This window comes from Atractosteus spatula, chromosome 6 (assembly GCF_055471065.1).
Source record: "Atractosteus spatula isolate fAtrSpa1 chromosome 6, fAtrSpa1.hap1, whole genome shotgun sequence".
Classification (NCBI taxonomy): Eukaryota; Metazoa; Chordata; class Actinopteri; order Semionotiformes; family Lepisosteidae; genus Atractosteus; species Atractosteus spatula.
In genome coordinates this window covers 27,175,953-27,320,131 of record NC_142711.1, presented here as the reverse complement: position 1 = coordinate 27,320,131, position 144,179 = coordinate 27,175,953, and the positions used below count along the sequence as shown (strand labels likewise).

General features: G+C 35.1%; 1 protein-coding gene across 1 annotated transcript; it reads left to right on the top strand.

Annotated features, from left to right (window-relative positions):
• Positions 1 to 26,480: 26,480 nt before the first annotated feature.
• On the top strand, positions 26,481 to 134,543 carry LOC148832729 (vasoactive intestinal polypeptide receptor-like). Its single transcript, XM_088919180.1, has 13 exons — positions 26,481 to 26,808; positions 37,754 to 37,850; positions 48,529 to 48,636; positions 104,892 to 104,995; positions 106,214 to 106,311; positions 112,207 to 112,339; positions 124,031 to 124,184; positions 124,375 to 124,435; positions 126,478 to 126,544; positions 128,462 to 128,553; positions 130,312 to 130,441; positions 133,235 to 133,276; positions 134,231 to 134,543. The coding sequence occupies exons 1-13, from the start codon at positions 26,752 to 26,754 to the stop codon at positions 134,420 to 134,422; spliced, it is 1,335 nt and encodes a 444-aa protein (XP_088775306.1). The 5' UTR covers positions 26,481 to 26,751; the 3' UTR covers positions 134,423 to 134,543.
• Positions 134,544 to 144,179: the final 9,636 nt, after the last annotated feature.

Sequence of the window (144,179 nt, the reverse complement as noted above, 5' to 3'; positions counted from 1 at the left end):
CAAGGCACCAAACACCATCAAAATAGGTGGTTTGTGTATTATTTTTTCCAGAAATTGAAAAATATAGTGAAGAGCAGAATCATACATTAAAAATCTTGCTGCACTTGATTTAGACTTCACAAGCACACCGAACAATGCTGATCAAAATAATTGGACTAAGGTGTGATTCTTAAATTTAAATGTTCAGTGTAGAAAAAAATGTACATTGAAGCAGCAAATGGCTTTAATGGTGCAGATGAGACCAAAAAGTAGTAGGTGAGAATAAAAGAAGTACGTGACACTATCTATTTCTATTTGGGATTTGTATGGGTTATACATGCATAAAATGTATATATGTGTGTCTGAACTGCGTGTTAGAAATCCATATCTATGTATCTCAAGCTAATTACATTATTCCTTAATTATATTCATTTGTCTTTCTAAGTCATTAGGCTATTAGTTGCATTATTTAGAAATGTAATCTGGATTTATTAAGGCACCTTCTGTACTGTATTTGTTTAGCTACAAGTGCAACACACATGTTATCTAATTTGTGGTCCCTAACCTGATACTGTTCCACTGATTCTTATTGGAAACGTTTTGCGCTTTAAGATGTAATGGCAACTGATGATAATGATGACTGATAATCACTGATAATATCAGTAATGCTGATTTCTTGCTGTAATGCTGTAACAATCAGTAATGCTGATTATTATAAGATAGTAATACCAATATTACTGTGAGGGCCTCCCCTTTGCCAGAAATATGCCTCTATATTTTGTTTGGATTGGAAATACATTGTCTAATTAGATATTAATATGTAATGCTTTCTTTTGGGATAACACAGGCAAGTCACAAAAGTTCTAATAACACCATAAATACAAGACCTCTTTATTATTTAATCAGAGGAATCTCCCTACTTACTAGCTGTCCTTGTCTCCAGTTATGTCACAATATTTAACAAGTTCTTCTTCCAATACACACAGAACATACTTGTGAAGATTAACAGTTGGCTTGTTGATAGTTGATAGTTGACAGCAGAGGCTTCCAATGTTGTCCTTTTATATGATATCCAGAGACAGAAAGCAGATCATCTGTTATGCAATCTGCACCAGAAGAAAGGAGGGAAGGAAGCACCTTTTCAACAGCCATGGACTTAAATTTGAAAAAATAAGCAGCTTAGCTGCCTGCCTAGTGAGAAGCTTAAAGAGGGGCTTAGGCTTTTCTTTGGTTTTTGACTATTTTTCTTTGAGCTGTACATAAAAGAACACTTTCTCTTTACCTTTACAGCTTCTTTGTCTGTTGTACCTATATCTGCCTATCAGTGTTCCTGTTTATGACACTCCACCCCAGGGTGTGTCAATGATATTGTCATTCCACCACTCAGTTGGGAGTGAATAAAAAGAGGGGAAAGCTACAACTCTAATTTTAAATTATGATCAGTGTTGGAAGTCTACTTTTAAAACACCCAATAACAACTGTCCTGCACCCAGTAAATCAAAAACTGAAATGCAGCTCATTTCTAGAAATAATATATAAGGAGAAATAACACACTTTACAAAGTTTCTAAAATGAACATGACTCACTTAGGGAAAAGGGTAATGGACAAAGAAAAGAAATAGAAAGGAAATGTCAGTGGAGACTTAAAAAAGTATTTTTGGGATAAATGAGGCAGAAAAGCTATATACACTAGAAACATTTAAGATCAATACTGTACATCTCCAATTAGACAGTATTCACAGGCTTTTTGCACACCTCTGCCAAAACTCATTTAAGACGAGTAATACCTATGAACTGCAAAATCTGCTAATGTAAAATTCAATGAAAGGTAACAAGACTGAATCAAATAATTATGCACTAATAAGTCTCATTTCTATTACATGTAAGGCTATGAAAATGATCATTAGCACTAAAACAGGGTCATCTAAATGGAAATATGATCCTTGGGAATAGTATGGATTTAGAAAAAATCGGTCTGGGACAGGGCAGTGGCTCTGTGGCAAAGGATCTGCGCCTGTGGCTGGGAGGTTGCTGGTTTGTATCCCACGGCTGGCAGAGGAATCCTACTCTGTTGAGCCCCTGAGCAAGGTCCTTAATCCCAACTGCTCCGGGGTGCCATATTAATGGCTGACCCTGTGCTCTGACCCCAAGCTTCTCTCCCTGTCTGTGTGTCTCAAGGAGAGCAAGTTAGGGTATGTGAAAAGACAAATTCCTAGTACAAAAAAATGTCTATGGCCAATAAAGTGATCTTATCTTGTTTTTCTAGATAATTAGGGTTCTTTGAGTAAACAAAAAGATTAATGGACATTACTATTTACAAATAACTACTATTACATTGCTATATTATATATTGCTATATTTAGAACTTCTGAAGGCTTTTGAAAATGTTCTCCATAAAATATACTGTATATATACAGTATATAGTATTTTTCAAATTGCAGGCAAGAGCTGTGTGTTTGCATTGAGAACTGATTAATGGATATAAAGCAGAGAATAGATAATGAAATCCAAAAGATTAAGATGGAGCTGAAAAATCAACAAATGCCTGGCAGATATTTAATGTACAGAATATTACGTACACATAGCAAAAAAGGACACAAAATTGGAAACATTATTGTAACTTTTTTTACAGTTACTTATGAAAAAAACGTGGGTATTTATGTTGATGCATCATTTACTTCTAAACAATGTAAGAAAGTAATTAAACAGCAAGTGCAATTAAACAAAAATTTAGGATACTGTGTACTTTAAAATCATGGACTTAAGTATAAGTAATGTTATGTTAAAATAGTACAATTCAATACAAGAAGAATTCAATACAAGAAGATGCAATCATCTACAGTACAGGCTGCAAAGGGCCTACACCCACCTGGACAAGGCTGGCAGTGCTGTGAGGAATACGTTTTTCGATTTCTCCAGTGCCTTCAACGCTACCTAGCCCTTATTGTTAGGAAGGAACCTGGAGAAGATGCAAGTGGGTGTTTCTATGAGCTCATGAATCACCAACTATATGACAGGCAGACCACAGTTGTTGAGACTGCAGAACTGTGTGTTTGAACAGCTAGTGAGCAACACAGGGGCTCCTCATGAGACAGTTCTTTCTCCGTTCCTCTTCACCCTCTATACTTTGGACTTTAAGTACAACTCAAAGTTGTGCCACCTGCAGAAGTTCTCAGACAACTCTGCAATTGTAGGATGTATCGAGGGTGGGCAGGAGGAAGAGTACAGAGGACTGATTAACAGCTTTGTGGAGTGGTGTGTGGAGAACAACCTATAATTGATCATGGCAAAAATGAAGGAGTAGGTGATAGACTTCAGGAGGAAGAAGGTCCAACTTACTCCTGTCTGCATCCATGGGAGTGGCATGGAGACAGTTGACTCATACAAGTACCTGGGCGTTCACATCACTGATAGACTGGAATCGATCAAGAGCACTGAGGCCATCTACATGAAGGGCCAGAGCTGACTTTACTTCTTGAGGTGGCTCAGGTTCTTCAATGTGTGTAGTAAGATGCTTCATATGTTCTATCAGTCGGTTGTAGTGAGTGCCATGTTCTATGCGGTGGTGTGCTGGGGGTCTGGGATTAGAGCAGGGGATGCTAACAGGCTGAACAAGTTTATCAAAAAAGAACAAAATTCTGTCATTGGCTCTGATCTGGACCCCTTAGAGGTAGTGGCTGAGAGAAGAATGGTGTCCAAGTTAATGGCCATCATGGACAACGTCTCCCATCTCCTCTGTGACATGCTTGTGAGGATGAAGAGCATGTTCAGCAATAGGCTGATTCACCACGGTGTGACAATTACACTGTGCTGTGTTGACTGCCAGGCTGCTGTTGCACTGCAATTTCCCTCTAAGGATTACTAAAGTATCTATCTAATATTAAGGGTGAGGATTGCAGGTTCAGGCAAGACAACAGAAAACTGGCAAATCTGCCACCCTCAGTCACCTGAGCAATTTCTAAAAGGCAAAGACTTATAACTGCGAAGCGGGGATAGAACACTAAGAAGAAGAGAAACCTGTGTGAAAATCAGGTTGTGTGGACTTCTTCAGAATCAACAATTAAGCACAAATCAGAGGACACAACTGGAAACTACAGTATGTGAAATCTACTATCAGTTTTTAAAATGATGAAGATGTCTCACACAACTGCTTCCCTTTCTTCAAAGAATGGACCATTTTGTTGAAGCTTATATTTTAGCTTCTTTAAAGAAATGGCTAATTATCCTTAGATTAATTAAATTTAATCAAATGGCCCCTTCTTACTTGTGACATTTATGTTCTTCCATCTTTCCTGTCTTACTGGAATACATTTAATCCAATATTGCTGTATTGTTAACCAACACTCTCTGGAGACTATATTTCTGTTAGTCCAATTACATCATAACAAGATCAGAACACTTTACGGCAGAATTTAAAGCAGAATTCCAAGAGGAAGTCAAACCCTGGTCTTGCCCACTCTGCCTACCTACACATTATTGATATCTTTTGCTCCCTTTTTGCATGTTTCCTTTTCACTTCCCAGCAGCAACATTCTGGCTCATTCTTCATTAAAGAGAGAAGCATCCTTACGCTTTCAGCTCTTACCTCTAAATTTCATTCTATCACATTTAAATGGAGAATAGTGCAATAATTTCAAAGTTTTGTGTTCTTCTAATTTAAATAATTTAAAAACACAGTGAGGTTTTTTATGGTAAAAATAACTCACTTATAAGTTACCTTTCTTAAATATTGAACAAGGATACAAGTGAGCAGAATCTTGTTCAGTTATCAGGTAGTACCATCCTGATCATAGGATCTCACATACTCTAAATGTTTTTTGACCGATCCTGGGGAATTATTATCAATGTCCTTGAAAAAAGTATTATAATGCCTGAGAGGTGGCTTTGTGAGAATGTCCTTGCTCAAAACTCATGTCCAGTGGTGTGATTTGAGCCAAGATTACCACCAGTTAATTGGGAAAATCTGCAGAATGAGGAACAGGTGTTCTCAATGAATAATTAGCAGTCAAAGGGAGTGAGAGTCCACATGAGGGAAATCTGTCACAATAGACAGTGTTTGGAACTGGACACTCCTCTGGGTTTATTAAGAGACTTACTATGCCTGTTGGGAGGCAAAGGGTTTCCACTCTATCTGGACTAATAATGGATTGTGTTGGATTACAGGCCTGTGGGACAGAAAGATAGCCAGGCTTGAAAAGATACAGCTCAGGCTATATTAAGGGCCAAAGGGAATGACAGGTTCTGGAGAGGTGGTTTGTGTAGTAGTTTGTTTGCTTTGTCCAATGGGGATGAAGTGTTTTACCACTGAGCAGAGTTGGCCTGAGCCAGAGCTAACTGGAAGCTTTAGCATACAGGAAAGTAAGAAGCTAGCATTGTAACATCTCACACAGAAGGCAGGGAGAAGACAAGATGGCTTAGGTTGAGTTCTGAATACTCCCTGTCTTACCATCGGTAAATAGATGGGTGGTCTCTGAGACTGAAAAAAAGAGAGCAGATGGAAACTGTGAGCTTGGCTATTGCTATATCAGGGATGAACATGTCTGTTACAAAGAGCGGTCCATGACCAAACAGGATCAGCCTGTAACATTTGTGAAGATGTGGTGCTACAGATATGATATTATTACTATCAATAAATGTTCATTAGAAGCTGTTAATAATTTTACCAAAAAATAAGGAACTATATTCATGTGTATAAAAATACTGTATATATTCTGTCTTGTGACAAAAATAGATTAAACTCTTCATGTGAATGCTGTAGAATTAGAACTATGTTGCTATGGGATGGCCTTCACTTTAAGATCGAGTTGGGTACATAGTGACTGACATTCCCGTAACAGAAGTCACACAAGTTGAGACCACACCTGCTCTGCTTCTCCGGGATCATTCCACTCCCTTCTGCAAATCACTCACAACAAAAACTGGCTCACTCTCAGACTGCCTCAAACTTTTTGTCCCTCTTCAGCCGCTGATGTCCATCTTATGTGACCAGGCTTGGTCTCAGACTTTTAACATATTCAGAGTTTCTGGCTTCTCAGCTTGCTCACCAGACTCACCACACTTATGACTTACAGTAGCCAGTGTACCTCTCTGTCATGCCCAGCCACCACTGCCTTACCACACATTACTCACAACTTCTGAAGCAACTTCCTTGTCCTTAGGCTTCGCTTAAACATCAGCACTTCAGACCTCTCCATTTTCATTACATGTCTACAGAACCTTTGGCACCTCAGACCTCACCATCTTCACCACATACCTACAATCAGAGGTCAGTAGCTAGATAGGCCTTTTTCGCCACCTTATATAGTACATCATATTTCTAGAGTGAGAACCCCTCTACTACTAACTTGCTTTCTGGACTTCACTCTCACACTTATAACTCTTCTTATTATAAATTCTTAATTTATTCTAAATTTCCTGCAGAATTACTGCTCTTACTCGACAATGAAACAGACATTTACTTCTCTTCTCCAAAACTATTGTCATACAGTAACTCTTTTCGCGTTTGAAGAAACACACACAATAACACAAACATTTCCCTAACACAATTCCCTTGGAATTGTTGTTCTAACTCTTCTACTTGTGGGATAACCACAACACAGTTTAACACAAAGAAAGATGCAGTTTAACTACCCTGCTGTTTTTCATGCAGAAACAAAATGCCAGCCTTCTCATATGAAGGCAGACACAAAAACAGTCCAGAACTTTTACCTTGCCTGTGTGCCTGGTGGATTACTCAAAGACACGATATAACATGGGAGCTACAGTCTTGTTCTTCCTCTGGTCCAAATCCAGCTCAGACTGACAGCCTAGCTGTTACTACATCTACTGATCGAGGCAATGGTAACCTTAACTGGAAAACAAACATAAAGCACTTTGTTAAAATAAGAATGAAGCATGATTTAATGTTCTTGAGCTAAAAGTAGTTAAATGAACCTAACCTGAAAGGAAGTTTTATTTTCCCTGTGGTAAAACTGTCAAAGAGATAATTCAAGCCAATGTATATCTTCAAAGACAAAATTAAACTAATGGGAATATGTAGTATGTAAGATAGAAGAATATGATTTTAAACAAAAAGTATTGTAATATTCCTTTAATGTTGCAATACTTGGAATTTAAAGACAACACACCCTCTTGGTGGATGAATTGTGTGGGACGTAGGTGGAGTCATCTTTACTAAACATACTGGAAAATGCAACATGAGATTAACTGTTTTCTTCCCTTCCGTTTGAGATCCAAAATATATTATTTACAAAATCAAAAATAATAGTTGTAAATACATTATTAAAGCAGAAACACTTTAAAGAAAACAACCTGTCTTTATGTATGGGATTATTTGTAATTATGAAGCAGTGTTTTGAGTCCAAAACATTTAAAGCCCATATTAACAGGTAAATGTATGTTAAGATTGAAGGCTTAATGGGTACAGGCTTAATGGGTACAGGTCTGAAATTGGTCTTGTCAAGTCTGGTGTCCCCCAGGGCTCAATACTGGGCCCCTTGCTCTTCAGCATTTATATGTTCCCACTTGGTCAGCTTTTAAGATCACATGGCCTCAGCTTTCATTTTTACGCTGATGATACTCAAATATACATCCATACCAAACCCGACACTGATGTGTCTCTCTCTATTCTATCTAATTGCATCTCTGACATAAAAATTTGGATGACTCAAAACTTCCTTCATCTTAACTGTGACAAGACTGAAGTCATGCTTATTGGTACCCCCCATCAACTTCGTAAAGCCAGTCCTGTAACCCTGTCTGTAGATGGCTCTGTACTTGAGCTTCAATCAAAATTGAAAAACCTTGGGGTTATATTCGATTCTGGCTTAACATTCGACCCACATGTACAGCATACTGTCAAAACATCTTTTTTTCACCTTAGAAATATCGCAAGACTACGCCCTATGCTATCATTAACTGTGGCTGAAAAGCTGATCAACATATTTGTATTCTCTCGAATTGACTACTGCAATGCTCTACTCCCTGGGGTATCTAAATCTACTCTGAACAAGCTGCAGTATGTCCAAAATTCAGCAGCCAGAATCCTGACCAGGTCTAGTGCAAGTGTTCACATTAATCCTATTCTGGAGTCCTTGCACTGGCTTCCGGTCAAATTCCGCGTAGACTTTAAAATCCTCATGCTCACCTATAAGGCTTTACATGGCTTGGCACCTCAATACCTGTCTGAACTTTTATCGCCCTACTCCCCACCTCGCAACCTCCGCTCTTCAAATTCTGCCCTCCTTACTGTCCCCCAAGCCCGTCTACATTGTATGGGCGACAGGGCCTTCTCCTGCTATGCCCCCAAGCTCTGGAACTCTTTGCCCAAGGATATTAGAGAGTCACCTTCTCTAAACTCCTTCAAATCCAGACTCAAAACCTTCTTCTTCAGAAAAGCCTTTACTTAACTGGTTCCATTCTTCGCCCCTCTGCTCTTCTTAATACCACCTTCCACAGTCTCCTCTATTGTTATTGTTGTATTGTTGTAATTATAATTGTGTCCTATCTTGTGAAATCTTCTTATTTATTGTTGTAGTCTTCTTATTTATTGTTATTGTCATCCTGTAAAGCGCTTTGAGAAGCCACCTTTAAAGGCGCTATATAAAATAAAGTTTATTATTATTATTATTATTATTATTATTAATGTATTTTGTAGTTTCTTGAGATGTTATGTATGGTTGCAATGATTTTGGATATACAGTATATTACCATTTTGAGCTGCACTGTATTTCTCCACCAAATATACTGTAAAACAATCTACCTACCAAAAATAAAACAAACTACCTGGCAAAATATTTATTTTACTTTAAAACCTAATGCAGTTCCATTTGTACATGCTTATTTTGGTTATCTTGAAGGTTGTATTTACAATACATGTGTACAATATGTCAACCTGTTTAAATTATTTAAGCAATTAAATGAAAAAAATAAAAGTGTTAACAAGAAGCCATTTAGAGATAAGACCATGTATTTGCTCAACTGAACACACAAAATTTAAATTTAAATGTATTTATTAAGGTTCAGGTATTTGATAACCAAACTGAGAAAAAAATTCTGTGTTTGAGATCTCGGATTCATGAATGATCTATTTTTACATTCCCTATGTTACAGATGATGAGTGATTGGGCAATGAATGATTTCAACACCCGGCTTTCCTATCTAATGGGAGACATTATCAGGCCTCTGACTTATGAAATGGCTTCTTTGCATTTTGAAAATATTTGTTTTCTCCCTTTAAGGAATTATTGGATCATCTTTTTCCTGCCAAATGTAACTTTAATGTGCTTTCCTATTGAGATATTATGAACTGAGAAATACTTCTGCTACCACATTTGAAGCACCACTTGTGTTTTTCCTTTCAAGGAAATCTACATACAATTCAGTAGTCAGGTCAAACCATACATCTAGGCTGAGACAAAATACATTGAAAGTTTATTTGGAGTACCTCACCTGGTTTAGGGAACAGCAGCCTGATTTTGAGGATTAGTCTGACAGGAACTCTATTTGCTTATAAAAGGCCCAGGGAGTTCCAGCAAGAGTAAAGAGGAGATGCAAGAAAAGTAATGCATAACTTGTTCTAAAGGTGTGGCATTTCCAGTATACTGTATGTGGGATAGCAGCAGTGAGATTAGAGTCTGACCTCCTCCCAGACTTTTTCTTAAAAGGTAATTTCAGTAGGGTTTGACCAAAGTAACTAATGTCAAGTAGAGATGAAGCACCTGTATACAGAAAGATTGTTGGAACAGTGCAGTGAAAGCTCTATTCATTTCACTCCACTATTTACTCTATTCCATTTGGTGGAACTTACTAATGACATAGTAAACAATTGGATTTTTTATTCCAATTTTTCCAAAAAAAGTACATAAATGGAGATTCAAAATAGTTTGTAAAGTGCAAAATATCTCTTTAATTATGAGGAGCAGCTGACATTATTTTATTTCTTCATATTGTCTGCTTACTCACAGACCCTAATAAGAATATGTAATGCAATGCCTGTAAATGGAAAAAAACTGTTTTATCTCAGAAGATTTTGTAATAATCACCCATCCACTTCCAGAAAATCTCTTATTTCTGGTATGGGTCATGAAACCCTGGCCCGAAGACCTGTAAGGTAGTAGAGCAGTAACTAATACAGCCTGTGTATTTTAATTATGTATTCATGTTATATACAGAATATATACAAATTTATATTGATATTTCTTGCATACAATTAATATCCCCAGCACAAATTTCTGCTATGTATTGTGCAGAGATGTGAGATAATGTGTGTGGGAGTAGAGTGAAGCATAAAATAATCCTGTGAGGGTTAAGAATAAATAAAATAGGAACTGTATAAAACAGCTGAAAACCAGAAAAAAAGGCTTGGTTCAGATGCAAATCCATTTTTTTATCATCAACCAATCTGACACCATCCATGTTCAGAGAATGCATTTCAACCAGTATTTTCAGTAGGTTTTCCAAATTCAGTATGAATTGGAGAGAAGATAAATAATTAAAATTATACAAAAGCATTTACAGAGAGGTGTGCAGTGACAAATACAACTTCAGCAAAAGATGAGGTGAGTGTTAAGATCCACAAGCCAAAACCTGCACCTAAATAGATCTTACCTTTATACCTGCAAAGGCCTCTTCTTGTCCATAACTTTTTCTTCTTATGTTCTAAGTGAGTTATGGACATTTAAGAACATTTAATAATGATGGTAAATAGGAGATGAAGGGAAAAGTAACATTTGATTTACAGAAATTAGAATTACAGTTTACATCATCTCAACGCTCAGTATTTGACAAATTACACTGAAGTTTTTTTTTTCCCAGGTTCAATCTATAAAATGTACAGTACAGTGGTAAAACAGAAATCTGCTACACTTTCTGTTGGGTTTTTGCTACATGCAGTCAAATGCTTCTACAAATGAGAAAAGCTAAAAAAATAACTAATTTTCCATTTCAGATTCTCAACCATAAACAATATCTACAGAAACATTATACAAATTAAATTAGTTAAAATAAAATTGCAGTCATACTTAGCACAAAATGCCATACTCATATTTACATATTCATATGGAAAAGCAATTACAACTAAAGTACTCTAAAGAGGAAGAAGTATATTTTAATTGGATTTACAATGAATTGTAAATCACTTGCTTTAATCATAGTTGAGTCCTTTAGCCATAACCGTTTAATCTCCCACCAAATAAGGATAAAAAAGCAAATCCTTCATATGATAGTGGTCTTTGACCAGTGTGTCCTGGCACATTGATATGCCTTGAGAACTGTCCAAGTGTTTTGTGAGACAAAAATCCCAATCACAAAAACCTCTATAAACTCAGCCGTGTGGCTAAGCCGCTTATCGACTGTAAAAGGGCAGTGACTTCATGACCAAATGGAGATCCTGGTCTAAACCACATTCCCAAGAATGCTGTTGGGAGTGAGTTGCCTCTCCCAGTCACCAATGTAAACTCTATACTCTATTTAATAAACTAAATCTATAATAGACATTCTGCCCATTAGGTATTTGTGGGGTTTAGTTGTAAACAAGAGACAAGAGACTTTTGGGTTTGCTATTTTGGTAACTGGATCTTTAAAAATTGATTGTTGAAAAGAAAAAGAGGTTTCAGCAATAAAAGACTGACTCCAACTCCAGGTATGGCACTGCTGTGACAGAGCTCCAGAGGCAGAACTGCTGATTCCCTATTGACATTCTGCTTATATTATTCATTTACAGCTTATTGCTTCAGTATTTATTTTGGGACTCACTGCCATAACCTGGGCATCCAAGAACCCTGTGCTATAAATAAAAGATCCTTTTATTTTAATAGTGGACTAGGAATTTTATTGCAGTTGGGCATCTGGCATCCAATCTAAACAGAAGAAAAACCTTGTGAGAGGCCTGTGATAGCTACTGTAAACAGATGGTTTCTATGATCACTGGTGATGGGCATTGTTCTCTGATCCAACTATTTTACCTGTGAAATTGCTGAACATGGAGTTTCAGGATCGGGATGACATGGTACTGTATGTCACATACCGCTGTACATGTCTGTTGCATGAACTGGACAGAGTAGATGTGGATGATGAATTGTCAAAAGTTTGAAGACTGTGATAACATGTGCTCTGTGCACTGTAAGCTATGAGTTGTTCATGTTTTTTTGCAAGCCAAGTAGAGATAAGCCTCTCTGACTTTCAAAGATTGGAGCTTACGTTTACATGATGGGCAGCTGTAATGCCCAATAGAAGTCTTTTAGGTCAATAGCCACAATAACATGGTGTCCAGTGGTGAAAAGGGGCAATTGCAAGGGCCTACATAACCATTATGAGATCCCACAGATAAACCACCAATCTCATCCAAGTGCAACCTGGATGGAGATGTAATTAATGCTCATAGTCTCTCCAGCAATCCTGTCTAATCAGGCACAGTACTGTGGCACTGTTATATCTTTTATAAGATTGCTTAAAATAAAATTAAAATAAAAACATTTTCGGAGCTTGAACTTTTTTTTGTATTCTGACAGGCTGTTTGAATTTATTACTAATATTGCTCTAAATAAAACATTTTTTCAGTTGTCTTGAATTGTCTGGAGAGCCCCTATCCTAAAATGTTCAGGATAGAAAATAATAATGTTAATTGGATATACTGAAGTTTGTTTTGAATTGAAATATATTATCCACTAGTTCTGTAAAGAGTGTGAGAGTACTATGAATTTTGTAATCATGGCTAATTTATCAAATCATTTACTTCAGCAGGTGGGCAGGCATGCGGCCAGCATCTGTTAATTGGTTTAGCTTTGGAATTTTGCTCTCTCTAAATGAATAATTCATGACTACTCAGACTGAGTCACCATGTAGTGTAGAAATCTGATTGTATTTCTTGTTTACCAGATACTGCAGTTGGAAGATTAGAGTAATTCATATTTAATTTTGAAGATGTGCTATCAATAATACCTTCAACAGATCTTGCACTGGAAGACTGCTGAACCAAGAGGAGTGTGAAACATGAGCAACATGGATGTTCTGTCAGATGCATAAAAATGAATATAAAGAGACAGATGTATTTTGATGAGCCATGGTTTAGAACCCACAAAACAAATACACAACTATACAAATACATGAATACTGTATTCATGTACTGAATTTCAAATGTGTATAAGATATGTAAAATTTTGAGCTTTTAGGGTAACTTTTAGGGATTTTTTTCAAACTTTGGGAAATATGATTTGTCTTATTAAGATCAATATTCATATATACACTACAGCACATTTTTGTATATTTTATATATAACTGCAAGAAAAAACAAACAACAGGAACACCTGTTGTAACTTTGGAAATCAAGACATTTACATCAGTCAATTTGGTGAATGTCTGTACACATCAAATGATTTGCTTCACTCTTGCTGTGAAAGAATCACCTAGCAATGCAGTTAACAGGCTGTAGAACATGATAATACATACAGTATATATTATAATAAGTAATAGATCAAGTGCATGTGTTTTTATATACAAATGAAGTTATGAGATCTACTATCTAATAATGTGTACATACTGTAATTACACAGTAATGAAAAAGGTAGAGTACAGGGTCTCCAAGGACCAATCCTGCCCCACCAGCTTTAAGAGTTTATGCCTGTTTTCCCTCCTGAAGAGACTTTCAGTACTTAACAGCTACAGACCAGCAGGCCTCTTCAGTCATCAATGCTGTCCCTCATATCAGCTATACACACACAGTAGAAACAGCAGAGATTGTAACTGGGCACCAGACAGGGCTAATTGACAGGTCAAATGTTTTTCTCCAGCTTAAGAGCTCCATCTTTACCAGGGGTTAATATTAATCATGAGGTTAAAAATAGCATTAAAGCTAACTGGGTTAAGGTAGAGGGCTACTGAAAATAGCCTGTCAGTTTTAAAACCATGTGTTGTTCTCTTAGAGTTAAGTGAATTAAGTTTACTCTGCTGATGTTTTTATGATACTGACAACAAACATCAGTATAAGTTGCCTTCCTGGAGACATTACAGTAAATACCGTAAAAAAGAATGGGCTGGTATTCTGCTTCCCTGTCTTGTTTTCATTGGTACAGTCTGCTGGAATTCAAATGGAATAATACTTGCAATTATAAAGTATGAAATACGGAACTTTGGTGTTTGCAAATATTACCAAAATTAATCATAATAAGATAAAATTAAAGAATGCTCGCAAATTAGTTATACTAAAATAGTCTTAAATGGATTATTATAATTGTCTCAGTACAGAGTTAGTGGGTGGGCTACTGCACAACTCAGTTCTGATATGCTGAGGTTTGGTGCCTACCAAAACAACAGCTAAATTTCAGGTCACCAATTTAAAGTTTTTTTCTGTCGGCATACTGTAGAGCTTCAGATAATTTGTATTGTAAGTTTCAAACCTAGGTTTCAAGAACTGTGAGACAGCAATGAAAACCACTGGCTACGGACATGTTTGAAATAATTTCCTAAAATTATTTTTTATAAAATAGCATGTTACAACATGTAAAAGTAAGGCTTTGTGAACTGCCTATAATTTTATGTTTTAATATTGTTACACATGACAGGGTTATTATCAAAATGTTTCACTTCTACTAACAGTACTTTTTAAGTGTGAGTGCATAATCAGTCACAGGAGTAAAGGTACCGTACTGTATATGGATGAAATGTGCCATGGAAACTATGAAAGAAATACAGTACATACAGTACATTCCGAATGCAAGTAAGAGCAGCAATCTGAAATAATGTAAAGTATTTAAATAACACAACATTTTAAAAATATTGAACAAAATCATAATTATGAATTAAAAGGCATGAAAAAATAAATTTGGGCTTTTAAATAATTTTATCTTTCAAATTTCTGTTTACAAGCTATAGTACATGGTGGCGCAGTGGTTAGCATTGCTACTGTACCTTGCGGGTCTGGGGCAATGGGTTCACAGGGCTTTGTTTAAAGCTATACACAGTACATAATCAAGTATGTTCTTGTGGGTTATCTCCAGGTGCTTCGGGTTCTTCCCACAGTCCTAAGAAATGCAGGTAGGCTAATTGGCTTCTGGGAAAATTGGCCCTGTTTTGAGTGTGCTTGTCTGTGTACCTGTGTCTACTTTACAATTGACTGATGTCCTGTCCAGGGTACCCTGCCTTGTGCACATTATTTGCGAGAATGGGCTCCAGCCTTGACCCTGACTTGGAATATTTGATAAGAAAAATTAAATGAAATGTATAAATGTATTAATAGTTTTTCAACAATGACCTGTTACATTGTGCATTTCATTACACAGAACATATCTCCAATGTTTATAATAGAGAGCTTGAAATGCTTTTGGGATTTATTATAATGTTTTTTTTTCCTATTTTTTCTTTTTTGGTGGGAATATATGGGTTTTATTTAAAGCTGCTTATTGGGGTGAAAATCAGACACACCTATCTAAATTGACTAATTGGTATTCAGTGTGTAGGAAATTCCACAGGTGGAAAAGTGCATGTGTGATTTGCTCTATGGGCATTTGGCCACTGCAGTAGATTAAAAATCTGTTGTATATTAGCAACCAAAAGGACAAGAGCTAGCAGCTGAATCTATTTTCCTGCACGAGTGGAAGAGAGGGAGAGCTCAGAAACTGATGAAGTGAGTCTAGATAGCACAAGCATAGTCTATTAGCTGTTTGTGCCTGTATCAGAGAGGGTCTAACACAACAGTTCTCAATCCTGATCCTGGTGACCCACACACCTGTTGGTCTTTGTTCCAGCTGAGTCCTCAGTTACACAATCAAACTCTTCATTGACTAAATAATTATAATACGATTAATTTGAGCTGTTTGGAGCCAACTCTTACACATGTTGGACCTTTAACTGTTGTATGTTGTAAGTTAAATAAAACCCTAAACTTGTGACTTGAAACAAAATACAGATTAAAACAATTAAAACAATGTCTTAGATCGAGTAAGGCTTCAATTATCTAATTATGTTGGGATGGGATGAAAATTAGCAGATGTGTTGGTAACCAGGAGCAGGATGGGAATCGCTGATCTAATCAGAGTATGAGCATGAAGGAAGAAGTAGGATAGAAGATAGAAATCAAGGATTTGTAAATATTATTGAGAAAAAGACAAAGGGAGACAATAGCTACAGTCCAATCTCCTAACCCCCAGTCAGACAAAGGAGATAAAGGTGATACAAATTCAGTCAAAAGGGTGCAGTGTGTTTACACAAACTCATCTGCTAACAGTAAGAGCAAGGCGACTTTGTGCTCAAGCAAACAGATTTCAAATTCTTCAAGCAAAATTAGCTGTTTAAGTTTGTTTGCAGCTACTTTGCAAGCAGTACACAACTTCTCAAAATGTACTACGTTCCACACGTGTGAATCCCATGAAGTCACATCCATAGATATACCAAAAAAGTAGCATACACATTAATGAACTGTAGTGTGAGCATACTGTATAAATATGCTGTATATACAGTATGATACTGTATGGTTTTATATGTGAAAAGTACAGTATGTGAAATACATTTTCATAGTCAAACTTTAGTTAATTTGTTTCCCAATTACTCATTCCTGACATTTGCATTAAGACAAAATGTAGATGTAGATCTCAATCTCAGGATGTAAACCGGAAAGAAACATATCGTGTCTCAATAAGCTACACATAGTAGTATACTATTTTTTATATATCCAACTGAGTTTAATTATGTTTTTGTAAAATATCCCTACTCTCCTTTTTAATTAATTTAATATTTAAAATACTGTAAAAAACATTTAAAATTAATAAAGGTCTAAACAGTATACAATTAAAATTCTATAACTGGAAAAATAATTCAAAACCAGGTGTTTTCTGGCAACAGCCCAAATCCTTCCACACGCCACACAACAGTATTCACTGTTCCACCAGGCAGTTTTACAAAGTAGAGTAGTCCGACAACTGATTTTTTTTTAAATGCACAGCGCATTGTGGTGTGCACAGTGCAATGTGCTGCATTATCCAACATGCATTCTGAATAGCTGGATCTGTATGTGTACATTTATCCAAATTAACTTGTACACTGTACATACAACAATGCATAACCAACTTGACCCAAATCAAGTCAAGCTTGGATGAACAGAAAAACAAGAAGGACTTTATTGCATAACTAGGAAAATTGAACACCAACAGGTGCTCAGTTTTCAAATTCAAGCAAAGTTGCCAAAACCCTCAGCCCTCATCACTAAAAAAGCTTTAAAGAAAAAGCTTAATGAAAGCTTAAAGCTTTCTTTAACTAAAGAAAATAGATATGCACATAAATTTCTGAGCACTGACAAGCTGGTAACTAACATTAGGAACTAAGTTTCCAATTGCAGAATTCTACAACTAACTGTAGAATACTTGTTTTGGCCACTGAACTGGGACAGACTCTTCAGACCAGTGGATACTATTAAAAGATGAGCTAAACAATGATATTGCAGTAGAAGAGTATAATGTAGCCTTCCCAATCAACATTCCAGTAGAAGTGTAAATAATTTGGTATATGCAGTATACTAAATGAGCCTCTTATAACTATCTGGGAAGACAAAATGGTATCAGATGAATGAAAAGACAGCTATGTAATGCAGTTATTAAAGAAAGGGGACCTCAGTGAATGCTGGAACTACAAAGGAATTGTGCTATTTACATTTCACAACAAAGGGTCTCCCTAAAAACATTTTAGAAAAATGATGCTGCCAGAAGATAACCAATGAGCCTGAGAAAGAAAATGATCACATGCAGACTGAGATGACACTCGGAATAAGAATCCAACAATCAAGAGAATGGCACTGCTTTGTGTTGTGTCTGCTTTACTGACACTTCACTGTCTTCAGAAAAAAAAACAACAGTTTTAGGCTGGAAGGAATATTATATCGTATCTGAATGGTACCATCACGAGAAAAATCTTGATATTTTTAAAGAACTTTACTTGAAGGACTTACCACCTCGCTTTTTTCTATGGGTGTTGGAGTTTATAATAAAAAATCAATAGGTGAAAAAGGAAATGGAATCCAAAGGGCCTTATTTACCAGTCTAAATGACCTTGACCTAGAGCTAAAATATCAAGAAATGAAATTCAGAAAACCAAAAATAAAAACTTTAAATGCCAACCCAGGAATGATACAAGGCTTTCAAGGCTTTAACATGTGAACCAGTCTACTTCTCACAAATGTTTGCAGTTCAGTTGGTACAAGGAGATACAGATGCAAATGTCAACATAAGACAGCTACAAGATTGTAAAAATTAAAATTTGAAAAATTGAACTCCATTGAAAAACCAGTATTTATTATATAATGGAAAACTCTGGAGGACTGTCATGGAGGTAATTCTTCAATGAATCTATCATGAATTTTGACAAACCGCAGATGCTAATGTTTAATTATGTAGTTAAGTTTCATTTCAATTCAACCATATTTTTGTCTACAAAAACAAAAATCCGGATTGTAGAAATTTAAGAAAAAGGCATGACCAGGAAATATTGGCAGCTGTTCTCAAGAATGTGGTTACTGATCCATTGCTGATCTTTTCTGAAGCTCACATTTGTATTAACAATAGAAACCGTGTATACACTGTATTTTTTACCTACTGTATATAGCCTACACTGTATATCACCTATCTATCCATTTTCTAACCACTTTATCAGTAAAGGGTCATGGGGTCAAGGTAGAATACACCCTGGTCGGGACACCAGTCCATCACAGGGCACACACTGACACAGATACCAAGACCCATTTTCCCAGAAGCTAATTAACTTACAGGTACGTCTTTGGACCGTGGGAGGAAACATGGGGATATATAAACTCCACACAGATAGCACCCCAGGAATTGAACCCAGGGCTACAGAGCTACAAGACAACATGGTAACATCTGCTCCACTGTTACCCAGCCTATGTACTTCTGTTATTTATTGATATGATATTTATCTTTCTATTGAAGGCTATTTTTGTATAAGTTTAATTGTTTTATACAGAGTGTGCTTTATTGAAACATACTTAGTTTATGGCGATCAACTACTTCAGCATTATGATCTCAAGGATTTGAAATGATACACGCCTTTGTTTGCTTGCCCTATGTATGCTTGTATACGAATATTTACTCCACAGTAAATATTGAAACATTTCAGAAAGTAAATATGTACCTGCATATTGGAAGAACAAGAGCTCATTTTTAACTGGCTTGTTTCAGTCAGAAAGGAAGCTCATAAAGCTGTCATTATGATTTGTCTCTATCAAGCTGAGTAAACCAAGTGTACCTTTGACTCACACACATAGGCTGAGCACGTTTCATCTGCAAGTGTGAAAAGCTTTCAAAGAAATGAGTGCTAGTCAACTCACGCAGTAAAACACTTACAATACGAAAAGTTTCTTTCCCCTTAACACCATTGTTTCACTTCTTTATGCCGGTTTAAAATTAAGGTTAATTAAATAATATATGTAATTATACAGTATATGGACTGATGAGGATTTCATACTTTTTCATTGATATTGTAATGATCAAAGTGTCCTTAAAATGTAATTTTTGCCTATGACTAAGGAAAGAAAGTGACTTAGAAAAATGTAAAAGGATACAAAACATACCTGCTTTGTGTCTTTAAAAATTAAAACACTGTTTAAAACAAGTGTTCCTTTATTTTATTACTTGTCTACAACATAGCTCACCTTCTGTAAATGCCCCCAGGCTGTCTTTGCCCTGCAGTCAAGGCCATACGTCACTATCGATGACCTTTAAGTTGGTATTTTTTTGGATCAATTCCAATTTTAAAATGATAATGATGGACTATGAGATTAAATCATCTTTATTCTCCATTAAATATTATGCAATTTGAAGCTTCATTTACATTGTTTTGTGTACTTAGAAAAGGTTCATAATGAATATTTACAATGTATTTATTTGCACTAATGTCTTAGATATTTGTGTGTCTCTTGTCACTATTTTTTAACTTAATTTGAAATCATTAATAAATAGAAAACTAAATGATTGAACTGTGTGCTTTAGATTTCACTTCATTCCAAACAAGATGGATATATGGGGGGGAGAAATCATAGCTTGTGGTACGAGTAAAGATAAGTTCTACCAAAGTCCCGAAATTCCTAGAATTTGTGAGTGATATTCTTTAGACATCACAGGAGTTTGTCTTAGGTGTTTTGTGATGTTAAGTACAAATGAGGTGTAATATAATATTCTTGAATAGAGTTGAGGTGTCTAAGCTTGGTATTATTTGCATTTGGATGTTGCAATTTTATATTGTAAAATAATAAGTGACTCAATTGGTTATTTTAATATCCATTTTGTGCTGCATACATCTTTTTAAAATATTGTGCAGTAGGCTCTTTTTTATAAAATTGGCAATTTCTGGCAATTGATCTCTGATCCACTTAAGCAAAATGGATGCAGGCTGTACTAAAATTCAGTGGAGTTTTCATAAATTTTAACTTTGTTAAATTGCAAAAGACTTAAAAACAAACTCTTCAAAAAACTGACTGAAATGAACCAGTACTGAGTAATGACAATTCTTATCCTTTTAGACAAGCCATTAACATGTTTGTGAGTTGTGACAGATGCTAACATTTCTTTTTTGGAGTTGGAAGGGATTTTAAAATAGGTTGGGCTGTGCCTTAATTAGGTTTACTCTAGTAGTATAGATATAACAACTAAAATTTAGAAATTAATCACTGAACAGCAGGCATTGCACCATTTTAAAGAGGATAATTTTTTGAGAGCGATAAGAATTGGGATATATTTCAAATGGTCCCTTACCAGCGCTACTCAACGTAGTAACTAACATCATCAAAAGCACTTCTGATAGCTTGCATGCAACCACTCATGTTCTATACTTGGATTGTGATTAGCATTCAGCCATCCATCAATTATCAGAAAGCTACTGTGGCAGGTTGTTCTCTGAGGGGATAACAGCCAACTTGACAGAAGAGGCTGTCAAAGGCCTCTGTCACTTGTAAATAGTTCAATTAATGGTTATATTATCAGAGAGAAGTTCACGCATTCTCACATAGGTGTTAATTTGTGATGCATTAGGGTATACAAAAGGCTTTCCTGGTGTTTATTGTGGTGGTGATGGGTTTAGAAGTTGAAAAGAAGCTGATTTTGTGTGTAGACACACTTACAGTACCTATGTACTGTGTGTGGAAACAATATCTGAGAAAATATCTTCACATATACATTAATGGGCAATCCTCACAATGCAAATGACTTTTTAGAAACTAAACAGCATATGTTTTTTAAATCTTAAAGTACCACAGCTGTTAATTGTAGGGTTGCTGTCATTCCACATTGAGTGAAACAGAGAACACTAAATAAAAACAGAGAGATGATTGGATATCCTTGGAAAGATAAAAGAGTACATGTGTGTATATATTTATGCACGATTTACATTCTATACTTGTTTTTGATCACATACTGTATTAAACCAGATATCCGATCAATATACATATTTGATCTCTTAAATGTTTTGTCTGTTCTTGTTGATTTTGTTTTTTTCTATATGATTATATAGTTTTCAACAATTCTGCGAGGATCAGCATATTCTGTGATGTTAAGAACTCTTTTATATCAGCTCACTAGCCATCTTTGAAAAATGTGGAAGTTATTTCTGATCTAAATGATATGCATTTCATGTCTTTCATTATTATATAAATTACTAAGCTTAATTAAGGCTTTTATGGAAAGGAAGAAAGCACAAGTGTTAGCAGGTGGGCAGCTGCGTCAGCATGCATAGTCTGCAAAAGAATAAGTAATAGATTTATTCCATGCTGAAAAGAGAAGAGATAAAACACAACGTTTCGACCATGAAGCCTTCTTCAGGTGTGAGAAATAGCACAGAAGCTGGGAGAGGGGAAGAGGCAGGAGGGGCAGAGAGGCAGAGAGGCCACTCAAGAAGTACAAAGTGGAGAAGGGTGAAGAAAGGTGTGAAGTCAAAATCTGCATGAGAATAGAGAAGATTACACGAAAACAAGTCTGTCATTGAGAGGGGGGAAGGTGTGAATCTAGTTTCAGGATGAGTTTTGTTTCTGTTGTCTTTATGCTATGGGAGTTGAGAGACCCTTCTTTAAGAACAGAGACAGAGAGATCAGTGTGATCATGGCCGTCTGAGGTAAAATGAAAAACTATGGGCTTGGAGAAATCTTTAATCTTCACAGCCCTAAATGTTCCCTGAAGCGGTCTCCTAGTCTCCTTCCGGTTTCCCCAACGTAGACAGCTGGGCATTTTTTGCAGGAGATACAGTAAATGAGGTTGCTGGAGGTAGAGGATGTCATCTGGGTGATCCGGAATTGACCTAAGGGGCCCTGAATGAGCATGTTGTTGGATATATATTTGCAGGTGATGCAGCGAGTTCTGTTGCAGGGGGAGGTGCCTGGTGGGGATGATTGCCGAGTGCGGTCAAGGGAACTGTTAACCAGACGTTTATGTAGATTGGGTGGTCAGGGGTATGAGATGATTGGGTGGTTAGAAAAAAGGGTACCGATGGAGGGATCGCCCTGTAAAATGGAATAGTTGTTAATAAATTGTCCTGGGGACAGAAAGTGTGTTAGAGTGGTACGGAAGCACCAAAGGAATGTGGTTGTGAGACCGGGCGTTCCTGGTCGAGTTGATGATCCGAGGGCTGTTTTTGGCCCAGGTGAGGGCCCTATCGATAACATTGGTGGGGTATCCTCTGTTGATGAATAAAGAATACATTTTGAGTGCTTGGTTCTGGAAATCCATGTCATCACTGCAGAGGCGACGTAGCCTGAGGTGTTAGTATGTGCTTTTCTGATCTACTAATTTTTCTGATCTACTGAAACCACAACTCCCTGTTAGGTTGTCCTAATAGAACTAATAGAATATTGTCCTAATAGGAGGTGGCAGACTACTTACTCAAGCACATACAGTACAGTATTTCTGAGCATTGTACCACAGTGGTCATAGGCTGGAGCATTCTTGTGTCTTATCCATTTCACATTTTTAATTGTTTTATAAAATCTCACAATTTAGATTTTATTTATTTTCTAGCCATTGTCTTATATCGGCAGAGGCCTGAGGATTTAACCTTAGCCTTCATGGTCTTTGCCTTCCCAAACCTCCTTCCCATTTGATTACAGGAAAGCTGAATTCCTTTAATTTTAAGTGAAATTGTCTTAAACAGTTAAACAAATGGCAGATAAAAATAAAATGTACTTTTAGTCTTGTTTCAATTTTAATTACGCAATAAATTGTGCCAAGGTCTGAAGGGCTGTGTAGAAAAGCTTTAAATTATACTAATTTATGTCAATTTGTACATATTCATTATTTCTTATTAAATAAAAGAAAATTAAATTAAAGAACAATTGCTATTGCTTTCCTCATTGATTTTAGTACACTTAATTTTGCTATCATTTTGTGAATTAAATGCCACTGATATCTGAATTGTTCATTAAAATATCTGTTTTATACAACATAATTAAGAAGAAAAATAGATTTTTCTTCAATGTTAAATAATTCATCACCTTTCAAGGTTTTTTAGATTTTCTGTCTTTCCAGTTGAGATTTTTACAGCAATCACATTACTCTTTAAGGCCATAAAGGGCCTTGCAAAAGTATTCAGATCCTTATTCCGTTTTCATATTTTGTTGCTTTAAAGTTCACAGACTGAAACTTTGAAACAGCTATTAATATACACTAAGTATAATATACATACATAATACACACATTCAAAGCAAAAAACAAACAAAATCTTAAAAAATTGAAGGTTCATGATTGCGTAAGTATTCAAATCCTTTGGCTGCATTCATTAATTTAGGTAAACAAAAGTAACTTAACAAGTCACATAGTTGAATAACTTCTGTTTGTGTGCATTGTAGTTCACATGATTTCAAAATAAAGTCACTGTAAGGTCCCTCAATTAGGTACTGAATTTAAACAAAGTTTCAACCATGAAGAAGCAAGATGCCATGAAAACCCAAGAGAAAGGTCTAAAAAATGTCATATCCCTTGGTGAAGTTGATCATTAAGAAAGTGGAAAGTGTATCGTACTACCCAGATGCTGCCTAGATCAACCTGATCTTTCAAAGTTTGCAGCTGAATAAGGAGGAAACTGTTTAGGAGTTCCACTGTGAGAATACTCTTCCCCAGAATTACATGACCTTTGCTTACTGCCCTGTCTTTCTCACACCTGAAGAAGGCCCCACGGCTGAAACGTTGTGTTTTCTTTCTCCTCTTTTCAGCACAGAATAAACATATTACTTGTTCCTTTGCAGCCTACGCATACTGATGCAGCTACCCACCTGAACTCAGAATTATGTACAAATTTGTTAACCACTTTGTAGAAAAAATATTTTTGATCTGGAATCCGTCTACAATAGGGCAATCAGATGCATTCCGGAGCTAAAAGGAATTTCTTCAACAGAGAAGACTGTAAGGGGATCTGTGCACTTAAAACTAAGAACAAGCACTTCTTTACTCAAAGGATTGTGGGACTATGAAATACTCTACCTAACCATGTTGCGGAGGTCAATACATTGGCTTCTTTCAAGAAATGGCCCAAGAAGAGATTTCCCCAGAAAGAAATGGGAAATTACCTGCTGACCTCCATCACCTGACTAACTGGTGGAAGACAAATGATGACATTAAAAAAGAGAAAGCAGTCATTTTCACTGGAAATTAACCTCTGCTCTCCTCCTATATATCCTATAGAGTGGATACAAGAAAAGAAGATACAGTAAAGCTAGTATTCTTTGTTTTTCACTTTGCACTGTTTCACCTTCACTGGAAATAAACAGCACTGTTTTTTACCTTCATGGCATCACACTTTGACAAACAAATATGATAATAAGTAAATAAAGTTCCTTACCTCAGCTCAAAATGATAATTAGAGATATTGTGATTCCATTACTGAGCATTTTCAAAGACTGATGCTAAAAGGGTCTATAAAAAGTGCTTTATTACTTTTAGTTTCAAGACCATTTAGGTGTGTAGATTACTTCAAATTAATAGAAAGATTGGGTACTGAAGTAAAATAACTCTTTGAGAAATGGGAATACAAAACAAAAATAGGCTTCTGGAATTTATTTCTGAGAATCAATGTATTTCCTAGTCTTTAAATATAAATTATGCTAACTTTAACATCCTAGGCCCTTCCCTAGCCAATGTTAGGGAAAATTATGATACAGTATTTGTTATTTTTGTTAAATGTGCTACCTGCTCTGTATCTTCTCTGAATCACAGCATCTCTGAATTGCTTGGTTCAGCTCTGTGATCTTATTTTATAAACAGATAATCCACATCTGAGCAACCTAAACTTAAACTTAATAACAGTTGCTCAAACTGAATTTGCAGCATAACTTTTTCTGCTTGAGTTGATATCTTATATACAGTAGTCTCTGCTGGGTCTGGAGGATTGTCAATAGTGAATGTCCCAAGAATTAGGTCATATTCCCTAATGCGTGCCTTACATGACTGCTGATGAAAGACACAATGTGGTCTTTTAAGGTACAGTAGGCCAGCACCTAAAGGGTCTAGAAAAAGTCACACAGACTGTAGGGAAACAGATAACTAAACAATACAGTATATCATATTAAAGGTGTGTACAGTACTATTGCAAAATTTCACCTTACCTTGAGCGCTTTGGGACACTGAAGCGCATACTTTTGGAAAAGCATTTAAGATAGAATATTTCATAAAAAAAGATTGCAGTAACCTGGAAAAAACTAGCTATGTTATTAAAGCTAACACCCAGAGATTCTTCAAGATTCTTCCAAAATGGCTGAAAGAGAGCCTTTGATTAATCAGCAGCTTGCAACTAAATGAGCTACTGTAGATAGGCAAAATCTACTTTGAGCCCTTCTATATTTTAATAAGAAAGAAAAGCAGGAAACAAGCAGAGACACCACCTTGCAATCAAATATTACTGGACAGGAGCAATAATGACTCCTAAAGGATAAAAACACTTTTAGATGCACATATTTCATTGTTATTGATTAGAGCCTTGCTTATACATACCTGCATATCACCTGACAGATAAAGTGAAAGAGAGAAAATTACACTTAACCACTTATCTTTCAGAGAGAGCAAGGGTTAGTTTGTGAGCATTTATCTTCATCTATTTTTTACAAATCTCAATTATTTAAATATTATTTATTTGCTTAAAATAATATTTGGAAGTTATGATGTTCCATTTTATAATTGTTTCTTACAAAACCGTATTCTCATGACAATGGTGTGTTTTGGAAAGTTTAAATTGAGAGTGACAGAGTTAAACTATGATTCTCTGGTATTAGTCTAGTAGTGCCTTTTCTGTTAAGGATACGAAAACCATGCAGTTAGAGCGCACTCTAAAGACACCAGACTTTAAGCAGCTGATATAGCTACACAGTATTTTCTCTCGTTCATCACCGCGCGTGCACTGAACAGGGCGTGGACAGAGACAGCAAGCCTGTCATTCCCTCCCACAGACATTTGACATTGGACTAGAAGAGACCACAATACACTTCTTATTGGTTATTGCCTTGTCAGTTATGACAGAGCCTCCAGGTTATGAATGGAGTGTGAAGTTGAGAGGACTCGAGCAGAGGAGCGATAAAGGCAGCATGAGGCTGGGCGCACAAGTTCTGAATTATTTCGCACTAACCTCCAAGAAGGCGCTTTTTGTGAAAGCTTAAGTGGCTTCGCTTGTAACCAACTTTTAATCTGAATCTACAGTGACTGCTTTGTGAACTAAGTTATTTTATTTGAATCTGTCTGGATTGGACATGATCAGTACTTTAAACACGTAAGAAGAACTGCAAAAGAAGATTTTTAAATCCTATTCGAAATGGATATTTCAGAATGCATGATCTTAATGATCAGCCTAAATTGCTTGCTCACTTCTGTAAGTATCTTTTTCTCTAAATGACCATTTATGAGATGACAGTTGTCCTCTGTTTTACCGAACTAAAGGTTGAAAAACAATTATAATTTGAATTTTACTATTAACCGACATCTTTATACGTATTGGATGAATGTAAATATATTGAAGTAAGGCACTTTAATATCCATTTTGTAGATTTACAAGATTCATTGCTAGTTTAACAATAGGGGTATTTAGTAACGATGTAAATTTATCTATCGGGTTAAAAAACCGATGACTTTATGGCAGGTACTTAGAACTATACAAATAGTTGCATTGCAGATAAAATTAAATGATTCAGTTGCTGGCGATGAAGAACCGTTGAAAGTGTTAAATATATTAAACTCATTATAGGATCACAAGTATTTTAAAATATTTTCGTGATATGTAGATAAAAAACAACAGCAATACAATATTGGTGCTACAGATTTTTGGTACTGAGTTTTCCAGCTAGCGCTTCTCTGCAAGTTAGTACGATTAATACTTAAACTGTACTACTCCGTTACAGAAGAGTTACACACGACTTTCAGAGTGTATCAGGAGTATTATGTGTCACATTAGGATTGCAAGGAAAATCTGTAATAAAATAAAATTATATAATATACGAAAATATATACAGTATGGATGTTGCCTACTTGTTTAAAATGCAAGTTCCTAATTTTGCCAAAGGTTTGTGATACTACAACATATACAGCCATTTTAATAATACATTTATTCGAAGTATAAATTTGAAGTTTTGGTTTATCAGCATCAACTTGTTAACTGCCAGATCATATTTATGAAGATGAGCACAAACATTATAAATGTAAAGCATGTATCTCATGAAGGACAGTACCTTGGCTTCTGACTCTGGAGTTTGAAAGGACATGGGATGCAAGGTGTTTCCTTTGCTAACGTTGGAAAGATTCTTTTTAAAATATGTTGCAGCAGATACAGTAATTGTCTAGACTTGACCTGGACATTACTCTAAAGCAGCTTTGTTTACTGTTGGACTCTTCATTGGACATGGAGATCATAAAATTGTTATACTATATACAATACTTTCCATTTTTATATTTAAATGCCACTTTTTATAATGAACCGTTTTGTTCATCTTATCTAAAATAAATTGCTGGTCACAGTTTTCTGGATTGATTCCAAGAAGCTTTAGCTCAGCATTCTCTCATAAAATAAATATTTAGACCAACTTAGTGTGAGGAGCCAGCTGACAGTTACTTAAGCTTCCTTAGAGTGTCACATTTATCTTCGTAGCAGACCAACATCTGAAGTAATCCTCAAGAAACAGTCACAATGGTTTCGTATTTCATGAAATTTTCCAGAAGGATATCTCTTTATAGTGTTTTTATGCATGACCTACAGTTTGAAAACTGAGTTATAACTTATGTACTGACACCAAAAAAAGACCCATGGGTTGCATGATCACATTTGCAAGTGAAACTGAAGAAAAAAGAAACCACTTAAAGCATGCTTTTCTTGCAAACAAAATGGTAAACCTTAAATTTGTATTAAAAAGAAGTGGAAGCATGAGTGTAAAATGCCTTCAGTAATATATTTTCTTTGACCTAAGGAAGGACTTCAACAAGTAATCTATGAAATAAAACTGTTAATTTAAAGTATTCTGTGTTTATAACTGTTAATGCTGCAACTTTGGGAAGTCTATTTTTGTCCTCTATGAAATGGACATTTCGTAGCAAGAGTAGTAAATAACAGAAGTGTGAATGCAGTTGTATATCAATGGCACTGAGTTCAACCAAACAAAATACAGAGTACAGCTAGAGGCAATGTCAGTTGAATGGGTCAGAAACCTATCAAACTTATCTGCATTCACCTTCTGTTGCACTGGGTATGAGGAATAGAGAACTCAGAAATACTGTACAATTGAAAATCCTTTAGAGCCATTACCGCCCTCCGAGGTAGTTGTGGCTTATTAGAAAAGCACTAAGTGTTATTATTTACAATTACATAGTATTTAAAATTGTATTCATATGAATCAAATATTACCTTGTTGTAATTATCATACTTGATACTATTATAAGTTATTATTATTTCTTTAATACAGTACGTATCCTGCTTAATACTGATATGTTCTGCTTATGTAAGTACAGTGTACAGCTTATGACTTATGTACTGTTCCTGCACTGTATAGTTTTAACTTTCTCCTTAGGAGTTACAAATGGATTTCATAATTAATTCTGAATTTTAAAAGAATACTAATACTAAGCTACTAAAAATACATAAAATAAAAGTACGTATTTTTGAACTACCATTTGCTATTGGTGCAACTCCTAAAATATTTACTTGGTGTTTGAACTTAGTTTTCAGTGATCATATCGTTTACACTATCTCATTAATTTTCAAACAAATGCAGCAGAAATATAAACAAGAACATTGAATTTGCAATCAGTTCTGTCCTTATTGAAAATGTCCAAGAGTTCAGAGTTATTTGATAGTTGTAATCGGATTGAAACTTGCCAGGTATAAAAAAGAAAAAAGACCAACGATATCACATCGGTTAAGAGGGCCAAGATAGTAAAACTGGTCAGTCCTCCAAAAAATTAAACACAGATTCCATTTTGTAATCTACTTGCCAATTTCTGTCTTAACTTTTTCTATACAGTATGTGAAATGTTTTAATCAGACATTACATTTAATATTCAACAGATGGGATATTGTAATTTTTTTCAATAGTTTCCCTTGTTTTAGCAAGTAATTCTTTCAGGAGTTAGAAATGCTGAACATCTACAGTAGATGCAATACACATAAAAAGCAAGATGCAAGTTTAGTGCATTTTTGGGACACATGAAAAAAAGAATCAGAACAGATTGTAAACTAAACCTTAGGTTAATGTATATAATTTAGACACAGCTTGGTTTTTAATTGTCTTTTAACTGTGTTAATTGCACAAGTTTAATACTTTCAACACCCTTAATCTCCTTTATGTGCTCATCTAAATTTTCATTTTTTAAGTGAAACTCGAATTTACTTTTCAGAAGAAATAAGAAAAAGACTATAGATTTGGTTCCCTAATCAAATGTCCATGTTATGTATTCCACTAACTCTCAAATCAATGCATTATTCCATTATGTTCTTTTTTCAGGTCGTCCTAAAGTATACACATGTCATGCTATTTTAAAACACCATGACAACAGCCTTGAGCATGCAAAGGTAATTTTGTCCCTTCTGTGACAACCTTGGATAAAACATGAGAGAATCCAATAAAATACCAGTGTATGAATTAAAAAAATACTGCAGTAGTTTGCTTTTACAGAACCCCTGAAGTAACACCCGTCCATTGTTTCACCCAGCTGAAGTACATAACGTTTGGTTTTTGGCCTTCACCAACAAGAATGACTTTTTTCTTTGCTGTCCTGTGGATCAGATACCCTCATTCTGAGGGGAAATAGCTCCTGAGAGCAAGAAATGTTTGCATTTTACATGTATTAAATCAATTTTACAGCAGTTTTACTTATGTTTACCATGTTGCTCTTTTCAACATTGGCCTTTTGCTGTATAATCTGCATACTTTGCAGAGAAAGTGGTATGTGTGAATAAAAAAGTTAAAAAAACTTAGGAGAACACTGGTTCTCTTCTGGTTAAGGTAATCAGCAAGCAAGTCTGGTACATTTCAGAAAGGCAGATGTTAAATATTTAGCTTTCAATGTATATAGTTTTGTGGAAAGGTAATAGTCACCTTTCTTTATAAATGCTCCTCCTCAGGGCAGGCATGTGGAATTATTTGTAACCATATAGGTTTATCTAGTTCTTATTTGAGTATTTTACACACCTTGTACATCTAAGAGGGCAGAAAAAAACATATTAAGGTACTAAATTCACAGAATGTGGTGTCTTACAATTCAGTGGGAATTAACAGGAATTATGTCTATTAAAATTAACAAATAAATTCTGCTTAACACCTGTGAAAAGACTACTGATAACATTTCTTCAAGGATTTAGTATAGGAAGTGTTGTATCACATTTCTTTTAATGTGTAATTTTGAAAGTCAGAATAAATTGAAATTGCATAAATATTTAAATTGTTTTTTAATTATTTATACATGACTCAAGACTTGATATATGTATGTATCTTTAGGTTTACCGGAGTTAACACCTTTACTGGTTGAACCACCATATATTAATATATATACTGTATACGTTGCAAAATATTTAAAAAATGTATAATAAGCTAACATATATAAGCTAGTACAGTACTTCAGTAGTAAAATATGGTTATTCATTTAGGTGGGATACAGCAATGATCAGTTTTGTAGTTTGGGAATTAAGTTAGTTCTCCAGCTTTTCTAGAACATGATTGTTTAGTAATTGGTTACAACAGAATGTTATGCACTCCTTGTTGGAGATGCTGTAATTGTCCAAAGCATAGACATTTTCAAAACCATCATTTCATCTTATATTTTGGTTAAGATATTAAAAAAGAAACATTGGCTTGAAACATATTTAAAATGTAATATTTTACTAAAAAAAATCTTCTTTTCATACTCTTTGACACATGTACACACCAAACAGCAGTTTAAAGAATTTGTAATCCAAACAAACCTTTAACTCACGCACAGTCTGTGTTTTGTCATTTTGATTCTTCCTTCTTCATCAGTTAAGCTATTTTGTGTTATACTTTAATAACACTTCTTACTCTTACCAAAATAGTTGTATTCCAAAAAATGTTTTAGCCTTATATTAAATTAAAAAAAAAATCATTTTCTTTATTTTATAAGCAAAAATAATCAAAGCTCAAAATTAAGTGACTGTCCAAACTATAAGGTTTCTGGCATAATTTTTGCTAGCATAAGTTTTGCTCATCCATTCGAGTTAATGCATTAATATAGAGTTTGATTTTAGGAGGAGAACTAACATGCTAATACTGGTTGTTTGGCTAATATTAATATACATGTATGGTAAGGGCTCTTTCAATGTTTATTTCTGATACAAAGATATACTGTAGTAATAAATCCTGTATGGTGAGGATCACTACATGTGCTTATATTATGATAATTTAGTAGCCTGGCAACATTAATCATTTACATATACTGTTCAGTTTAAGAATACTGAATAAGTGTAATCCCTCCAAGTTAAGTACTTGCTTTTTAGGAAATTATAACAGGACAAATTCTTGACTTTATAGATCCACATTTAGGATGGATTACAAAACTATTCATAGGATTGAAGAAGTTTAGATAAATGTTGCTTAAGCATGATTAGGTAGGTGAACATTCAATATTTTCTGACAAATCAAAAATTTAAATGCTTGTATGTCTTTCAATGTTGTTGATGTTAGAGTGCGGGAGCTGTGTCAAAGAAACAAACAGAGATTAAAACTATATTTGGACTATGGAGCCTTCTTCTGATGTCACAGAAGCTTTGGAGGAGTTCACATGCCTGAAGAAGGCTTCACTGCTAAAATAGTTTTTAATTTTCAATATGGAATTAGCCACTATCATTTCATTTCCATATTTTTCTATAAATAGAATATCTGTCTAAAACAAATATTTGTTTTAATAATTTTAATATTTGTAAAAACAAGATTTTTAAATTCAATCAAACACCAACAATAATTGTTATGAACAGAACTTTAATTTTGAATGGCTTTCTTGACTTTGGCCCTTGAGGGTCTTATGACTACTATTACATACAAAACCTGTCAAGATCTTTGGTTGCATGACCTGCATTTATTATCTACTTTCTTCAGCCAAAACTTTAAATGTTCTGCTGGAGCCAAGACTATAATTAAGAACACTGATTGTTATGCTTTCTTAAGGCATTGAGTTTGAAGCATTCTTTATATTATTATCCCTTGATAATGATAATCCCATAGTCCCTTAGCAAACAAGCCTGAGCCATAATTACTGGAATTAGGAAGATATCTGCTCCTGAGCTTTATTTTCTTGATGTCATTTGAAAGGGGGTATTCATGAGCAGAGTGATATAATACAATTGATACTATGGGTTCAGTTTTCCATTGGACTGGAGCTTAGAGTCTTCAGTAAAGCAAAAACAAAAATGGAAGCTCCTCCATTCTCGGATTCCAACACATACAAGTTTGTTGTGTTTTGCAATGTTAGTTAAATACATTCTACGTTTCCTAAGCAGTGCATCAGATGAGGCTGCCATTTTGAAAACTGTGAACTGTGAAGACCAGGACAAAAGTCTAAAAGAAGTGTACAATACATGTATTGGAAATAATCAATAAATATAACAAGAATACATAGTGCAACGCATACGGCCGACAGGTACTGTGTAAGAGCCGGCTTACCAGAGCAGTGATGTCACCGCCCTTCCCTGTAATAGCAGGACCACAGCCACTGGGTTGGGGGGAGATCTTTCTTTAGCTCACCAGGCTGGGTCCCTGTTGAGTGACGCGGGAGGCCCGGGTTCGCGTTCCCGACAGTGCAGGGCCGACCATAAGCGGCAACGGCAAGGGCGCCTGCCAGAACCCCGAAGCGTTACAATATTTAAATGTTGCAAATATTTTCAGAAAATGTAAAAACACACACTAAGTAATTTTTATAGACATCCTAATTATCCGCAATAAAACATAATTCTACAATAAAATGTACAGTAAAATCCACTTTTTTCAATAAAAAAATAAGTTGTTTGAAGAGTTCTTTCCAACCATACAACAGATAAGAATAACAAAGAAATAGGTGTAGTTTACATATTACAGATACTTAAACATCTTAAACTATTTTCTGAAAAAAAGACAGAAAGGGCTTGGGACATAGGGACATTATTAAATATAAACAAGTTCCAATGTTTCTAAATTACAGCAGTGGAATAAATCCTGTAGCCTAGGTGATGGGCACTTGAACTATGGAATTGCACTCCACATTGTCCTCTTCAAACATGAAAACTAAAGTACTGTATATTTTGCTTTCTAAATGAAAACTGTTATAGACTTTTAAAAAACTGTTGTCAGTGGAAAATTCCAACAATAACCCTTATGTAACAGTATATGGCCGTGAAATCATACACAATTCTTTAAATAAAATGGATTAAAAAATTGTTTATGCTTTCTTGCTTCCTATACATTTTTGTTTTCAGTACATCATGTATTATAGGAACTGATAAAACATTAAACCTATAACCCCAGTGAGGAGATAATATTCCTCATACCAGATTCCTGCTACAGTTAAACAAAATCATGCATGCAGTCTACATTACAGTATGATTCATAGAACTAAAAGATAGTGTTATCTGGTATTAAAAAAATAACATGCTAGAGAATTGCTTGTACTTATGCCATATTTTTTAATGTTAATTATCAGAACTAAAGGCTTGCTGTGAAGTGTAGGGAAATGCATTGAATTTATTTGAAAAAATTCCCCCACAGACACTAAACATACTGTAAATATCATACTATTCTTCTCTGTGTGATTTGCAGAAGCAAAACCGTGCTTTGTGTCTGACTTCTCTGTTGTATGTTAAATAATATACTGTATATTGGAGGACAGCAGTTTGAGAAGAGATCTAAAGAGACCATAACTGAAAAAAGTTAATTTCAAGCCAAAGTCTCATTAGCATATAGTTCAGATAAAGTATAGCTAACTAGTTTACATCTACAGTATGTACAGGTATGTGCACCCTAGCAATTTATTTGGGTACCTTTCAAAGTTAAGTATATGGGTGAAATATTTTCCTGCACTGATTCAGGTTATGTGATTATTATATGGTCATGACTAAGATGACTAAGATGAGCAATGTCAAAGATACCATCACTCTCTCAGCTGGCAATTAACAGGTCATTAATGACAATAATTAGACCATATATTATTTTGGATGGATGTAATACATTTTTCTGTCAAGGAAATTCATTTCTCCTGAAGGCAGCATACATATTATTCATTAAATTGTTTTCTAGCACTAGGAGCTTGTTTTCCCTTTTTAAAAATGTTAGGTAAACTATGGATGGAATGGTTTATGAAAATATAAAGGCTTATCACAGAATTTCAGCATTAACCAGTGTAGTTTAAACAAATAAGAAGTGATTTAATTAAACTGCATTCAATATTACTTCTTAAAGAAACATTTTACATGCCAACAGTGAACACCCTTCAGCCATTGTGGTAATACAGTATGTGTATATTGACAGCCTGTGTCTAAACCAGCAACTCAATTGCCAATAGCAACAGCCAGACACCCACAATATGTACTGCAGTAGTGAAACAGCAGCTTGATGATACTGTACTTCATTTACTACATGGGTTACAGTTATGTAAATATCTTTTATCTCCAAAATATTTTTTATTTAACTGTTCCTGACACATCAGGAAACTCCAATCCAAAAAATGTTTAAAGTATTTACATTTTTATTGTTTTATTTCCTGTATTTCGTCACTAGAAATATTTTTAGTTCAAATTTTACAGTAGAGAGATTTATGATTTTTATATGTCGTTGACATTTTTGTTGCCCTGTAAAATTTTTCATTAAAACTTGCCTCTATAAACTTCTGTTTATGCAAAGGCCTTTTAGAGCATCTTTGTTTATAACTCCGATAAGACATTCTTACTTGTTATTATGTCAGTGGTGGTTTTGCTGATGCAAACAGACCTGATTTATTGGTGTTCAAACCTCATTTTTAAGATCACAGGTGATAAATATTTGTTTTCTCTCACGTCCCTAAATACCATACCGGTACATATTTTGATGTTGCTAGGAGACAGCGGGTAGCAATATCAAAATAAATGGCCTTGCTTGGAAAGACAAATGCTGGCTGATTTTTCAAAGCTGTGCATTGAACTTTATTTTAGTGCTTTAAAATGACAAAAAAAAATGTTATCTACATAAGTAGAAACACAAGTAAAATAGTCAGAGTAAAGTCTTGAATTGACTTACATTTTAAAGCCATTAGCTATTATATTTTATGGAACAGTAAAGATTTATTCCTTGCTGAAAACAGAAGTAAGGAAACACAACGTTTTGGCTGTGGAGTGTGACAACCCCCCGAAGAAGGCTCCACAGCCGAAATGTGTTTCTTTTCTTCTCTTTTCAGCATGGAATAAACCTTTACTTCTTCCTTTGCAGCCTACGCATGCTGACGCAGCTACAGTACCTACTTGATTATATTTGATCATCTGTGACCAATTTTGCAACTATAGGAATAAGATCTTGAGAGTTATGTATTTTAATAATTCGTTTTATGTTTGATTTTTATATATGGTACTTAAACATTAAACAATTTTAACATTACTGCCTTATGCTATTATATTTACTTCTTATACAAACAGATGTCTAGTGCACTTTGCTTGAGATAATACTGACAAATAGGGGGTTATGGAAATGGTAAAAATCAGGAAGTGACTGAGCGGTTAAGTCAATAAGTAAAATAAATATTCAAAACCCCTAGCTTGTAAGTGATTTCTCCTGAACATACCTTAGAGGTTGGTATAATTAGAGGCATGTGAATTCTTTGTTCTCTAGCACATGTTAAACAAATGTTTATGACAAGACAAACACTATGCTACAGACAAAAATAAGTTATTCTATTTATACAGTATTTACAGACAAGACATTTTAGATGCCTAACATCTTTTGTTTTAACACTATACTGTAAAAAAAAAGACACAATCCTTCGGATGAGACATAAAACTTAGGTCCTGACTCTCTGTGGTCATTAAAAATTCCAGGGTGTTTCTCGAAAAGAGTAGGAGTGTAAATTTCCCATTGGCCTATACCAATCATGACCACCTAATAATCCCCATCTATGAATTGGCTTTATCACTCTGTTCTCCTCCCCACTGATAGCTGGTGTATGGTCAGCAAACTGTGGACTATGGTCGCCGTCAATCATCCAGGTGGGGCTGCACACTGGTGGTGGTGGAGGGGGGGTCCTCAATACCTGTAAAGCACTTTGAGTGGAGTGTCCAGAAAAGCTCTATATAAGTAAAAGGAACTATTATTATTAATTATTAACATCCTAATCACCCAGAAACCCTCAGACTGCTACTAAGTATTGAACTCTTAAATAATGCCCACAGAAGCCACAATACAAGATCAGCTGCCTCCTTAATAAATGCAATACAGCCTGCAGTTAAATCTCTCTCTTTGCAATCCTCTCCCAGGATGCAAGTCCTCCTAGGAAAAACTAAGAAAAACTTAGAGGGGCCAGCAGGGGGCGCTCACCCTGCAGCCTGTGAGGGGCCTAATGCTCCAGTATAGTGACTGGGATACTATACTGTAAAAGGAGCTATCCTTCAGATGAGACGTAAAACCGAGGTCCTGACGCTCTGTGGTCATTAAAAATCCCAAAGTGTTTCTCGAAAAGAGTAGGGGTGTCACCTCGGTGTCCTGGCCAAATTTCCCATTGGCCTTTAACCGTCACGGCTTCCTAATAATCCTGATCTATGAATTTCCTTCATCAGTATGTTCCCCTCCCCACCGATAGCCGGTGAGTGTACATGCGCACTATGGCTGCCGTCACATCATCCAGGTGGATGCTGCACATTGGTGGTGGTGGAGAGTCCGCATTACCTGTAAGGTGCTTTGAGTGGAGTGTCCAGAAAAGTGCTTTATAAATGTAAGCAATTAATTAAGTAATGTGACAGCCAAACAGAACAAATGTATCATTATCCCTCCTTATGTTTTTTGTGAATCAGGGTTTGAATTTCTGATGATATGCGAGTTTTGGGTCATTTTTAATACCTTGGAAAGTGAAAAAATTGTTTGATAAAAAGAATCATGTATTGGCCACAACAGAAGTTACACCTCTCCATTTGATAATAGAAATAAGGAAGCAAATAAGTCTTAAATATATATTTTTTAATGCAAGCTATTATGAAATGAAATCATGAAGACAGCCAGAAACATTGATTTTTATATATATATATTTTTAGTTTTCTTAAAATAACAGGGATTATGAAACTAATTTGTAAGTGTGAGCAAATGAAAAATAAAATTAATCAATTGTGCATTTTATAGGTGATGGCTTCACCCCAGGGGTGCAACATTATGCTGGAGATTGAGAGAACAAGAGAAAAATGTATCACTACAATGGAAACTGAAACCATCATTCAAGGTAAGGTCATACATAATGCATTTGAACAAATAGAGGTTAGTTCCTTGAAGGAAAGAGTATAATGCACAACATTTCAGCTGTGCAGCCTTCTTCAGTTATGGATCCATGTACTGTTTTTCTAGTTCACAGGATGAAAGAGCTCCTCATTTGTACCTCATACTGTATATACTGTATATCATTTCAAATTTCAAATATCTGTACAATGGAGAGAGATAGTAGTTGGAGGGTGCAAACTGAAGTGTATAAATTTGGGCTTTTACAAAATAGTTGACTTTTTCATAAGAAACCTGTTAACTTATATCCTGCATTTAACCTTTATACTGTGTGTATGTCACTAATATTGTTTTGGAAAATTGTTGTAGCTTATAAAATACACACTGAGTTTTTATTCACTTGTATAATGGGGAAATGATCCAGGCAGTACTTGGCCAATGGTCAATTTATTTTTTAGCATTCATTTGCACATTTGCACTAATTTTAATGTACTGTAACTGCTACCTCTACGACATGTTGCAGGAGAATTTTTAGTTGTGTTTTTTTTAACTTTACTGGAAGGTGAATATCATTGATCAATTTGTTTTATCAACAGAGAAGTATTTTTTTGTTTGTATGCCAGATTTTGATAGAACATAACTGTTTATTGTTTTAAAATATTTATGGATCTCAGTACTATAAATATTGTATAGACAATCCAGTAGATGTATTTAAAAAATCAATGTTTAAACTTAATGTTTTATATTTTAAGTATCTGAACAGTTACATTTTGCCAAAATTAACAAATGTATTTTCTATTTTTGTTTAAGACTTTCATCACTGACCACTATTCAGTGGTATATTCTTAGCATATGCATTAGTTTTTGCTTACAACTTGCAGGTAAATGCAGCAAGTAAACCAAATACAAAACACAGTTTTGTAGAAATCACAGTGATGATGAGATAGTAACCTTCCTTCCTAAGAAACACTAGCATGGAATCCCATCACAGTAAATAATGGAACACAGGACTAAAATGATACCCAGATGTGGGTGAACACATTTAAAAGTTACATATCATTTACGTAGAACATGAAACACAGGTCAGTTGTAGTTAGTCAGTTGTAATTTTTAGAATGTAATTTTAGTTGTACTGTATATTGCAATAAATTTCCCAGTGGCAAGCATTTAAAATCATTTAATAGAAACTATTATTTCAGTAATAACCTTCTACTGCATATGAAACTTTACCTTACAATCTAATGTTACTTTGTTACCTCTGGTACAGTAATAAATGTCTTAGTCCAGTGATTCTTAACCTGGGGCCATGGTTTTGCACATCATGGTCTTGGGTGGGTCATGTGAATAGTATATTAAAATAAATACAAAGTCATTAAACACTCTAATAGTACAATTAAATTTCTGAAAAGTGCACCAGAAACCTACTACCTAGTGGCTATTTTAGTCACTCCACTGTCACAGTGAATTAGCCATTACTTCGTAAAGAGCTTAAAAATGGAGCAGTTGCTAACTGGAGCGAGTGTACAACTCAAACAGTGAAACAGTGAAAGCACAGAGCTGCAGAGATAAACAAAGAAAAAAATGCAAAATGTAGGAAACTCCAAGTATTTGGAATATGGTTTCTGGTAAAGTATGGCAAAGGAGATGGCCTCAACCCATCAAATATGTTACGACACCTACTGTACAAACCAGGCAAATCTCTGCAAAACAAAGTCACTGGAATATTTTGAGAGTAAACGACAAGGCACTTTGGGCCTTATTCGTTATCTTGAATTGGATTGCCAAAACTGGGAAGGCACACAAAATATGTGAGACTTTTTTACATGTGTTTTTCCAAAAGCATGGTAATTTCTACTGCAGACAGATGGATCAGAAATCCATATTCAGAGACCGTTAATGATTATAACATAATTTGAAGAATTAGTGATTGATCTCACAAGTGACTTGACTCTGAAGCAGATGTTCACAGAGAGCCACTGGCTGACTTTTAAATCTCAGTGTAAGGCGAATACCAGTGACTGAGTAACATGAACATGAAAAAAATTCTCCCATTTGCATCAATTTATCTTTGCGAGTTCAGCTGTTCAACACTTACCTACATGAGGTATGATGATTTGCATCTTTGCCTCAGTCCAGCAAAACCCGAACTAGAAGTCCTCTCTGCCTCAATGCAATTGCAACCTTCTCATTGAGTGAGTAGTTTTTTTTACCATTTTTCTTTGTGGCAATATGTGTTTTTTCATAGGGGTTCATGCGCTTTTTCAGTCGTCCAAAGGAAGTTGCAGTTGCAAAAGAGTTAAGAACTGTTTTCTTAGTTTATAGGATTAGTAAATAAAGTTGCACAAACATATTCCTGGACTTTACTACCCTATAGAAGAGATGTTACTTTGGGTTTGTTACAGTTGAGAACAAGTTTTAGTGCAGAGCAGGGGACTACTTTCACCAGCCAAGTTTTGCATTTGGTATTTACCTAGCATGCTAGCTTAGTAATGAACTGCTAACTAATCATGGGATCATCCTCCATATGCTGTTTTCAGTGCATTGCAGTTGACCTTAATGATTTACCGATAAGTTAATAAGCGTAAACCAGAAATTTCCCTTTTATTCTCTGAATTTACCAGCTTGTAAGTTCAGCTACAACTGGGTAGAGTGGAACTTATTGTTTTAAAACACATCCCCAGCTATAACACTATTCACACCTACAAAATGAGTAAAAAAGGAAATAGTATCTTGAACGCAAGACATAAAGCCCCCAGAAATCTTTTATCAAAGTGGAGATATGCTATGCTCATTATACAGTGTACCAGTTGAATACACATGCAAAGCAAGCTGAGACAAAAAATTATCCTCGAAAGGTACAGCACACACAGTTCTATTCCATATGCACCTCACAGAGAAAGGAAGAACTATTGAACTATTGTATTCCACCCAGTCCAGGAATAACATGGAGGAACAGATGGATCGAAGTAGCCTTGTTTCTCTTGCATCCCACAGAGGACTGTCTTTCATTTTTTCAAAAAGAATGAGTTGGGTCCCACAGTTCATCATAGATATAAGCAATATGTGCCAGTCAACCAGTCAAGAACTGACCAATTTACAATGGTATGTACCCAGTATCATGCATATATTAACAAAATACAAAGAGCCCGTGATTTGTTTATATATTGATACAAACAACATGAGAGAATTTGCAATATGGACAAAAAGATTAGTGTCAGTGAATGCAATCACTCCAAAAGATAGGATACACTTCCATGAAAATACTGGGAAAAATAAAATAGAAAAGAAAAAACTCTTTCAGAACATTCTGTTGTTTGAAGATGACACTGTAGCCGCACACTAATACTGTTTCAATACCAAACGTTTCAGTGCGTCTGACATTATTTTTTTTCTAAAGTTAGGAATTAGCCTTGAAACTATCTGTGATGATGACAAAATATATATGGTCTTGTCTTATGTCATTAATATGTTGAATTGAATGTACAGAATTCTAGGTTTAACAATATTGGGCCACAGGTCATTAGTAGTGAAGTGCAAAAAGTAAATTGAGAGCAATAGTCTCAGTGTATGGTTTTAGAGTATTTGGAGAGTCTAGTTTTTTTTGCGGGGGGCGGGGTTTAAAAGGATGTTGTAAATTCTATGTATTCTATATATTATTTTTTGTTCAATTGATAAACTTTCCCTATATCCCACCTTCTGCTGTCACATTGTTGTCTTGTTGTTGTTTTATTTGTTCCAAATATTTGACTTTATTCTTTTGTTATTTTTTTTCATATTCTGAGTGCTCTAAATAGTTATGAGTGTTTTTTGCCAACATATGTCAGAGTTCAGCCTGTCTATGTAATCACCACCAAACTACCAGAACAGATTCCAGCATATGCTAACATTTTCCAGTTATAAAGGATGAATCATGTGTCTTTTTCTGTAAAACATTATACCACATTGTCCAAATATTGTCCTTCCCTCTCTAGAATTTGAAGACAGCTGCTGAAGAGACACACAGTTTTATTTCCCAGACACGAAACAATTGTGCTACTGTAAAAGGACAATAACAGTGTCAAATAAATATCACAATTATACATAAATACTCACCCATTTCCATTTTTGAAATGAGGGTCAGATTTTCTTTGTTCTTTTAATGACATGCAAAATGTATTTTCGAAGGAAAGAAAATGCCATTCTGTATTAATGGCATTTATGCAACAATATGAACATTTTGTATAGCACATTAAACATTAGCTTTATTTTATTGTTAAAACTAAAACTAACTGCACTAAAATAGCTGAATTATATCCACACGACTCCATAAATATCCACATATTTACTAGGCAAGTTCAGGTTAGTGAAAGAAAAGTCTTTTTTCCCTAGATATTGAAATGAAATTTCAATTTTTAATCATTTTTTAAATGCATCCACTGCCATAGTGGCAGTAAGGACTATAATTGATCAGGATGCTAAAGTTATCCTTCTGGTTCAGTAGGCTGTTTTAAGATTCTGACTTGAAGGGAGAGTCTCCAGGAGGTGAACTATTGTGGCAGCTCAACATAATCAAAACCATTGATTCTACCAAGCCTGCTTAAATTCTTTCTTAAGCAGGACCAGTAGACAGCTGAGATAAAGAGTAAGAAGTTCTCACAGGCTTCATTTCCCAGAAAGGAAAGCTAGAGATTCAGCCAAATGTGCAAGGTGTCAGGTGGTATATTGCAAAAAGTACAGCAGCATTATAGTACCGTGCCTCACAGTTTTTATTTTTTAAATAATCTGATGCAGGACCACTATGTAAAATTGCTAGGTGGTGCAGTGAATCCTTAATGTAGTGCAGCTGTGTATGGTTGTCAGACAAATCATTTTTTCATAAAATTTAAATGCTTGTTAACCCATTAGTGCTTTCCAGTACTAATCATACTGTAAGTTTCACTAACAGAATTTTTTTGTTCACAATCAACACAATTATTAGTAATTGTGTATAAATAGTAATTAGAAAACATAATTTTATTTTAGATTTCAATTTTTAAAAAGTATTATATATAGTGGCTTTAAAAACATATTGTAAAAACACAATTAACAAACAAAACAGTGTTTTTTATTATATAATTGTATTTGGAAACACTTTGGTCTCAGCTGATTACATTTCCTCTGCAAGCAACTATAACATCAGTAATTATAATTATTTGTTTGTATTATATATGTTTGCAGTGTAATGGAAAATGACATGACATTATTTGCTTTTTACTGTATGTAATTAGACACACACTCACAATTTTTATCTTCTTAAAAGTAAAAATAAAAAGAGTACACACAATAGTGAACAACACATGAAGCAAGACGCGGTGAACTGTATCATGTCCTGTCTCTCATGCCACTCTGTAGGCTCTGTGCTAGCTCTCACCCATACTATTTATTGGAATGAAATGAAACGAGTTATATGACACTTTCCTCTTCACTCTCTACATTCGGCACAGGTTTTGAAATTTTTCTTTGTATTGCTTCTTCGTAGTTTCAAAGTTGGCTTTCTTTATTCAAACTGTGATTAACAATTCAATTGCTTTGTAGTATTACATTTTCATAAAAAGAACATTCATAAAAAGATGTAAGAGTGTACTGTTGTGTACCTCATTTTTTTATTTTCAGCTACTACATCTAACTATATAAATATATTATATTAAATTGATATCATTGGTGATATTCAGAGACATTATTACACTTTGTTTATTTTTATTTTCAGCTACCAAATTTCCCTTTAGTTACTGTACATGATTCCATATTAACATTCAATATTAAGTGGATTTAAAGGAGTACAACAGATAAACTTAAACTATCATTTCAGTAACATCTAACGCACCGCAATTGCCACCTATCAATCTTCTTTGGGCCTTGAAGCACTAAATTTGGTATGCCGAATGGTACATGGTACGTCATGTTACAGAACCCTCTAGCTTACCACGGACACGAGATTTGACACACATTTTGAATGGCTGGATCTGTATAAAAGACAGCTAATAAACTGGTATGAGGCACTGTACCAAACAATGTTCATATCAATTATATGACTGCTGGGTAAATTAGTGTCTGGCTTTCCTTCAATAGCAGGCCTACTGCCTAGAAGGTGCATCCACCTTGGGGCGCACATGGAGTGCACTCCGAAGATACAGAATGGAATCAGTGCAATGAAGTAGATGCATTGGACTGAGATTGAGAACATCCTGGTGATTGATGAATGTCACAATTGTCACGCTCATGAAGATGTATTATCACTTGTATAATTGGGAAGACATTTTCCAGCTAAAGCCATTTTTCTGACCTCCAACAGATTGATGGGTGCTGAAGACTGATCAGACTCTCTTGGAATTGGTGACATCATAAATTTTCTATGTAACTTAATGCAGAATCATAGCCTGAAACAGAGGTCAAAGACTTATGGGGAGCAAGCCATGGCTCAGTGGATCCTGGAAAGGAATGAAAGTTTGATCTCTTGTAGAATCCTATATTGGATTTGCCACTGAGACCTGTAAAATGAAATAATTATACATCACTATTAAACCAAGAAGAACTCGCTTTGAGACAAAAATGGATATGTAAGGCTATGCATGTTAGGCACAAGATAAGGTACAAAAATGTTGATGAGCCTTGAAAAAGATTGTCAGTGGACTGATGTGCTAACAGCTAAGGGGAAATCCACACGGAGAATAGCAGAGAGAACAGAATTAATTGAAGTTAAGAACTCAGGTCACTGTGTTAATCTGTTGAGTCATGCATTCCAGTACTATACAGTGTAATAATCAATCCCTGAGGTTGAGTGATTGATACAGCTGTCAATAATAATCAAGTAAAATATTTCAATAACACTTTCAACAATCCTACAATAATATACAGTATTAATGGTATTAAAAGACTTTCAAACATATAATAAACACATGTATGTCATTAATTAGTCATTATTTAAAAACACATGAAGGAATCATTATTCACAAATCCCATAGATTTCAAGGGAAAATTTTAGAAGCATATTAGTATTTTAAGCGTAACGAACAGTTCTTTCTGGACCCTATGCGGACGACACAATCCAGAATTGTGAGGAAACACTGGGAAAAAAGTCATGCAGGAATATGGGGATGAAAACAGGGGGGCGTGTCCATGCTGTGCTGGTGATCCGGGGAGGTGTGGCCGAGGCAAACAATCCAAAGAATAAGTCCAAGGGAGAATCCAAAAAACAAGCAAAAGTCCATGGCCAGGTAATCCATCCAAAACTAGGGATTAAAAACAGGTGCCGGGTCGGGACAGGTGAGGGGAACAGGAACAGGAAACTAAAAACATAACGGAGCCAGGAGCAACCAGGTCCCAGGCTCGCACAATGTGAAAATCAGATGCAGAGCCACGATTGGCGACTGCGTCTGGCTTTTAAAGGGAAACAGGAAGGAGACTGGAACAAGGGGCAGGTGCAGGGAATAGTGCGAACAAGGAAGCACCCTTAAGGAGGAGGGACTACAATCGTGACATTAAGTGTCGTGACATAAATTGTCTTTTGCAACTTTACTGGTCTTTTGTTTTTTGTGATTTTCAATTTTGAAATTTTCGAAAATGGAAAAAATCAGGAATTGACCGGCCGGTTTAGTCAATGTGTAAAATAAATATTCATGCTTGTATCCAATTTGTAAGTGATTTCTGTCAGAATATCCCTGAGAGGTTGGTATAGTTAGAGGAACAGGAATTCCAAAATAAGAGATAAGTTGCCTTCTAAACTAAATACAATACGACCTGTAGTTATCTCTCTCTGTGCAAACCCAGATGCCACAAAATAAATGAGAGCATACTGTATCTCCCTATTCTAAAAATCCCTGATCTGATTTTATATCCTGTGTTTCTGGACTGTTGGTTGACACTTAATCATATAGCCACAACTAAATTAACTAAAGTAAACCAATTTTGAATGTTTTGATCACGGTATCCGGACCCTGTAAATCTCACCAAACCCGCCCTTGGCTTTGAAGCTCTAGCAAGTGGAAATATTGACACTAGTTAGGTATTACCCATTGTGTCTAAATTCTTAGAGACCTCCATTGTCATCTGTCTCAGCCTGGAACAATAAAATTAGTTGTCCACTCTATTAAGGTATAACTTTAATTGAGCATCTAAACTCTGCAAGGTTTTTATTTCTACATAATATATGTCTGAGCATAGTACTGTAGATCCATGCAGAGATACCTCTTAAAAGTTGTAAAATCTAAAAGTTAAAAAACAAGAAAACAATCTCTTGGTGTCAGACTTTTGATAGCTGGTATCTGTTTTGTTTGTTATTTGGTAATTGTCATGTAATAGAAATGGTGAATTACAAGAATATTTCTAATATTTTAAACCAATTAGGATTTGGTCTCAACAAAGAGAAAAAAGTAACATGTGGAAAACTGCATTATGTCTTAAACATAACTTTCTTAATGCCTGTCAAAAAAGTGTTTTAAATGCATATAACATATCATGCAAGCTCCACAGGAATTGTACTCGTGCTGTGATTTTATTGAATTTGTGCTTTACTTTATGTATCATTTTTTGAGCTGCAGGGCTTTCTGGAATATTTTAATACTAAAGTGTATTTTCCCATCCTTACTAAGGCAGTTAAAAATTATTGCAATTTTATGTGAAATGTACTACACCACCCTCTGGGATTTACTTTATGTTTAAAACATTAAAGGGCAGTTGTAGAAAACTTAACTTAATTGAATCTGGCAACAGTGGTATCCTAAGATTACATTATCCCATTCTTATATAGACGCTATCCCAGGTGTAAGGCTATAAAAAAATTAAAAAAGGAACAGGAATAACTTTACTGCTAAATTACCTAAAACAAAAGTAGAATGTACATATATTATGTAATATTAACAAACAAAAACAGAATTGTCTGCCATAGTCTATTTATTTTAAAAATGATGTAAAAAGCATAGTGAAAGTTTCTGGTTCCAGAATTATATTATCCTATTTTGATTTGCAAACTCTATCAAAAGAAAAAGATAATGAAAATCTGAAACATGATGACACTGTGCCCTTTTAGCACCCATTTTAAGAATAAAGAATATTGATGTTAATTTTTGTTTTACCAAGTTTTGAAATTATCACTCGCATTATAACATTTTTATTCAGGGTATGAGAATCCAGTTTTAGGACAAAACAAATATAATTCCCTGGTTACATGATTTACATTATTTATTTCAACCACATGTCCTATGGACTTGATATTGTGTTAAAACATTTATAGTAAAAAATATTAGTTAATAAGATATCAATCATGACTTTAACTATACTGCTACAGTATACAAATTCCATTGTTTTACATATTGTAATTTTGTTGTTTACAAAGCCTGCAGTTATTCTACATGACATGAAATTCACAATGATAATAACATTTAGCAGTTAATACAATTAGTAAAATAACTGTACATAGAACTTTATTGTGAACATTCTGAATTAAATCTTAAAAATTGAAATCTCATAACTACTAGTCAGATTTGAAAACAAGAAAATATACATACTGTATAAATACTACAAATGTTGCTGTTTTAATATGAAAATATTCAATCTTGTTCTCTCCAGAGGTTCATCAACAAATACTGGTACCAGACCTCCCAGTAAAACCAGAATATCCCAATTTTGTCTTAATCTTTTGTCCCCATCACAAACACTAAAATAGTTCAATTGTATCCTTAGCTGTAGAACTGGAAATTAACTGCTTACAATGCAGTTGTTATCTTTCTTTACTCTGCACTAAAACTGAAACAATTGCATGTACTGTGAAAGCTTCTTATGCCATCACATGCTTCAGACAATGCTTAAATTATTGACTCTAATAACTAAAGTAATAAATACAGCAGATAACGTAAAAAGTAATATTAAAGAAAACATTTTGGAAAACAAACTCTTTGGAGGTACTGTAATAATACAGACTTGGGAGTTTGAAATATACATAATTAATAATATATGTCAATTTGTGTTGTTTTAAATATGCTGTCATATTTGTAATATTTAAAGTAAGCAATATAGCTTTTGTTATACGATAAAACAAACTGATATATTACATCTTGAATTAAAGGAATTAAAAACTGATTTTTAATTTGAATCCTCTTCACAAAGCTGATTGTCACATGAATTATTTTACATTTTTTTAGAAGAGCTAGAATGGGGTCACATGTGCTAATTTCATTATTATTCAATCTACATCAGTGTAAAATATGCACACAGTAGGGCTTTTGTGAAATCTTTTGGTCTTTTAAAATCAATGCAGTAGTACAACTCTTCAAAACCATAATGATTAGAGGTTTTTTCCTTATTGAAAATAAAATGTATGAAAATATATAAAAAAACATTTAGAAAGGAATAAAATATATGATGAATGTTAAAATGTTTATCTTCTGGTAAGTAACTTGGATCCAACTCACAGTACTACTGGCAAATGGATGACATAGTTAATAGGAAACTGAAGTCGTTTACTGGAAATGCAGTGACTGTGAATCATGTTTTTAGTGCATTAAGAATTTATTTTCCATGTCATAAGAAGTTAAATGTTGAAGGTGTTTTTTGTGTCTCACTAAATTTATTTAACTGTGTGTCATTATGCCAGTATGACTTCCTGCCTCCATTTTAAGAATTACCTAGGCTTCAGCTGAGATGTCTCTCATATTTTGCTTGTTTTTTTTTAGGCTGCCGAACATTGTGGGATAACATTACCTGCTGGCCCTCAGCAAGCATTGGAGAAGTGGTCACAGTGCAGTGCCCCACATACTTCAGTTTTTTCTCTAATGTAACAGGTAATTAAGCTGTTACTTATTTTTATAATTGCTTAAAAACTTGTAAACCTTTAAATATACTAAGGCTGTCAGCAAATATTTTGTGGAGAACTAAAAATAAATAATACAGAGACAGGACAGGGTGCAGTGATGCCAGGAAAGGGAATGCAGGGGATATCAATGCTGCACCAATGCTTATCTTAGCATTTTGCAGACAAGGATCTTTTTCTGAATAAAATTCTGACATCTATATTTAAATCATGGTTGCTACTGTATCTAGTTTAGACTTGACATCAGAAGCTGTCCAATAAGATGTGTTTATCATCAGCATTTTTCTGTCGGTCCTTTTTATTAATAGTAGTTTGACGCCCAGGACTCTGCTGTAAACATTATGTTAAAAAAGTGATTGTTTCCTGTTAGATTAATGTTCTTGGAGCCTAATAACACATTTCAGTATTTGTAAATTGCAGCTGGATTTAAACGTTCAACATGCCATACACATGTGAAGAGTGTAGCATGAGTATAACACTGGTAAGGTATTTAAGATCAATGAGAAATCTTTCATTTCTAAATTTCCTAAATTGGTAATACAAATATTTTCTTGCAAGAAAATCCCACTTCCTACTCTTAATTGCCACTATGTGTGACTAATATAAATAACTTCCCTGAACTTTATTCATAGTATGACCTGAGGAAAGGGGTTTGTCCCAGCATTTCCATGGATATCATGCAAATATTTATCTGGCCTCACCCAAAAGTCTTAAGAGAAATTTAAACATACCAAAAACTAAGCATTAATGTATTTTAACTTCCTTGATGCACTAAGTGTAGAGTTTTCCTATTACTAGATAAAAGTATAGTGTATGGTGTAATCACTGTAATCAGTGTATGCAGCAAATAACAGTTAATGTAAGATCTGTGACATTAAATAACTGACAAATACCAAGGTAAAAAATAATTCAGAGCCTTCTGATTTTAACTTTTACAATTCAGAGAGTGGTTCTCTCAAAGCTTGCATTGAGAAAGTCCTTTTCTGTGGGTTGTAAATAGTTACATTGTTTTGTATGAAGATGTATTTCTGCATCATTAAGAACTGAATGAAATGATGAGATGCCACTTTCCACAAAAAAAATCTGTGATACAAATAGAAAATTAGTGTAAATAAATTAATTAAAGGGTTTGAAGAGAAGTATAAGTATTGCCTATTTGGTGTCAGTAGACCATAAATAGAACTTTTAGTAGTATCAAGCTAGCTTGAACAAGTTCTAAATAACTGCAGTGTCTGATATTTTCCTGTTCAATTTTCTATGGTTTTGATCCTTGTTGTGTAATATCGCTCCACTGTAAAAATATGAAGAAATATTCTTTATATTTTTGTGTTATTACAGTACATTTCAGTCCTGTATGCCTTAGTTTGTAAAGAATCTACTGACACCGTTTCATCATACACACATATATATTTGCATTGGGTTCTAAAGTCCAGTAGAAAGGTTTATATAAAGTACTAGGATGTCATGTAATTTCTTAGTACTTGAAGTGATCTGCAGCACCTACTGTACGGTATGTTGTTTATGCAATAACAGATAAATTAAGTACTGTTGTAACAGAAAGAATAAGGTTCTGGGTTCCGAGATGACTTTAAACAGATGAGTTTATTGCATGCAAGGAACAATAAAGCTGAAGTCTTGTTTCCCGCAAGAAACAACAAAACCGAAATATTGTTCAAAGTACTGGTACAAACTTTAGGTTTATATATCCTTTCCTTTCCTCTTCTGACGTCACTCGTTATTATGGTAAAGGGGGGAGGTTACGTGTTTCGCCAGTTTACAGCCTTTTGGCCAAATGGTCAGGGATTAAGTCCCCAGGGGTTTTCCTAGCTGGCATCTGGAATCCTTATCAGTTAACCCCCTTTCCTGCCATAAACTCCTGTTGCTTAGAAGTCTAATCTTCATGCAGAAAGGACTTAAAGTTAACATCTTGTATCTTTCTTTAGTACTTATTACAAATGGGTACTAAAGTTGACGACATCAAATGGACATGTCCACATGGGAGATCTCTCAGACAACAAGATAAATACTTATGCCATGTTTCAGGTGATATGTCTCCTAAAATTCCCTTGTGGTTTTGAGTGTGTAGATACAAGACAACTGAAAATGAGGACAGGTGAGTCATTTGTATAGAAGACCCTTAATCACCTGTAGGAAGACATTTTAATGAGTGCTAACAGTCTGTTTCCATGCTAAAAAGTATTGGTATTAAACTTCCCATAGATGTGATGACATTGATCTTTTACCTCTAAAAAGTGAGGCTTATTAGATTTATCACTTTGGAACAGTATATCCAGGTGGGTTGAATGACAAATTAGAGCTTTGTCATTCTCTGTAATTAAGGTAATATTGATAGAGGATTAAGTGAAGATTAATTTTACTCTGAAAAGTAAAAAGAAAGATGGAAATGTGCTCCTTTGTTGATACGCTGCTTTTTTCTTCTTTCTTTTTATTGCTGAGCATGGAATTAACCTTTGCTCACTGCTTTGCAGCTTGCACGCTAACACAGCTCCTTAGTCGAACCTCTAGATAGGATTCTTTTTCTTTTTGGCTCTGGTGTTTGGTCTGACTGATATATGTAAATCATACAAATGTTTTTTTTTTTAAATAATAAGTAACACTTTGATTGATCTCTATACTGTAACTCTATATTAGATCTCTAATTTGGAGCTCTAATTGTTTGTTTGTTTTTTTGCAGTTTGACTAACCCAGCTCTAAGAGTTAAACGTAAATGGAAAAAATCCTTCTATTTTCAACCCAACATCTAGCAAAATATTATAATTTGGGTAGAACCACAGTATAGCATAATAAAAGCAGCCAGAATGCCTGTTTTTTCAGAATTGATTTGCCTATTTGTGTGGCAGAGAAGTTTGACAATAAACACTTGGAGTTTGATCCAGCCTCTGGAAGTGCAGTTGACAAATTATGTTAGCTCTTTTCACCTTCTAGTCCGGTTTTAACAAATCTGGGAGCCTTGCAGAGATTATTTTCTTTAAGTGTCTGACTGAATAGTCTTGCTTAGCACTTGTAGAAGACCCACTATGTGAATGTTATATGGAAGTAGTCTTCCTGAATGACCAGTTTTCCTGTGGTTCATTGACATTCTTTTCCTTTTTTCACCCAAAAAATCCAATTATGAGGTCAATTGTTGAGAGCTGACATCCCCTTTTTGTAAGATTAGTGAGATTACAACTGTAATCTTAGTTTTAAAAATCACCACCTGGTTCAATTGACTGTGTGAGTAGAGTACCATGTTTGCTAGTTTGGGACAGTCATTTTTAAACTGCTTTTTAAGTAAGAAAATGGTGATTTTTCATTACTTTGTGATGGTAAACAAAAAAACAGGAAGAATACAAACAATGAGTGTGTTGATGGGTGACCTGGAGCTTTTATCTTGAGTTACCTTCTCCATATACCAGTTATGTGATTTTACCAGCAATAGTTTTGATAAATGCTAAATTGCATTAATTTTTCCTGTGAAAATTGTTCAGATCATATACAGTAGGAAGAAAGAGACATCCTAACTATCAGTTTGAAAAAAACGATAAACAGAATAACCAACTTGCAAATGGAAACAACTAACTCGGAATATGAAATTCTACGAATCAAAGTTATAATTTAAGTGTAGACTTGAAAATTAAGCTCCTGGAAGTTAAGTGTAAGATTACATGGAAGATAAGGAATAATTCTGATTTAGTGTGACAAATTTCACAAACAATGTAACACAGTAATAAATTTGTAGTAGCTGTTATTAAAAAGGTGTAAAGGTCATTTCCTTATTTGCGGCAGCTTAAATTTGTAACCTTGTTATCTTTTATTATTTGAAGTAACTATTATGACTGCAAAGTCAAACTCACCTACAATTCCACAATTCTACAAACAACATGCCCTTAGTGGTCTATATTTAAAAGGTAGTACAGTATATTCAAGAAATAGCACATACAGTAAGTAAAGTAAGTACAGTAGAACTTATTTTAATACAGAATCAGGACTGCATTAATAATTCATCTCATTGTACCTTTTCTTTCAAATTCAATGTTGAATAAAACATAATGGTTTTGTATTTTTAGATAAAACTGTTAAACTTAAAAAAGAGAAGTGTTAGGGTAGGATGAATGACTATATTTGGTTACTTTTATTTGTAAATATAAGTAGGAGGTTTTTGTATTTACTTGTTGTCTGATACAGAACCAGAGCCAGGAAAGGACTTTTAGTTCTACAACTCTAAAATAAATGCTGATCAAACAAACATGTTTTTGTTGACAAAACTTGAATGCCATGAATATTTGCACACTATTCCGTATTATAAATAGCATTAATCTATTTGCAAAGATATGTATTAAATAACTATTAAAGATTAAAATAATAAAATTAAGATACTGCAAAAAGGGAAGAGCTCTTTTCAGTGTTGTTATTATTTGTAACTTACATTGTTTTGTTGTGTAATATTCCAGTCTTACAGAACAACTTTTGTTATGTAAATTCTGTCTGCTGAGGCTTAGTTGTAAAGGATCAATCATACTTTATTGTTTATTCACTGAATGTTTTGCTGGCTGAGTTACTTCTGTAATATTTACATTCAGACTGTGTCAAATTCTATTTCGTCAAGACTGTAACTATCAGCAATCTGCAGTGCAGAAATGACTATTGTTTGCTTTCAGCCTTTCAGTGGTTGACACCACACGCATTTTTAATATAATAATCAAAATGAAAAAAACCTTTATTTAGAAAATTGAAACCTTTAAAATGAAATAAACTTTAAATAAATGAAATTTCTGTTTTCTAAAATGTTTAGATGTAAGCACACATCATTTTAAATTATTTTACTATTTACAGTAAGTGTTTAGATTATGATTACTATATTATTGCCACTTTAATGAACATAGCTAAAATCATTAAAATAATATATGAACAAGGCAATGTTGAAGCGATCTTATCTGCATTCTAATACACTTGACTCTTTTAGTAGTAGTGTGGGACTTTAAAATTGATTTTTATATACAATCGTAAAAGATTTATGTCCCTCCACACCCAGTAAAACAGTAACTCATTTTAAATTAGATTTCTTCTGAAATAATAAGGAATATTGATTTTTGGAAGCTCTTAAGAAGCTAACCAGCATTATTTAATTCAATGTTAAATACACTACAACAGTGAAAATGGTAAAAGCTGAAGATGGAGTAACAAAAGGAATCTGGCACAAAAGCAGAAATGCATGGAAATGCAATTTGCTTCAGCTGAGTCAATCTTCATTTTCTTTAAGTTGGGTTACCTACATGTACTTTGGATACCCAAAACCTATACAGAGTCTCTGAACTTCATGTGGAGGTCATGAAGTATGAAGTACTTTTGAAGTATGAAAGTATCATGGCTTTCTATTTGTAATTGTGAAATGTATATTACTTATTGCTTTACTTGTTGAACAACAGACTATATATATATACAAATCAAAACAAGAAAATCAAATATTTCTTTACTAATTTAGTTATCTGTTATGACCGTAATTTGTTACTCAGATGTTTATTATTATTCACATTCAGTAATTGCTTTCATTGTCCCCTTCTCTTTGTTTCCTAGCTGTATGACTTCAGGTTTCTACCACATTTTTAGCACATTAATTGATGATAATATTGTATTTATATTGTAAACCGGCCAAAATCTTTATTGAAAAAAGTGTGGATGTCCACTATTCTAATCTAGCAGTTATATATTTTATTTAACTCATACTTTGTTGCAAGTCTTAAATTGCAATTCTCTTCTCAACCAATGTGAAAAAACAATAATCAGCAAGTTTCTTTTCTTAGAATGTGCTTTAAATTTAAAGCATCATGTTTGCATTCATTTTATCTCCAATAAACTAACATAGCTTTCATGAAACAGTACCTTGCTTTGTGCTTCCAGTTCCATATTAATATAATGAATGTAATTTCCGAAAGTCAGACATAATGCAAAAAAACATTTATAGATAACATTACCATAAAAGGAAGTGCAATGTATTATATGAATTTACAACTGTGTGCATATTGTAAATGTTAGATGGTCACCCAAGCTACTTTATCTTTGTTTCACAATTATCAAAATATACTGATTTCATATGTTTACTCAGTCTTGTTTTGAAATTCAATGAAAAACACAATTTGCATTGAACGACCATTAAATAAAGTCTATCTGCACAAAAATGTAACATTCATACCTCCATTCTCACAGTGAACAGCATGTCACCACTTCTTGACCAGTCATAAACATTTGAAAGGGAGATTTTTTTTTCAACTGCAATTTTCAACATTTAATTGTTTTATGTGAACAGAAAGAAAGTATTTTACTCATATGGATGGGTTTTGTGATCAAAATGTAATATTGTAGATTTAATACTGCATTCATATAAATTATGCAAATTATATATATACAGAATCTTACTGTTCTTAGAACAATAGTAATAATAATAACAATTTACAATAAATGGAGAATACATACTCAAAAAAGAATAGTCAAATAATCATATATCATGATGGTAGTAAATTAATCCTATTCATTGTGTTGATAATGAAAAGTGATAAGTGAACTCATTAACAGTAACAAAAAGTGTGGTTGTTTGTTTACCTGAAGTGGATGGAATGTCCGTGGAGCTGAGGGTCAAGTATTGCTGGATAATTATTTAAAGCAATTTAAAGGCTACCCACTAATTTGAAACATGGAAATAATGAGGGGAAATGAATACAATTTTGCTAAATGGTATTCATATGTCTCTACTGCTAAATTCTATTCCACTGAAGTTATAATTGTGTATGTTCATTACTGATAATACAATTAACCCCTTTATCTGTTGGCTTCACTAACCTATTGATACACTTAAATGTACTCTGGGTATACTTACTTTCTAAGGTGAATCATTAAAACCTTATTTTCAGTTATTTTTCTGCTTGTGTCAATTACTGATGTAGATAAATTGCATTTTAGATTCCTACCACTGTGAATTCCAGTTAATTGGAAAATATGTAGTCTTTCAGGCAGTATGGACATCACCTTTTAATATAAAAAATAATGCTTGAGATTTACAATTTATCCAAAACTTTGATTGTTTCCCCATACAGTAGGTATTTGATAAATTCTGCATATAGTTTCATCTATTAGAATATTTTAGTATAGTTATTCCTCCTTTAACTAGTGAAAGGCATCCTTTTTATCTCGGGAAGCTCCACTGAATGAACGTATTGTTGAAACTGGCAGTGTGGCATTTCAGAGGTGTTTTTGTGCGTACTGTATGCTTTTTATAAACTTACCCAATACATCTGGAACCTCAGTTTGTTCTGATTCATATTTGAATGTTGTTTTGCATCACATTTCCCCTTAGCTCACTTTATATACTGTACAATGTCTGTTGTGCCATTTACTGTACAGCACTTATTTTCCATTAGCCTGAGGGTTTAATATACTGTAGCCAACGTCAAAAAGACATTGGAAAGTCTTTATTTTAACCTCAAAGATCAAATTTACTTGACAGAAAAAAATAAAGGATGCCGGGCCTTTGAAGTTAGTCTTTAAAGAAAACAAATTAGAATTGATGACAAATAATGTAACAAACAAACAATCTATCCATCTGTTATAAGAAAGCTGCTAATTTCAGATATGGAGCCTATCATAGTTGCAAGACCTTCTGGAAGGAAGGTAATTCCGTCACGGGGCAAGTAGTGACACACACAGGAACAATTAAAGAGTGATTAATCTAATTAGCATGTCTTTGTGGACAATCAAGCCATTTTAAGAAAGATTACACAGACATGAGAAGAATGTGCAAACACTACACAGGAGACACGATAGTCAAGAATCAAACATAGGTCCCAATTCCACCTTCCACACAAATTATAGTGTTAAGAGAACACTGATGTGTAGGTGATAAAAAAAATAAAAGTATTGAAAATAAACCATTCCCAAGGACAAGCAGTTAATCACCCAACCTTAGGCAAACACTTTCTAACATCCAATCTATCAAGGGGTTTACAAAGGGAAAATAAAAGATGACATGGAATTTCTGGTAAAGGTATTTTGTGAAAATAATGTTTAAATAAACCTTTAGCTAAACCTGCTAATATATGCAATATAGAACAGAGGTAGCCAAAATCTCTGAAAAAAAGTTGTAGAAAGGAACAGATTTTCACTCGTCCTAAAGTTTCCTTGGGGCCCAAAATCCAGCACCGATCTTAAAATCTAAGTAGTGTGTGAATTCTAACCCTAACACTAGCTGGGGTTCAGTAGAGCAATCCTGAAATATTTTTCTGAAGCCCTCCAGTCATCATATTTGAAAATGTTCCTCAAATAAAAAAAAAATACTCTAAAGCAGTGGTTCTCAAACTTTTTGGACCAAGTACCACCCCTAATCCAACCAAAGCATCCAAGTACCACCTACAAGTCATCATCTCATAGGAACCCCAGAAATTCTCAATGACCAACATGAGCACGCGTGCACACACACTCACACATACATATAATAAATATTATAATAATAAACTTTATTTGATATAGCGCCTTTAAAGGTGGCTTCTCAAAGTGTTTTACAGAAAAAAAACATTAACAACAACTAATAAAAAAGCACCATTTCAGAGAGAGAGGTGAGCCTGTTTAGTTGAGCAAAGCAGATCTGAATTAATTTTTCGAGCCTTGATACAATTCACAACAGAGTCTAACAGATTTTAAATCGTCAGGCATTTTCTTGACGGCAAAGGTCTCGCAGTGGATGTTGTAATGCGTCCATTAATTTCTGGAGCAACCTCTCTAATTCGTGCAACTACACCGTTATGTCGGCTTGTCATTGCTCTAGCACCGTCTGTACAAACTCAGACGCATTTTATCCAGTCGAGGCCATTCTCTTCGATAAATTCATTCAGAAGCTGAAATATGTGCTCTCCTGTAGTTCCTGTTGGTAGCGGTTTACAGAACAGAAAGTCTTCATGGGACATGCCCTCAAACTCGTATCTAACGTTAATGAGCAAATTGGCCAAATCGACTACAGACTCATCTAATTGCAGTGAAAAACATCTGCTTATCTTAACGCGCTCTATCAGTGTACTTTTGATATAATCCTTCATTTCAATAATTCTATGAATGACTGTGTCTTTCAGGGGGAGGGGGGCAGCAGGTCGAGCTGTTTAGCAGCTTTTTCTCTACACATAATACGTGTCAGCTCTTTTGCCAACGGTAAATAAGGTTCTTCAAAAATAGTGTAGCTTACCTGCTTTAGCAATACGCAAGCTTGCATTTTTCCGCGTTTCCGTTTTTATTTCCGTATTTATTTAAAGTTTTTATTTCATGCGCATGGGAGCGAAACACAGAGACGCTCTGTGTATTTTTCTCAAATTAAAACAGTTCTTAAATATTTTTCTGTTATCACGCTTTCCTGTGCTCACAATATTACCAGCGTTCGTAGCACGTATTTCTATGCATTCCTGTGTTTAGAACGTTGGCATAGTTCCAAAATCACGCACATTCTCCTTTCTCCCTATTTGCTGGAGATACAGTAGCTTTTTTTAAATACAATTGGTCACTTGCGTCCGTAGCACGCATTCCTATAGAGTGGTATAGAATTACAGAGTATCTCTTGTGTCCACTGAAGTATTAGCGCACACTGTATCGTAGTACGTAGGCTGCGTATTCGACACGTATTAAAAAACAAAATATGAAAACCCGTCCCGATTTTTCAGCGCACACGACACAGTTCCAGGGTCATTTGGCGTACCACTTGGCGGCACTCCACGTACCACTGCCGGTACGCGTACCACAGTTTGAGAACCACTGCTCTAAAGCAATCAAAACCATTGGAAAAGGTTCTTAGAAAGTGATTGTCTCCAATAATGTGTCCTATTTCAGCAATTTTCCAATCAGCTGAGAATGCTATACAAATGGTATTGAAATGAGCATGCATTTCAGGCCAGTGTTGGGTATGGGTTACAAGAACCATTAAATGTTCACTCCGGATATACATCTAGTTGCACATTAAATGAAAAAATAAGGAGATTTTACCAATTAGAACAGGATTTCTTACAACTTTTTATCTGAGTCAGTTTTGGAACACAATTATTGAATGCTGCAATGTACAATATCGGGAGCCACAAGTCTCAGAAAAAAAGTTGCAGATAGGACCAAATTATCTCTCATCTTAAAGTTCCCTTGGGACCCAAACTCCACTGTTGAGCGTAAAAAATGTCTGAGTAGTATGGGAATGCTAACCCTAACCCTAGCTGGGGTTTCAACAGAGCAATCCTCCAATATGTCTCTGAAGTCCTCCAGTCATCATATTTGAAAATGTTCCTCAAACCAAGAAATATTACTCTAAAACAATCAAAACCATTGAAGAATGCTCTCGGAAATCAATCGTCTCCAATAATGTGTCCTATTTAAGCAATTTTCCAATTGGCTTACAAATGCTGTACAAATGGTATTGAAATGAGCATGCATTTCAGGCCATTGTTGGGTATCGGTTTCAAGAATTATTAAATGTTGACTCTGGATATTTATCTTGTTGCACATTAAATTACAAAATTAAAAACTTTTACCAAGTAGAGAAGGATTTTTTACAACTTTTAATCCAGATCGTTTTTGGAACACAATTATTGAATGCTGGAATATAGAACAGAGGTAGCCAAATTCTCTGAAAAAAAGTTGCAGATATGAACAGATCATCATTCGTCCTAAAGTTCCCTTGGCACCCAAAATGCGGCACTGAGCATAAAAAATGTCTAAGTAGTTTGTGAACGCTAACCCTAACCCTAGCTGGGGTTTGAACGCAGCAATCATTTAATATGTCTCTGAAGCCCTGTAGTCATCATATTTGAAAATGTTCCTCAAGCCAAAAAATATGACACTAAAACAATAAAAAAAATGTTTGGCAAACCAAGAAATATGACTCTAAAACTCCAAGAGAAAGCTCCTGGACATTTATCTTCTTAAATAATGTGTCCTAATTAGGCAATTTTCCAATCAGGTTAAAAGGCCTGTACAAATGGTATTTAAATGATCGTGCATTTCATGCCAGTGTTGGGTATGGGTTACAAGAACCATTAAATGTTGACTCCATATATACATCTAGTTGCATATTAAATGAAAAAATAAAAGCTTTTTACATGTAGAACAGGATTTCTTACAAGTTTTGACCTGAGTCAGTTTTGGAACACAATTATTCACTGGAGGTTTTGCAGGTGTTCTGGTTTCTCCCAACATACAAAGACATACTGGTAGGTTAATAGTCTCCAAGTGAAAATGGCCCAGGTGTGAGTGTGTGTGTCTCTGTGTGCTCTGCAATGGACTGGCATCCTGTCCATGGTGTGTCTCGCCTTGCGTCTGTTGCTTGCCAAGATATTATTATTCTATATTATTCATTAATTTTAAGAAAGATTACACAGACATGAGAAGAATGTGCAAACGCTACACAGGAGACACCCTAGTCAAGAATCAAACATAGGTCCCAATTCCACCTTCCACACAAATTATAGTGTTAAGAGAACACTGATGTGTAGGTGATAAAAAAAAATACAAGTATTGAAAATAAACCATTCCCAAGGACAAGCAGTTAATCACCCAACCTTAGGCAAACACTTTTTAACATCCAATCTATCAAGGGGTTTACAAAGGGAAAATAAAAGATGACATGGAATTTCCGGTAAAGGTATTTAATGAAAATAATGTTTAAATAAACCTTTAGCTAAAGTATCTGTCTTGAATACATTGTTCTCAGACATATGTCATCTTATGACTTACATGAAGCTTTGTAGTCATAATCACGTTTAATATATTTCTATGACATTTTAAGTTCTAAAAGCAACATACAATACCATATCTGTTTGAAAGTAAATTTAAGTAATGTCACCAAAATGCTTGTGTGTTTTTAATATATTTCTACTGATGTACTTTATATTTCAATGTGAAACAGTTGAGGTCTTTGGCATTTTGCCTGATGGCTAGGCCAAGCAAGTATCAAGAAATACTTGATTCAGAAGCATGTTCTTCATCATTTGTAGATTTTTTTTTTATTTGGAGCATGTGAAAGCCATTTGTCGTGCAAAGTTTTGTCAATTAAGAAATAAAACCAGACACCACAAAAGGCTTGACTTCTACTATAATTTATACATTGTAAACCTCTTTACTGACCTACAGTATCTACATATACTGTACTTACATATTTGAACTTTTTACCTTGGATCTATTTATGACAAATGCATACACTTCATTTGTCCTGCTAAAATACTTTTTGAATTTAAATAACATTATGTTGGCAAAGTATCAAGTTTCCCATCAAACTAACTTGGCTCTTCTAATTGTACAGTATTGCAACTTATCTTTCTAGTATTTTCCTGACATTGGATGTCTTTTTGGATGTTTTTGTTGATAACATCTCACTTAATGAACATTAAGGATTCTCAGACACAAAGTCTGTACTTCCTTAATGTTTTTAGGCAAATTAATTACCTCCCGAGTAACTGCAAATATCTTGTTTTCAAAAACATTTTCTATCTCAAAAATCATTTTCAGTTCTCTATACTGTGTTAAACAAGGCCCTACTTAAAGTCATTGTGGAGGTTCTTTTAAAAAGGTGAAGAAACAAGCTGTAGTTAGAAAATGACATAAAATGCCAAAGGTCTACTTTATATTTTTGGAAAATGAATCCACTACTTTCTCTGTAGTATATTTGTAATTAATTTCCTTTTGATGCATTCCATGAAAACACCAGTGTTTCCTGATTGTATTTCACTTAAATGAAGCCTTAAAACCTCTTAAAACTTGCTTTTTTAATAATTTGATAGAATTAAAACTGACTAGGATAAAAAAAATAAACACTTACAGTATGTGGTTAGTCTCGTCTATTTTCAAGATAAGATTAAATTACATATATAACAATTGAATGAACTGATATGAAAAGTTTTTTTTTGCTTATTTTCCCATGAAATAATCTTGTATATAGCTATGTATAGTGATATGAAAAGCGGTACATTTTTTCCCTTGCTTATTTAACTCTAAGTTGGGCCAAATACAAACTGCACAACGTCTCATGGCTTCTGAGATATCACTCAGCCCTCTAACTGGCTCAGCAGAACTAAATACTCTAGGTCTTAATTTTTGTACCTTATTTGTGCTGTATGGATTGTAAAAGTAGCATTGGATTGTTAAAATTTGTGCTACTTTGGTTTATGAGCCATGATGTACCTTTTTTGAGCTCAATCAGCCCCCCTACAACTGTGCAGCAGAACCAAACCAAGCTCATTTGTCTGTGCTACATTTGTGCCAGTGTGTGCTATAAATTGCAGCATTGGTTTCTGAGATAAACAAGGCAATCTTTCTTGGGGGAATGACTTCAACTCAGCGTGTGCAGTTAGCCTCTATACAAACTACACAAGACAGAATTCACAATTCTTTTATTTGTGTTACTTTGGTGCCAGTATACACAACTTAAAACCAGTTGTGCTGATTTCTTGAGGTACAGTATTCTTTTGTGGGGAGAGATGTCATTCAGCCCTCTTACAACAGCACAGGGACCAAACTGGTTTCATCTTTTTGTGCTATGTTTGTGCCACAACAGCTAACATTTGATTTCTGAGATGTTAGACATTCTTTTTTCAAGAGAGTGATGTCACTCTCCCTGAAACTAGTAAATGGTTAAACGGAATGGGAAGAGCAGGATCTCACCCTTGGCATACCATTCCCATTACATAGCCCTGTGGCAGAAAGATGAGTATTTGAAGAATTAACAATATCCACCGAGTTAGCACAAACTTTTTAAAAATAAATTTACTTGTTTATTTTTACTTTGCTATGAAGAGGCTTGATTGTGCGAAGTTTCAGTACTGTTTGATTTGTATATTTTGTGCTGCACAAAAAAAAATCTCAAAAATCTCAAAACATTGACTCTGAAAGGGAATTGTTTTGCTTTACCAAATATTGACACCTAATTTCTTTCTTGATCTTAACTATTGATTTTCTACTTTCTGTGTATGTCTACTTCCTTAATTTAACCACAACGGAAGAAATAAGTATTCTTATCCATTTAAAAAATGAAAGGTAGTTAAGGTAGTTAAGAAATGCCTGCATTTTCTAAAAAAAGTGTTTGACTATCTTATAAAGTATCTTAACTGTCACAGATGTCGGAAGGGACGAACCGTGGAGAGGCAGGAGCACGAAAAAAGACCCTATGTGAGGCGGCTGAACGGGTAGTCAGCCTGGGCTCGATAGTGCAAAGAGTTCAGGAGTGCCGTATAGAATCCTATGCCCCCAGGTAGCGGACTTGGGGAGACCTGGTGCTAGGCGGGACTCAGGACATCTGAACGTCAATGCAGAGTGAGGCAGAATAAGTGACCTGGAAATATATAGTACAAGGAAAGAGGGAAACCGGAAGGACAGCAAAGCAGGAAACTAGGGACAGGACAGAGAAGGAGCGCCCTCTGGCTATAGAGGGCGTGACAAATACTTAATACTATCTTAATTCTTTATAATTTTGTTGATTTGAAAAAGTGAAGAACAGTTTAAAGAACTAACCATTTGTTAATCGCATACTATAAATTTATAAATTAATATACAAATGCAGCCAATCAAAGTACGCATTACAGACACGTACCGGAGGTAATTGGCTACGGCGTCGCGCATTGTGACGCAAGATGACGCGCGGTACCGCGGTACGTGATTGGTTGACCGACAGGGGCACTCGTGGTCCGTTGGTCTGTCGTAGAAAGACTTACAGTAAACGTCTTTGCTGTGCCCGTTGTAGATACTGAATTTTACCACTGAAGGGAAATCTTAGTAGCTGAGCATAAAAAGAGTAGGAGCATACTGTAATGCGTGTGAAGGCCATAAACGATATTAATTTTGGAACATAAACATACAGTACAGTATATGGCTGGTCTTGGTACTTTAAAGAAAAAATACACAACAGTATTCCATTTCTCCCTAAACATTTTAAGCATCGAAGTCTTTAACTAAAGAGATACCGGAGTCAACAAGCATACTTTTAGAATTTGATTAAAAGGGAATATAATATGGAATCGCGTATCTAACGAAATTAATAACGATATAATTATATTCATGTACCGCAACACAAGAATAGTACACGCTGTACATTGTCTGTCGATAATGTTTCTGTAGTGCTTTTTCAGCAGTCTGCATGTGACTGTGCTGGTGGCGCTGTGGGTTAGGTTCCTGACTCCCTGTCACACGGTCTTTTTAATAACAATGAATAGTCACCTATGCGTTACAAAATAAACATTTATATTGATTTGATTGATCGCGTTTTGATTTAAATCGTAAATGCGTGTTTAAATATATGTGTTTAAAGGCGATATATAAAAGCGCTGATTCTTATGGAATGTGTTCCGCTGGGGATTCAAAAAATTTATTTTTTTTAATCGCGTATCTAAGGAAAATAGCAGTATAACTTTGTTCATGCACATCATTATACAGTATCTCATTTTGTATTTCTATAAAAAAAATCGTTTGCCCAGCCACTATTGTTGTTATTGTTTTTATCCTGTAAAGCGCTTTGAGGAGCACAGCTTTCTCACCACTTAGATTATTTTTTGACACCATCCTTACACAAAGCAGAAACTGATTGTATTTTCCGATGACATACTGTACAAGTGCAAAGATTACAGATTTTAATCGTCTTTTTTCTGAACCAGGGAAAATCTGATCATGTTTCTCTATAACAATAATAAAAAACTTTATTTTACATATCACCTTTAAAAGTGGCATCTCAAAACAATACAGTAGATGTAAACCACAGATTATTACATAAACAAAATCCACCTCAATTTTCAACATAAAGCATTACACAAAATCAATACCTCAACACTCCATACTCAACAACGATAATTCACAAACAGCCAGAACATGTAACTCCAGATTCCCAAACAGCCCCTAGCCCCGCCCATTATGCAAAACCAACATCCCTCCCCTGTTCTCTCTCTCCCCTGGCATTTGTAATCGTTTTTATTTTCAAATAAAATTTAGCAAAGTCATGTATTTTAAAAATCTTAAGATTTTTATATTTATGTCTTTATTTAGTGGTTTCATTAGTGACAAAGGCTAAACTTTCTTGGAAAAATGTCTTTTATGTAAACCATGTTTGCTATTAATTCATTCAGGGCTAAAATATGTTCATTGTCTTCAAATAAAAGAAGGGTTCCTTTCGCCGTGGTTAGGTTAAAATTAGAAGCTTGCCACGCCAGGACTGTTACACCAACGTATTAGCATGTTAAAGCGATTTCATTGAGGAGCCTAGCCTTTCTTAACTAGCACTGTACTTACTGGGTTTTTGAGGGGGGGGAGGTGTCTTTCGCTGTGAAACCAGTTTAATTCGTCACGGCCAGCACTCCTGCAGAGAGGGGGGTTGTACTTGCAGTATATACAGTAGATGGGAAAACCAGAGCCGACCTCTACGCCGCCCACGTGTTATGCTCTTCCTTAATGTCTAAGCCGGAACACATCATTATATCTCATTTTGTATTTCTTAAAAAAAAAATCGTTTGCCCAGCCTAACAGTATTGTTGTTATTGTTTTTAACCTGTAAAGCGCTTTGAGGAGCCACCTTTAAAGGCGCCATATACAATAAAGTTCATTATTATTACTATTGTTAATTTGCTGGACAGAGAGGTGAACATTATTACACAGAAGACAAAGAAAGCGATTTACGTTGCATTGTGCATTGTGCTGCTGTAATACAGTTTTAAATAATTAAAAGTCTAAACAGTATCAGCTTTGTTTATGGGTTTTAAATAAAGGCGATTTAAATGCGATTTAAATCAATATAAATGTTTATATTGTTACGCCTAGGTGACTATTCATTGTTATTAAAATGACTTAAATTCGAACATGTTGTGATATTTAGAAATATAAATTTGTTTGGTGCGAGTGAGGTTTTTTTCCCCCAACAACTTTCCAGAGGAGCTATAAATATTTTAAATAAATACACACAGTATTGCTCATAAGGTCTGCTATTTGAGGTCCAGTTATTTAGATGCATACATCTTATTTTATCTCAGCTTTTCAGCTGAGATACACAGATCATACATAAACAATGCAGTAAAAAAATGTCTCATCAAGTATTTAATCATTAAGTATAACAGTTTCCCTTTAGGCCTCTGAAAACACCACCTTCTACCTTGTGAATACCAGTACCTTCTAATTGTCTAAAGGCTTTATTTAAAAAATAAAAAAAAAAACTGATGTGCTGAAACAGTACAATTAAACACGCTCTGCAGAAAAGGGGATGGTTGTTAGGTCAGCTTCAGTTTTACACGTACAGTACACATTTGATTTCATTAAAATTATGAGGTACCCTGTATCTGCAGGACTCAAGAGGCTCTCAGTCATGTCACTTTGCAGTTGATGTCTCCTAGAGGTTCCTAGATTCTTATTGTAAATAAAAGGAACAGCATACAGTGGGACTTTTTCAAAAACGGGGAACAAATTTCAACATCCGACTGCACCGAGCACACAAATATTGGTTCTAGGCTCCTGAATCACCTTTGGTCCCTGGATCATTGCTTTTAACCATTTACACAAAGTTTTTACTGTAAAGCACTTTCACAGCTCAACATAAATGGACCTTCTGGGGCACAGGCTTTAAAGGAGCTTTTTAAAAAAAACAGACTTTGCCTTTCCTGTTATAAGCTATTCTTTTAGCATATGACAAGCATGCCCTTATTATGGCGATATCCTCCTAAACATTGGAGAAATAACTCTAGAAGTTCAATTAAAACAGAAATGCTTCAAATCACTTAGGATACAACAAAAAAGTGGTGTATTATAAAGTGTGTTAAAAATGTAGCTAGTTTGTTTTCATACCTTAGATTATAATAAAACCTCACCATTTAACACCAACAGGTGTTTTCTTGAAGTCTTCTAGCTTCAAAGTTTATGGTTTGGCTTTTGTGTATAATGATAGTGAACTGCATTGGAAATGTAGGAAAGTAAGCATTAATAAGCAGGAAAATTAAACCAAGAAACACCTAAAGTACTGGACTATATTGCAGATAAACTACCGATCTACCTTTTAAGCCTGTATAACCTGCAGAACTCCAGCTTTAATTGATTGGACTCAACAGCCTAAGTTTTAAGGTTATCCTTACAAGTGTGGAAAAGCATGGGCATAATGTTGCAGCCTTCACTGTTGTTTTAGAAGTTGTTTTTTCCAGCTGTACATGAACATTTCTGTCTTGAGTCTTTCTTAACAATATGGTGTAAACAGTGTCTGGTTTCTACTGTGATCATTATTTCATTACTGAAGTAGCCTTTTGATATTTGCACAGTATTTTTTGTTGCTATGGCTGTTTTCATATTCGTAGTTTTCTTCTGTTAAAACTTAAAATCTCTCGCATTAAATTGGCTACAAATGCAAGAATTCAACCAGATATTCTTACTTGTAAAATGTCTACTGTTGCATTGCAGTTAGTTAATGTAGTTAGTCCATAGTCAGCAATCTAAACTTTATTGTTAAGCTTTAATGATTGATGTTGTACCAGTAACCTTTAGAAATACTATAGTACTTCACAAATGCTTTGTGTGTTTGGAAATCGTTTGAGTAAAAGCCTTATAAAAATAGGTTTAGTTTTTACAGGACATCACAGAGAAATAGGATGGTATAATTCTTATAATTGCTTAGTGACTGTATTTGGAAGATTATGGACTAAACAGATTTCAGGGATGCCAGTGGATCATTGTGCTATTTGGAATTATTCCAAAAATCAAGTGACCTCTTTGCTGTAGTATCTTTAGTATTATTTATTTAGTATTAATAAAGAATAGATTTATTAAGTCGTGCGATGTATAAGCGGGATATGTAAAATAATGTAAAATAAAGTTTTTTATTATTGTTATAGAGAAACATGATCAGATTTTCCCTGGTTCAGAAAAAAGACGATTAAAATCTGTAATCTTTCCACTTGTATGTCATCGCACATTAACGAGTACAATCCCCCTCTCTGCCGGAGTGCTGGCTGTAACGAATTAAACCGGTTTCACAGGTATTTTCAAAGTAGGAAGTACAATGTTAACTAGTAGCTAGGCTCCTCAATGAAATCGCTTTAGCATGCTAATGCGTTGGTGTAACAGTCTGGGCGTGGCAAGCTTCCAATGTCAACTCGACTTGATTGGAAGACAATGAACGTATTTTAGCCCTAAATGAATTAATAGCAAACATGGTTTACATAAAAGACATTTTTCCAAGAAAGTTTATAATAATACGATCTATAGTTGAAATCTGAGCCTAAATATAAAGGAAAAGCATTTTCAGAGAGCAATCACGCTGTGTTTATGTAGAAAAAGCGATTAGGTTTATGAGCAATCTAATTACCTATTCGCTTAAAACGCTATATAATTATTATATTTAAAGATGAATGATAAGTGTCGCAGTTTAAATAATTTTCGTAGTAGGGCTTGGACAGATTCCAAGTGCATTTTTGCAATTTACGTTGCATTGTCCAATGTGCTGCTGTAATACAGTTTAGAATACAGTAAGTCTAAACTGTATCAGCTTTATTTATGGGTTGCAATTTAGAAAAAGTCAAAAACCGCACTCAAAATGCAATTTAGAGCTTTCTGGCAAGAGGAGACACCCAAATTAATAATGTAACATGCCACTGTTTGTGCATGAACAAAGTTATACTGCAATTTTCCTTAGATACGCGATTAAAAAAAATAAATTTTTTGAATCCCCGGCGGAACACATTCCATAAGAATCAGCGCTTTTATACAGTATATCGCCTTTAAACACATATATTTAAACACGCGTTTACGATTTAAATCAAAACGCGATTCAAATCAATATAAATGTTTATTTTGTAACGCATACAGATGCAGCCATTCAAAGTGCGCGGCACAGACACCGCGGTACAGATACCGCAGGTATGATGACACGGGATACCGCGGTGCGTGATTGGTTGACCGACAGGGGCACTCGTGGTCCGTTGGTCTGTCGTAGAAAGACTTACTGTAAACGTCTTTACTGTGCCCGTTGTAGATATTGAATTTTACCACTGAAGGGAAATCTTAGTAGCTGAGCATAAAAAGAATAGGAGCATACTGTAACGCGTGTGAAGGCCATAAACGATATTAATTTTGGAACGTAAACATACAGTATATAGCTGGTCTTGGTACTTTAAAGAAAAAAATACACACCGGTATTCCATTTCTCCCTAAACATTGTAAGCTTCGAAGTCTTTAACTAAAGTGATACCGGAGTCAACAAGCATACTTTTAGAATTTGATTAAAAGGGAATATAATATGGAATCGCGTATCTAAAGAATTTAATAACGGTATGATTATATCCGTGTACTGCGGCAGGGCTGTGTAGGGCTGTTTCGCCTGCCTGATCATGCGAGCTCTCTTGTAGCCTACTGGTCTAGGTGCGTGACTACCAACTAGCAGGTTGTGTGTTCGAATCCAGCTGGTGCTGAACTTTTATTTTAACAAACATTTCTTCGAAAAAATAGGTAAGCGATATTATGGATATTATGTGTGTGTGTGCAACACTAAATTTTTATAGAGAAATGGAGGCTGGACAGTATGCGTTACAATATAAACATTTATATTGATTTAAATCGTGTTCTGATTTAAATCGCAAACGCGTGTTTAATTATGTGTTTTTAATCATAATCAGGCTAATGCATTTCTACATTTTCTGTATGAACCAGCTTAGAGGTTCATACAGAAAGACAGCTTGTGTTTAAATTGAGTGTAAGGTAATTTATGCTTCTAAAGTCATGGTCAGTATTATTGTACTGTGCTGTACTGTGTCACATTATTTTATAGCGTTTTTATTGCGTTATTAAATCCGGTGGCGCTGTGTTAGTTTCCTGACTCACATTATTTAAACTACCACATTGATCATTCATCTCTAAATAAACTTTATTTTATATAGCGTTTTAAGCGATTAGGTAATTAGATTGATCATAAACCTAATCGCTTTTTCTACATAAACACAGCGTGATTGCTCTCTGAAAATGCTTTTCCTTTATTTTTAAAGTAGGCTCAGATTTCAACTATAGATCGTATTATTATAAACTTTCTTGGAAAAATGTATTTTATGTAAACCATGTTTGCTATTAATTCATTTAGGGCTAAAATACGTTCATTGTCTTCCAATCGAGTCGAGTTGACATTGGAAGCCTGCCACACCCGGACTGTTAAACCAACGCATTAGCACGTCAAAGCCCATTGAGCCAGTATTGGCTTTAGTATCCCCCCCTTCTCCCCTCAATTCAATTCAATTCAAGGTGTTTTATTTGCATGACAGATGGGTACAAGCAGTGTTGGGTATGTATATTGTAACGCTTACGGCAGACAGGCACTGTGTAAGAGCCGGCGCACCAGAGCAGCGCACCGAGGGAGCGTCTGCATTTCTAACTTAGTTTTTAAAATTAGTCAAGCAATATGAAGCATCTCCTTTTACTTAGTGCCTGAGCATAAAAAGAATAGGAGCATACTGCAACGCGTGTGAAGGCCATAAACGATATTAATTTTGGAACATAAACATACAGTATATGGCTGGTCTTGGTACTTTAAAGAAAAAAATACACACCAGTATTCCATTTCTCCCTAAACATTTTAAGCATCGAAGTCTTTAACTAACACGATACCGGAGTCAACAAGCATACTTTTAGAATTTGATTAAAAGGGAATATAATATGGAATCGCGTATCTCAAGAAATTAATAACGATATAATTATATTCATGTTGCAAAAGAACTGCAACAGACATAAAAACTCCCTTGCTTTTAACAGAGCGTTCCATAATTTCTAACTACGAAAATGCCAGGTGAAAGGATTTGTAAACATATTTTGTTAAAGCAAGTCAGTTTTTTCCACAACACATAAAAGACATTTTTCCAAGAAAGTTTAGCCTTTGTCACTAATGAAACCACTAAATAAAGACATAAATATAGAAATCTTAAGATTTGTTCTATTTAATGTTGGTAGCAGGATGAACTGTCAGAGTGTATATTTTGTCGCAGAGTTGCTGCAAGATGTTAACAGTGAAAAAGGTATTTAGAAATGAGTTATTTCAAGATGAAAATTTTCAGAATAATTGCAAATCTAGCAGGATAGAGAAAGCACAGAAAACTGGCAGTTAGATTGATCAGATTAGTATGAAAAGTCATTTAGCAAAGGGAATTAGAAGAGTGACAAACTAGTATACTTTAGATCTTTTTTTCTGAACCAGGGACAATCTGATCATGTTTCCCTATAACAATAATAAAAAAACTTTATTTGATATATCACCATTAAAGGTGGCATCTCAAAGCAATACAGTAGATGTAAAAACAGATAAAAGGACCACAGATTACAAAGTAAATGCATATAAGAAAGGCAAGCAGTTAGAGGTGCTACCAAAATTAGAAAATGAAGCAGATACAGACACTAAGTCTTCTGAAAAGAAAGGTTCTGAGGTTAGATTTAAACTGGCCCTGGTGTGTGTGTGTTTGTGTCTGTCTGTCCTGTGATGGACTGGCGCTATGTCCAGGGTGTATTCTGCCTTGTGTCCGTCGCTTACTGGGATAGGCTCCAAATCCTCTGTACTGGATAAAGAGATTAGAAATGGATGGAAGTAAAGGCACTGTGTGGATGGAACTATACACAGTGTTAGAAACCCACTATGAAATGGCAGCATCTGGCTTAAGGAAACAGCCTTTCCACCTCTCTTGCACATCAGTATCCATACCTAGTTATTTAAACAAATTGCCTCTAATTATAAACATCTTAATATGCTGGCTCTGTGGATCCGCATCAGCTATGTTTGCCCATTCCTTCAATTCATGTGCATCCAACACACAGTTCAACGCTAGCAACTACACAAAATCTAAAATATGAGCTCTACTTGCCACTTACAGTACCAACAGTACCAGCTAACTTTAGTAGTGACATTTTCATGGATCTTTTTAACAATAAAATTTACAACATCAGACTTCAGACACAATTAAACAGGCCTCAAAAAAGTCTGGTACAAACATTTTCAGCATGGAATAAACCGTTACTTTAATGGTATAAACCTTAAATGGATTCATATTCTCAATAAGATTTGGTGCTCAGTAACATGACTTAGAAAATGACAGAAGACATACGTATCATGCTTATCCTTCTATTTTTCATAATCGTAAACTCCTTAAGGCAGTTACATTTTCTCTGTTCTGACCTGGAGTTACAGAGAAATTTAAATTCTAATAAAAGATTTGTAATGAGGAAAGTCATACCAATCACTCATACAGTACCAGGATTTGCAATTACAATACAAATACTTTCTTTCTGTATGTGTTTATTTTGCAGTTTGAGTCTATGGCATTCCTTTGGGGGTCTATACTCCAAGGCATGACTTTTTTATGTATAAACATCAGTATTTACTGCTATTAATTACTGTACGATTTATAGTTGAAATCTGAGCCTAGATATAAAGTTAGATATAAAGTTAAAATCTCGACAAAGCAATGTAGGAAATACAGAGAAAATAAATCCTTTCTGACATCTAAAATCAGTTTCGATCAAGGTCTCTAAAACGAACAAGAAAAAGAAGATTTTCGGAGGGCAATTACGCTGTGTTTATATAGAATAAGTGATTTATGAGCAATCTAATTTCTTGTTCGTTTAAAACAGTGAAATGTCAGCTGTAAAAGATCGCACCAGAAACAGCACTCTCTCTGCCTGTCATAGACGTTCAGGAAAGGCTGAATGAAGTCATGTCAAGTACAATAATTCGGAGATCAATAATAACAGTTGTAGGACAGTATATAAGGAGGATAAGGATTTTGAAGTTGACTCGAAATCTGATAGGTAACCAGTGCAAGGACTTGAAAACAGGTGTAATGCATCCCTGATAGGATTCTTGCTGTCATATTCTGAACATATTGAAGATTGCTCAGTGTGGATTTAATTTCCTCAGTGAACAGGATGTGCATTTATTAATTCTAGAAAAAAACTAGATTTCTCTAGTTCTTAGTTTCTCTAGTTCCCTTTAAAATAAACTATTATTCCACAATGCAGAGTATTACATGGCCAGTATTTACACATGATATTTGTGATTTAAAGAAATTAACACAAGCAGCTTTTGGAGATTTAAGTGTTGGCTGAGTTATTGCAGGATAAAAGACTAGAGATGTTGGCAAGAAGAAGATAGTTTGGGGAAAGCTGAGGAATACACTTATAACAAGAACACTTCCTAATGGGGTTAGGCATACTTTTGATGAAGATGATGAAGTTAACAGACTATATGTTTACATAGATACTGAAATAAGGATTGTATTTTAGATTATGTGTAGTTGCTGGCATTGAACTGTGTGTTGGATGCACATGAATTGAAGGAATGGGCAAACATAGCTGATGCGGATCCACAGAGCCAGCATATTAAGATGTTTATAATTAGAGGCAAGTTGTTTAAATAACTAGGTATGGATACTGATGTGCAAGAGAGGTGGAAAGGCTGTTTCCTTAAGCCAGCAGTATAAAATATTTTATTCTCAGTGAGATGCTGCCATTTCATAGTGGGTTTCTAACACTGTGTATAGTTCCATCCACACAGTGCCTTTACTTCCATTTCTAATCTCTTTATCCAGTACAGAGGATTTGGAGCCTATCCCAGTAAGCAACGGACACAAGGCAGAATACACCCTGGACATAGCGCCAGTCCATCACAGGACAGACAGACACAAACACACACACACCAGGGCCAGTTTTCCCATAAACCAATTAACTTACCAGTATGTTTTGGAGTGCGAGAGGGAGTCATATCACACATATGGAGAAAAACCATGTAACCCAGAGAGAACATGTAAACCCCACACACACAGGATGGCAGGAATTGAACCTAGGACCCCAGTGCTGCAAGATAGCAATGCTAACCACTTTGCCACCATTATAAATGGATGGATATCTTAGTTATCTTTCTAGTTCACAGGTTTGCATGCATAATTTAATTTTGAAAGCCACTGAGACATCAGGTACTACTGTTGTATTTATGAAAAAGAAACAAAACAAAAAACATACTAACAACTGTGCCATCCTACTCCTTAGCTAATACATTTTATTATTCATAAACAGTTAACATTGTTAGCAAAATATTTTGAATTATATTTAACCCTATTTTTTCTTTAGTTTTGTATTTAACTTATTATATGATAGTCAGACTTAATGTATATTTGAACAATGAAAATATATTTTTACAAGATTTTACATTAAGCACTTAAAATTAATATGGTTAATAATAGTAAACTGTAACATGCTGTAACAAGATCGGTTAAACTGCGAAGAAAATGCTTTCAGAGAAAATGTTTCAGGTGTGAAGAACATAGATCTCCAATGCAATTTCAACCAAACCTGTTCCCACACACCCTGCCCCCACTACCATTAGAATATACACAAAGCACTCAAATCTTTCGAGCTAATGATCAGGTGACCCGAGAGAGAGCGAGAGAAACACCAAGGGGTGCGGAACCAGGGAACTATTTACATGGAAAATGGGCGATCTCCCCAGACTGTCCGCCCGTTTCACTGTTACCTGGATACCTCTTTATTTAGAACTCACAAACACTGATTTTTAGTTTAGAAGGATTCAAGTAGGGTTTTAGATGAAAGGCAGCGACCTTAATCAAGCCCAAATCACAATTGAACCCATTCAGAGCCTACATTACATTTTAGCGTTTCATTCTGAGCAGAAGACCCTCACACCTGAAGAAGGGGGAGGTGTTTTTCGTTGGAAATCTCGCCTGCTTCTACTTTACAACCGGAGTGCTGGCTGTGACGAATTAAACCGGTTTTACAAGTTTCAATCACAGACCATGTGACATGGGAGTCAGGAAACTCCACCGGATTTGATAACGCTATAAAAACGCTATAAAATAATGTGACTTGGCACAGAACAAGTTTACAGCACAGTTCAATAATAAATGCTGACCATGACTTTAGAAGCATAAATTGCCTTACACTCAATTTAAACACAAGCTGTCTTTAGCCCTCTAAGCTGGTTCATACAGAAATGTAGAGATCCAGGCTCAGAACACACAGCTTCATTAGCGAATACATATGCAGGACAACTAGAGAAGACGTTTTACAGAGGATGGATTTTTAGAAACATCCCATCAGTGACATCACTGAAGTCAACTCCTAGGTACTGTAACTGTCGTGTGGATAGTTTCACAAGAATCAGACAAAGGTTTAAGCATCGCTTGTTCTAGATAAAACTGCATAAAAAAAACAACAACCCATAATGTACTTCTTTGCGGCTCTGTTTGCCCAAATCATATATTCACAACGTGAAATCTAGAAAATAATATTACGTAACCAAAATCCGCAATATGGAAACAGAACCTGTGTAATTGTTGATAGATGATGTACTCGTAACATTTTTTCAAGACGAACTACAACATTTAAAAAATGACTTGTATGTACTTGATATCTCTAATCAATCCACGGGTCCCAGCACGAAACGAAACTAAAACGCATACCGTTTCGCGCTTCTTATTAGTTGCTCAAAAGTAATTTGACCTTATGAAATGCATAATATAAACCTAGAAACATATACGTGAGCAGTACTTAAGCACTGTAGTATCGGTGTTAAGACATACCTCTCAAATACTGTAAATCAAGTTAAAAATATCTCAAGACAGATTCTGGTCATAATAAAACCATGTTTCGTGTATGTTTTCTTTAAAGTACCGAGACCAGCCATATACTGTATGTTTATGTTCCAAAATTAATATCGTTTATGGCCTTCACATGCGTTGCAGTATGCTCCTATTCTTTTTATGCTCAGCTACTAAGATTTCCCTTCAGTGGTAAAATTAGATATGAATAGTCAATACTTAAACGGGCACAGTTAAGACATTAAATATACATATACATACTGTATACAGTACAGTTTGCATACGGTAATATGTTTATGTTCCTAAATCAATCTCTTTTATGAGCATGTGAAAGGCATGGTGAATCACTGTACTTTGCATGATTGGAAACAAATGCGTGATTGCGAAATGCTGTGGTGTTACTTTTACAAAGATGGCCAATGAAAAAAAGAATGTTGACCAGGGCAATACTTTGAGTTTACACTTACAGCTTGTCCAAGGTCATTCATTATTAATACTATTAGTAATATCTTCGTTAAAGACTTTGATGGCCACAGCTCAAACATGAGAGGTTGAGCTTTATTAGCTCCACCTTGCGGAAATTCCGGATACTATTATTTTGCTTGTCGTATTATAGGAGAATTTACGGTAACTCGCGGTATTTACCGGTAGCTTGCGGTAGACTGCGTACAGCGTACCGCAAAATAATGCGGTATCGCCCGCGCATTTTGAATGGCTGCATCTGTAGGTGATTATTCATTGTTATTAAAAAGACTTAAATTCGATCATGTTGTGATATTTAGAAATATAAATTTGTTTTGTGCGAGTGAGGTTTTATTTAATCTCTGACCAAGGGAAACGTTTCATTTTTTCAAAGAAATGTTTGTTAAAAAATAGTCATAGTTCCATGGGATTCAATCACAGACCGTGTGACATGGGAGTCAGGAAACTAACCCACAGCGCCACCAGCACGGTCACATTCTGAGGGCTGAAAAAGCACTACAGAAGCATTATCGACAGACAATGTACAGATTTGATAAAGCTATAAAATAATGTAATTAGGCACAGAACAAGTTTACAGCACAGTACAATAATAAATGCTGACCATGGCTTTAGAAGCATAAATTACCTTACACTCAATTTAAACACAAGCTGTCTTTAGCCCTCTAAGCTGGTTCATACAGAAATGTAGAGAACCAGGCTCAGAACACACAGCTTCATTAGCGAATACATACGCAGGACAACTGGAGAAGAAGTTTTACAGTGGATGGATTTTTAGAAACATCCCATCAGTGACATCACTGAAGTCAACTCCTAGTTGTGGAAGTCAACTCCTATCAGTGACATCCTATCCAACTGTCGTGTGGATAGTTTCACAAGAATCAGACAAAGGTTTAAGCATCGCTTGTTCTAGATAAAACTGCAAAAAAAAAACAACAACCCATAATGTACTTCTTTGCGGCTGTGTTTGCCCAAATCATATATTCACAACGTGAAATTAGAAAATAATATTACGTAACCAAAATCCGCTACTACAACATTTAAAAAATGACTTGTATGTACTTGATATCTCTAATCAATCCACTGCACTGCATTAAAACAAAACGAAAACTAGAATGCCCTGGGCATACCGTTTCGCGCTTCTTATCAGTTGCTCAAAAGTAATTTGACCGTATGAAATGCATAATATAAACCTAGAAACATATACGTGAGCAGTATTTACGTAGCATCGGTGTCAAGACATACCTCTCAAATACTGTTAATCAAGTTAAAAATATCTTAAGACCGATTCTGGTCATAATGAAACCATGTTTCGTGTATGTTTTCTTTAAAGTACCGAGACCAGCCATATACTGTATGTTTATGTTCCAAAATTAATATCGTTTATGGCCTTCACACGCGTTGCAGTATGCTCCTATTCTTTTTATGCTCAGGCACTAAGATTTCCCTTCAGTGGTAAAATTCCATATAAATATTCAATACTTAAACGGGCACAGTTAAGACATTAAATATACATATACATACTGTATACAGTACAGTTTGCATATGGTAATATGTTTATGTTCCTAAATCAATCTCTTTTATGAGCATGTGAAAGGCATGGCGAATCGATTCTCAAAAATTACTGTACTTTGCATGATTGGAAAAAAATGCGTGATTGCGAAATGCTGTGGTGTTACTTTTACAAAGACGGTCAATAAAAAAAAGAATGTGGACCAGGGCAATACTTTGAGTTTACAGCTTGTCCAAGGTAATTTATTATTAATACTATTAGTAATATCTTCGTTAAAGACTTTGATGGCTACAGCTCAAACATGAGAGGTTGAGCTTTATTATCTCCACCTTGCGGAAATTCCGGATACTATTATTTTGCTAGCGGTATTTACCGGTAACTTGCGGTATTTACCGGTAACTCACGGTAGACTGCGTACAGCGTACCGGAAAATAATGCGGTATCGCCCGCGCATTTTGAATGGCTGCATCTGTAACTCCTCAAATTAAACATTGTTATGGAATTTTTATGGTGATACAGAAACATAGAATTCCAAAGCTTAGAGTACCAGGCTATTGGAATACATTATCTGTTCTGGCACTGGCCAGAACTGGTCAGAATATAGTGGGCTAATTAAAATATTTCAACATTTCTGAATAAAGTAAAAAACAAGCATCTCATGACTCAAAATGTTAATTAAACTAATTCTAAAGCCTTTTAACTTTTTATAGTAAACATTTTCTGAATTATATACAGTGTCCTGTAAATTTGTCCATACACCTAATGCAATTGGGGTAACTGGGTTAATGCATTTCAATTACAAATCTTCTAATATGTTACAGTAATCATTTTAGCATATGTCAAGGTTAAGGTCAGAAAGCTCTTCCAAGACTGCAAGCAAAAGATTATTAACCTCCAAATGTTGGGAGATGTCTATGAAAGAATCTACAAAAAGCAGAATCCGCCACTTTCCAGTGTATTGTCCATAAGACATTTAAGGCTAAATTTATAGCTGCCACCCTGCAAGGAATCGGGTAGTTAGTGTATCTTGCCACCATGAACTGTGAAACATGTGGTTTTTAAGAGGCAACCAAAAATCAAAAGAAGTTTCTTCTGAGGGTAAACCACAAACAGTGGCAACTCAAACTTGCCAAAAATCATGTAAATGACAATTGAATCTTGTGGTAAAAGAAAATGAAAATTAAGCTTTTTTGACATGCTAGTATAATGTTTGAAGTAGATTAGGCTCACGTTGAAAAAAACATTTAACATGACATTTTATGGGGTAACTATAACATTTTGGGGTTGTTCTGAGAGGAGCGCTTGTCACAATATAGGAAATCATGAACTCCCAAATACCAGGACATTCTGGCCAGACACCTGGTTCTTTCTGCCAGGAAGCTCAGGTTTGGCTTAAAATTGACATTCCAGTATGACAATGATCTAAAGTCTGTATCCAAAACAAAAAAGAACTGGTCAACTGCACACAAAATAAATATTTCCATCTCCACACCTCAATGCAGTTGATTGTTTGACATGAAATGAAGATGTTTCCCACATAGAAACCAAAGGGTCTTACGTTACAGCAGTTTTACATGGAGAAATCCTCCATGTATAATATCTCCCTTCTGAAATTTCAGAACTTCACTAAACATTAGAAGAGAAGTCTAGTCAGTGTAATCCCTGACAAAGGAGAATTTTATTTTAGATTTAGATGCTTTAAGCAATAAACATTATTTCAATCCATAGACCATTCTGTTTACTATTAAATCTGTTAAATGTTTATTGTTCCTACTTCATCAGAGATATGGGAAATGCTGTATAATGTGCTTAGTTTATATTTTTGTGTTTACTTAGTATGTGTAAAATATGTTGCTTCTTCTTCAACAGTCCTGCAGTACTTTGTATCATCTATCCTTCCATCAGGAAATGCATTGCAGCACAAGTGCCCTATAAGTACTTGTAGATCCCTGAATACTAAAGTGATTTTTTTTTTCGAATGAGAATACACAGCTTATCAGACAGCCGTTACCTTTCTGTCCTACTGTATATACATATAAACAGTGCCTAAACAATCCATCCAAAATAACACATTTTGTGGCCCAACACGTTCATTTGTAATTACTTTTCAGAATGTTTACTTTTCAGAATTTGCTTTTCACTTGGAGGCTGTGTGTTACAATGTGTAAATAAAGATAAAATAAATTCTGATTTAATTTGTCTAGATCACAGGCTATTATGCCACAAAATGTGTTATTCTAGAAAGGATGTATAGACTTTTGATAGACACTGGTCTAATATATACAGTTGGTCTAATAACGTATGTCCTGCAACATGATGGAGTGTAACTGCTGCTTGGGGCTTACGTCCAAAGCAACAGCCATAAGCAATATTATATGTAGTACAGTACCGATTAAAAGGCTGGAAATTTCCAGACAACATCAGAACTGTTTTGTACATTGTATTTAAATGTTTTTCACTAGACTTAATGTGAAAAGACAATTATATAATGATAAATTAACAGTAAGGTTTAATAATTTACGACAAATTCTTAGTAGACTTTCTACGTAATATCTTATAAACCAAAGAAGCAATCATGCTGTTTTCAATGACACAAATTAATTCAGAGTTGTTGTTTGTACTGTTTGTAGGAGGGGCAATTTCACCACTGAGTGAATATACGGTATAATCCCTTATATCTCAGAAACCAAAACAGCACAAACACAAGTTTTAGCAGCACAAAACACAGGACAAACAAATAAATTGGGAGTCGTCCTGAGGTGGGGGTGTCTTCATGGAGCTTGCTTTTATTTTGATTTTGTAATAATATGAACAAACACAATACCTGAAAGGATAGTAAGAATCCAAATTGTACTCTTTGTTGTTTTTAAGACAGTTTTTTTTCTGTTGAAAATATTGTGCATGGTGGAACCTAAGACCTCTTGTATTACACTATATATAAAATCTACTACTATAAAATGTATTTCACAATATTGCTGTATATTTCAGTTAAATAATCTGACTTGATAAGTCATTCTATTTGCCTTATTTGAATTGTGTATAAACTAAATTGTTAATGTGTAGGCTTTACTGTACAACCTTTTTCATTTTTTTATTCCCGTTTGTCTCTCTCTTATGTAACTCTCCAGTTATATGTCAGTGGTAGAGCTTGCTATTTAAGTCTAATCACACTTTTTTATGTCACAGGCCTTTAATTTTTGGATTGCCCTATCTTGCCCTGCAATCAAGTGTCATCTCACACGGCTTGTGGTTCAGCTTTGCACCCTATGGTTCTGGGATAAGCTGTGTTGCTGCAACTTTCACAATACATATGTAGATTTTTTATAATGGCTGAATCTTTCAGTTTTGTGCTGTTTACTAGATTCCCATTGAAAAATGTTAACTTACTGTAGGCTTCTCAAAACACTGCAGTAAAAGTGATTATGTAAGCAACAGATTAGGTAATAAAATAGCTTAGCTTGAGACCCAGCATGTTCTAAGTTTAGTGCAACTACGTATTTAGTTAAATCCATACATTTCTAATGGAACACGTTTTTTTACAGCATAACTGCCTTTTGACCTGTACATTGCATTTAGTGAGACGTGAGTCATTTTCTTTATTCTCTTATGCCCTTAAGGCCTAATGTGCAATGCTGTGATAAGTTGAGGAAAAGAATTTCCAGGAATGTGCAAAAACAACATACATAAGGATGATTAACTCATTTGTGCATTCGGTGTCTTGGCAAATAACACACAATCCCAAATGGCTCCCTTGCCTGCCTTTTTCAGTTGATTAAAGCATTTTCTTTCAATCTGTTATTAAAGATGTATTCATCTGCAATGTTGTTTGTTTTCTTCTAACCTTTCTAGATGTTTTAGACTGTTTTTATTTATTTGATTTTAATTATCTTTTCCTCTTTTTATTTTAATTAGTTTTGTTGAAAGCAAAAACTGCACATATGTGCAGAAAAATGTAAACACTTGAAAAGAATTTTACAGACTGACCTGGTCAAAAAGCTGATGTTTTTGTGACAGTTTTCTTCTCCAGTAAGAGAAGACTAAACATCGGAACAAGAAGATGATGATAGTGTTTTGTCCCAGATGGCACCCTGAATATATAGTCAATAAAAACTACTATAAGCCTCTAGGTCAGATTAAAAAATACAGGTTAATTGGGAATATTTTATAACTGATTCTAAGACACTTAAATTGGCTCTTCCCTGAATGGATAATACTTATCCTTGCGGTAATGTACTTACAGTAAATATTTTTAGTGAGCTGTAGGTGCAGTACTTGAATTGCAATATTTTGCCGAAGTTAGTTAACCCACACCTGAAATATGTACAGATAGAGTTAGTTGAAAAAGTTTTTTGAAAGAGCAAGTGCAGTCTGACAGTGCTCATTTGGCTTATTGCTTGAACAGTTGCAAAGATTGTTTTAAAGAGAGCCAACATGGTATGAAAATGGATATCGACTACCCCGGTGGCTAGTTTGCCAAGCTTTGTGTTTGTCTTTTATTGTATCAATTCAGACATATTCCTGTTTTTTTAAAAAAATATGAATTTCATGAAAAAGAAGCTTAGCTTCCATTCCAAACATATTTGAATTATAATAATGATCCTCTACAGCTGTATATCTAATAAATTTACTGTTAGGGTTTTATTTCATGATTATGGACATTTCTGTTGTTTGGATTAAGGCACTTCAATTATATTCACAACAATGACTCAGCTGTATCTCCCACTGTGCATATACTTCATTGCATCAATTTTTCACTTTAGTACGCAGTCTGTGTGTTTCATTGGGAATCATAGTAATTGTTCACTACTACTAAAATCCAAAGGGGTCCAGAGCACCACTTCTTCAAAAATAGATGCTCTATTATCAAAAACACTGGCAGTCCCACCAATGTGTTTATCTGCAAATCATACTTGTCCCTATGTAATACAATGTAAATCTGTCTTATGTAAGATGCCAAATGAAATTTTTTTATAGGATATATACAGATGCAGCCATTCAAAATGGGTGGGGTATTTCGTGGCATACCCCAGTGGGCGTGTCGCGGTATCACGCAGTATCACGCGGTTAATCGCGTCATTTGACGTCATGCCGGAAAGTATCCGGCATCACCTTGTAAAACCGCCAGGGGGAGCTTAACCTCTCATGTACAGCATTTGAGCTTTTAATTTTGAACTGTGTATTACAGCATGTTAATCATCAGTCATTAAAATGTTGGTATTTTTTATGAAAGCAAGATTGCTCAGTTGGACAAAAGTACACAACCTACCTTTATCAGAAATATTTATGCATCAAAGCCTTTACCGAAGATATTACTAATAGTATTAATAATGGATGACTTTGGACAAGCTGTATACTCAAAGTATAATTTCCTTAGCACATTTGTACAAGCACTTGGAATCTGTCCAAGCCATACTTTGTCAGGCATTTTCTTTTACTTCAAAGGGCATAAAAACTCCCTTGCTTTTAACAGGGCGTTTCATAATTTCTAACTACGAAAATGATTTAAAATGCGACACTTATCATTCAACGAGAACTCAAAATATCACAAGGATCCTCAAGAGCACAGCAAAGACTGTATTAAAAGATACTTGTATGAGATACATGAGAATCCAGGCTTTTTTATCAACGCTTTCTTTTCCGTATACCAGATATTATGGAACCACTTCAGAAGGGTGTCAGCCAGTCAGATTCCAGGAATCGTTACTTTAAAGGAAAAATACACACCGGTATTCCATTTCTCCCTAAACATTTTAAGCATCGAAGTATTTAACTAACATGTGAAATAGCGTGTGAAAAAGTGGTAGTTTTAAGCTTTTCTGCTAATATAATATGGAATTATCTAAAGAAATTAATAACGATATGATTATATTCGTGTACTGCGACAGAGCTGTGTAGGGCTGTTTCGCCTCTCTCTTCATGCGACTTCCCTTGTAGCCCACTGGTCTACGTGCCCGATTACCAACTCATGGGTTGTGTGTTCAAATCCAGCTGGTGCTGGACTTTTCTTTTAACAAACATTTCTTCGAAAAAATAGAATAACAATATTACGGACAATCAATTGACTTTTATATTTCAAAATATCACAACATGATCGATTCTAAGTCATTTTTGATAACAGTGGATAGTCACCTTCTTTCCTTCTGACAACGGTCCCTGCTTCTGCTTCCTGCTTCTATTGTGTGTGTGTGTGTGTGTGTGTGTGTGTGTGGGGGGGGGGGGGATCCCTTCAGATTTAAAAGGTTATTAATCATATCTTCGGTGTCGCATCTTACCAGTGCAGCTGATCTTTTGCTGCCTGGGTGGGTCAGCTATCACAAAGCTTTAGAGAACCTAACATTTCTATTATCAACAAATTGTAAATTTGTAATAGAGTAAATTTTTATAGAGAAATGGAGGCTGGACAGTATGCGTTATAATATAAACATTTATATTGATTTAAATCGAGTTTTGATTTAAATCGCAAACGCGTGTTTAATTATATGTGTTTTTTTAATCATAATCAGACTAATGCAACATAAATTGATACAGTATCTTTGTCCTCTAAGTATCTTAATAAACTTTCAGCATAGCTTTCTACCCATTTAGATTTATTTTTCTTGGGATTTTGGGATCAAACGTGGAAGGATTAGATTGTAATCGTTTTTATTTTTCAAATACGTTTTAGAAAAGTGTAATCTATACCTGCCCAGACTGTACGCCTTCCTAAACCCCGCCCTGACCACTTTCACTCCTGTCCTGCTCTTCCCTGCGCACCCCAGCCGGGTGCTCTTCGGCCTCTGCCCGGGACGAACGTATATTTAGATATTTACACCCGGCGCGGCACTGAGGGAGCGTCTGCATTTATAACTTAGTTTTTAAAATTAGTCAAGCAATATGAAGCATCTCCTTTTACTTTTAAGTCCCTTAAATACATTGAGCACAGCTTTCTCACCACTTAGATTACTTTTTGATACCATCCTTACACAAAGCAGAAACTTCTTGTATTTTCCGATGACATACAGTACAAGTGGAAAGATTACAGATTTTAATCGTCTTTAATTTTGTTACGTTATACGTTTTAGGAACGTTTCATCTATACAAACACCACAAAACTATTCTCGATTGTATTTCTGAATGTTATGTTACACCTACAGTAGTTCACTGCTTTAAATACATCGAATTAAGAATGTTAGGTGTAGCACTTTAGATCTTTTTTTCTGAACCAGGGAAAATCTGATCATGTTTCTCTATAACAATAATAAAAACATTATTTTACATATCACCTTAATGTGATATCACCTTAAGGACAGCACATACAAGGGTTAATTGCACAATGGACCGCGCAAAGAAATTTAAAATAGTCTTCTTTAGGTGTGAGGGTAGGAGTGGATCGCAGCAGGCATAATCGGCAAATTAGGAAAACAAAGAACAGGACAGGTGAGACGTTTATCCAGAGAGCGAGTGATCAGAAAAAGGAACAGCTGTTACACCCAGGTTTTACGCTCTCTCTCTGCTGAATGAATAAAAGCATTTTATTAAAAACGCGTTTGCGTTTGTCTGGGTATTTACTTTGTAATCTGTGGTTTACATCTACTGTATTGTTTTGAGATGCCACTTTTAAAGGTGATATGTAAAATAAAGTTTTTTATTATTGTTATAGAGAAACATGATCAGATTTTCCCTGGTTCAGAAAAAAGATGATTAAAATCTGTAATCTTTCCACTTGTATGTCATTGGAAAATACAAGAAGTTTCTGCTTTGTGCTAAGACATTAACTAGTACAACCCCCCTCTCTGCCGGAGTGCTGGCTGTGACGAATTAAACCGGTTTCACAGGTATTTTCAAAGTAGGAAGTACAGTACTTACTAGTTAAGAAAGCTAGGCTCCTCAATGAAATCGCTTTAACATGCTAATGCGGTGGTGTAACAGTCCGGGCGTGGCAAGCTTCTAATGTCAACTCGACTCGATTGGAAGACAATGAACATATTCTAGCCCTAAATGAATTAATAGCAAACATGGTTTACATAAAAGACATTTTTTCAAGAAAGTTTATAATAATACAATCTATAGTTGAAATCTGAGCCTAAATAAAAAGAGAGCAATCACGCTCTGTTTATGTAGAAAAAGCGATTAGGTTTATGAGCAATCTAATTACTTATTCGTTTAAAACGCTATATAAAATAAAGTTTATTATTAATTTGCTGGACAGAGCGGTGAACATTATTATGGATAAAACAAAGATAACGATCATGATCAGTTTAGAAATCTGTGTACGCTGTAAGGTTTTTACTTCTTAAACTTTTAAAATACACGTTTCGAATAGAAAGAAATCATCTTCCTGGTACAGTATGTATAGCAAACCAGCACGTCTTTTTTCTCCAATCAGAGGGGTTAGACGCTCGGTTAAAAGCAAAGGAGATTCGTCTGTTATAGTGGACATAAAAACAAGAGTTCGCTGGCATTATATCCTAGAAGACACAGATCGGCGCCAGACCAGGAGAATGCCCGCAGCGTAAAAGAAAATGCCTGATGAACTAGGGATTGGACAGTTTCCAAGTGCTTGTACAATCGATGGAAATGTTCAAATAAATGTGCAAAAGAAATAAAATAATCATTTATTTCTTTATCATATTGGCTAGCTAATGTCCTCTCTTTGCTAGTTAGTGGCTGTGTTTCTGCGTTGGGTAGCAACGGGTGACTGTTCTCAGGCGGAAGATGTAAACAGCTTAATTTTCGTGTTAAATAATTTTTTTAAATTAAAATTCATTCTATACAGCAATCGCATATTTGGGTACCGTTTCATAAAACTTTCATGCTTAAAATGTTTAGGGAGAAATGGAAGACTGATAATGGAATGGAATGAATGATAAGTGTCGCAGTTTAAATAATTTTCGTAGTTAGAAATTATGAAACGCTCTGTTAAAAGCAAGGGAGTTTTTATGTCCGTTGCAGTAAAAGAAAATGCCTGACAAGTAGGACTTGGACAGATTCCAAGTGCATTTTTGCAGTTTACGTTGCATTGTCCATTGTGCTGCTGTAATACAGTTTAAAATAAGTCTAAACTGTATCAGCTTTATTTATGGGTTGCAATTTAGAAAAAGTCAAAAACCGCACTCAAAATGCAATTTAGAGCTTTCTGGCAAGAGGAGACACCCAAATTTATAATGTAACATGCAACTGTTTGTGCATGAACAAAGATATCAATTTATGTTGCATTTGTCTGATTGTGAATCAAAAAACACATATATTTAAACCCGCGTTTGTGATTTAAATCAAAACGCGATTCAAATCAATATAAATGTTTATTTTGTAACGCATAGGTGACTATTCATTGTTATTCAAAAGACTTAAATTCGATCATGTTGTGATATTTAGAAATATAAATTTGTTTGCTGCGAGTGAGGTTTTATTTAATCTCTGACCAAGGGAAACGTTTCATTTTTTCAAACAAATGTTTGTTAAAAAAAAGTCGTAGTTCTAGTGGGATTCGATCACAGACCATGTGACATGGGAGTCAGGAACCTAACCCACAGCGCCACCGGCAAGGTCACATGCAGGGTGCTGAAAAAGGAATACAGAAACATTATCGACAGACAATGTACAGCATGTACTATTCTTGTGTTGCGGTACATGAATATAATTATATCGTTATTAATTTCTTTAGATTCGCGATTCCATATTATATTCCCTTTTAATCAAATTCTAAAAGTATGCTTGTTCACTCCGGTATCTCTTTAGTTAAAGACTTCGATGCTTAAAATGTTTAGGGAGAAATGGAATACTGGTGTGTATGTTTTCTTTAAAGTACCGAGACCAGCCATATACTGTATGTTTATGTTCCAAAATTAATATCGTTTATGGCCTTCACACGCGTTACAGTATGCTCCTACTCTTTTTATGCTCAGCTACTAAGATTTCCCTTCAGTGGTAAAATTCCATATGAATATTCAATACTACAACGGGCACAGTAAAGACGTTTACTGTAAATCTTTCTACGACAGACCAACGGACCACGAGTGCCCCTGTCGGTCAACCAATCACGTACCGCGCGTCATCATGCGTCACCCTCCGGTACGTGTCTGTACCGCTCACTTTGAATGGCTGCATCTGTAAGATGCAAGTGCATTTTTTAGCATGATACAGATGCAGCCATTCAAAATGCGCGGGCGATACCGCATTATTTTCCAGTACGCTGTACGCAGTCTACCGCGAGTTACCGGTAAATACCGCTAGCAAAATAATAGTATCCGGAATTTCCGCAAGGTGGAGCTAATAAAGCTCAACCTCTCATGTTTGAGCTGTAGCCATCAAAGTCTTTAACGATGATATTACTAATAGTATTAATAATGAATGACCTTGGACAAGCTGTAAGTGTAAACTCAAAGTATTGCCCTGGTCCACATTCTTTTTTTCATTGACCGTCTTTGTAAAAGCAACACCACAGCATTTCGCAATCACGCATTTGTTTCCAATCATGCAAAGTACAGTAATTTTTGAGAATCGATTCGCCATGCCTTTCACAAGCTCATAAAAGAGATTGATTTAGGAACATAAACATATTACCATATGCAAACTGTCCTGTATACAGTATGTATATGTATATTTAATGTCTTAACTGTGCCCATTTAAGTATTGAATATTTATATGGAATTTTACCACTGAAGGGAAATCTTAGTGCCTGAGCATAAAAAGAATAGGAGCATACTGCAACGCGTGTGAAGGCCATAAACGATATTAATTTTGGAACATAAACATACAGTATATGGCTGGTCTCGGTACTTTAAAGAAAACATACACGAAACATGGTTTCATTATGACCAGAATCGGTCTTGAGATATTTTTAACTTGATTTACAGTATTTGAGAGGTATGTCTTGACACCGATACTACGTAAATACTGCTCACGTATATGTTTCTAGGTTTATATTATGCATTTCATACGGTCAAATTACTTTTGAGCAACTGATAAGAAGCGCGAAACGGTATGCCCAGGGCGTTTTAGTTTCGTTTTGTGTGGGGACTCTGCTTTAACTATATCGCCGTGGATTGATTAGAGATATCAAGTACATACAAGTCATTTTTTAAATGTTGTAGTTCGTCTTGTAAAAATGTTACGAGTACACCATCTGTCAACAATTACACAGGTTCTGTTTCCATATTGCGGATTTTGGTTACGTAATATTATTTTCTAATTTCACGTTGTGAATATATGATTTGGGCAAACAGAGCCGCAAAGAAGTACATTATGGGTTGTTGTTTTTTTTTGCAGTTTTATCTAGAACAAGCGATGCTTAAACCTTTGTCTGATTCTTATGAAACTATCCACACTTCAGTTACCTAGGAGTTGACTTCAGTGATGTCACTGATGGGATGTTTCTAAAAATCCATCCACTGTAAAACTTCTTCTCCAGTTGTCCTGCATATGTATTCGCTAATGAAGCTGTGTGCTCTGAGCCTGGTTCTCTACATTTCTGTATGAACCAGCTTAGAGGGCTAAAGACAGCTTGTGTTTAAATTGAGTGTAAGGTAATTTATGCTTCTAAAGTCATGGTCAGCATTTATTATTGTACTGTGCTGTAAACTTGTTCTGTGCCTAATTACATTATTTTATAGCTTTATCAAATCTGTACATTGTCTGTCGATAATGTTTCTGTAGTGCTTTTTCAGCGCTCAGCATGTGACTGCGCCGGTGGCGCTGTGGGTTAGGTTCCTGCCTCCCATGTCACATGGTCTGTGATCGAATCCCATGTAACTATGACTTTATTTTTTAACAAACATTTCTTTGAAAAAATGAAACATTTCCCTTGGTCAGAGATTAAATAAAACCTCACTCGCACCATTTCAGAAAAAAGACGATTAAAATCTGTAATCTTTCCACTTGTATGTCATCGGACATTAACGAGTACAACCCCCCTCTCTGCGGGAGTGCTGGCTGTGACGAATTAAACCGGTTTCACAGGTATTTTCAAAGTAGGAAGTACAGTACTTACTAGTTAAAAAGCTAGGCTCCTCAATGAAATCGCTTTAACATGCTAATGCGTTGGTGTAACAGTCCGGGCGTGGCAAGCTTCCAATGTCAACTCGACTCGATTGGAAGACAATGAACGTACAGTATTCTAGCCCTAAATGAATCAATAGCAAACATGGTTTACATAAAATACATTATTCCAGGAAAGTTTATAATAATACGATCTATAGTTGAAATCTGAGCCTAAATATAAAGAAAAAGCATTTTCAGAGAGCAATCACGCTGTGTTTATGTAGAAAAAGCGATTAGGTTTATGAGCAATCTAATTACCTATTCGCTTAAAACGCTATATAATTATTATATTTAAAGATGAATGATAAGTGTCGCAGTTTAAATAATTTTCGTAGTAGGGCTTGGACAGATTCCAAGTGCATTTTTGCAATTTACGTTGCATTGTCCAATGTGCTGCTGTAATACAGTTTAGAATACAGTAAGTCTAAACTGTATCAGCTTTATTTATGGGTTGCAATTTAGAAAAAGTCAAAAACCGCACTCAAAATGCAATTTAGAGCTTTCTGGCAAGAGGAGACACCCAAATTAATAATGTAACATGCCACTGTTTGTGCATGAACAAAGTTATACTGCAATTTTCCTTAGATACGCGATTAAAAAAAATACATTTTTTGAATCCCCGGCGGAACACATTCCATAAGAATCAGCGCTTTTATACAGTATATCGCCTTTAAACACATATATTTAAACACGCGTTTACGATTTAAATCAAAACGCGATTCAAATCAATATAAATGTTTATTTTGTAACGCATAGGTGACTATTCATTGTTATTAAAAAGACTTAAATTCGATCATGTTGTGATATTTAGAAATATAAATTTGTTTGGTGCGAGTGAGGTTTTATTTAATCTCTGACCAAGGGAAACGTTTCATTTTTTCAAAGAAATGTTAGTTAAAAAATAAAGTCATAGTTACATGGGATTTGATCACAAACCATGTAACATGGGAGGCAAGAACCTAACCCACAGCGCCACCGGCACGGTCACATGCTGAGTGCTGAAAAAGCACTACAGAAACATTATCGACAGACAATGTACAGATTTGATAAAGCTATAAAATAATGTAATTAGGCACAGAACAAGTTTACAGCACAGTACAATAATAAATGCTGACCATGACTTTAGAAGCATAAATTACCTTACACTCAATTTAAACACAAGCTGTCTTTAGCCCTCTAAGCTGGTTCATACAGAAATGTAGAGAACCAGGCTCAGAACACACAGCTTCATTAGCGAATACATATGCAGGACAACTGGAGAAGAAGTTTTACAGCGGATGGATTTTTAGAAACATCCCATCAGTGACATCACTGAAGTCAACTCCTAGGTAACTGTCGTGTGGATAGTTTCACAAGAATCAGACAAAGGTTTAAGCATCGCTTGTTCTAGATAAAACTGCAAAAAAAAACAACAACCCATAATGTACTTCTTTGCGGCTCTGTTTGCCCAAATCATATATCATATAAATCAATTATTTTGAAATTAGAAAATAATATTACGTAACCAAAATCCTCAATATGGAAACAGAACCTGTGTAATTGTTGACAGATGATGTACTCGTAACATTTTTACAAGACGAACTACAACATTTAAAAAATGACTTGTATGTACTTGATATCTCTAATCAATCCACGGCGATATAGTTAAAACAGTCCCTGCACAAAACGGAACTAAAACGCCCTGGGCATACCCTTTCGCGCTTCTAAACAGTTGCTCAAAAGTAATTTGACCGTATGAAATGCATAATATAAACCTAGAAACATATACGTGAGCAGTATTTACGTAGTATCGGTGTCAAGACATACCTCTCAAATACTGTAAATCAAGTTAAAAATATCTCAGGACTGATTCTGGTCATAATGAAACCATGTTTCGTGAATGTTTTCTTTAAAGTACCGAGACCAGCCATATACTGTATGTTTATGTTCCAAAATTAATATCGTTTATGGCCTTCACACGCGTTACAGTATGCTCCTATTCTTTTTATGCTCAGCTACTAAGATTTCCCTTTAGTGGTAAAATTCCATATAAATATTCAATACTACAACGGGCACAGTAAAGACGTTTACTGTAAATCTTTCTACGACAGACCAACGGACCACGAGTGCCCCTGTCGGTCAACCAATCACGTACCGCGGTACCGCGCGTCATCGTGCGTCACAATGCGCGACACCGTAGCCAATTACCTCCGGTACGTGTCTGTACCGCTCACTTTGAATGGCTGCATCTGTACGTGATTTTTTTATTTGTCAGAACTGAAGTTAAATAGTAAAACATTTAACAGAATACAATACATGTTGCTGTCTCCTTGTGTTTCTGATTATGCAGAAATGAGCCTGATAATTCAGAAATTAGAAATAGGGAGATCACAGCAATAAATATGATAAAGAGTATAACAATGTTTTTTGCAGTCTGTTTGGAATGCAAACAATACTAACACTTTAATGTGATAATTTTGGAAATTATAATATGAGAGTGTCATATTCTTTGTTTTATGATAGTATCCTTGTATTTTATTGTTATTCTTTTTGTAATACTGATTGTAATCTCTGTGTAGTGGGTTTATGAATACAGCAAAAATATGCACTCTTCTACCATACAGCAGAACTATATGGTTATGACAGATGATCTATTTAACCAATATTCAGTGGAAAGACTCTTGCCCAGTACACTACAAGTAAAAGACTCACATTTTATATTGAAAACAATATGTGGTATAAGTGGAAAAATTAAATCTTAAATCTGACATTAATGTGGAAACTTCAGTTTTTAGAGCAGTGCTACACTGGTATCAGTTCCTTTTCAAAAGCAAAAAAAGTTTTATTTTATATCAATTTAAAATATTGATATTTGATACATATTACATGTACAGTATTTGTGTACATTTGTCAGGAACAGTTCTTTCCGGGCCCTATGCGGACGACACGATCCGGAATAGTGAGGACACAATAGGGAAAAAGTCATGCAGGAGAAGGGTCTGGAGACAGGGGGCGTGTCCGAGGAGTGCAGGTGTCCAGGGGGAGTGAATCCAAGGCTAAGCCTATATCCAAAGGGGAAATCCAAAACGGGAGGCAGAGTCCAAGACCAGGGGATCCATCCAAAGTAATTAAAAACCAGAACCAGGTCGGGACCGGCGGGGCAGGAACAGGAAACTAAAACCATAATGGAGCCAGACGCGGCAGGACCCCGGGCTCTCAAGAAACAGGATTCAATGAGAAGCGTCGGGGTGACGTCTGCGTCTGGCTTTTAAAGTGGGGCGAGAACTAAAACAGGTGCAGGTAATGGGGCAGAACAAGGAACGGCTGGAGCGCCCTTAAGAGAGGGAGTAGCGATCGTGACACATTACATGACTGTGAATTTTACAGTTTCTACTGATTTCAGAATATTGCTTTTGGTCCAGTTGATTTGGACCAGCTGATGCATTTTTTAGTGGATAAATGTATTAATTTTCTTTTTTTCTTTTTTGCCTTCTTTAAATGAAGTAAGTATAAAATTAAACTATCTTGACTATGGATCCCTTAGGGTACCTTAACAAAACAATCTATGACTTCATCAGCAGCTCTGGTTTACAGTACTTATCTCATTGCTGGATTTGTTGTCATGATCTATGCTTCATGGCGACAACAGTTAAACAAACTAAGGTATATATCATGCAATAAAACTTTGGCTGAATAGATATGGCACACAAATAAAAATGATTACGTGATTACGTCTTTACCTTCCATATTTCAACAATTGATAAAATACTTGGCCACATCATTGTGGTCTAAATAATATTTGACAGGAACATAAACTATCCTCCCTTAAACTTAAACAAGATAGTTGTTTTTATGCTATATGTTCTTTGTATGCTATTTGTTTTAAGATATATGTTTTTATTTTGTAACACAAAATGCTAAATGTTTTTTCTTAGTTAACTACATATACTCTATACAGTATTAATCATGTACTGATCACACTTTGTGTGATCACAAAGTACATTTACAAAAGTTGTTTTGTAGTTATTGTGGCATTGGGACTCTAATGAACATTGAGCTCCCACTGGTGTCTATCATGAAGATTATCTCAGGAACTTTGTAATTACAGTAGCTCATGTTAACGTGTCTTAATGACTACAGACCAGCTCATAATGAAGGCTTTCAAACATATGGTACTTTGTTATCTCAAAGCTATTAGAGATTCACACCTTCTTGATCCTCTACAGTTTGCACATAGGACCAATATGTCAATGGATAATGCTGTTAACTTTACTATATTTTGCAACATCTAGAATCCTCAAGTGCAGATGCAGAATTACTTTTTGTGGATTTTAGTTCTACATTTAATACCATAATTCCAGAATTCCTTACAATAAATTCTTACTGTTGAATGGTCCACTTTCCATCTACCAGTGTATTTTCAATTTTCTCAAAATTTGAAGGCAATGGGTGCAGCTAGGTCCTTATTTGTCAGAATGTCTGTGAATACTGGTGTACTTCAGGGAAGTGTGCAATCCCCTCTACTCTACTACTTGAACCACAATGACTGCACCTCCAGCAATTCCTTCGTCACACAAAGTCTGTGAATGACATCGCCCTTGTAAGTCTCATCACTAAGGATGATGAGACCATGTACAGGAGGGAGGTGATCATGGTGTGCTAACAACCATCTGGAGCTTAATAAAAGTGGAAATGGTTGTTGATTTCTGGAAACATTCCCCAAAAACTCTATGTCTGGTATTCAGTGATGTGGCTAAGAAAGTGGTGCAGCCCAGAGATTTTTAGGAATTAAGATCCCTAATACTCTAATACTAAAAGAGGACATGAATTTTTCCAGTATCACAAAGAAACCTCAGCAGAGAATGTGCTTTTTGTGCCAACTGGAAAATGCTGGTGTCTTTCAACCAATTCTATTCCAGTTTTACAGAGCCATTATTGAGATCATTCTGACTGCCTCTATTATCGGTTGGTGTGGCAACATGTGTGTTGTTTGCTCTCTAGAGAGAGTCATTGGCTGTCATCTGCCTTCCACTGATGATTTGTACAAATGCAGTGACCAGGAAAGATTGCTGACAACAGCTCGCACCCTGCTTACTATCTGTTTCATTAACTCCCCTCAAGAAGACACTACTGGTCTATTAAAACCAGAACCAGCCAGTATTTGAACAGCTTCTTTCATAGTGCTGTCTTATTAATCGACCAGAATTCTTAGTTATATATCTAGTTTGTATATAGTATACAGTATGTAGAATGTTTTTGCAGCTCCAAATACCCCAGACTACATTCCTTGTACATGAAATGTACTTGGCAAATAAAGGTGATTCTTTTTGAATGGAATGTAGGCTGCATAGATATGTTTGTGTATACGAAAAGATATGTCACTGTGTGTACTTGGTAAACCAGGGTTTATAAAACTAAGAGTTTGTGTAGAGCAACAACAGAAGACAATTAGCATAGCTTAGAGAGGTAATGAAAGCTATTCTGTTTGCAAGACTTTATGTATAGCATTGAGTATGTTTGAAGAATATGTGTTATAAATTTTGTTTATAATACCCTGAATAAAGCCCAGACACATTCTGGATCTGGACTCACACTAGTATTTAAAGTGGAGTTTTCATCTGAGAAGGTCACGAACCACAATGTTCTAATTCCTCAGTATAAATGAAGTATACAAAAAAAGTACCATGGTGTACAATTAGGTCTTAAAACTCTGATTCATTATGTACAGTACATGAGTTTGTCTGTTGATTGTTGTGAAAGAAATTGTGAGAACACCAGTGTTCATGAAATGCTTTATATTTTCTATTGTGACTTAGGCCATTCATGCCTTCAAGAATGAAACTGATGACAAGCAGAGTTTTACTCAAAATTAATAAAAGGTGTTTTTGGATTCATCGATAATATCTTTTTCACAGAATAACAAAATGAGTCTTCACTTCAAAATTTCTTCACAATCTCAAATCCATGTGCATTCTAGTTGTGAACTTCATTATCTGTGAGAAAAAGAAGCAAAATACAGTCAATTACACTGAAATTATGGAAATTATAAACATTTCTACTTTATTTTTTTCTCCCCATAAGTTTTCAAAGTAATATAGTAGTGGGGGAAAGGTTGACTAAAAATAATGATCAGTGCTGTCTTTAATCTGACATGCATCTCTGGTGAGCTAGAAAAAATATAAAATACTGTTTTTGTAGTTTTATGGAAAACGTTAAAAATCCATCAGATTTTGAATAATGTCTTTGACCTTTCATGGAAATTCTATTTTGAGACAGGTCTCAATCAAACCTGAGGGAAGAAATCTAATTTCTATGCATGCATTTTTGTGCTTTGATTTTCTTGAAAGCACAATTTATGGCAGATCTTCGAAATTGAATATTTTTCCTGTAGTTTTTCCTGTACTATAGTTCCTGTAGTTTTTTCACTTTTGTAGCAAAATTTGTGGAAAATTAAACATCTCCAGAATAATAAATACAAAATATTTTAGCCCAAACAAATCTCAAACAGAAAAAAATATTTCTGCACTAGATTTCAAACATTTCTGCATGCCAATGAAAGGATTATAGAATTAGGTGTGAGAAAATAGTTTTCCATAGCAGGGATTAATCAAAGACTGTTCTGTGTAGGTTAATCAGCTTTTAGACTGAATACATTCAGAAGAAGTTCTAATGTGAACAAATACTGTGTATGGGTGTGGTAAGATGGAAGTAAAGGATATTTGAAGAAAATATAAAAAAAGCTCAACATAAAGGGATTATAACAGGAAAAATAAATAGAGAACCCCTGGCTTTCTACTGTACATGTATGAAAAGACATTACTCTGGTGAACAGTTTTATTTTGACATAAAGATCTGAAAAACAATAATGTTTGTATAAGACTTATGAGCTTAAGTAAAGCAAAGTACTGTAGATGACCTGTTCTTGTTTGATTATTTTTTTCTATATATGCTTATGGCAGACATTTATGTGAATTATGAAATCAACCCAGTATATACTTTAGGACACTGTAAAGGCACGCAGTGCTGATGCAGTTAATGGACCCTATGCGGAGTTCTGGATGCAGGTCAGAAAAAATGTGAGCTGGGAAAGTAATCGGTACTACCAAAGCCAAATCGCTAGACGAGAAACAAAGTCGAGGACAGGTTCCGAATTCAAGGCCATTAGTAAGACTAGAAAGAGCAAGAGAGGAAATGCAAAGCAAGGAGTTCCTAAGGAGCTACCAAAACCGAGCAACAAGATGAGAGTTGTTGCTAGAAGAGGTATTAGAAGGGCCTGTAGGGGGCACTCACCATGCGGACTGTGTGGGTCCTAATGCCACAGTATAGTGACAGGGACACTAAACTCTAAAAAGGCGCTGGCCTTTGGATGAGACATAAAACCAAGGTACTGACTCTCTGAGGTCATTAAACTCCCAGGGTATTTCTTGACAAGAGTAGGGGTGTTACCCCAGCATCCTTGCCAAATCTCCCATTGGCCTTTACCAATCATGGCCTCCTAATAATCCCCATCTATGAATTGGCTTCATTACTCTGCTCTCCTCCCCACTGATAGCTGATATGTGGTGAGCGTTCTGGCGCACTATGGCTGCCATCGCATCATCCAGGTGGATGCTGCACATTGATGGTGGTGGAGGGGAGACCCCATTACCTGTAAAGAGCTTTGAGTGGAGTGTCCAGAAAAGCACAATATACTAAGTTTAAGAAATTATTATTGTTATTATTTAATAATATGTTTATGAAATAACTGTGTCCTTTCTGTACTAGAGGAATGGGGAATGGAATATAAAAGTGCAGTTTCACACCAATTTACAGTATTTGGCATCAGGAACACTGTATCTTTAAAGTCAACTATTGATACGATCTGGATGTTCTTGAATCACCATTTGATAGACAAATGTGCAGAAGAAGATATCTCAAAAAGATTTTGACAATATCTAATTTGTCCACATCAATTTCAATCAATGCATTTTGATTCTGATCTTTAGTCACAGTTGTATTTTGTTTTGTTTTTTTACATTGATTGATGCCTTTTAGGTTTCTGATTCCCTGGCAACTGTATTCTTCCTTATTAGTATACTGACAGGAATTGTGTTTTCTATGCGTATTTGCCATTTATAGTGAGGCGTCTCCTGTGGTCTCTCAGTGGTATATAGCACACCACACAGTGTGCAGGTGTTCTAAGTGATTATGGAATCGCTGGATTCAGTCATGTTTGTTCAAAATTTCAATTTAATTTGACCTATCACAGAATGCTCTGCACCGAGCTTGTCTCTCTTACTCACTGATTTTAGTATTGTTGATATAGAACACATAGAAGTAAAGACAAACCAAAAACAATTCTTTCAGTTTAAACTAATTCAGCAAAGTGTATTCCCTGTTTCCTATCAACGATGGTTATGATTTATTTGTTTTAGGATTTTAGAGTTGGAATGAAACTGGGTTAAGGTTAAACATGCATGATTAAAATCCCCACCCTTCCAACAACCCTCTTACATTCTCTTTCACTGTATCAGATTTATTGGAATACAATTATGCAAACAAAGAGGACATTAATATGAAGAAAATTACAAATAAGGAAACAGTTGTCTACACTGAATGTCTTTGATACTTGTAAGAAGTTAATTTAATAGAGATCTCTAGGCTTCTTACTTAAAACAGCATTTTCATGAATAGAAGGTTAACATTTCAAGTTCTGTTTGTGTCTCCAAGATAAATATGTCTTTAATACTTGATAATGCTGCATGCCACACTATTATGTACAGTAGTTGTTCATGTAGGCTGAGGTCTAAGGTAAAGCTAAATATTTGCTCATTAGGTCCATAAATGTGAGAGTATTTTTTATGGTGTCCATGGCTGGACTACACCTAATTTGTTCTATTATTATCATGATGACTCAAAGTGTTATTACAGTTTCTGTATATATAGGAGGTTGGATTTACATACATTAATGATTTATGTTGGAAACTGGAGCTACACCATAAATATCTTAATTTAACCTAATTTAGCTTGATATTTCATTTTTCATTTTTCTGTTTACAGCATAATTGAAATGTTTGTTTTTTGGTTAGTGACAGATTGTACATCTTTAGCAGTCACTTCATTTGGCTGCGCTCTTTTTGTCATTCGTACTTACAGATGCAGCTATTCAAAGTGCACGGTACAGACACGTACCGGAGGTAATTGGCTACGGCGTCACGCATTGTGACGCACGATGACGCGCGGTACCGCGGTACATGATTGGTTGACCGACAGGGGTACTCGTGGTCCGTTGGTCTGTCGTAGAAAGATTAACAGTAAACGTCTTTACTGTGCCCGTTGTAGTATTGAATATTTATATGGAATTTTACCACTGAAGGGAAATCTTAGTAGCTGAGCATAAAAAGAATAGGAGCATACTGTAACGCGTGTGAAGGCCATAAACGATATTAATTTTGGAACATAAACATACAGTATATGGCTGGTCTTGGTACTTTAAAGAAAAAATACACACCAGTATTCCATTTCTCCCTAAACATCTTAAGCATCGAAGTCTTTAACTAACGAGATACCGGAGTCAACAGGCATACTTTTAGAATTTGATTAAAACGGAATATAATATGGAATCGCGTATCTAAAGAAATTAATAACGATATAATTATATTCATGTACCGCAACACAAGAATAGTACACGCTGTACATGTCAGGAACAGTTCTTTCCGACCCTATGTGGACGACACGATCCGAACGGTGAAGTAACAATAGGGAAAAATATCATGCAGGAGTCGATCAGGAGACAGGGGGGCGTGTCCATGCAGTGCTGGTGTCCGGGGGGAGTGAATCCAGGGCGAACAATCCAAGGGTAAATCCAGAGGGGGAATCCAAGACGGGAGGTTTAGTCCAAGACCAGGGGATCCATCCAAAGTTAAAACCAGAACCGGGTCGGGACCGGCGGGGCAGGGAATCAGGAACAGGAAACTAAAACCATAACGGAGCCAGGCGCAGCAGGACCCCGGGCTCTCACGATGCGGAAATCAATGAGAAGCCCCGGGCAAACGCCTGCGTCTGGCTTTAAGGTGGAACTAAAGAGGGTCTGGAATAAGGAAAAGGTGTGGGGAATGAGACAGAACGAGGAAGGGCTGGAGCGCCCTTAAGAGGAGGAGTAACGATCGTGACAGTACATTGTCTGTTGATAATGTTTCTGTAGTGCTTTTTCAGCATTCTGTATGTGACCTTGCCGGTGGCGCTGTGGGTTAGGTTCCTGACTCCCATGTCATGTGGTCTGTGATTGAATCCCACTGGAACCATGGCTTTTTTTAACTAACATTTCTTTGAAAAAATGAAACGTTTCCCTTGGTCAGAGCTGTGCTGTCCTTAAGGTGATATCACATAAAGGTGATATGTAAAATAATGTTTTTTTATTATTGTTATAGAGAAACATGCCCCATTAAGATACTTAGAAGACAAAGATATCAATTTATGTTATATAACATAAATTGATATCTTTGTCTTCTAAGTATCTTAATAAACTTTTAGCTTTCTCCGCGTTTAGATTTATTTTTCTTAACTAGTATACTTTAGATCTTTTTTTCTGAACCGGGGAAAATCTGATCATGTTTCTCTATAACAATAATAAAAAACATTATTTTACATATCACCTTTATGTGATATCCCCTTAAGGACAGCACATACAAGGGTTAATTGCACAATGGACCGCGCAAAGAAATTTAAAATAGTCTTCTTTAGGTGTGAGGGCAGGAGTGGATCGCAGAAAGCATAATCGGCAAATTAGGAAAACAAAGAACAGGACAGGTGAGACGTTTATCCAGAGAGCGAGTGATCAGAAAAAGGAACAGCTGTTACGCCCAGGTTTTACGCTCTCTCTCTGCTGAATGAATAAAAGCATTTTATTAAAAACGCGTTTGCGTTTATCTGGGTATTTACTTTGTAATCTGTGGTTTATATCTACTGTATTGTTTTGAGATGCCACTTTTAAAGGTGATATGTAAAATAAAGTTTTTTATTATTGTTATAGAGAAACATGATCAGATTTTCCCTGGTTCAGAAAAAAGACGATTAAAATCTGTAATCTTTCCACTTGTATGTCATCGGAAAATACAAGAAGTTTCTGCTTTGTGTAAGGATGGTTTCAAAAAGTAATCTAAGTGGTGAGAAAGCTGTGCTCCTCAAAGCGCTTTACAGGATAAAAACAATAACAGCAATAGTGGCTGGGCAAACGATTTTTTTACAGAAATACAAAATGAGATATAATGATATGTTCCGGCTAAGACATTAACGACTACAACCCCCCTCTCTGCGGGAGTGCTGGCTGTGACGAATTAAACCAGTTTCACAGGTATTTTCAAAGTAGAAGGGGGCGAGATTTCCAGCTTAATTTTCGTGTTAAATAATTTTTTTAAATTAAAATTCATTCTATACAGCAATCGCATATTTGGGTACCGTTTCATAAAACTTTCATGCTTAAAATGTTTAGGGAGAAATTGAAGACTGATAATGGAATGGAATGAAATGAATGATAAGTGTCGCAGTTTAAATAATTTTCATAGTTAGAAATTATGAAACGCTCTGTTAAAAGCAAGAGAGTTTTTATGTCCGTTGCAGTAAAAGAAAATGCCTGACAAAGTAGGGCTTGGACAGATTCCAAGTGCATTTTTGCAATTTACGTTGCATTGTCCAATGTGCTGCTGTAATACAGTTTAAAATAAGTCTAAACTGTATCAACTTTATTTATGGGTTGCAATTTAGAAAAAGTCAAAAACCGCACTCAAAATGCAATTTAGAGCTTTCTGGCAAGAGGAGACACCCAAATTAATAATGTAACATGCCACTGATTGTGCATGAACAAAGTTATACTGCTATTTTCCTTAGATACGCGATTAAAAAAAATATTTTTTTTAATCCCCGGCGGAACACATTCCATAAGAATCAGCGCTTTTATATATCGCCTTTAAAGGTGGCTTCTCAAAACGCTTTACAGTATAAAAACAACAATAACAGCAACAACAACAATATTGTATTTCATTGCACTTTGAAAACCAAGTAATAACTTAACTATATGTGCAAACGTTTTATGATATGTCGCTGTTGTGAATGTCTGGGGAGTGTATCTTATTTGCCTGTCTGTCCTGGCTCTCTCGCTCGCCCTCCCCCCTCTCTTCCTCAATTCAATTCAATTCAAGGTGCTTTTTTAGCATGACAATCAGTGTTGGGTATTTACTTTGCTTTGAGAGTCCACTTTTAAAGGTGATATATAAAATCAAGGCTTTAACTTGCTTTAACTCCGCAAGTCTGAGTTCTCGGGTCTGTCCTATCTGAACCCGAAAGTATTACAATATGTATCTGTATAGCAGGTGGTGTACAACTTTTTAGCATAGATTACACTTTTATAAAATGTATTTAAAAAATAAAAACGATTACAATCTAATCTTTCCACGTTTGATCCCAAGATCCCAAGAAAAATAAATCTAAATGGGGAGAAAGCTATGCTGAAAGTTTATTAAGATACTTAGAAGACAAAGATATCAATTTATGTTGCATTTGTCTGATTGTGAATCAAAAAACACATATATTTAAACACGCGTTTACGATTTAAATCAAAACGCGATTCAAATCAATATAAATGTTTATTTTGTAACGCATAGGTGACTATTCATTGTTATTAAAATGACTTAAATTCGATCATGTTGTGATATTTAGAAATATAAATTTCTTTGGTGCGAGTGAGGTTTTATTTAATCTCTGACCAAGGGAAACGTTTCATTTTTTCAAAGAAATGTTAGTTAAAAAAAGTCAGGGTTCCAGTGGGTTTTGATCACAGACCATGTGACATGGAAGTCAGGAACCTAACCCACAGCGACACCGGCAAGGTCACGTGCAGAGTGCTGAAAAAGCACTACAGAAACATTATCAACAGACAATGTACAGCGTGTACTATTCTTGTGTTGCGGTACATGAATATAATTATATCGTTATTAATTTCTTTAGATACGCGATTCCATATTATATTCCCTTTTAATCAAATTCTAAAAGTATGCTTGTTGACTCCGGTATCTCGTTAGTTAAAGACTTCGATGCTTAAAATGTTTAGGGAGAAATGGAATACTAGCCATATACTGTATGTTTATGTTCCAAAATTAATATCGTTTATGGCCTTCACACGCGTTACAGTATGCTCCTATTCTTTTTATGCTCAGCTACTAAGATTTCCCTTCAGTGGTAAAATTCTATATAAATATTCAATACTTAAACGGGCACAGTTAAGATATTAAATATACATATACATACTGTATACAGTACAGTTTGCATACGGTAATATGTTTATGTTCTTAAATCAATCTCTTTTATGAGCATGTGAAAGGCATGGTGCATCGATTCTCAAAAATTACTGTACTTTGCATGATTGGAAACAAATGCGTGATTGCGAAATCCTCTATAAAAATTTACTCTATTACAAATTTTCAATTTGTTGATAATAGAAATGTTAGGTTCTCTAAAGCTTTGTGATAGTTGACCCACCCAGGCAGCAAAAGATCAGCTGCACTGGTAAGATGCGACAGTGAAGATATGATTAATAACCTTTTAAATCTGAAGGGAGATCTGAAGGGATCCCCCCCCACACACACACACAATATAAGCAGGAAGCAGAAGCAGGGACCGTTGTCAGAAGGGAAGAAGGTGACTATTCATTGTTATCAAAAATGACTTAGATTCGATCATGTTGTGATATTTTGAAATATAAAAGTCAATTGATTGTCCATAAGATTGCTATTCTATTTTTTCGAAGAAATGTTTCTTAAAAGAAAAGTCACAGCACCAGCTGGATTTGAACACACAACCTGTGAGTTGGTAATCAGGCACATAGACCAGTGGGCTACAAGGGAAGTCGCATGAAAAGAGAGGCAAAACAGCCCTACACAGCCCTGTCGCAGTACACGAATATAATCATATCGTTATTAATTTCTTTAGATACGCGATTCCATATTATATTAGCAGAAAAGCTTAAAACTACCACTTTTTCACACGCTATTTCACATGTTAGTTAAATACTTCGATGCTTAAAATGTTTAGGGAGAAATGGAATACCGGTGTGTATTTTTCCTTTAAAGTACCGATTCCTGGAATCTGACTGGCTGACACCCTTCTGAAGTGGTTCCATAATATCTGGTATACGGAAAAGAAAGCGTTGATAAAAAAGCCTGGATTCTCATGTATCTGATACAAGTATCTTTTAATACAGTCTTTGCTGTGCTCTTGAGGATCCTTGTGATATTTTGAGCTCTAGTTGAATGATAAGTGTCGCATTTTAAATAATTTTCGTAGTTAGAAATTATGAAACGCCCTGTTAAAAGCAAGGGGGTTTTTATGTCCGTTGAAGTAAAAGAAAATGCCTGACAAAGTAGGGCTTGGACAGATTCCAAGTGCTTGTACAAATGTGCTAAAGAAATGATACTTTGAGTATACAGCTTGTCCAAAGTCATTCATTATTAATACTATTAGTAATATCTTCGGTAAAGGCTTTGATGCATAAATATTTCTGATAAAGGTAGGTTGTGTACTTTTGTCCAACTGAGCAATCTTGCTTTCATAAAATATACCAACATTTTAATGACTGATGATTAACATACTGTAAGACACAGTTTAAATTTAAAAGCTCAAATGCTGTACATGAGAGGTTAAGCTTTATTGGCTCCTCCTGGTGGTTTTACAAGGTGATGCCAGATAATTTCCGGCATGACGTCAAATGACGCGATTATCCCGTGATACTGCGTGATACCGCGACATGCCCACCGGGGTATACCGCGAAATACCCCACTCATTTTGAATGGCTGCATCTGTAGGTTAGTGCCACTTTTCTGTAAGACACCACTTCACAGAAAGCTAACATACAAAACTACATAAGGAATGTTTATGTAATCCATTTTAAAAAGTTTTAAAAATTGATTAATAAGGAGCACCTAAGCCACATCTTGCCCAGAGTATCCTCCTGTCATTTTGGAATAAAAATTTGTCTTCCAATGAGACTAAACAAAGCTGGGAAAAATGTTCATGGTGCCTTTGGTAGGATAAAAGAGGGACTTGTATGGGAAGGTGGGCATGTCACATCAATTTCATACTCTAAAGGGTTTCTGTCTCAGGGATTGACCATAAAGTTCTAATTTTATAATTAGGATTAGTCAATATACAGTATGTATTGCAAAAACCTTATAGAAAATGGTCAAGATGTAAGTCTTTAAGATGGAAAGTATTTTAGGATATCATATTGAGTTTAAATTAGAGCAACACTGAGATTTTGTTTTGTTGAAACTACCATTGTGAAAGTTTAGAGTAAATCTACACAAGTCATTTTGCCCTAAGGCTTTGTTAAGTTTTTCCTTTGCTTTTATTGGCTATTTATTGATGTTTTGTATAATTTACCATAAAATCACTGGCATTAACTCAATTTAAGTGTGCTCATAGAACAAAACATTGTAATAATTGTAGCTCCTTAATCTTACAACTACATGCGGGTTAACTGTAATGTTAGTTATATTTTACATTTGTTTTATTTATGAGGCATTGGCAACTGGATTATATAACTTATGTAACTTAAAAATAGGGATCTGTTATTAATTGTTATTGGTTATGTTTTTATTATTTACTCAGGTAATGTGACAAGAACCTGTACTTCAGAAGGCTGGACAGATATGAACCCTGTCTCCTATGTTGTGGCTTGTAGGTATGATGCTAACAGCACCGCTTTGGAAGAGGTTTGTAAAACTCCAAATTATGGTTCAACATTTTATTGTGTATGTCTATATTAATAATATATTCATTCACTCCTTTTATTTGTAGCTATGTAGAAATTTATTTATTACTTATTTTGTATGGGTTTTACAACTTTTGTTCAGCTATTGGAAAATATAGTTTCTTAAAATTGATTTTTTCTTTCTTAAATGAAGAAATGTCAGGATCCAGATAAAAAGATGAAAGAAATTACATATTTTATTAAGACAAAGCTTTACAGATGCTTTTCAGCTTTTTTATTCAAGAAGCTTCTAAATTCTGACCAAAGCATTTTCCTGTACACAGCAGGACAACTGTCACAAGGAGGTGTGTGCTGTGATTACCAATTGGCTCTCCTCTTTGTTAAACTATCAAAGCAAGTTCATTTTGCATCTAAATTAATCATTTTTCCCAACATTCTTAGTTTAAATATTATTCCAGTTGTCACATAATGAAAGATAAGCACTGAAAATTTTAACTAAAATAAATAATCTGTGACAAATGTGTTTAGCTTCTCTTGTAAAATAAATATTATTCATATAGTTCATGTTGCAATTCACTGAACAATGAACCTCTTTTAAAAGGCGGTAAAAGCTTTTTCCAGTTTTTGCTCTCACGTAGAACTCACATAGCGTTCCTGATTAACATGCAGGTGGGGGACTCAGATGGGAATGTGTTAGTAGGAGTATTTAAAAGGAATTTTATGTTGTGTGGCTGGATACCATCTAAATATTATTGGATGTTGCAGCTCAGCTTTAGTTTGGGGTCATATACCATATTATGAATATAATCTAGATTTCCTGCAGCTGAAAAGTTCCTGTTACCACAGGTGAAAGGGGTGGTGTACAGTACACAATGTGCTTTTCACTGCTATTTATTACTTACCTTGCTTCACATCCTACCATCTCTTTTGTTTAGTAGAAAAAGAAAATATTTTGAAAAGTTTATTTAATGCCAAGGAAACAGACCTTTTTTCATTTATTGTACAAAGAGAACACTACTCTTCCTTTTCACCAGCTTTTCACAATCTACTTTTGTTGCTTTCTTAGCAGAATGTAAAATATTTTGAAAATGTTCTCACCAGACAGCACACACATAGTTTGTATATAGGTGCAGTATTTGAGATGTAAATTATATAAAACAATTGTTTTTTAACATTGACAAAAGTGAAAAAAACTATTCTTGTTTTTCTTGTTTTTCAGACCACCTTTTTTGGAAGTGTGAAGATTGGCTACACTATTGGTTACAGTGTGTCTTTAATATCCCTCAGTGCTGCCACAATCATATTGTGTGTATTTAGGTAAGGCTCAATTTGAAAAATAGTTTACAAGACTTTCATTTCTTATTGAGATAGGAATGTTAGAATTTAAAATATCTTGTTCAGAGAATGTTTATCAACTAACTTTTAATGACCTAGCAGCTGTGATCCTTAATCAAAACCCCATGTTATTATGTGGGTTTTTTGACATGACTAAAATAATAAACCTGCTACCTGAAATATAACTTGTATAAATATAAAAAAATTAAATAAAGGAACAAATACTGTAAATCAGCATTTGAACACCTCAGATTTTCCTTGTTTCCTTATGTAGACTGTAAAATTATCAGTGAATGAAAACAAAGTAAATTTTGAATTGTTCATTACCTGTTAATGCTACTGTGCAAATATAATTTTAAATAAATTATTTTCCAGTACAGAACAAGGGGATTAAGCATAATCCATAGGCTTAAAACACTTTGTTATCTATATGATATTTTTATAGACAGCATAAACTGCTGAAGAAAAAAACATGATTACAAATTGCTGCAAAAAAAAATTAGGCCATTTGACACCCATGCATTACCATACCATATGTTTACCCATATGCAAGTCTTGTGTTGTGATTAAATAAACTACATTACTATTAGTTTTGTATTTTAGAAAATCTTCTAAAATTATCTGCTGAATTTCAGTTATGCATTTTCGTTCTATCCTTGCAAATGCAGTTATAAGCATGGATTAGGCTCTAGTATTTTTCAGACTTTCAGTTTTCCTTTCCTACTTTAAAGCCCATCATAAGAAGGCTCACATAAAATATATATGGAGATGAAATAACACATTTTGTGTTCAAAAGAGCAGTTTGATGTTGCTGTAGAAAACCTATAATGAGAGTTCAACAACTGTCTTAAAGCTATGGTGACAGTGACAGTCTGTATTGTCTGTAACATTAACTGATTAACGGGAGTAAGGTATTATAAAATATAGCACTGTGGAATAATAGTTAAAGCTCTGGACAGGGAGTTGTGGGCCCGAATTCCAACACCGCTCCAATAAATATTATGCTGTATAAATGGGCCTCCAGGGGATCATTCTAAATGAAAATTTGTTTTCAATTGACTTACCTGGTAAGAAACTAAAAAACAGAAAAAAAATGTTACAAATATTTTATTAGTTTACATATCCCTTATCACCTGTTTAGAATGAAATAAACAGTGACAAATTAGTGGAGAAAATAAGTATACATTATTTGCATGCAGTCATAGCAGAATAAATTAATTAGTTTTAACCAATTGTTATAAATAGAACAAAACCAACAACAAACTACAATAAAAAAGGCTCATGAACATAGGAAATGATGTTCACGATCCATGATTCATACGTCCATTTTCCAACCTCCAGTAGAGAGTTGCGTGGAACAAGCAAGCAGAGCATGACTGGATACACCCTGGTCATGATGCCAATTCATCATAGGGTACACATTGATACAAACACGCACACAATCACATTAGGAACAATTTTCACAGATGCCAATTAACCTACCAGTATGTCTTTGCAATGTGTGAGGAAACTGAAGCCCTGGAAGAATCCCATGTGAACATGAGGAGAACATCAAATGCATTACAGATAGCACCCTATCTGTAATGCACCCTAGGCATTGAACTTGCGCCCCCAGCACTGAGAGGCATCCATTGTGTTGCCCATGACACAAATCAAACAGGCAAAACAATTTAACCATATAAATGAATAGAAACAAATGTGATTTAAGAGGTTTTCAATCTCCACTAAACCTCATAAAATAGGTTTTCTGGCTTTAGTTTGCCTCCCCAAAAACAAAGTCCTGCCTGCTGGAGTAGGAGCCTTTGAGGGCTCAGCATTGCAGTCACACCTCACATTTTAAGACATGTGAATAACACACAGCCAAAAAACAATCTTATTTTCAAACAAATGAGTAGGTTGGCACCCTAAATGAATACTTGACAGAGATGATTGGGAACCATCGTCCACAGAGCAGCCTCTTCAGAGGTTCCATTTGCACAGTCACTCCTGCTCCTTTTCCTGTTGTCGCAATCTTCAGAAGAATGCCAGGAGAAGATGGAACAGTGGTGCTCACATTTAAGGCTCCAAAAAGAACTCTCCATTACAAAAATACATGTCAATATCCCTAAAACACATAACCTGACTTTGCCCTTAACAGTCAGGCTTCCCTTCTTTGGAAGATCCAGATTGCTTGTCTTCTCGGAGACCTTCTGGTACATTACTTAGCTTAGCCCTTTTACACCCAGATTCCAACAAAACTACACTAATCAACTTACCCTTGGAGACTCTTAGAGGTTTAAAACAAAATGTAAGAAATACACTCTTAGCAAATGAGTTAAATGCCCCTCTGGATCCTTCTATCACTAATAAAACTAATCCAAAAAGCAAATTAAACCCTTGCTAGTCTTCCTTCTAAATGTTGTAAACCTTCGTAAATACTGGGACTGCCTGCTGATCTGCTGATGGAATAACACAGGAGTTATTTAATTATTTCTGTGCTATCTATGTTCACTACAGTTCTGCCACATTCTCCCTGTGACCTCCTGTCTAAGCACACCTGGCTACTAATATACCCTAAATTAATCCTGTGGAATGTAGAATCACAATTTGGACCGATTACATCAGTCTTTTCCTCCAGTAGCATTCCAGTCATTGAGTCAATACATCCTTGCAGTTAGCAATCCATATCTCAAATAACTACAAAAAGTTTGTTGTTGTTGAAGTGGAAATCTAATAAGTAAATTGATTCTTAAAAATGTAGAGAGCTTTGAAAAAAATATATTGGTGCTTTTAGATAATATATTTCAAGGATGTAACTGCTGTGCTACAGTACGTGCAGAATTTTAGAAAACAGTTTGTCAACAAAGTACACTGTTTAGGTTAGTTTAGAAGACAATGTACCAAAACAATATATGCTGTCTGGGTCATTAGAATTAGCTGAAAGTAACTGATAAGCTTTGAATAACAAATCTAGTTTTTCTTCTCTCGCTCTATGATGTAATCTGTTTTCTCTTAGAGAAAGGGGAAGTTTTAGAAGGGACCAAGTGCTGAACTTTTTTACAGCACAACGTCTTATAAAAACCCTGTACTGCTTGTAACAAATTGAGTCTCTGGTTGCACTTTGCGAAGTGGCAGCAGGGCTCCCAATATTGCAATATTGAAATAAAGACCTTACTCAGGTGAGAACTCTCTCTTGTGGCTTCCTTGATAGTTATATTTCCATGACAGTTGTACTTTATGTTGTTATTTGAGATGCTCTGCTACAGCCAGTTTGATTTCTTGCTTATTCATGGGGTGTACTGACTTCAGTTGTTTCTTCACTATGTATTATACCTGTACATGCTCAATTGGATTTAAATCTGGAGACATACAGTACTTGATCAATCTAAGATATTTCGGGCGTTTTCTCCTGATAAACTGGTTAATTACATTGGCCATATGTTTTGGGTGATTGCTATGCTGCACGATGAAGAGCTGACAAAATTGTATGGAAGCATTTTCTTCCACAAAAGCAGGCAAGATATTTCAGTAAGCTTCAGAATTTATTCTGATTTATTCTGCTTTTTCTGTCATGAGTTACATTATCACTAAAGGCAAGTGAGCCAATTCCAGAGACAGTGATGCATTCCCAGGCCATTACATATCTTCCACTATGGATTGGCCACTCAGCGTGATCTTCATTTTGGCTAGAGTAGGGATTACGCCACACTACAAAAATGTATTGCACAGTAAGAGTTTAATGATCATTGAAAAACAGTATTGAAGGCTCGTCATGCTACATTAGTAGTGTAAAAAGAAAGTTATGAGTTTTGTTGCTCTGTACACCCGAATTGTGCACAGACTCCTACGTACTGTACCCAGCAAAGATTGCCGTATTGTTAGAATTGTTTTGTAAAAATGCAATAAGACTGTCTTCCTTGGCAGGCTTCCATGATGCAATTAGATCACAAACCCCTATCCTCCAATTCCGCAAGGTGAAATTTAAGCTGAGAAATATATTTATTTGATTTTTTTATAGTGTCACAGTTCTGGCAATATTCCACCTGCAAAATGTCATTTTCTTTGTTGGCAGGCAACCCTGAGCAACTGCAAACTCAGAAGTAGAAAAAAGTTATTTGGAAAGGCTTTGTTGGGAACTGCAGTGCAGCTCAACCTGCATAAGCCTGCTGCTCCCTTTCCCTTGTCCTTGTAGCTGTTTTCTGTTTAAACCTGAAAGAAACATCAGATAGGAAAAAAAAGGATTGCAAAAGCTCCAAGAGCCATTCAAACAATATGGAAGGAAGAGTAAGATCCTTAAAGCAAAACATATAGAAAATAAAAACTCTCTCGGTTTTGTAAAATGGAAACAGTGCCGAGCAACCAGACCTGTAAAGAAACCAACTGAAGACAACGGACAAAAGACAGGAATGGCATACTCAGTTCAGAAAGGATTCCCTTTTTTAACTCCAATATGACATAGCCAGCAAAGGAAAGGGCACTTGTAACCCTCATATTAATATTGTATAGTATATATAATACTGTATAGAAGCAACTGAATAAGATCCTCAGATCAATCAGTTATAAACTGCTAAATGAATTTCATGGACCAATAACTCTCCTCTCATTTGTATATTTTTGTATGTTCTTAATAAGAGAAGTAGAGAGGGGAATAGGAAATGCACACACCAAAAAAGCGGATAGGTTTAATAAAAGAGAATGGAGTCCGAACCCGTGTCCAAAACAGAATAACTACTGTATATAAAGAGCTCTTTTTGGACATTCTTACTTTTGCTACAGAGACGACAAGTGTGGATCAGTCGAAAGTGTGAGAACAAGCTTAGAATGAGGTACACACTCTTGACAATTATAGTGAAAAGATCACTTACCTGCTGTGATGAAAGGATAGGAAGAGCAGGAGGTATGTCATACCTATAGGGTGTCATGCCTCTGACATGATGGCAGTATTGATGTAAGTGCTTGATCTATCACCCTTCTTCATTACTGCTTTCTCCTCTTTCTTCACGACTCCTTTGTTGTTCTTTACTATTTTACCAGCTGATCCTGTTTAGCCAGGGACACCAGATCTATGTTGCAGATTTTTCACTGTCTTATGCTCTCACACAGCTTATGTCTACAGCTCTTAAAGGTTGTGTAAAATCTAGACTGTTGCCCTCACTTCTGTGATGAGAAAAGGCGTTGCTTCTATGTCAGTGCCCCACTCCTTCCAAGGGCTAATGCTTGTTTCCTGTTGCTTCCTGTCAGCCCTGATCCAGCAAGCCTCTCCTGTTCCTCAGCAGCCCACTTCAACACTGCGCCTGGCAAGGAGGCTACTCACATAACCCACCTGTCCACAATCTGTGATGCACCTCATTACAGCATTCTCTATATATCTTCGTCAAGCCATTTATCTCACTGAGTCACACATTGGTTTTAACAAAGTCCTTGTGGACTAACTGTCATGAGCCAAAAGGGTCCAAGAGCAGCACAGATTGTAGATAGTGAGAAGTTGGTCCAAATAAACAAAGACGAATGATGAAGAAGGAAAAACTGTCACTTTAAACAGATAGCAATTACAACAGAAGTGAAAAGAAAGTCATTCATATTTAAATATTGTCTGTTTTTTATCCTCAAACATTTCATTATGGAAAACCAAAGACAAACAAAAGACAACTTAGAAATAAAACATTTTAAGTGTGCCATGTATTTCACTAGAATTATGCCATTTTACAATCAGGATAAATAAACTGGGTGATATTTGGTTCCATATTCCTTAGGACAGTGCAGAAGCAGTGTTTTCCAAATATGGTCCTGGAATTCCACAGTATTCCATGTTTTAGTGACATCAGGTGCCAATGTCTATTGCACATTGAGCAAAGTACTATACCCCAATTTGGATCTTGTATTTTTGTCTTTTTCTAGGAAACTCCACTGCACAAGAAACTACATTCATATGCACCTCTTTATGTCCTTCATCCTGAAAACAATCTCAGTGTTTATTAAGGATGTGATTCTTTTTGAAGCTGGGGAGTCTGATCACTGTGCTGTTGGTTCGGTAAGTCAGTAATTTGACATTTTAATCTGTTAGAAAAGAACTGCTGGGCATAAAACGCTTCATTCACAGTTGGTAGCATGATAGCTACAGCTATATAATGCTGAGGATCATCAATTTAATCATTTTTTATTTGGATGCCTTTAAATGTTTTTGAAGCAATGAGTAATTTGTTGCTTGTTACATGTACAGTAATCAGACCTATTTGTGGATACCAATATACCTCAAATCTTTCCAAAAACACATTATTCTTATTTAGGACAAGGTGTATTACCGTATATACAGTTGCCTTTGAATGAATTCATAGCTTGGACACAATGTGACTGAGACTAAGACATTTAAGCATGTATTTTAATATTTTTACATAATTGAAAACATGAACAATTATACTATTCATATTGGCTGAAGCAAAAATGTTTGTCAAAAAAATGACATATTTCTCTAAATGTGTTTTGATGTTTAAATTTATTCATACCCTGTAAATATATTGAATTTTCAATTCTATAATTTTATATTCCTATTTTTAGTTACTTTTAAGTTTTAGTCAACTGGTAGTTTCACATAACATCTGCTGTATAAGCTGTTCTGAAAAGCTTCTGAATGTCCACTTCACTGCCACTTTGTCTTGGAGAAAGAATACAGAAGGAAAATAGTTTGTACCATGTGATCATGGAGACTACCATTACAGTATTGTCTTAATCTTAATTACAGTTAGACAATTTAATAATGCTCCTTAGTTTTGACGATAGTGTCCATCACCAAGAAGTTGTGGGGTAATAGGATGGTGCCTGCTCTACGAAGAACACAATGTAAGAAAAAAGGTTTAGGAAAAAAATCATACTAAATCTTCAGAAACCTCTGGCATTATGAGCATACAACATCTCCAAGACTATTGTTTGAAGCTGACCATGGCAACTGGCTAAACAGCAACTAATTGACTCCCAAGTCAAATGGAGCCACCTGCTGTGATAGGATAAAATATACTGTAGAAAGAACACTTTCACTGGGAGTAACAGAGAAAGGTGAGGTTTATGTTGAAACAGAACGTCATCCCTGCTGTGATGAAGAATAGAAAATCGAACTGTTTTGCAACCTTTAGTTCTGGTGCCCTTCTTAAAAGAATAACTTAAAAATCAGTGGATGTCCACAGATAACCAAACTGTACATCATCTAGTTTTACTGCAATTCTAATAGACTGCCTAGATATAGATGCAATTAATTACATCACTGTTTTGCAAGAAAATCATTTAAATGTTTTGAGCAGTGCATATTAATATAGTATTAATATAGCGCAGACTTGTATCGAGTACAATGCAACTTACAGTACATGACAAACTCATTAAAATCTACTCAAAACTTTTATTTTAGTCTGGCCTTTTTTGTTTATTACGTGTTTATTTGCTTTTAAATACAATGTTTTAAAGATCAATATGTTTTTTTAAATTAAAATCTAAATAGTAGTTGTTTTTTAACAAATATTTATACACAATTGCTAATAATTTGATATACTGTATGTAAAGATTTATAATTCAATTAGTATTATGCAGCATTGTGACATATCTCATTTGGAGATGTGGTAGCAACGTGGTAAAAACATTCTGTTTCAACGATGTAATCATTATATGAAATTGTTGCTAGTATGCATACTGTATGAATAGAACAGTAAAGCACTAATGGATACATTAATAAACATTTAGTAGTGTACAGATTTATCTGAAAAACACACACAGCTGCAGTACTTTATGAATTCACTACACCACATGGCAGTTTTACAGAGTAGTGCAGTGCTGTGATGATGCACTGCACTCTGCGTGGGGCCTACCGCAGTACATTTACAGACACCTTGCGCATTAAATACGGCTAAATTTGTAGTTCTTACTATTAAGAAGCAGCTTTTGTTATCTAGTTACATTAAGTCAGACAGTATTTCTAAAAGAAAGAGAGAGATATACAGTACTTGAAATAATGCCCCTGTTCTCCTTTGTGTTATATTTTTTTTTTTATTTAGCCTTCACATCACTTCTGACAATATTTTTTGCTTAATTTGCTTTTATTCCTTGAAAAAAATAGATAAACCTCAACTTTATCTCAGACTTATATGAGAAAACATGACATCCAATATTCCATCTTTATCTTCTTTGAAAGCAAGAAATTTCTTAACCTAGTTAATGTGATTCACCAAGATTTCTAAATTATTTTATGATAACAAGAACGCCTATAACATAAAATGCCCAAAGTATTATTTTTGAAAGTATATGTTCTTACAGTATTTTTAGATTAAATGAAAACATGGAAATATGTACTGTAAAACACTTGGTATTTGATGACACAATGCTGATTTCTGTAAAATAAAAGTGTATTTTTTCTAAATACTGTATATGACTTTAATACTAAATACTGTATATGAAATTTAAAATTATTTACACTTCAGCAATCAGATTTTTCATATTTATTTTGATCCTCACTTGGCTTTGAGAACATTGTTCTTGTGATCTGCTTTCTTTGGTTTATATCACAAATGTACTTTTTTATTCAGATCTGGATAGTGTGATGATCACAAAAATAAGCATGTTTATTTTTTTGTTTTCTTAACTATTCTAGTTAAATATATTTCTTAATATTTCTGTGAATATCCGTACTGTACATCAAATATATTATTACCGCTTTTGTTGTATACTGTCCTCATCTACTATAGATGCAGTTATTGACAAAACTGTTTCGCAAGCAATCTTTAAAAAGATATTAAAGCAGTGCATACAGTACCTCAATAATATAATAGCAAATTGCAATATGAACAGTGTCAGTTGTTTTGACTATTGTATAGTCACTCCATGATATTGCTTACATTCTGAGAATTTCCAGGCTGATCCAGGCATGTATAGTAATGCCTTTTCAGAAAAAAAATAACATGCAGCCAAATTACATTTTAAAATGGTAGGTATGCTTAGAATTTTATTTTTATATAACTAATAAAGTGTTATTTGTTCAAGAAATCCGATTATTAAACTAAAAAACATATTTAATGAAGCTACTGTTTCAGTAATATCTAATGCATCTAATGCAACCCAAGTGTCACCTATTGATCTGTATTGAGCAGTGAAGGGCTGAAAGTGGCCTGCTGGACCAAACTATAGTATTCTGCAGTGTGCTTTTTGCTGATTCTGAGTTTTGATGTACATTTTAGATGGCTACATCTGTACATATTCATATAATATATATTAAATTACTACTTGCTTTCATTACTGCTAGATATATTCCCCTTTGATGAATGAAGTCAGGGTAAAATGGTTTTGAGATTAATCTGTAGTACAATTTATTTTACACATGCTGTTAGATTATGATCTCTTTTGGTGGCAGGCTATTACATTTGTAATGTTTTTCATTGGTTTAGGCAGCAGAACACAATGCATCAGAGAACACAACTGGACATCATGTAACCTGACAAACATAATATAAAACAATAACTGCCAGGGTAATTAATCTTAATTCAACTTAATAATAAGGGGAATAAATATTAATTTGTTACATAGTGGTTACTTTTGTTGAAGGGCATTATATTCTAGAAGGTGCCTTCATGAGAGAAAATTGAATTTGCAGCTTTCATTTTGCTATCTGTCTCTTGACTTTTGTGTTTTCATGTTTTTTTAATTAGATATCGGCACACCACGCCACCCTACTCCTCTTATATTTACAGTCCCCTGCATTTTTGTGCTATAGTATCTAAATTATTGTGTAATTTTTAATTGTGTAAAATAAAACATTATATAATTTTATAAAAATCAGTGTTAAGAAGATACTGATGTTTTCTCTTCCTCTCAGTTATTCAGTTTATGATGTTGAACAATGATTGGCATGTGTCCATGAAATCCTTTTGTGTATTCATAATACATTGATGGATTGTATGAGGATGTACAGTTGAAATGACTGCCATTTCTTTGAGACATGAAAATGTCTCAAATAATGAAAATGCTGAAATAAAATGTAAAATTGTTCACTATCAATTGTTATCAGAGTCATTCTAAATTGTAGGATTTAGAGTTGTCTATGGAGGAACTTCCTGTATCCAAACCAAGTAAATGCTGAGTTGATTATTAGAGCATTAGTGTAAACATTAGGGTCTGACATATCTGGTTTCATAACTGGGGGAGTGAGTTCAAGCTTCCACTGCATACACTGCTTGAGCTACATACTTTAACTCCTTAATTTACATTTGTTTTCTTTTATGTTGAGTTTAATTCATTTGACTTTTGTTTTTGATACTGCTATCACTTTCTTTTTGCCAACTGTTTGGATACTGCTATCACTTTCTTTTTGCCAACTGTTTGAGAACTCTTTGGTGAGTGAACTACATTTCTCAACCTTATCAGATTGAGATACCTTATAAAAGTATCTTGCATGCTCTTCCTATGTTTGTCCCATAGATATGCAAGATATGCTGGGTAGGTTAATTAGTGTCTTGTTCTTGCTTGGTTTTTGTATGCACTATGATAGATTGGTGTCCCATCCAGGGTAAAATCCTGTGTTGCGCCCAGTTGTTCTAGGATAGGCTCAGGTTTACTGTAAGCCTTACCAGGAATAAGAAGCTTCCTGATAATGGATAAATGAAAGGAGTTTACTGTATCCCTTGTAGATCCCCTGTAGATGCTGTCTTCTAAAGCTTTTCTGTGGGATGCAGTGGCCACCTATTTGCTTACTTTTAGGATTTATTTTTTAGGAAATACAATTAAGATGTAGTAGGGTGTTTCCAGTTTTCTGGGATATTCTAGATTTTAGAAAGATATTCCTTATTCTTACATAGTTTAATGATGACTCAAGATTGGCCTCTCACAGAAGAAGAAATGTAGTCTAACTACAAAGAAAAAGGTGTTGGTGCTTGGTCTAGAGCCTCCAAATTCCCTTTTTCAGAGTCTGGCATTCTGTCCTATCTTGACATTATTTACAGTATATAGCACTTGGTATTACTGAGATCCCTAGTGCCAAGAATGGGGGCAGTGAGGGCTGGAACGTTTCTTTTAATGCAGTCAGATTCTTACAGCACAGAGCTTCGCTTGTAGCTGTCTAACTGAGAGGGGAGTACCCCTGAGGCATACTGAAGGAATGTTGTATTACATTTTTCTGATTTTGTTCTGTTTTTTTTCCAAAAGGAATCATCATTAGCTAGAATACAACTTTTGTAAGAAATACGGTTTCATCTGAAGTGAAGCAGATGTTATTTAGTGGTTAAATACAGTAAATAGAGATCAGTGATGAAGCATATAATTTCTCAACCTACTGACTGCTAAGGAAAGATCTGCAGTTTGTCATGGAAGCAGTTATAACTGAGCCCCACTTACTGTGTTTATTATCTCTTAGAGCAGACTCCTCCATCTTTTTTTTTCACTAGAGGCATAAAAGCCATGTTTAAATATCTACCAAGATTCTTTTTTCAGTTAGGTAATTGTGTTCTTGTGCCTTTGGCCTTCATTATGCAGTAGTTTACTGTAGTTACAATAGTTTAGGTTTACCTAATTAAGAAGGATTAAAACATTTTAATTTAAATACAATTCAATATCATGAATGACCAAATACATACAACATTAGATTGAGTAATTAATAGTGTTACACTTTTCTCTTTATCTTTATCTAATTCAAAAATAAACATCAGCCTTTTCCAAAAAAAAATGGGATTTGGCTTTATATCTTGCATTTAAAAAGGCACTAAGTCAAGATCAGTAGTGTGTTTTGCAACACTTCTAATATAGAAATCTGGCATAACAGTTAATGAAACATCTCAAGCTCTGAATAACACAGACATGTAACTCATGGCCAAAATCCTATGGCTTGGAAAAACTCTTTATCCAAAATAAAACAGAGCAGAGCACCAGTAGTTTTTCATCAACATAATTAATAACAGATAACTACAGTATATATGAGAATACAAGTGTTTGATGTTGATATTTTGTGTTTATTTACATTTTAACAATAATTTATAAAAAATTGCAAACAAGCTGTGTATCCTTTCTCTGAAACCCTGCAACACTAAAGAAACTAAAAGTGAAGCAATGTAAAAATGTACTGTAAATATATATAAAGTTTCCTGTTGCAGTTATAAACATTTATAGAGAAATAAGATTAATAGATTTTGGTGGATTTTATTTGCAAATAAATGAATTGCTAAAGAGCCATGATATGATTTAGTGCTGATCATGTGTTTTACCCCTAGTGCTGCTGTGAAGACGAGGCTCAGTGTACAATCTCCAATGCCCCACACCATTTATAATCAAAAGGCTTTGGCTCTATGACCCTCATACCATCACACCACCAGGATTAGGAACTATACACATTTAATTTTCTTTACTTCAGAACATGTAGAACATGTAGTATCAGAGCTGTAGTGTTTCCATGGTTTGAATTTATTGAAATAATTAGAAATTTGGACAGTAAACCCAGAAAGCACCTTAAGGCTTTCAGCACAATGGCAACTTGTACACATAGAATCAATGCCCCGTCTGAGGGTGAGGGTGTGAGGCTAACAAAACCCGAATAAAAAAATGAAAAAAAAAAGAAAGAAAGAAAAGTGTGTTGCTGTGCGGCATCCAGACTGGACTTACTATTTATCAGGGTCCAGTCTGGGAAAAAGAACCCCCTGGCACAGAGATATACAGACTGGGACTTACCCTATTTAATGGGGTCTGGAAGAACAGGGAGCGCAAGGCCAAAACAAAAAGATGACTCAACCTTTCCCGGTGGAGATGCATGGCAGGGCAGGCGAAAAGAAAAAGAAAATGAAATTAAGGAAAAATGACAGCCTTACGCTCGTGTCACAATCCCCTACAGGACTGTCGGTGGAAGGTTCTCCGGTTCTCCCCTTACAGGGGTCTGCTTGTCCCTCCGGGAGGTGTTCAGTGTGTTCTTAAAGGACCCCCACAGCTACAGCTTGTCGTTAGTTAGCCAGAACAGCTGTGGTTGCTAAGGCAATGCATCACCCTTAATCCAAGGCTCCGCCTCCACTCTGAACACACCCCTCGTGTAATGTCACAACACTAAACTATTTTATTAATATAGTAATAAAATATACAAAATAAACCAATACAACAGTAAATATACCTTACATGAACCAGTGTGAAATACTATAAAACCTGGTCAATTCTGTTACTCAAAATATATAAATCTGAACAAGGTTAAAATACACTGACTATATTACTCATTATTGAGTATTATAATCAACCTTGTGAACCAGTCTCATACATACTGTATACAGTACATCCATATGCTCAAAAGGCAAGTAGAAAATTGTTTTCTTAAATTAGTCTTTACCAAACACTGCTTTGAAAATCCTGAGTATTATAATGTGAACGTTGAATGCATACTCATCCATTTTAGAATGCTTGTCCAAGTGCAATCTGGATGGGAATTTTAAGTGCCATCAGCAGAGAAATACTGGATCTGATTGAAGCATATCCAATCCCTGTCTCTGGCTCTGTGCAAAAGCAAATTATTTCAGCTCAAGAGAAGTGAAAAAAAAATGTTTTTACTTTGCCTTGCACTGAAGATGAAATATGTTTGAATTTGGACCAGCTGTGAATGTGTTTTAGATGGTAAGACACGTAAAAGAAATGTGCTTGCCATTATTCTGAATATTCCATGATATTCAGTGGTGTTGACAAAAGTTTGATAGTATTAGTTCATTGATCTGGCAAGATGAATGATCAATTGGGAGCAGGTTACAAAATGTCTCTTGTCGTAGAGAATCTCTTGGGCATAATTCTGTTTACAGAGATCTCTCAGTCTGGTAGTTTTTTTCAGTTGACTTTATTCCAGTTATGTTCGAACAGCAATAGTTGCAGTCACAATATTGGGTAGCTGTCATGTTGCCAGGGTAATAGCGCATTTTAAACTATTGAGCAGAGCCTGGTAAGTTGCTTCGTCATGGATGCCGATTGCTTGTGCTGTAATCAGGGGATGTGTCTGTCTCCATGTGAAATATTCCTCATAGGTGTATCACACTGGCCCTTTCAATGGTTATATACAGTATGACAGGTGGCTTGCATCTGGGGTTGAAGTCCACACGTCTCTCCCTCTTTGAGACCTAGTTTAAGAAGTGTCACTCTGAGCAGTTCATCACTGGAGGTGTCATGATGAGTCTATATTTAAGATACCCTGGTTTGTGTTAACGAATAAGCCCATCCAAATTGTTGGTGTTCCAAGTTATAGCTGCATTCCTAAGAAACTGACTCAAAGGAGTTAAGCAGTGCCAGGGTTATTTTCTGTTCATGGCAAGGGAAAGATTATTATCATTTTTATGAACACTTAATTCTAAACACACAGTAAATAGCTTTGCTGCTACAAGGCCATACAACATTTTTCATACTTCATAGCACAGTGTTTACATTAGAATCAGCATAATTTATGACAGAGTCTGATCTCACTGAACAACACTCTCTGCTTACAGGTAGAGCTGAAATCACAGTTCTCCGAATGAGAACCTTTTTAGGTTGAGACAATTGGAAGACTCCCAGGACATACGGAACTTTTATATTAAGGTTCCTAAGTTGTTTATGGTGTTTATGTATTTCTTTAAATGGCTAAAGCAAAACATTTAGCCAAATCTACATTCAGATTAAACTTAGCTCCATTGTAGCAATTTCTACTTTCTATCCAAAATAATTTTATGTATTTTATGTAATTATGTAATCAATCTTTTTATGTATATATACAGTGTATATATATATATGCATTTATATTCAGTCTATCTATACCTTTTATTTTTAAACTTGTATATTTCTTTGTAAATTCCATTTTTATTTATTGCAAGTCAAATGTTAGTACATTCTGTTATTTTGTTTTAAGTTGAACGGTGATTGTTTTAGCATTTGCAGAGTATTTGTCAAGCTTTTGTCTGTAACAAATGTAGCAATCTTGTGTACAGAGCCCAGTATTGTGTCATGTTCAAACTATAAATAGCACATTATAAATGTAACATCTGGTGAACCAAAACCATTCTATTTGTATAAAATACAGAAAAAATCCTTGGGTTTCAAGACCCCATTTTCATCACCGATCATCTGCAGGCAATCCATTAGTCATGCACAACAGTGAATTGCTACAAAAAATAAAAGGTGAAATAAAACAAAAGTGAAATGAAAGAACTAAGATGAATAGTGACACTAGTTCATTCTATAATATGTTGAAGTGCCGTTTGATTCTAGTTTTTTTCTTTCTCTGATAGTATTGTACCTGCTTTCTATTTTTAAGGTAGGTTTTTAGGAGATTTTACAGTAATTCACCCATAATTAAGAATGTAGATGCATTCCTAGAGCTCTGCTTCTGATATCCATTAAAATAAGTTGTCAAAGTTGTAAAAAATTGTCATTGAAACTGATTATCCAAAACGATTTTAATGAGTTTTTATTATACATTTAAGAACAAATATACAACATCACGATTTTATAAAAAGTGAAGCTTACAGAAAGGATTTTTTGTCTTTTAGTGCAGAAAATAAGTAATCCTATAATGTAACTGGCTAACTAATGTACTCCTTGACTGAGTACCATCAGACTAACACACTTGAATGGAACCGTGTCCTACAGTAAATGCCCACAATCTTGTTGAAGGCAAGATAACATGAAAAATGGCAAGTAAGCTCTCAGCCAGTGAGGGTAAGGAATGATATGTTCAGTTCTTTTGTTTTTAAACTAGGTGTTCACAGCACCAAAAATCCCACAACCTTAATAACTTGGTAAAGAACTCACCACATTATATATACATATGCAAAAATTACTTTTTTCCATAGAGCAGTACAGGATCTCCTTCTTTTGGTTTCCTTTTTGCAGCTGGACAGCTGGTTAACTGTAGAGATTGATTGTTTCAATGTATTTTTAACCAAAACAAACTTTCTTTTATACAGTACACAGAAATACAAAGTAAAACATTAAGTTATTTTTTCAGGATTACATAAAAAAGAAAAACCATAACGCTTACTGTAAAATTTCTGTTCAAACATGGTTTAGACTGGTTTGTTTGAAGGCAGTTTTTCTTATTTTAAAGGTATCAAATTAGATATTTCTACATTTGTTATATCTGAAGCTTGCCCTGTTTTCCAGTCTGTTACCTTCATCTGTTATACCACCTACCTATGATTCATCTTTGCTTGAATCACAAAAACTAATTTGCCAGAATCCCAACTCCCACAGTCTAACCACTTGAAGTTGCAGGCATGCTATACTTTTACTCGCTTGCTCTGCACAGTGATGACACTTAAGAGAAACAGTCAGTGGTATTTTGGCTCATTATTTGAGTTGCAGAAACATTCACAGCTCAGTTGTTTGGTATTTTCTTTTTTTATAGGTAATTGGAAATAAGGAATCATTAATGACTTTTAAGGTCCAGTGGGGACCTTGAGCCTTTGAAAAATCTCTGTTGTGATGCCTCCAGCTTTTTGTTTACTGTATCAGCAGACTGAGTCTGCATATGTTCCAAAAGTTTTCCATCTGTTGTGTATGGTAGAAAAATCACATCACTGATAAATTTGGATTTAAATATTGACAAAATATATAGCCTATAAGAAATTCCTAAAATAAATAAAATTAAATTATATTATAAATAAAATTATGCTTTATCTGCATTTGAAAAATCTTTATAAATATTTGAAAAATATGTATACTGTAAATATTTCAGTGAAGAGAAACAAAAATCAACAGAAAGAGAAATTAACCAATTATAGCCATTGTTAAATTGCTTTCAATTAATTAGTCAATTAATACATTAATAAAAACAAAATACACAGATATGAAAATACCTAGTGATTTCCAAACTATTCCCGTATTTTCTGTAAGCAATATTTTAACAAGAAATCTAACATGCTAATTATCATATCCTAACAACCTTTGTACAAACTGTAAGGCATAATGTACAGATGCAGATTATTAAAGTAATTTTCTTCCCTACTCAAATTAAACCTCATACTTTTCTTCAAAATGAATGATTCTGCAGCTTATAGATATTGTATATACTCTTTCAAGATTTAATGTAAATGTATAATGTTTTTTTTAATTCACATTATCAACTGTTACATTTTTCAGGTGTTTTTCTGATTCTGTCAGTTTTAGAAATAGCTAAAATAGCCCTAAAATAACTTACCCATGGAAGTGTGATAAATTTAAAGATGTGTATTTGTGCACATTTCAATTTGAGAATAAAAGCACTATTATAATAAATCCCAAGACTGGTTTTAAGTATATAACTCCAACAGGTTAGATAGACTATATTTGGAATTAAGTTTAGCATAGTAAAATGTTCAGTAACAGACAATAGTTTCTAACTAAACAGTGTAATGTTTTTCACTGCTTAAACAGGGTAGTTCTAAAAGGTCTGATCTTAATTTCTGTAGCAAGAACCACATGTTTGCTGTTCTCTTTCTAGTGTATGCTGAGTGTTCTTAGACTGTCCCAACATTTTCTGTTATTTCATGATATTATTTATTCGTGCATACAAATAATGGATACTAAACTTTTTGATAAATTAATGGATAATAAAACTTTTTGCTGTTGTAGGTTTTATAATTCAAGAGAACCCTTTAAACATGCATTTTTACATTTCATTAAGTGTTTCATTCAGTATCACTGAAGCACATCTTTAAAATATTGAAATTATCGTGCTGATGGGTACTGTTAAATCAAAATCACATATCACTGATCTTACTGTATGTTTTCCTAGGTTGGCTGCAAAGCTGCAATTGTCTTCTTCCAATACTGTATCATGGCCAACTTCTTCTGGCTTCTGGTTGAAGGTCTTTACCTGCATACCCTATTGGCCATATCATTCTTTTCTGAGCGGAAGTATTTCTGGTGTTACATCTTGATTGGTTGGGGTAGGTTTCTATTTATTATTACTTTTTATAAAAATTAAAAGTATAATGTTTTAATGTTTTATAGTATAAATGTTTTCCAGAGGGATACAATATAAATAAAGTGAATTCAAATTATTTTTGCTGACCTAGAAATGATTGGCCTCACTCTTTGTTTCAGATGCTATAATTATATAATCTTCCATTCTTCCAGGAACACCATCAGTATTTATCACAGCTTGGAGCATTGCAAGGGCCTATTTTAATGATATTGGGTGAGTTTATTAAACCTAACTTTGTCATCACCTAAGACTACAATATTTTTTCTTATATTTGAATTTGAATTCACCTGCAACATACTGTACCAATACTTTATTACATAATTTAATTTGCTTTTGTCATGGAATTTTAGCCACTTGATTTCACATCAATGGAAGTTTAAGTTGGAAATCTCCACTTTTTTTTTTGGAAAAGGTGCTGTGGGGCCGAGAGGAAGAGTAAATTTTGGAATTTACCAGATGTTAAAGAAACAACACGGTGGTTAACATTGCTGCTTCACAGTGCTGGCCCCTCTTTTCAATTCTTGGGATGCTATCTTTTTGGAGTTCATTCTCCCCGCATTTATATGGGTTTTCTCTGGGTGCTCTGGTTTCCTCCCACAATTCAAAGACGTACTGCTAGCTTAATCTGTAAAAAAAAAGAAGCTTGATCCTAGTGTGTTTGTTTGTGTTTGTGTCTGTGTGTGCCTTGTGATGGACTGGCATCCCATCCAGGGCTTAATCCTTACCCCCAATGCTTCCTTGGGTATATCCTGGATGGGATGCCAGTCGCACATGCCCCAGCACGTTGCAAGGCAGACACAAACACGCCAAGGCCAAGTGTTTGATCCCAGAAATGCCACAATGACCCTGAATTGGATAAGCTGTTTTTAAGGATGGTGTGATGTTGATGTGATGCAGACATTAAAGGCAAGCTGCAGGATCTCTGTCACACGTTTGAAACCTGAGTGAGCAGAATGGGCACTCTGTGGTTATTTGGTTTGTCTTGGTAAATATATACTTTTTAATCATACAATCTAATATAAGAAATTCTGAAATGTGTTTTCACCCACAGAGATTGAGCAGTGGTAGTCACAAATATATGAATCACTTATTGTTTGATTCTATTAATTTCCTGATTGATTGATTCAGAGTGATTTTAAAGTGCTTTGATTGTGGTGAAAAATTTTTCTTGATTTCCAGAAGTCATCGTTAAATTTGAAAAGTACAGCAAAATACTGGGAAATTTTCAGAACTTGCCTTCAAAGTGTATTTTTGTCTTCTAATAAAATTTAAATCTACCTTCCCCTTCCACATAAGGTGAACTGAGGGGATGGTGCAATAGCAGTGCAATGAAAATAGAGGAGGGTGAAAAACCTGAACTGATTTATACTGCAACGATATTTTTATATTTTGGGGTTAGAAAGAATCAGCATTGATGAGTGCCTTTCAAACCACAATGAAAGTAAAATGTACACAGTAAAAACCTACAGAATGTCCAGGTATGCATAGTGCCATATTCTGTGATGCAGAAAGGGGCAAGACAACTTCCAATGAGATGAAACAGCCTTATTACATTGTAAACAAGCAAGCTTGTAAATACATCACTTTTAATCCAATAGGTCTCCACTTCAAGTCAGGTTTTCCAACAAATACAACTTATTTGTTAACTCTGCATGCAGGTCACTTTGGAACATTTCTGCAGTGAAATGTCTGTTGCACAACCTGTACTTATTCGCTTGTAGATCGCATTACATTAGCCATTACAATGACTAGTGAGCAGGAACGGCCGCCTCACATTGCAATTCATGTGAACTCTCATTTTTGCCCGTAGCCAGGCCAGGGTTTTTTTGACAACATGGCTGCTATCCAGTACTTTCATTGAGTTTACGATTTTGTGCGTAATTTGGAATTTGTAAAATTTTGTGATACTGTCAATTTATTTTGTTATCAAGATTTAATAACTAGTCTGAGGAATTGAGACGGCAGTTACCCTTTAATTACAAGTGATGTTTTAACTTGTATTTCTGTTTATTCAGTCTGTTAATACATTTATGTGATGAATTTAATTTATCAATGCACTTTATATTTGTTTTATCACCTCATATATAATTTTAACATAATGAACTTTGCAAATTTTCATTTTCATTTTCAAAAGGTTTTGAGCAAAATATTTTGCACATACTGCGAATTCATAGGCACTTATTATGCACAAGAATTACCCAATGTTTATTCTCTCCTTATCTACAGTATGTTGTGTTTTTTTCCCTGTAATTTAGATGCTGGGACATGATAGTATATCCATATTGGTGGATTATCAAAGCACCCATTACTGTATCAATAGTGGTAAGTTTAGAACCTGTCAAAGGGTTGTTATTAGTATTAGTGGAAATACTAATAGTAAAAAGAAAAATAATAATTTATATAATAAATATAATTTTCTAAATATGTGTACAAAGTAGTGTACATCTATTATTTTTGTTATATGTGCAACATATGAATAGGATGTTCTGAGCATTAAACCTTGTAGATTTTGTTAATCCTGAATTATTTTAGAAACATAAAATTAATTTGAATTTAATGATTTCAGATTTGATATCAATTTCATATGTGTAAAGAAGCTTCTCCAAAAATGATTTAAAAGTGAGGTGTGGTTTGCATTCAAATCAAATACTTCTGTGTTACAGATAATTACTTAGTGTGTCAACTGTTAGCTCAAATACCAGCATGTTTACAGAATGGCATATACTGTATTGATAAACGTGTTACAAATAGATACCATTCTGTAAAGTAACTGTCAGATTAGTGACAGTGCTTGATCTGAGAATACAGTTAACCAGAAAAAGTGAAAGTGAAACCTGAGTAGAGATTGCTGTGTGTGAGTAAGTATTACCTTTTTGAAAGCTTAAGGTCATGAACCCTTATAAAGGTCATAAGGTAGGTTATTGAAAAATCTTAAATACCATTAAGGCTTTAGCTCATAACTCCATTTGAACATAACACTGTCTGAAGAAAACCTTTGTGAGTTTAGAATTGTAAATTTATTCAGAGAAATGTGGCAAAAGAAAACGTTTTCATAACATACTGAAATTATACAACATGACTTTATTGACATTATTGAAATTATTTTTCATTATACATTTACATTTATTGTAATGCATTTCAGTAGCTAGTAGCCACTGTATTTAAATGAGTAGCTCTCTTACTACAAATGGATTAACACCATTTTGGTACACGAAATACATACAGATACTGTTTACCCCAATATCTTTTATTGAAGTAATTTGTCAGAAATCAACATATACTGTATATAAAGATAATTTTGCTCATGTCATTTGAAATTCCCAGAATACATAATTGTTATCAATCAAGAGAACAATAGTTAACAAATAAGAGTAATACCTCAGCAGAATCTGCCATCCTTAGAGTATTTCACAGGATGGAGCCTCACAGTCTTTCAGGTACGGAAATGCATTGCTGCCACCAAGGGAAAAAAATGCTTGTTATCTCGTAATTACAAGAAAGCAACAATCATATCAGTGTATGAGCAACCTGTTACATTTGCAGTGACAGTACCTACAAGCTATCGATACATTGACTGGCACTGGTTTATACACAAGTATGATCATTGCTATCTCGTAATTACTTACTAATGAATCAATTTGTTGTTTTTTTCATTGGTGGCAGTAATGTGCTTCCATATTCAGGCATGTGAATTGTGAACTTCTTAAAAATGCAGTTCAAATACATGGAAAAGCTTATAACTGACAGAAGAGGTCATTAGCTCATAAAAGTTGTCACAGATTGTTAACTATTCTTAAAAAGAAACATATTTACATAGTTTGCTTTCCATGATACAATCCTTAGAGTTGTCTTTTGATTTGGAGTTTAGTGTAGTTGAACACCATACTTTTCAGCTGAATAATCAGGTTCATGTAATGCTACATTAAAATTCTCTATATGATTTCAATGAACAACACAAGTCATTCCAGTGCTAGTTCATTTTTAGATATAACAAGTGAGGGAAAATGTTCATGCTCCTTGGTCCACAAACAAGTGTGTCTGTGTTCTTTTCAATTAAAAGGTAACATAGCCCCAGTTCTCATATTTTAAAACTTGATAAAAACATAAATTAAAGATGCGGAGATATATTTTACTTAAACCTTAAAAAGCAGAAAACAGCTAAGTAAATTATCTGAAAAAATATGAAAGGAAGTAGACTGCAATGTACCATCCATTGACATTGTTCTATTTTGTTGATAGGTGAACTTCATTCTGTTCATTTGCATTATTCGCATATTAGTTCAAAAGATACACTCTCCTGATGTGGGAAGAAAGGAATCCAGCCAATATTTGTAAGTATGATTTAATATCGGTCGGTTGAGAGGTTTCCTTTTTTTATTTTAATTGATCTTATTAAGTTAATCTTGCAGTGTCAGAACAGAATTTGTCAGTTTTAAAAAATATTAAACAGATACTTTTAATCATATGTCTGCTTTATATACTGTATATACTGATGCAAAAAAGAAACAGCACAGTCATGACTAATGGATACATTTAAAAAATATATAATCCCAGAAAAAACTATATCAGAGAAAATATTAACAAAATATAAAACAAGGTAAATGGAAGTGTTCTAAGTAAGAAATACAATACAGTATCATATGAAAACACTTTGACATTAGTATTGGTTATGACCTTCTTGCGGTCATACTCCTTTATTCACTGATTGTCATAGTCCTGGCAGTATTGTTGCATAGACATACCATACTCTGCTCAGACTACTGTGGGACATTCCAGGATTCTCTCTGTGTAGCAATTGTCATCTGGCAAAGGTTAGCCAGTTGCAAGTGTCTTGATGGCACTAATGAATGGGTCCCACAGATGTTCTTATCTTATAATCTGGCCTTCACACTGTTGACAAAATTGTCTTGAAGTCATGCCACTGTAATCAAAGCAAAGTGTGGTCTTATTTTGTTACTGGAAAAAAGACATTTCCAGATTGGCATGCGGGAATGGAAAAATTGTTGACTCAAGGACTTTGCTGAACAGGTTGCCCTCAGTCTGCATCAAAAGTTTTTTTTTTATGTTAATGAAGATTCCTCCTTTTCCAGCACTACCAGTTGGTTTAAAAATTAAATAGTTACCACAATGCTCACGACAACTTTCCACAACTTGTCTAATGTTAGGTCTGACAAGACTATTATAGGCATTCATAACTGAGTAGAATGCTCCACCACTCACTACTAACATCTCAGAAGTCACTCTGCTGAAACACAGGATAATTATTCCCAGAATTTCTTGTGCTGCAGTTACACTACACTGCGCTGAAAACAATTACACATGTGGGTCATATAGCTGTGATGGTTCTTGGCCATTGTTATGTCACACTTAATGTACAGTAGCTTGTGTCTAATAGAGGCAGTTTACACCAGACTAGTCTGTTGATTATAGCAGCAGAAAATATAATTCTCCAGGCAACATCTCTCACAGACAGTCTGCCTTCAATCATCCTGATGGCAAACAAAACATTTTCATTGCTCATTAGTGGGGTGTGATTGAATCTCGACACTACTTTTGCATTAATTAAAAATAATATTAAATATTCAATGCATATTTATATAGATCATTAGTTCATTTTTTCAATATCCACCCAACTAAAATGCCAAACGCAGAGCACCTGGTGTTTTTTGTGAAATCACATAACTTGAGTTCAGTTTTTTGTTATGTGAAGTATCAATTCTACATGAAAAAATCCATGTGCTCACTATTTAAATCTTAAATACAGTATGTATGTTCCCAATGAGCTATTGGTTTAAATGTTAGATTGTTGCATTGTCTTTGTGCATTGGTATATCAGGTTTACAAATTGTTCTTCATCCTGAGGTAAAACAGTGGTTCTTCAGAAAGCTTTTCATAGCTTTGTACTGCAGTAGTTTCCAGATCCTTTGCTGATAATGGAAAGATGTAAGATTATTTCGGAAGTGTATGAGGAACTCTCATGCCACTTAAATTCAGTAGATGATGGTAACAGATTTAATTAATGTTATAATAAGAATTGGATATTAGTAATGCAAGCTGCATTGCAAGTAATATTCTTTTTGATGTTATAGACGACTGGCAAAATCCACTTTGCTGTTGATTCCTCTCTTTGGGATTCATTACATCATGTTTGCATTCTTTCCTGACAACTTTAAATGGGAAGTGAGACTGGTAATCGACCTCGTCCTTGGGTCATTTCAAGTAAGTAGAGAAAGTTGCTCAAAAGCCTGTATTGTATATTAAATTTGCTGAGCATACTGTATACACATTCATATGCATGTACAGTAAGTTTGTTTTAAAAAATAAAAAACATTTTTTAATTAAAAAAGTTAAATGATTGAGAATAATTTCAATTAGATTATTAGATTAATTGATCATTCAGGCCTGATTTACTGATAATAATAATGATACTGATAATGCATATGTTTTAAATCACCTTCTCTCAGTACAAATGTTGATTGGGCCAAGATGAGGAGGTTACTTGACCTGTTGAATGTCAGGCCTGGAAAGAATTAAGAAAGAAAAACAGAAAGGCAGCAATGTACCCTGCTTATCAAGAAAACAATTTATTTGAGTTGACTGTTGACTTCAGATCTTTCTGACTTGTAGTGAAGTGAATCAGTTCCATTTGTAGCTGAAAGCCTCCAGACCTCCAGTACAGACGTATACCTTTATCACGCCCTTTGACCTCACATACAATCCTACCTTCACCTCATCTTGACATGACAATATTACAAGTCAAATATTACATTACAAATATTACAACAGGACAACACACATCTCCCTGCTGTTCATGTAAAAACAGTTTTCTTAGGAGATGAATGTGAGTTTTATCCTTGCCACACTTGAGCACACATTATTTTATGAGTTAGGATGAAATATGGCATGACCAGACAGATTTTTGTCTTAGCATTGCAATAATAGGACAGGATCGCTCGAGATTGCAACCTGATGCAAAACATGCATTGCAGATGTACAACTTGTATTGGTTCCAGTGGTGGCCACACATGCAATTAGACTCTGACTTTCACTGCTGACCCTGTGTTAATCAACCCTGTTGATGACAAATGTTAACCAGCAAACCAAATTTACTTTGTCATGTTCAATAAAATGCCAGTGTATCTTCTACAAAAAGGATTCATTAATTTCCCTGGTTTTAACTATATGAATTTGCTGAAATTCATATTATCTACTATAAGTGATTTTTTAAGTTCAAGTTTACAGTATATTTTCACCTTATTTCTGTCTTTGGCATTTCAAAGATCTAAAGGGAAGCTTGCTAGGTCTCTTTTTTGTAAATGTCAACAGGCAGCTTGATGAAGCAGTAAGATTAAAGATGTAACATGTGAGCTGTGACATTTCCAGCTTTATACAGGTATCTTCTTCTAATGTTTCTGTGTAAGAGTCCTAACTGTATTGTACAACAATTAAACATATTTGAAATGCAGCTTTGTAGTTTGTGGCAGAAAGTAGTTTTTTTTTTCTTTTTTCATTAGAGGATAATCCTTAGCTATCAAGGTGTAAATAACATTTCATCCTGAATTTATATATGACCACAGAATACCCTTAATTCTTAATTCTAATAAGGGCCACTGATTAGATCAGTAGGAGAATAGCAAATAAACATAAGGACCCTTTTATCAGAGGAATGGAATCTATCACATACATCACCTCATACATCAAACTGCACTATTTATACTGGAATGAGTTTTCCAGCCTGGAACTACACTTCATTTGCTCCCTTTTTGAGCTGGTTAAGTCTTTGGCCTTAATGGAAAAAAAAAGTGTTTAAATGGGTTTCAGAGCTCTGTACACAGCAGCATTACAACACAAACTTGACTTAAGAAGATGGTTAGCATTTTTAGATGTCAGTATTTTCATTTTAAGTGCTTTCCTTCTGTTTTCCACGTCATTGTATGCACTTTGAAAACAGTAAAAGCAGTTTGCCACTTGAACATAACTAAGGCACTCGGTCTAAAGTGGTCATCCATCCATTAACAGGAAACTGTTTATTCCTGGTAAGCGTCACAGCAACTCAGAGCCTATCCTGGAAGCAGGGGGCACAGGGCCTATGAATTACCAGTGAAACACAAACAGGGGACACAGGTGGAAACTATGTGGAGAAACTTTTAAAATTGCGAAAGGAGGCACATTTCTGGGAAAACAATGGTCTATCCAGCCTTGTTCTTGAAGCAATTAACCTGTCTTTTTTCATGAAATGCTTGGATTTATTATTATCATCATCACCACCTTCTAATGTAGTAGGCCAAGTGGACTCTTGTTTGTTTTTATTGTTCTGTCATGTTAGTGACTAGGGGCTACTCTCTGAACCAAATGATAAACACTCACATGCTTACAGGCAGAATTTAAAAACGCCAGATAACCTACACTTTCAGATTAGAAACTGGAGCACCCAGCATAAACCCCATCGAACTCAGGACTCAAAAGCTAGCAACCAGCATTATTAACTGCCGTTTCACTATGGCACCCAAAGGATTCACAGTTTTACAACAATAAATATGTTTACTTTCCTTATTTTTTGTGTAAGTAATGAAGCCATGCATGTAATAATTCTCCTTTAACCATAGCACTTCTCGTGTTATGTTTTTATTGCCACAAATAGTACAATTGTCAGTAATAGTTGCTTTGTATTCATGACCTTGTACAATATATTTAAAAACCTGCATTACATACACACACCTGTTGTATATCAGTTGTGGTACTTAAATTTTAAAAGTCTGCACTGCAGCCATCATGTATTAAAAAAAAAACAGGTCCGGACGTCTTGTGGTAGTAAATGTTTTTAGAAAGTCCCAATTAATTTACTTTTAAACTCTGAAAGCTTATCTTTTAAATTACATCATAAACAATGGTGTCTGTCTTATTACGAAAGCTTGTCAAGACAAACAGTACAGTGTACTGTTGTCTTTCATTTTAAAAATGTTTTTTCTGGCACAGGGCCTAAGACTTCTAACTGTCTGTTGTCTTTTTCAGGGGTTTCTTGTAGCTGTCCTGTACTGTTTTCTAAATGGAGAGGTTGGTTAAAATATTTTAAAATCAAATTTTAGTATATCCTTTTTGAAAAGAGTCTGGGACAATTAACGTGCTCGTTTGATGTAGCTGCTTTGTTCACCTTCTCACTTTTTTTTCTCAGAAGCCAACCACTTTAGTGATTCACTTAATTTCAACAAAAGCTTGTCTGGCATCACTTACCCATGGTGACAGTGGCCTCAGAATGCACAGCCAGCAATCTTCCACAGATGGCTGCCAATTGTAGCCTTGGCTACAAAATGGTGTCATTGTTATTATCATTTGTCACTTCTGTGTTCACAGGGTGTTTAACTCACACACACTCGCTTATTTTGGTTCATAAAACTTTTATTAATATATTTAATACATATTACAATGACTTCATTAGAAATGGCAATATTTTTTTAAATGGTTATCTTAAGCATATATATAAACAGGGCAAAAAATAATTTTCCTGTTAATCATTTTACATCAGAAACATTTACTGCCTGTGTAGCAAGAACTAGTACTCTGCATGTTGCAGGAGTGGTGTGTCTGTGTTGATTGGCTTTCTGATTATTTTACATTTTATTCCAAGTAATATTGTTTTCTTATGTGCAGTTCTAATAAAACAGTAGTTTATGTCCTCAAGTTCTAATTGGAAATAAGAAAGGCATTCCCTTTCTTATTACCACCATGGTGAAAGTAAATTCCTAACACTCAAGAGCCATAAAAGAAATGCTAGTTGTTTTTTAATTCCAAATTTTATACTTACACATTAAAGATACAAGACTTTACAGCTGAGATTAAGGTTATCCAAATATACCTGTTGACTGTCTTTCCGACTTTACCAAAATTAACTGAATTTTATTACAACTGGTAGTTTATTACTGTATTTATATAAAGTATGTACTGTATATGTCTCATCATAAGACCAAAGTGATAATCATAATAAAAAGTATCTCTACTGTTTTACCACAGGTTCAAGCAGAAATAAAGAGGAAGTGGAGGAGGTGGCATCTGGAGAGGCTGCTTGGCACGGACATGAAGTACCATCAGCCCTCTATGGGAAACAGTGGCACAAACTTCAGCACTCAGATCTCAGTGTTCACAAGATGCAGTCCAAAGACCCAGAGGGCCTCTAGCTTTCAAGCTGATTCCTCTGTAGTTTAACATAGTTATGAACTTACAATATATTCCATCTCTGCTTGGTATTTCAGTTTTTTTGTTGGGAAAGTTTATTCAAGATACAAGAAGGTCTATAAAAAATTAAAGCAAAATGAAAAAAGAAAAAGTAATACATTCAGACAACAACAGTATTCTAGAAGAATCTTAAGCAGTTCTTTTGTGAAACTTTATAAAAGTTCTAGTAGTAAATCAATCAAGAAATGTCAATGCTAAACTTCACAGCTGGCTACCAAGAGTTTATATTAGTGTACATATGGTGAATATTTTAAGAACTTATTTGACACAGACATGTCTTTAAATAGAAAAAAAACTTTAAAAATTCTGCACATTCCTGAGTCTGTGTCAATGGCAGTAGACTTGATAAATTCACAGTTAATGACCTTTTCTACAGTAAGTGTACTAAAAAGCCTGCAAATACAGTACCTTTATGACAATCCTCCCGTTTCCTGCAAACAAAAAACAATTGTCCTTTTCACAAATACATAGTGGTAGTGTGTGTCAATCTTGCTGGTGCTTACAACTGGATAATGAAGCACTTTGTCTGAGTTAAAGCATCATTAAGCCAGGTTCCTCAGATCAAAATGTTTAAGTTTTTACAACTGCACACAATCACCAAAGAAAAGCTGTAAGTACTTAAAATGTAGGAGTTGAACAAGTGGTCAGCTTTTAGAAAACCATATTTATAAATAAACAAATTTAAAATTAATAAACTAAAAAAAACTCAAACATAACTGGTTTCACATGAAAACATGTAGCGGACAGATATTATATATATCTACAGTATATTAGGATATTGTGCAGCCACACCAGCAGAGCAATGTATCTTGTGACTGTAGCACTGAAGTGCATTGAATGATGGCTACTGAACTTTTTATATATACCGTATAGGTACCTTTAAAGGGAAATACTATGTGGTCACTGGAATCTCATAAGAAGACAAATTGCCCTCCTCTGTCTGATCTGTTTGTTCTTACCATATATGGAATAAACAATGGTTTTAAACTATAGAGGTTATGACCTCAATTTTATGAAGTTTTACCCAATGACTAATGATTATAAGGACAGCATAAAAGTATATAATAAAAGTAATAATGTTCATAAATCGAATGTATATGTAATATTAAACTTTATTGTTAAGACATTATATAACAATACACATCACAGATACAGTATTCTTTTAGCTTTTCCATCTGTGGACCATCTAGATACCCAACTTACCAAATTGTGGTACCATAATGAAAAATTGATGTTGATGAAATATTCTTTACTATGTTATCACAGTCGTAGCATGAAAGAAAACATAGAATTAACACACTACTGGTACAATGCTTGATGTATAAGAACATATTCTGTATACCACATATACTGTAAATAATTTAGGTTTTTGTAAAATGGCTACATTATGTGTAAATGCCTGATTGTGCCAATGACACTCTTCTAGTAACATTGTCAAACATTGCAAAATATTGTCTAACATAATCTAATCACATCCTTACAGCAACATTTTTAAATATTATTACAACATTTTTTTATGTTAGCTGGGTATGGACCTGCTCTGTGGAAGTGTTGTTGTATTTAGATTTTTCTATTCTGTGATCCTGCTTGATTAACAGTTTAACAGTTTATAATTGCAATAAAATAAGCATTCCTGTTTCTGTTCTTTGAAAGAAAGCAAATGTGAGTTGACATTCACAGTAAAATACTAGTAATATGTAATTTGAAATGAAAGCGGTGCATATCTGTTTAACTGACAAAGAGTTGTTAGATGGTAACAGTTCTGAAACACAAATTGTACAAATAAAACTTAAAAAACTACTGGTGATATACTTTATAAGGTTGGAATATGTTGTCTATATTAGGTTTGTGTTTCTATCTGTAAGCCCTTTGCATTTCTGTTCTTGTATTTCTGATTTCTGATATGTAACTGTGCTTGAAAGCTTCACATCAATATCTGTTGTCTACAGTGTAAAGGTAAATGTGAATTAGCTTCTCTACCTCTAAGAAAATGTTGTCGAGAATGTATATTCTTAATTATGTTAAAACTGTATATAATGTTCTGTATGGTTTGTTCCTTTACTGTTTTTTTTTTTTCATTTCTGGAATGGTAAATTTACAATGTATTATGTGAGATTAGAATGGTTTGTTTTATTAGAAATTCTATTAGTCTGTCTATTTGCAGAATATATTATATACAGTATTATTTGTACTTTAAGATGTAATGATGTTTTCAAAGTAAAAAAAATCATCATATGTAGTTGCAAAACTGGATGTTGTGATATTAAACAATATATTTCACTTGAAATAGTTTGTAATTTGGTTATAATTCTCTGTGTTAGATGCCAGATTTGTGCTTGTTGGTCACATGCTGTTTATTTAGTCATAAAGTCATTAGAAAACTGTAAAAATGTATTTTACACCATAATGGAGACTTTCCAATGGCTACAAAAAATTATTGTCCACACATTATTGTTGTCTGATGTCTGTCTCGCACTCAAAAGTTCTTTTTTTCCATCGAAATATCTTACGTTAATATTTTGTAATGTACAGAGCTCTAAAGGAGCTTCAACAGCTACTGTATCTACAAAAACAGAATTCCCATACTAATTCACTTTGTCAAGCTACATACACTAGTAAAAACATGAAAAGAATAAAAAGATAAATGCATGAGATAAGTAAACGCACACATATAGATAACATTGTATAAATACTTCATAAAAATACCCTGGAGACCATTTTTAGTCCACTTACTATTTAAGTGTCTGGAAAGAAGGAAAAGACTCTAATATTTAAGTTACATGTGTAGTGTGCTCTCACGAGGCACCAGTTCTGTAGGGTTTGGGCATTTACGGGGACAATTATTAATCGTAGCCGTAAATCACAAAATGATTCTTTTAATGGCTTTAGAATCCAACCTTGCGATATAACTCAAACAACGCACACACACAGGTACTAATACACGAGGATACATTTATTAATACATAGAATATGCATGTAAACCTTACAGATCTTATCGAGAGGGTTATCACAATACAAAAGGTATATATTCAATCAGTTACGAAGAGTTACATATATCAAGAGGACATACATTCAGTATATCATTCATTTAGACTGTTTCATAAATGAACTTGGTTATAACTTCTACATTGGATACTCAAAACAAGTACATAACTCTTAGGAATTAAATTGATATCAACTGGTTGGGATAACAATTGAATTCTCGAGCTGTAATGCATTGAAGTTGAATACTCATCCAATCTCTGGGGATTCAGATCTCCTGTGGGCTCTCTGGCTCCGTGCCAGGCTGTGCTGTGCGGCTTGCGACGGTGCGCTGCTGATGCTCACTGACCGGCTAGTTAGTGTTGGCTTTAACTAGCAAAGTTTGTGCACAGGAGAAAAGATGACTGTGGGTCCCAGCAAGTCAGGAAGAGGACCACGTGGGTTACTCGGCCCTACCAGTCCCTGATTGGTTGATCAAGGTGAGATATGAGTCACTTACTCCTGACACCTAGGAGTGCAGTCCAGATGTCCATCTGGCACTCCCTAGACAGATAGGCGCCAATGGATGACCATTGATCATGATAGCCAGGCTTAGCTAAGTGCATCCCCATTTGGGAGCTGTCCCTTATCAAAAGAAAACATCTTTAAATCAGCCTGCATGAATAGTTTCTCTGTGGCTGCACCACAGAGATGAAGAGAGAGATGGAGCCTCATTTGGGAAAGCACAGCAACACTTAATTCTGTCTTATTAATAAGCCTCGCCGCTACACATGTAAAGACTTGAATTATAGTTTTATTTAGTGGGCATACTTATGTTAAGTAGAATACTTCTGTGTTTTTCACCTTTTCAAACTCCCATTAATTATCAGATATTGAAAGCATTCGGTCTTTTTCATCATTTTGTTTCTTTAAAGCTTGTCGCACATCATTGTGTGTTTTCCCTCTCAGTAATGCAACGTTCAATTTGAATAAAATATTTACAGTATATACATCTTTAGTCCATAATTCAAAAGTAAAAGTAACCCTACACTCCAAATTATAGCACATCCAATCTTATTTAAGAGTAAAGGAGAATAGACTGTTGAATTTTTATTGTATGCAATAAGTTCTATTTATAGTTTCCTGTAGGATAAGGTACAATATCAATTAATTAAAGAGGTTAAAACATACTGTTTCTCTCAGGAACTTTTTTATCTTTCACAAGGAATGACAGCAGCCCAAGACTGGGATAAAGTAGAATTGTTCATTGAGATGAACTGAGGGTCAACCTCCTGGCCATTTAATGGGGAGGATAGGGCTTCTGTCCAACCAAGGGGCTAGCTGCAAAGGTGGAGAAGGGGTGGAGGAGGGGTGAGAAAAACTAGCAAGGAAGAGGAGAAGGTGACGTGGTATATATGAAGACAGAGCACTTATAGTATGTCAAAATGAGTGCGAGTTGTGGCAGCTGATTTTAATTAATAGTTCAGCTGCCTTCATCCCTCTGAACTTTCATTAAAATCTCAATTACACTGTTGTTCTTAATTGACATTTATTTCCTTCAAAATCTGTGGATGTTACAGACCCTTATGTTTTGTTTTATGAGGTTGCTCACCTTTAAAATATTCCAGTCTATTGTAATAATTGTGTTTACATAATACAGAAGGAACATAGAAATGGGAAAAGGGAGACACCGGAGGTGAGAGGTTCTTGTCCAGATCAACCTTAAAGACCAGACTCTAGTAAATTATTTGAACCTTGTGTAGGGAGCTTTCCATTTTGTTATTTCACACAGGGCCATGTAGGTTTGGATTTTGTTTTTCCCTTAATAATAAAAACCTTCATTTAAAAACTGCATTTTGTGTTTACTTGTGTTATCTTTGTCTAATATTTCAATTTGTTTGATGATCTGAAACATTTCAGTGTGACAAACATGCAAAAAAATAAGAAATCAGGAAGGGGGCAAACACTTTTTCACACCACTGTAATTAGCAGGAACTGCAGGGGGCTATGAATCAGAACATTTCAATTAAACTAATCAGTAAGTTCATATGTAGGCCATGATTATTACTTTTTCTGTCACATGTTGATATATAACTGAATGTTTGTGGCAATTTAATGTTATTTTTAATTTAAGAACAAGATTTATGTTAAAATCTGTCAGATAAGGGTACATACCTACTGATGTGATACTTGATCACGGAATTTTTAAAAAAGAGATTTGCTTGTTTCTCATTAGGTCTGTGTACCAATCCATTAAGAGCCAGCACCAGATTACTATTTAGCCAGAATCTAACCCAAGAGACTGATTAGAACAAGTTCCTCTTGCATGACACGAGCTTTGAAGAAGAGGAGGTTGATGGTGATGTTTCTTCTCTCTATGTCTGTTCCTCTCTTACTTTTTCTTCCTTTCTTTCCTGTCTTCCATTTCCATTTGTTTTTCCTCCTGCTTTCCTTAGTTTTTCCTCCCTTGTCTCTATATTTATGGTACAGTATGTTCTGTGGCTGTTACATGTTTATCCTTAATTATGGTTCTAGTGGTTTATTATGGTTCTAGTGATTTACTATGGATTTAATTAACCAGAGTTAGCCATTAGAAATCCTTTTGACCATTCATATTTACCAGTCTCTTAGCCCATCTTCAGCTACACAAACACTTCAAACCCACTGTTTTAAAGCTTCTTGTGTCTTTGAGTCCTGAACTGCTGAATGGGGGAGTCTGAAATATAATCTGGGTAATGGAATATGAGGAGTGCATATTTAGAATTTGATACAGATAGAAACCCAGGTTAAACGCCTGGGCAGGTTCATGCTAAGCAGAGATTAGGATTTGTAATGTGTACAGTACATTGGATACAGAAGTGTGTGGAACAGAATGGTACAGAATCAGCAAGTGGTATCCCCAAGGAAGTGTGGCAATAAACATAGGGTACAGTTTTCAAAAATCTAGAAACCTCAAATTTAAAAGTTGCCAAAGAAAACCATTAATGTTTCACACGATGATATTTACAACCAAAGTTGCTAAGGGAGCTTCAGGAGTTATCTACAAACTGCATTCACACTAATTCACCTTGTCAAACTACATAGTTAAATCAAATAAGCCAGGAATAAAAAGATGAATGTGTGAGATAAGTAAACACACACATATAGATAACATTGTGTAAATATTTCATACAAAATATCCTGGTGACCATTTTGTTGTGCACTGATTGTTTCAGGATCTGAAAAGGGAACCACTGCAATGACACTAAATCTATGAACAGGGCAGCACCTGTGAAAAGATGGAGGTCTTTAGGTTACAGAGAGTGATCATTATAGACAGTGATAGTTCAGGTGGGTAGCTGCGTCAGCATGCGTAGGCTGCAAAGGAACAAGTAATAGGTTTATTCCATGCTGAAAAAAAGAAGAAAGAGAACACAACGTTTCGGCCGCGGAGCCTTCTTCAGGTGTGAGAGAGACAGGGCAGTAGGCAAAGGTAAAGTAGCGGGAGAACAAAGGTTGGGAGGGAGGAGGAGTGAGAGGCGGGAGCAGGGGACAGACAGAGAGGCCAATCAAGAGGTGTGAAGTCAGAATGGGTGCAGAGAGGTGTGAAATGAAACTTCCAATGAATGGAGAAAATTTAAAAGAACAGTAGTCTGTCGTTAAGGGAAGGGAGAAGGTGTGATCCTAGCTGCAGAATTATTTTAGTTCCGGTGGTCTTTCTGATGTATGAGTTCGGAAAACCGTCTTTGAGAACACAGACGGAGAGATTAGAGTGGTCGTGGCCGTCAGAGGTGAAATGAGAAACAATGGGCTTGGAGAGATCTTTAATCTTTACAGCCCTGACGTGTTCTCTGAAACGGTCTCCGAGTCTCCTTCCTGTTTCTCCAATGTAGATGGCTGGGCATTTACTGCAAGAGATACAGTAAATAAGGTTGCTGGAGGTACAAGATGCTGTCTGGGTGATCCGGAATTGTCCTGAGGGGCCTTGAATGAGTGTGGTGGTGGCTGTGTATTTGCAGGTGATACAGCGAGCTCTGTCGTTATGCATACGACGATTATGCAGCGACGACATCGACTTCGAGAACCAAGCCCTCGAAATGTACTCATTTTTCATCAACAGAGGATACCCCAGCAGTGTGATTGACAGGGCCCTTGCCCGAGCCAAAAACACCCCCCGGACCATCAACCCGATCAGGAACTCCCGCCGTAACAACCGCATTCCTTTGGTGCTTCCTTACCACCCTAACACACTTCCTATCCCCAGGACCATTAACCACAACTTTTCCATCCTACAGGATGATCCCTCCATTGGGGCCCTCTTTTCTGATCGCCCTATCATCTCATATCGCCGACCACCTAATCTGTGTAACCTCCTTGTTCACAGCTCCCTTGACCGCCCTCAACAACCATCCACACCAGGCACTTTCCCTTGCAACAGAGCTCGCTGTATCACCTGCAAATACACAGCCACCACCACACTCATTCAAGGCCCCTCAGGACAATTCCGGATCACCCAGACAGCATCTTGTACCTCCAGCAACCTTATTTACTGTATCTCTTGCAGTAAATGCCCAGCCATCTACATTGGAGAAACAGGAAGGAGACTCGGAGACCGTTTCAGAGAACACGTCAGGGCTGTAAAGATTAAAGATCTCTCCAAGCCCATTGTTTCTCATTTCACCTCTGACGGCCACGACCACTCTAATCTCTCCGTCTGTGTTCTCAAAGACGGTTTTCTGAACTCATACATCAGAAAGACCACCGAAACTAAAATAATTCTGCAGCTAGGATCACACCTTCTCCCTTCCCTTAACGACAGACTACTGTTCTTTTAAATTTTCTCCATTCATTGGAAGTTTCATTTCACACCTCTCTGCACCCATTCTGACTTCACACCTCTTGATTGGCCTCTCTGTCTGTCCCCTGCTCCCGCCTCTCACTCCTCCTCCCTCCCAACCTTTGTTCTCCCGCTACTTTACCTTTGCCTACTGCCCTGTCTCTCTCACACCTGAAGAAGGCTCCACGGCCGAACAGTTGTGTTCTCTTTCTTCTTTTTTTCAGCATGGAATAAACCTATTACTTGTTCCATTATAGACAGTGATGCCATTCTGTTGCTCCAGGAGCAAGAGCCACAGCTTAAATTCATATTTATCATTCAGGATAACATCATGGTGCAGAGGTGTTGCAAAGGAAGCAAGGGAGGAAGAGATCATTGAACCTGAAGAATTATGTAAAGGTTTATTCCATGCTGACAAGAGAAGAAAAGAAACACAGCGTTTCGGCTGTGGAACCTTCTTTGGCTGTGAGATAGATAGATAGCGATAGATACTTTATTGATCCCATGAGGGAAATTGCAGTACACAGCAGCTTAACACAGTCAACACAGCACAGTGTAACAAATGATACAATAATAATACAATACATACAATACAATATGTATCTAGTAACCGGCAAGAATATGAAAGAAAAACACTAACTCACTAACTAACTGAAAGAAACGAAAAGACAACAAAAAGACACAGAGCTCCTGTAACAGGCTGCCACTAACAGGGTGTCATCTTGGAAGCAGATATTATAACGATGACATCTGTAAAGGAATAGGAGGTGGTTAGAAAGCCTGGTCTTGGAACAGATGGCTATGAAGAGATAGAATGCTGGTTTGGTGAGAGAAGGGGGTAAGTAGGCCAGGGAGGAGGAGAAGGAAAGATGAAGAGAAGGAAAAGACTTAGAGGAAGGCATAGTAGGTTACAGCAGAGGTGGGCTGAAGTAGTTTAAGTAGGTAGCTGTGTCAGCATGCATAGGCTGCAAAGAAACAAGTAAAGGTTTATTCCATGTTGAAAAGAGAAGAAAAGAAGCATAACATTTCGGCTGTGGAGCCTTCTTCAGGTGTGGAACAGCTGAAATGTGTTTCTTTTCTTCTCTTTTCAGCGTGGAATAAACCTTTACTTGTTCCTTTGCAATCTATGCATGCTGATGCATACTTGTTTTTGTCCTTGTGTTTTTTTTAATGAAGTTGATGAACACCTCAATCCATGACATGCAATTAAATTCTTTATTAAACAACTGTTTTACCTCATGCTGTTGACAGATCACAGAAGCTAAGGAAGGCTAAGCCTGCTATGTTCTGAGATGAGAGAGCACTGAGGAAAAAAAACAGGTTGCTGCTCCAAATGGTGGATCAGTGGGTGGTACTATTACCTGTGGATCAGAAATTACAAAAACACATGCCCAGTATGTCGACTGCAAACACTATCCATTAAACATTGTACATTAAGCATGAGTCATTAAACCTAGGATCTACCTACTTGATTATTAAAGATCCCTATGTAATCTTCAAAAGAATACTTATAGTGCCTAAATTCAACTTTGGGCATGTACAATGCACTTTAAGATTATTACTTTTAGAGGTGTTATATATACAGTATACTGTATATGTGTGTATTATTATTTGATGAAATAATTTCTTATCTCTTCTGTATTTTGTTTTCTATTCTGTTGTGTATTGGGGATGCTTATACATTATGGTTACATGCAACATTTATTACAAAATCTGGAATAGTATATATTACAAAATAATGCAAATAAGCAATAATATAAGTATATACGCAAAGGGCTAGATTTCATTCAATAAAAAATCTGGGGGCGGGACGAGAGTTTGGTGAATAAAGGGGGCACCAAGTCAAAAAAGTTTGTGATCTCTGATCTAAACCTTTTCCTCTCCCTCTTTCTTACAACTTCTCTCTAGGTGTTCTTTTTCTTTCCCCTGTGACCCTCTCTGCATTCACAG

Bases quoted from the DNA above. Each gene is read 5' to 3' on its own strand.
- LOC148832729 (XM_088919180.1), top strand. From the start codon at position 26,752: ATGGATATTTCAGAATGCATGATCTTAATGATCAGCCTAAATTGCTTG. The intron at 112,340-124,030 runs GTAAGTCAGTAA...ATGTTTTCCTAG, and splicing joins ATCACTGTGCTGTTGGTTCG to GTTGGCTGCAAAGCTGCAAT. The intron at 124,436-126,477 runs GTGAGTTTATTA...CCTGTAATTTAG, and splicing joins GCCTATTTTAATGATATTGG to ATGCTGGGACATGATAGTAT.